Source organism: Diceros bicornis, chromosome 11 (assembly GCF_020826845.1).
Source record: "Diceros bicornis minor isolate mBicDic1 chromosome 11, mDicBic1.mat.cur, whole genome shotgun sequence".
Taxonomy (NCBI): domain Eukaryota; kingdom Metazoa; phylum Chordata; class Mammalia; order Perissodactyla; family Rhinocerotidae; genus Diceros; species Diceros bicornis.
In genome coordinates, this window is record NC_080750.1 from 65,522,159 (window position 1) to 65,666,337 (window position 144,179).

Consider the following 144,179-nt stretch of genomic DNA (forward strand, 5'->3'; position numbering starts at 1 on the left):
TAATTCTTAAATTGTTCTCTGCAAAGACTGTACTAATTTGTATTTCCAGTTGCACTGAATGAATGGCGAGTCTTACTACACCTATGAATATTGATCAGAGAAAGACACTGGGCCTTGAATAGGTAACCCTAAATCTCCTTCTAGCCACCAAACTTCTGCTCTACCCTCCTCCTTTCATTAAAAATCTAAAAGAAAAATTCAGGGCCTTTTGGACTCAGGCATTCAGACTATTGGGGACTTTGGCCAGTTCTTGTTTTTCAGTTTCCCCATCATTTTCTATTTCCCTAAAACAATATCACCCAATCAGTATCTTAAAGATGGAAGAGAAATCAGCCAGAAGCCTCTGTTCTAGAACGCTGCCCTCCCCGCCTCCAGGTGAGGCTCCTTCGTGTTTTCCTCAGGAGCCTCAGCCTGCTAATAGGTGAAGTGGCTCCCATGGGATCAGGCTGGTAGAATGTCAAAGCTTAGGTGTTAAGTAATTATGCCTATTAAGAATCCCCTAGAGAAACAACCCAAGTGCCCATCAATGGAGGAATGGATAAAGAGGATGTGGCATCTATCTATCTATCTATCTATCTATCTATCTATCTATCTATCAGGGAGTATTATTCAGCCACGAGAAAGAAGGAAATCCTGCCATTTGCAACAATATGAACATTATGCAAGTGAGATAAGCCAGACAGAGAAAGACAAATACTGTATGATATCACATATATCATATGATATCAGATATGGATATATCATATACATCAGATATTATATGTGGAATCTAAAAAAAGCCAAACTTGTGAAACAGAGACTAGAATGGTGGATACCAGGGGCTAGTGGGTGGGAGAATAGGAGAGATGTTGTTTAAGGATGCAAACTTAGTAGATAAGTCCTGGAGATTTAATGCACAGTATAGTGATTATAGACAACAATACTATATTACAGACATCAGACTTGCTAAGAGACTAGATCTTAATTATTCCCACCACAAAAAAGAAATGATAATTTTGTCGTGATAGAGGTGGTAGCTAACACTACAATGGCAATCGTATTGCAATACATAAATGTATCAAATCAACATGATGTACACTTTAAATTTACACAATGTTATATGTCAAATATATTTCAATAAAAAAGAAAGGCCCAATATAGCTGGGACCTTAGAGAATAAAATAAATTAGAAAAGAAGTAACATTCTGCATACAAATGACCTCACTCTCAGCCTCATCCCACAAAAAATTAAAATTTAAATGGACAAGTGCTATGATAAACATAAATGCAAAATGCCGAGAGAGAGAGAGAGAGAGAGAGAGAGAGAGAGAGAGAGAGAGAGAGAGAGAGAGAGAGGGAGGGAGGGAGGGAGGGAGGGAGGGAGGGACGCAAGCACAAAGAATTCCCTGGAAAACTGAGTGCCTCTCTACTCAGGAGTCTTTGGCAAGTCACAGTCCTGAAAGGTTTATTCCCCAAATCTAAGTGGCTGAAGGGACTCTGAGTGCCTTTCTGGAGCTTCAGCATTGCATTATAAGAATAAATAATACAAGCACATCTCGGAGATATTGTGGATTCAGATCCAGACCACTGCAATAAGGCAAATGTCGCAATAAAGCGAGTCTCACGAATTTTTTTGTTTCCCAGTGCATATAAAAGTTATGTTTACACTATACTGTAGTCTAAGTGTGAAATAACATTATATCTAAAAAACCAATGTACATACTGTAATTAAAAAATACTTTATTGCTTAAAAATGCTAACCATCATCTGAGCCTTCAGTAAGTCATAATCTTTTTGCTGGTGGAAGGTCTTGCCTTCGATTTGTTAAAAAAAACAATATCTGTGAAGCACAGTAAAATGAAGCACAATAAAACCAGGTACGTGGGTAATAGCCACTCTATTGAGTGCTAGCTTGCACTCTGAGCGTTAGGTCATGACCACCCTTTGAGGAAGGTACTAGTACGGCCCTCATTTTACAAATGAAGAGACTGAAGCTCAGAGTGGTTTGTCTGATTCCTTGAGACTCTGTGACTAATAGCATGGGTGGCTTTCTTTCTCTTTTCCCTCTTTGCCCTGTGGAGAGAGTGAATCTGAATAAGATCTGCACTTTTTCTTATATTCTAAACGCTGGTGCACTGTGTGGACCCAATCATAGCACAGCACTGATGGGATCAAAACATATAGCAGCAGCAACCACTTTTCATGTTTACTTCTATTTGGCTGCAAATGTGTCATCAGGTGGTTTGACCATGTTCTATCCATTAAGCCGCCTGCTTCCCCAGCCCCGTAAATGCAGCTCACTTCTGCTGCTGCACCTAGAGCCCCCTGTTTCGCCCTTAGCTTTGAAGTCAGTTCTAGTCATGTGTTTGCCTTGTGTCTCCCATCTGGGCCACTGGCCTCGTGATGTTTTTGAAGACCGCTTTAACTATTCTTTCCAGAGACAGCTTGTTGTTGACTTCTTCTTTCGGGTTTCCTTAAGACTATTAACCATTCTCTTAGTATCACTAAATCATGAAGTGATTGAATTTTCAAGCTAGAAGGTACCTTATCTATTGTCTAGTCATCATTTTACTGAGGAGGTGCTCTGGTCACTCTGCTAGTTGAGTCACCAAGGCCAGGTTACAAGTGTCCAGGGCCCTTTCCTGCAGCCTCTGGTCACTGGCTGTTTCCTTGGCTCCAGGCTATCCTAAGCTAGCACCACTGGTGAGAGCAGGTAACCCACGAATGCCCTTAGATTGAGCAGAGGCCTCTGTCTCTTGGTTACTCAGGATGGTTGCTTAGCCAATTCTGAATTCTTGAGCAATGTGGATTTTGCCTATATTAACTGTGCAACATATCCTGATAAACTGTCTTTTTTGTGGATCTGCATTGGCTAAGCATCTGACCCTCGGTAGTGTGACGAATGCCCTTAGATTGAGCAGAGGCCTCTGTCTCTTGGTTACTCAGGATGGTTGCTTAGCCAATTCTGAATTCTTGAGCAATGTGGATTTTGCCTATATTAACTGTGCAACATATCCTGATAAACTGTCTTTTTTGTGGATCTGCATTGACTAAGCATCTGATCCTCGGTAGTGTGACATGGAGAAGAGCGGGTACAAAGGAGGACCTTTCAAAAATCCTACTATATCCTGCAAAAGGAATGAGCCTCCCTCCTCCTGGGCCCAGTCTTAAAGCTTCCTTTGAGCTGACAAGAGCTTTGTTTTATTTTGTTTTAGAAATGACTTAAAATTTATTTTAAAACATTACCACAAACATATGACCTTTACAATTCATTGTCAGGTTGTTTTTTTTAATAGTATCGTTTGTGTTGTATTTCTATGTAATTTATATATTGTTTTAATTCTGCAATTTGCTTTCCTCACTTTTTGTAAGGTATAATACATATATAGAGAGAGGCAGATATCAAAAGTGTGCAGCTCAATGAATTTTCCTAAACTGAACACACCCAGTTATTTGTATTCAGATGAAGAAACAACATTTCCATCACCCCAGAAGCCCCCCTGTATAGAGCTTTTTGTTGTTCTTTCTTCCCTCGTTTCAGAAATTTGCCTGATGTGAAAATGAATTTTTATTTAATTTAAAGACCGCACATGCCCCAGCTTCCTAGCAGGTAGAATGTGTACAATAGAAGAAACATTTCTTTACTTCCCACTCTTATGAGGCCAACTTAAAATCAAGTGCATTAAAACCTTTGGCTTCTTAGGAGAAAGCTTGAGGGTAGATTCATAGATTCATACGTATTTAAAGCTGGAAGAGACTTTGGAAAGACGAGGTTATGGTCAAGGTGCTGTATCTCTCAAACGGCAGATCTGGAACTGGAGCCCAGGCCCCCAACAACCCATCATTACTCCTTGCTTTGTTAATGTTATGTAAATGAGAGTGGAGAGGGACCAGTGAGAGAGACTTTGGGAAGATCTCCTGTGGACAGCTGAGTAATAACACTGTGGCAGACTGTGAATGAGGGTACAGGTGGTTCCCCGTCTTTCCTTCTACTGGAGAGAACATTGCTGCCCTCTGGTTGCTTCCTGAAATAATCTCTAACAGGTTCCTTAATCCCATGGTTCCCAAATCGTATGCTGAGGCACCCCAGGGTACTGCAGAAAATTCACAGGGGCACCTTGGGATATTTTAAATTTCTGAAGAAAACACAGCGATACCTGATATCTGCCACACACTTCGTGAACTATTAGTTACAGGAAATCCACAGTTTCAACATTAGATTGCATTACATTCCTTTTGATGACATCCTATCTTTATGGAGTTGGTTTTTTGGTGGATGTTGTGTTAAAAAGAAAATTGATGGGGAAAAGAAAATGAGGGTGGTTGTGTGCAATCTGATTCCAAGGCCTGAGAAGTTGTGTGGTGCTCCACAGGCGCACAAATTTCATTAGAAAGTAATTGTAGTTATTTAAGAAGAAAATAAAAATAGTTTCTTTCAATTTTGTGTATTAGTTTTGCAAACAACCACTAAATTGTTAGGACATAAATACTTATTGAATTGTTCGGAACTAACTACTTGATTAATGGACCCATTAGGTGTTTCTTTTGGCCCAGGGTCTCTGTGAACCTCTGCCTTAGGCGTAAGGCTAAGTGAGATCAGGTTCTTCAAGTTACTTCAACATCTCTAATACTATGTGTCAACCGGATGTTCAGTGGGTAGACCAGAGTCTAGGATGCTTTTATTCAGAACAGGAAACTAAGTCTCAGAAAGTAACTTGAGGGAGGTCATCCAGTCTGGGCAGATCCAGGTTTTATGGCCTGAAGCTTATACAATTATTGAAGCCCTCTTTAAGGACAAAAATGCACAATTAGGGATTCAGAATGGGTAGAGGGCTTGCCAGGGCCCCATGCAAGTGAGGGGTCCTAAAGCTTAAGGTTCATTAGCTTCACGGCAATTCTACTTCAGCCACCAGCGAATAAGTGTTGAAAATGGAATTCAAACCCAGCTGTGTCTGCCTCTAAAGACACAAAATGGAAATTTCTTTTTCCTAAAGACAGGAATAGAAAACTAGGAATATGAAAGCACTCCTAGAAGCGTGAGCCTCGCTGGGTCATCTCCACACATGACCCTCCGTAAGAAGGAACTGAGAGTGGGAACAATTCCTGTATCTTCTCATTGGAAAGTTGTGACAGGGAACTGGAAAGGGCTTTGGCGTCAAAGCTGAGTTTGAATTCTAGCTCCACCACTTCCCAGCTCCGTGATCTGGGGAAGTTACTTACCACCTCTGGGTGTTCCTGAAGCAATAATACCCACACCCCACAAGACTGTGAGGATTAAATGAGATATCACAGATGCAAGTGCCTGGTCTACAGCAAGCACACACCCTCTGTTAATCTCCCTCTACTTCCTGTGCTCCCACACAGATATCACGTGTATTTGGAGACGAAATAAATATAGACAAGCTGATTGATAGAGTTTCCTTCGTGTGTGGGTAAATTAAGTAAATGCACATATATGGCAAGCAACTGTCTACAAAAGATGCAAATCAGACCAAGTCGGCAGATATTTGCCTGGTGTCTTGTCTTGGTTCAGCGCCTAGCTCGGTGTCTATTTTCAGGGGTTCTCCATTATCCAGAGACTAAGGTTGAAACGCCTTATCCTGGTATTTGAAATTTCCCCGAATCTGGCCTCAACTTCACCTTCTAACATTTTCTCCCTCTATGATCCAACCCAAACCTCTCTTCTAACCTGACTGGTTTCCTCACTGACCCTTAAACATCCACCACGGCCTCAGCGGAAAGCCACTTCCCCTGCCAGGAATTCTCTCTCCTTTCCACAGTCCTGAATCCTACCCATCCTTCTGGACCGGCTCAAACCCCCTCTTGCAGGGAGCATTTTCTGAGGGATCCCAGCCCTTGGGGATTCCAGTCCTCCGGACCCTCCCACTCCTCCCATATGTACCACGCGTTCAGGCCTTATTTTGTTCTACAGCTTTCAGGGAGTTTGTTTTTCCTTCCAGTTGCATTGTAAGTTCAGTGCAGTGTCAGGGAAATAACATCAGACCGAAAGCAGCGACTTGGCTTCTGTTTCTAACTAGCTGTATAACCCGGGCAAATAGCTTCCTTTAACTCAGAAGTGAGGGGGTTGGACAAGGAAACTCTAAGATTCCTTTTCTTAAAATTAGGACCCTCTCCACAAGGCCCAGCTCAGGGATATGTACATATCATTTCATTTAAAAAACATTCGTTGATCACTTATTCCCACAGCACTGAGCTAGGCGCTAAAGGATGAAGGAAGACCAACAAAACACAGGCTTGCTCTCAAGGAACTTACAAGGTGGGGAGTAGATTTAGGCAGTCCCTGTGGAATTTACTGAATGAGGGGTCAGGAACTAAAAGGTCAGGAACTGGTGGACAATCTGTCTGCTAGTCTGTCTGGTACTTGCCTTTGTCTCCCCACTCCACTGTTTGGCCCTGCAGCTGACTCCATTCTCTGAATCCCCTTTTCTCCTGTTCCAGCATCTCACCATTCACACCTCACAAGGGCAGAGTTCAGAAGCTCCTGCCTCTGTCCTCACTATGCCACACATCCTGTTCCCTTGGGCACAGAAGTCAGCTGCGCTGCTCTCAACCAGGGATGCCCCAATCAGCATGGGCACTCTGCCCTCTGGCCTTCCATTCACTATCTGCTGGAACCTGAAGTCAGTCCTCCCAAGCTGAGCCTGTCCTGATAGATTAATCTGGCCGAAACGTGTATAGTGGGAGGCATCAGGGAAGAGGGACAGAACAGTAACAAGCCCAGGGCAGTGGCTAGTGCAGAGTGATTTCTTTGGTGGCTTTATTATACGCCAGTGCTGTCCGGAACACTTACTTATATTAACTCATTTAATTCTCACAACATGTCTACGAGGTAGTTACTATCATTATCCTCGATTTACAAATGAGGAACCCGAGGCAGGAGAAGTCAAATGACTTGCCCAGGATAGCTAGTAGGCAGAGGAGCCAGGACTGGAATTCAAGCATCTGGCTCCAGACTCCACGCTCCCAACCTCTAGATGAAACTGCCTCTCGTTTTTTGTTTTTTTTTTGCCAGCTATAATCTGTTTCCTGGAGCTACCTTGAGACAAGACAGAAGGTTACGAGCAGATACCTGTCCCTGGGGGGAAGATCTGGAAGGTGTTACCTGGATAACCAGGACCGGAGCTACCGGTTTCAGGGTAGTCGGTCTGGTCCTGAACTGCAGAAAGGGATCCGGGTCGAGGGAAGGCCTTGGCAGCAGGTCTGAGTTCTGGTCTTGGTTCCCATCTAGGAAGTCTTTTCACCTTTCTGAACCTCAAGTTTCCCCACCTTAAAACTAAGAGAAAGGGAAAGGAGTTGGCCTAGATGAGCTCCCCGGGTCCCTCTACCATTTCGGTCTCGGAGAGGTCATGGCGAGGTGTGGGAAGGCCGTACAATACAGCTGTGTGTGTGCAGGAGGACCTCTCTGCGGGTGGAGGCAGGAAGGCGGTGTGTTTATGCAGCAGGGGACTGGTGAACGTGTAGAGTGGACCCGGGCAGGAAACTTAAGGAGAGAGGCTCTGCCGAGTGGGCACTTGGGCAAGAAGGGCTGAGGGCGAGCCCCGCGCGGAAGGGCAGCAACAGTGGCAAAGCCAGCCGCAGAGCTCGCGGGCGAAGGGCCAGCGCGGGGCCCCAGCCCGGCCGGAGGAGAAGGCGGGGCAGGCCGGCCGCGGCCCAAGAGGGCTCCCAGGAGGCAGAAAGGCGAGGCCAGAGGCCGCCCTCCCCGCGGCCGCCGCCGGCGCCTCGGCCCGCGCAGGCTCCGCCCACAACACGAGTCACGTGTGCGCCACGCACCCTCCCCCGGCGCGGACAGGGGCGCGGGCGGGCGGGGAGCGGGGTCCTGAGGGGAGAGGCCCGGCGGCGGGCTGGGGCCTGGGCACGGGGCTGGAACGCGGCCAGGGCGAGCGACGCCGCAGGGGGAGGGCGGGCGGCGCGGGGCGGGGCCTGCCGCGAAGGGCGGGGCGTGTTGCTGGGGCCGGCGCAGGAAACGGGGAGCAGGGGCCGGTTCTACTGGCTGCCTGCTTGGGCTGCTTGTTTACTCCTGGCGGGGGAGCTTTAACCCGAGGGGCGGGAGGGAGAGAGGGAAAACGCGGAGCTGCATCGCGGAGCGGCTGGAGCAGGAGTGGGCGGAGGAGGGGACTGCGGCGGCGGGGCCGAGGCCGCTGCGTTCCTGGAAGGGTCCAGCTGGAGACGCGCTGGACGGTTTTTGCTTAGTCTTGTTTTGTTGGTGTGTGTGTTTTTTAAATTTCCTAGCCTGTTCGATGCTCCCGCCTCCTCCCGCCTCCACCCTGCCGAGATACACACACACCCACACGCCGCGCGCGCGCGCGCGCACACACACACACACAAGTTGGTCAAGGGTGCTCGCCCGCAATCCTTTCGGCCCTGAAATTCCTTAATCCTAGAGTGGGCTCTTCAGAGGAGAGGGCTGTGCATACGTGCTCACAGGGATCCCTGCCTTATGAGGTGGATGTCTGCGTACGTGTTGTCCCTCAGTGGGTCTCTGCCACTTTTCTTAATCCAGGAAATGATTCAACTGCAGTATCGTCATATATTTTGCATGCCTGCGTGTGGCTACGGTTACACAAATAAGTTAATTTTCGTCTATATTTTAGGCACTCCAGTCTCTTGAACTTCATTTTCCAATTTGTATGGTAGATGAAAGAGATTTTCCTGAAATGTAAAGTGCTCCATAAATGTATTCTCATGAAAACAGAGGACAGTAGGCACTGTTGCAATGCCTTCCTCGCTGTCAGTTTTTCATTATCTGAAAAATCACATGGTACTGTACAGAGATACTGTAACATATAATTTAATATGGTGCTAGTAACTACCATGTAAGCATTTTATACACAAGGAATTGAGGCTCAAAAAGACAAAGTGGCTTGTCAGAAATCAACCAGCTGGTAAAAGAGCACAGGAACCCAAGTCCTTTGACTCCTGAAGGGTGTCCTTCCCTCCCATTTGTGTAGTGGACAAATGTCATTTTCTCTGTCCAGCATTCAGTCCTTTGGGACATCAGTCTTCTGTTCCCTGTGGTTTTATTTAGGCGCAAAACCATAGTATCCCATGCCTCTGGCAACGGTGGTCCAAATGGTGGGCATTTTAACTAAGCAGAAACAATTAGTCTTTCTCTGGAACTAATATATGAAAACCAAGAGAGAAAATTTTGTTTTCTGCTGTTGTTGCTAAATTGGGATGTCATAGTCGGTAGCTGCCAGCAACAGTCTTCCCAAGTGTATGAAGGAAGCCTTTTTTTTTTTTTTTTTTTTTGAGAAGGGGAAGCTCTTTTGAAGTAGGAAAGAATGGGACTCGTAAGAAGGGACAAACAAATGAGAGATTTAGAGTGTAAACCCTGACAACTTAGTTTAAACCTGGGGTGCTGCTGTGTCTGTGACCAGTACAAACTCCTGGAGTTCTCAGTTAAGTGAGCCAGTAAATTCATTTTTTTGCTTAAGCTAGCATGAATTGAGTTCCTGTCACTTGTCTCCAAAGAGAGGCCTGACTAATAAGTTTGGCACAGTATTATTTATTTATCCCTCAGAAAATAATGGAAGTTGGGTGCTGGCCACAGCTATCACTTCTTAAGTATTCTAGTTCCCATGAGTCATACCAAGTGTGAGACCCATGGATATGGGTAGACAAAAGAAAATATAATTCTTCCTCAATATTATTGTATGACAAACAGGATGCAATTCAACAACTTCAAACTAGAAGTTGGATAGATAATATTTAACCTTGGGATACTGTGACAGTCTGTATCATGAACAGGATAAGATTGAGATTCTTGAGATGAGATTATTAGAAGGTGTTTAGTGACATGGTAAAGAAAGAGGGACCAATAACAACTACTCTATCAGTCGGTTAAATCTGAAGGATGGGAAGGTGAGCAGTCAGTTTTAAAGGAGCAAGTGGAAGGACAGGATGTTGAACTTAAAGGAGCAGGGGCATTTGAAATCACAGAATCTCAGAGACAGGGTGAGTCCCTGACAGATCATTCTTCTTCTGCCTGAACAATTCTGGTGATGGACAGCTAGATGGGTCACCAAGAAACCAAGGTGGTCAGTGGTCCAAGGAGAGCAGGGAGGGGTGGTCCTTTACATTCTTAGTCAGCTATTCTGAGAGTTTGGGGATAAAATTGTAGAGGCCATTGGGCACTCACCAGAGAGACTGGAACTGGTCTGACACTGTTGTCGTGAGAAGAAAAAAGAAAAAAATTAAAATTTAAATGTATACAATAACAATCCCTTGCCACTCCCTGACTTCCAGGGGAGGATTCCTGGCTGGCTCAGTCAGCTGCTAGGTCTTTGGCAAAGTTAAGTGACAGAAGACAGGAGCAGGGTTGTTTCTCTAGGTGAGGAAGGAGGAGAGAGAGGGGAAGGGGTAGTAGGAAGCAAGGAGAACAAGGTTAAGGGCAGTGGGAGACAGAAGGAGGAGAAGGGGAGAGAAACAGCTGTTGGTGGGGGGTAAGATTTGGAGGACAGAAATTTGAAAAGAGGATTTTGGGAAGTTTTGTTGTGTGTGGTGAGATCAAATTCCTCTTTGGCTTCCTCCTAAAGAGAATGTCAACAAAGACTTACATTATTTTAAGGCATTTTTGAATTAAATTTGTTTTTCTCCTGGCTGTGTCACCCAGATTTCACAGGTCTGCCATCAGCATGTCAGAACCCCTCCAGCTAACTGAAGGTACTATAGTATCTCACCCCTGAACCTTTTCCCAAGACAGAAAAAATCAGAGTGGCGTGATAACTTCCATTTATTGAGTGGTGGGTTAGCATGTTGGCAGTGGGGCCAGAGGATGCTAAAGTCTGTGATAGTAATGATTTCCCAGCCATTTTGGCTCTTAGTATTCATGTCAAAGAAGCCTGGCAGGTTATTGGCTAGTGAATTTCAAAGATTCTCTTTTGAGTGATTAGTTTGGATCAGGAGGTAAGCTATGAGAGAAGAAGAGAAATATCAGAGGAATAACAACCTAGAATGGTCTGACAGTGAAGAGAAATCTAGTTCCTATATATGGCGGATCTTCACTCCCACATTTGGGTGCCAGATGACTGAAAACCCAGTTGCTCACCATTTCTCTTGCCCTCAGAAATCATTTCAAGCTTGTCAGGGGTGATCTGAGAGGCAGTGAATTATACTGTCAGATGGAGAAGGTTGGGATTTGGTGATTCAACAGTTTATAAGAGAAGATTGTGAGACTGGCTGTGTCTAAAACAAGTATTGGAAAGTCAGAGTGCTCCCAGGTGGATAATGCAAAAGGGTAGCTGAGCAAGATTTTATTAATTCATGTGATTTCTATTCTAATGTATTATAAGGATTATTAAGGCAGGATGTGGCCTAAAGCTAGATGGATTGTAGGTTAAGAGAATCAGTATGGTGACTGGATATATTATCAAGGTAAGATTATGGGTTTTATGGGCAAGTGTTTGACTTTCTCGAGAAAACCAAAGATCAGGGGGGCCCATTCTTCTCACTTAAATTAATTTAGGCAGGTCTATGAAAAGAGAGAAATTTTTGTCAGTAAATGATTTAAACTTGGAAAAATTAAATTTGAAGGAGAATATAAGTTTTAGACCTTGCTATCTATACTGAAACGCAAGAAGGAATTCGATAGTGTATATCAATCCCCGTTTGTTTCTAGCGTCTTATAAACTGGTCTTGTGAAGTTGACTATCCCAGTGGGTAGTGATGGAAGCCAACCTATGATGGTTGTAAGAAACTGTGCTGACTGCAAATATAATAAGATGTCTGGTACAAATGGGAAACAGTGCCTGCTATTGAATTCAGAAGAGCCAGAAATTATCATAAAATTGTTGGCAGCATTTAAAATGCTTTTATAAACAGGGTTTTATATTTGGGGTTTTGTTTGATTGGCTTATGGGTTTATGGACTTTTTAAAAAATCTTTTCATTTTGTTTGTCAAGAAGTCATTCAGTTGATCAACCCCAAATCCTGGGCAATGGTTAGTTAGCACATCACTGGTGTGGCCCTGTGGCAATTGTTAGTATTTCCCAGTGATTTATGGTGCTGCCATCCCACAGTATGTATAGTGGGTACAGGTCATCCTGAGCCCTTTATGTTTCACTTGTCAAGAACTCAGGTCCTGCTCTGTGATTGTTCCCCCACATAGGAGTTAAACAGGTCTGGGTCATTCTTGATGATCTGGGTGGTCTGGACTGTGGCTGGCACACCTGCCTTGGGCAGGAGTTTGGTCCTACAGAAGAATAAGGAAGAATGGCAGGATGCTTATGTGGGGCTGCTGAACAAAATGCAATGTGTTTGAGGGGATAACATAGAACAGCTTGGCAAAAATGAAACTCTGGTAAGTTCACTAGAGAACAGACCACCAGCCCCTTCTCTGGAGAACAGGGGTGTACTGCTGCCGTGGGAAGGAAAGTAAGAATAGAAGCCTTAAGAGCAAAGTCACATGACAAAAACCGTGGGGCAGAAAAGTAATTATTACTGTTGATTGGAACCCAAGAAACTAGAGTAGGGGGTGGCATGAGTGGGCACTCAAATGTACACTTTTCTGGCAAGTCTTTGCTTCTTAATAGTTGTTTTGTCTTTGCTTGACCTGTCCTCTCTCTCTTTTGATAGCCCTCAATCTGTTTTTCTAGTAACATTTGTTATCTAGGGGGTGTGATGACTTCAGGCTTCCCTCCCACCCCACCAGAGTATAACCCATTCCTCTTTTCACTTTCACGGTCTAAGGTTTCCTGTCCTGTTCCACCTTATTTGATGTTGCTTATCTCTTGAACAGCTCTGTGCTGTCTCCCTTATGAGTGGGAAAAGCTGGCTGCTTCAGCCCATTCTAATGCCTTTCTATGAGAAGACTCTTTTGACAAAGGTTATAATGTGGGAGCCTAATAGAGAAGGGCTGCCAGGAAGACTGGGGGGTTGCTCCAATAATATTTGTTGAGTTGAGCTGACTTGGTATTTTCACTACGTGGTATTTTCCTGTACCTGGTATGCTTCAGAGTGAGAGCATGTCTAGATAGTCTTAAGCCTGTGCAGAAATTTTTTCCTTGGCCTTCCACTCCTCTGTTCTCAGTTACTAGCACCTCCCCTGGGGCACAATGTAGGGTGAAGCTGGAGTTGGTCCACCCTCAAAATGGTACTGTTCTGGACTTTATCTTCCTTTCCTGAGCAATGAGATAAACATACTTTTAATTCCCATTTTTTATGCACTCACTAGAAAGCAGACAGGGTTGTTCCAGAATGGATTTCCTGTGTCATAGAAATCACAGAAGCATAAAAGGAAAAACCAGATGTGCACAGAGAGCCTGCCTGGGCTTACACATTCTTTCATACCCAGAGTCATAGGGCTTTATGGTCCATGTTCCCAAAGCCAGCTCATTTTTTCCCCTTTTGATATGTACTCTTGCTTGTATTCACAGAGTTTCAGAGCTAAGAGGAAGTAGGCACAGATCTGGGTGTTTATGCACTGGGGTGTATCTGTGGGTGTCTTCACATACATGGGGGCTTGTTTGCTTGCAAGTGTAGCTGTGCGGATCTAAGTAAGCTACTCCGGGGACACCCTTAAGCTTTGAACAATTTGAACAACCTACTTGCAACCTATCAATCCTTTTTCTTCAATGTAATGCAAAGCCCACCTTCTCCAGGAAAGCCTTACAGATTGAGTAGATCAGAGAGAAGATACCATTTGCCCCAGGCATACCTGCAACCTACTTTCTCTTTAGAGTTCCTAAGTCTTGTGCCTTTTAGAGTGAAAATGCTGAAAATAGGTGCTGGGCCTGTTTTTGTCCACTAGGATACATTGTGATTTTTCTCAATCAAAAGAAAAGCATAAGGTATGCTACAAATGCAAAATTAGCAGTGTTACCCTTTTCATTTGAAACTCGTAGCCTGGTTTGAGGTTGTGATATGGAAGCTGTGTTTAGAACTGTGTATCGCAGAGGTAATAGAAGTCCCTAGTCTGAGTGGATGAGAAACCGGGTGGCAAACAATTGGGGAAACAATTGGCAGCTTGATGCCCTACTGTAGGAGAGAGAAATTCTGGAGGGACTAGTTGGGACTAAAGCAGTGGATAGGGACCTGATTCAGGGGTAACTTTTTGGTAGTCTAACCAGGCTCTTGATTCATGATTATTTCTTGGATGCATACTATATACTAGACACTGTTCTAGAAGCCGGGGATATAGCAATAAACAAACATATAGTCTCTACTATCCTTGAACTTATAGTTGAGTGGATGGAAACAGGCTGTCAGGTGGTGATAAGTGCTAAGAAGAAAAGTAAAGCAGGGCCAAGGGATGGTTGGGTGGGGCTATTTTAGATAGGTTAGTGAGGGAATGTCTTTCTCATAAGGGTGCATTTGAGCAGGGACCTGAATCAAGTGGTGGAGCTAGTTGTGTGGATAGCTGGAGGACAATCATGCCAGCTCAAAGGAACAGCCTTGGAATGGCTAAGTTGGAAGTGGGTCTAAGGAACAGGAAGGGGGCCACAGTGGCTGGTGCTGGGTGAGCCAGGGAAGAGTGGTGGGCGATGGGGCTGGAGAGTTGACTGGAGGCAATACTGTGTAGCGCCTTGTAGAGAGGGAGGTGGGAAGTGATGGAAGGTTTTGAGCAGAACAATGATATGATATGACTTAGGATCACTCTGGCTGCCGTGGTGTTGAATAGAGTGTAGGCAGGCAACAGAAAAAGCAAGGAGACCAGTTAGGAGCCTATCGTGGAAGTCCAGGTCAGAGAGATGCTGGTCCGTCTAGGGAAGCACTGGAATGGAGGGACATATGGAGGGATACAACTGGATTCTGGATATATTTTATAGCTATAACTAACAGGATTTTCTGGTGGATTGAATGTGGAGTATGAGAAAAAGAAAGGAGTTAAGGATGACTTCAATTTTTGTTTGTTTGTTCCCGAGCAACTAGAACAATGTAATTGCCATTTACTGAGATGGGGAGACAAATTTTGGAGGGAAATCAGAAGTCTGGTTTTGGACATGGTACATTTAAGATCTGATTTAAAATCCAAGTAAAGATGTCAAGTAGGTTATTGGTGACAGGAATCTGGAGTTTAGAAAGCCAGGTTAGGTATAAAATGAGGCTCTGGTGGAAACTGAGGACTCAGTTCATTCCACAAGCCTCATCTTGTTCTAAATACATGGTTAGAACATCTTCACCAGCCCTGGAATCAACTGAGCATCAGAGGCATGCTTTGAACCACAGATTGCTTGGCCCATGGATGAAAAAGCTACACTCTGTCCTCCAAGTCCAACTAGCAATTTATTTTTTTTTAATAATTTTATTTATTTATTTTTTTCCCCCAAAGCCCCAGTAGATAGTTGTATGTCATAGCTGCACATCCTTCTAGTTGCTGTATGTGGGACGCGGCCTCAGCATGGCGGGAGAAGCGGTGTGTCGGTGCGCACCCGGGATCCAAACCCAGGCCGCCAGCAGCGGAGCGCGTGCACTTAACTGCTAAGCCACGGGGCCGGCCCTAGCAATTCATTATTAACCCAAGTTTATCAACTGCCTATTGTATGCCAGGCACTGTGCCAAATGTCAGGTATTCAGTGGAGAACAACACCTGCTCCTTGTCCTCATAGAATGTCTAGTGTTGTAGGGGATTCAGACAAGAGAATGGAGATTTCAGTACAGTGCACAGGGGTACATATAAGGGTGCAACTGGACATAAAGGGGAGGCACCTAATCCAGACTTGGAGGGCAGAGAAAGTGCTATCTAAGCTGACTCCTGAAGGATGAGTAGGGATAGCCAGGTAAAGAGGTGAGAGAGAGGGGTGGAGAGTGTTCTAGGCAGAGAAAAGAGCATGTATCAAGCAAAGAAAAAGTCTATTTTAGGCAAAGGACAAAAGTTGAGTTTAGCATGTCTAGAGTGCAGAGTGGGGGTAAAAGCAGAGAGAGGCAAGTAGTGGCTGGAGAGGTAATTAGGAGCCACACCATGAAGGATCTTAATGAGCAATGCTGGGACTTGATTATGAAAGCTACAGGAAGCCTTTGAGGAGCTTTGAGCAGAGGAAGGTGGCCAGTGTGAAGAGGGGAGTGGAGGGAGGCAAGCCTGGAAGCAGTGACATCAGAGGACTGGGGATAGTGGCAATCTCAGACCCACACTGCCCTAAAACATCACCTATAAATGTGTCCATAATATGAAGCAGGGCCTGGGTCTGCTTTGCTTAACCTCAGCTAATGGGAGATGCTCTCCAAAAACTCATTACTTTGATGGAAAAGAGGTACAAGATGCCTACCTTTCAATAGGGGGCCAGGGTGTGAGAGGAAGCAAGGTGAAGGGCAATTCGAGGATGGGCCAGCCTCCAGAAGGGCCAGCTCTAGTCATGAGGGGTCGGGGAAGCCAAGATTGGAAAGCAACAAGTTATAGTCTTTCTAGGTACATCTTGCTTTGTGTAATGGGTGTGCTGTGCAGTGTGTTTGGACAGGGCCTGGATCCTGTGTGCAGGTTCTGAGTGCTGGGTGTGTGTTTGGGAATGGATGTTTGTGATGGGAAGTTCTCTCTGAGTCTGTGTGAATGTGCAAAACTCTGGAATGCATACTGTGCAAGTACATACCTGTAGTCAAAAGGCATATGCGTGCCATACATGCTGTGAGAGAGCACATGCCTTTTGACGGTCCGTGTTCTCAAGACACAGTCTCAGACAGAACAAGCTGTGGGTTCTGTTCAAATGGAGAGACTCTTTTGGTTCACTTTGCACACAGCAGACCCTCATATATTTGTCAATGAATGATTGTTTCAGTTTTATTCAATCAATCATTTTAGGAAATACATAGGTCTGGTAACAAGTTTGAACTAGATGTTTTAAGAAAAATAAACTCACAGCCAGGCACCAACATCCATTTACGAAATCTAGCAGTTTAAATATTGTAATAGAGTTGTTATTTACTAGCTCAAGTCCCACCTCCTGTAAAAAACTTTCACTATTTCATTGTATCCAACAAATATTTACTGCACACCTCAGCGACATAGCAGCACTGCGTTGTTGCTACCTGAACTCATTTCCCTCTCCTCTGAGCCACCTTAGACTGGGTGCTGCAATTAAAGCTTAATTATATGCTATCTTGTATTGTTCCTTAATTGTGGCATGTGCATTAACCAACTTCCAACTAGGTTGTATGTTCCCTGGGGGCAGACACTATATTATAAATTTCAGGAGAGGTGAGGAACGTAGCAGAGAGATGAATATACAGAAATGAGTAAACGCCCATTGTTGGAGGAAAAAGAGAAACAACATAAAGCTATTTATGAACTGTAGTAATACATAATATAGAATAAGATACCTTATGAAGGAACACATGTTATTGTGAATTAACTAAAATATTCCTTTAATAATGAAATGGAAAATTTGAATCTGTGTTTTCATGTTAAAGGATGGCTTTGCGTATTGATGCAAAACAAGAATGTTTCCTTGAAAATGACAGTTAAAAAGTAGAACCAATCTTTGGCGAATTATCCTATAGCAGGATTTCTCAACAGTGGCACTATTGACATTTTAGACCAGGTAATTCTCTGTTGGGCGGGCTGTCCTGTGCTTTGCGGGATGTTTAGCAGCATCCTTGGCCTATTCTCACTAAATGCTGGTAGCCACCTCCCCCCCACCCCTCCAGTTGTGACAACATGTCTCCAGAGATTGCCAAATGTCTCCTGGGAGCAAAAATTGCTCCCAATTGAGAACCAATGATATATAGGAATTTTGGTTCTCTTTAGATATTTTTCTTATTTAACAAATAGTGGGAGATGGGGGAAGGGAAATTTTATTGCTTATTTGGTCTAGGCACTATAACTATGTTTTTTTATTTCATCTTACAGATAAAAAAGCTAAGGTTCAGAAAGATAAAAGAACCTGCTGAAGATCATAAAGTTCAGCTTTGTTCAGCAGTTAAATCAGGACTGCAAGCCAGGCTGGTCTGGCGGCAAAGCCTTTAGTCCTTTCCAGCACACTCCCCACTGCCTCTCGGCAAGAAAAACAGCGTACCTCAAAATGAAGGTGAACTGCAGATTCAACAAGCATGCTAAAAATATTTTAAAACTTTTTAGAGTAATGACTTCTAGTCATTATAGTTATTTGAATATGAATATATATGAACATACATATAGACACTGGGGCCCTTCACTACCTGTGGCTTTTCTCTTATCTCTGAAAAACATAGAGCAACACAATGGACAGCTTCAATTCTTGTTACAAATTATACAGAAGCCAAAGCCTAACGGTGCCAAAAGCAACCGGTATTGTTTACATAAGGGCTGAAAGCTAATAGTTAACTTTTTCCCATTCCAGAAACAGTAAATAACGCCTCACTTTGCAACTACAAACCAGTAAAATGTCATAAAATGGAGAAGAAAACATTAACTCAAAGCAAAATGGAAAGGTTGGTTCTAAGGCTCCTTCGCGCGCGCGCTTTCGCTCCCGCTGCGGGCGGGTCTCGCTGCGCGGCCTGGGTCTCTATCGCCCCCGCTAAGCTCGGGTCCGTGGCGCCTGGAGGGAGCTTTCTGGCTTCTTTTCCCGCCCTGGGGCGAGCTCGGCCTCTCTCGGAGAAGCCTGTCTCAGAGCCAGGACTGGGAAAACAACAGCAAGAAACTTTGGCTCGGTTTGCGGTTCAGTGAAAAAAGGCAAACACTGAAGTTTGCTTCGGGGCTGCGGCCATCGGTTCCGATTTGGGGGTGGGGGTGGGGGTGGGGGTGTGTCACAATTCGGTCAGGTTCAAGTGCGCATGTGCGCGAGAAGTGGCTGGGGCACTTATTGAACGCCCACTGTCTACGCGCGCCGGGGGTGTGTATGCGGGGCGCGCTGGGGGGTGGTGTGTGGAGGGCGCGGGCGCGCGTGGCCGGCGTGAGGCGCGCACGCCGCGTGCCCGCGCGGCGCCTGTGGCTGGAGACCGGGGCTGGGGGGAGGGCGGCGGGGGGGTGTGTGTCCCCGATCTCGCTCATTCGCTGGCTGGCTGGCGCGCTCCTCCGCTCCCTTCCCGGGCGGGGAATCCGGGCCGGGTTGTGGCCGCAGCCGCGTACGTGAGCGCAGTGTCCCGGAGAGGGAGGGCAGGCCGGCCAGGTGGGCGCGAACGCAGCCTCGGCGGGCGGGTGGCCGGAGCGGAGCGGGGCGGTGGGCCGCGCCGGGTGGGCGGGCTGGGGCCGCAGCAGCTGCAGCCCCGAGCCGAGCGGAGCTGTCCGAGCGGGAGCTGCCCGGCCCGCGCTGCTGCTCGTGGCGGGGCGAGGTGAGCTGCGCGGGTTCTCGCGGCGCTGCAGCCCGGGACGGGGGCGGCCCGGGAACTTCCCACGCTCCGCACGCCCGCGGGGGCCGGGCCGGCGGCCTGAGGGCCCGGGAGGCCGGCGCGGCCGGGGCAGCGGCCGGTCGGGACGCGGGGCGCTGCGGCAGTGCCCGCGCCGGCTGGGTGGGGGGTGGCCGCCTGCTCTCCGTGCGCCGCCTTGTTTATTTCGCTCGCCGCCGGCGCTGGAGAAGGAACCCCCTCCCCAACTTTGAGCGCTTGTCCGGAGTCGCCTCTCCGACGGAGATTGACCTGCCCCCTCCCTGACCCTTTCCGGCTGGGCTGCCAGCCCAGCCCTCCCGGCGCCCCGCGCGTTCCTGCCCGCTCCACCGAGCGAGCGAATGCCGGGCTCCGGGACGCGCGCCGCGACACACCCTCCACCTCGGAGGCCGGCCCCTGCCCTTCTGTCCTCTTCTGTCCGCCCCCACTTCCTTCCGCGCGGTTTCACCCTGCCTCTCCTCACTGGTGGCCCCTGGCCCTCTTTGGAGCTGGCACCGTGGGCATGTGGGGTGCCCGAGGGAGGCGGGGGGTGGGGGGGATGGACAGGGAGTTTGTCATGTGCAAACAATTTCAAAGGCAGCATTTTCTTCCCTGCTTTGGAGTTCAGGGCTCAGTACCTTCACTTTAGGATTGACTCAGAAATCGAAAGAAGCCCACCTGCCAGGCTGAGGCGGTGCTGGCCAATATTCTGGTGGATGTGGAGCACTTTCACCAGGCTGGCGGTCCCAGCATGCCAGGCCTTCAGGCGCAGGGGTTACCTACAGGCCACCGCTATGTTCTTTACACGCTTCTTTTTAGAAAAGTGTATCTGGTGCAGTTTGCTTGAAAGTGAGTGATCAACAGGTATCGAAGCCCTTTTTGACACCTTCCTAGGTATTGTGTGAACAGAGGTTCGGAGTCTCGAGGAACGTGAGACACAAGGAAGCATAGCAATTAAGTTCAACTCCACAGGTACTTTTGAGGTTCTTCTATGTTCTCAGCACCATGCCTGGCTCTCTGGAGATGATAAGAGGCACAAACGAAATCTAAGGCCTCAGACAGCCTACTGACCAGGTGGAAGTGATTTGAGAGCTCAAGTTCAAATTAATGTATTGTGGCTGCCTAAATTACTGTAAATGCTGGGGGCTGGGGGAATATCAAAGGAAAGGTTAGCCTTTGGGAATGGATTTAGAGTACCGAGTTCTGAAATAAGTTATGCATATGGAGAATAGCTCACTGGCAAAGGCCCCAAAGCAAGAGAGGAAGAAGTAACAGGTGCGAGAGGTCACAAAGGGACTACCAGAGGAGAGGAGGTTCAAACAGTTGTCTCAGTGAGGGAGGATACAAAAGATGTATGAGATGATTTCCTCCAGGGTTTGAAATCTCATGGAGGAGAAGAAAGACTTGAGAATGTGAAATAAAACGTCAAGATAGTGCACAATTAACTGTCAAAATGCGAGGTGTGGAGAAGGTGCTCTCATTGTTCAGAGAAGGGAGCTATGGGCAGGAATTCCTAGGACTGTATTCCTGGAGGATGACACCCTTGAGATGGGCCTTGAGGTGCGAATGAACATGGCCTTCCAGAGAGACAAGGAGATGGCCTTGGCCAGACCAGGAAACATTTCCTGAACAGTAGGAGATAAAGATGGAGATGAACAATGGTTGAGATTGTGGAAGTCCTAGAAATTCAGAATGGGGAATTGCACTTTACCTTGTGTGTACTGGGGAGACGTGAAAGGTCTGTGATGTAATGAAATGTTAATTGGAAACATTTTAAAAAGTAATGTTAGGAGACAAATCTGTTAGTAGGCTATTACAGTTGTGGAGTGTCCAGGGTTTGGGCTGGGATAACTGGACGTGGAAAAGAGGGTGGGTTTTAGAAGCATTACGGTTGAAATAATCTGTTGACAGGGGCAGGGTGAAAGGAGGAGATGAATGGAAATTAATTCTTTGTGGAAATTGATTACATGCCAGGGCCTTGGAGCTGCTGTAGTTGGTAACTGGAGAAATCGGAAATGTGTGTTTTGGAGAGAAGTAGTTGACGCTCAGGCTGCAGAGAAGTTTCTTGTGTTTGCCGAGACATCCAGACATAGGTGTCCTGTAACCAGCCGCGCTCTGAGATTGGTGGGAAACCAGAGTGTGCAGTGTGGGAAGGGCTGCCAAAGCCGGGAGAGGGAAGGCACTCCTGAGGATAGATGTGACATCTTCTTCGTCACAGAGAGGCAGTAGAGGATGCTACTGAGTGGGACTGAGGGTCTGAATTGCAAGGCTCTGTTTTGTATTGCCATTAAAATGACATCACCTGGTACTGAACCTGAAGTTGGCAGAGTGACTCTAGGGAATTGAGACTCCAAGGAGGGCGGGACACTTATTCTCCTAACCATGAGGCTGGGATTGGAGGGAATTAGAATGGAATTTGCTAAACATGTAAACTGCTGGGCTTTGAAACAAGTTGAATTTTGCTTTCCAGTGAGATCTTCAAGCTAGTCTTGGTGTCCCTTCATAGGTGTGTGTGGGGAAGCAACAAGATGGGGGCGCAGCAAGATGATCTAAAGGAGCAAGGAGGAAATTTTGGGCCTGGGGATACTGCCTTTCCCAGGGCCGGGTGGGTCCTCACCCACACCACTGCCAGTTCCCAGGAATCCAGCGGCCCGCCGGCAGAGGGGAGCTGGTGCAGTTTTTCCTGAGCTCTGAATTCTGCTTTTATTGTTGCAAGGGTGACTTAGGGTGATTTGCTGAACAAATTCCTCAAGCCTCAACTTGCAACATCTGAGGGCTGGTGAATTTGAAGGATGATTGCAAAAAGTTGCAGAATGAGCGAAGAATGTAATTGCAGTTCCTTAGCCTCCCTGTTTCTTTGAGATGCAGAATTAGTGAACTAGCAGGGGAAGCTGACTTTCTGGGAGAGGCGTCCATCGGATGTTTTTCCTTTATAGGGAGTATATGACTGTCAAAAAAAAAATTTGCAGGGAGCAGTGGTTGAGCTAATTTACTCTTTACAGAGCAGTGTTTTCTGCACTGTTTCGACCATAACTGACATTAAGAAATAAAATGCACATCACGACTTAGTACACTCAATCATGTATGTAAAAATCTAAGTTCATGAAGTACTACCTCCCTTTGCTTGGTGCAATCTTGTCTGATACTTTTATTTTCTATTATTTTTCCCTTAAAAATGCTTATTATCTCCCACTAAGTTGGTTTAACCACTCTGTAGTGGATCATAATCCACAATTTGAAAAACAGTTATAGAGAATTTTCACATCTAGTAAGTATTTATTAAACTGCTCATGTGCAGAGCCACCTTTCCTAGTGCTGAAGGTGGAAGGAAGCATGAGGAAGAGGTTAAAAGTTTATAAACTAGTTGGAGAAATAAGATATACCAGTGATTAAGGAACAAGGCACGATGATTAAATGCCAAAATGAAAAATAAGTACTCGTAGGGTCAGAGGAGGGGCAAGCAACCTGTGCTGTAGTGGCTTGGAAAAACTGTTTGGAATAGGGAAGAAGATGTGGGGATGAGCCTTTTGGGGTGTCTCATGGTGCTGCATAGGTGGGAGGGGATGTAACGTGAGCAAAGGCTTGTAGTTAGGGATGTACACAGTATGTGTAGGAGTGAAGAACAGAGGGTTCTTGTTAGGGAGTAGGGAGAAATCAGGTTGAAAATGTAGGTTTGGGTCGAAATATAGTGTGGGGCTTATCCACGGGTGGCCCAAAGAGTGTTTTCAGCTTACAGACATGTTATAATTTGGACTACTCAAAGGTTTTAAAAAACTGGGAACAATCCAGAAAACCTCTGGATTTAGGACTCTTAAGAATCAGACCAGTTGGGCCTCTAGAGCTGACTGGTGGCTCCCCCTGTGGACGGGAGACAGGCCTTGTAGTCTCCAGTTGTCGTAGTCCCTGTGCTCTCTCTTGCCGCAGTCCAGTTGCTTTACGTTCCCTGCTTAGTCCTGGAGGGCTTTGGGTTTGTGACCTCAGTTTTCAAGAGACTTGCATGCCATGCTAGGGAATTTGGGATTACTGTCTGGGTAGGAGTATGACATTATGGAATCTGAGATATTTGTGTGCAAATGATTTGTTTTAGGCAAGTCAACAGCACTTTCTGAGTTGCCGCTGGCTGGGACTTTGAAATATTTTTCTGATGATTGGAATGGCACTGGTTAGAGGAGTCTGGGCTCTGTTCTCTATAATGACGCCAATTTCTAGTGACCCCAAGATCTCTCAAGCCTCCTCATTTTCCGCTTTTGGATGGCATGGTTAGATGGTGGCTCCTGGCATGTATCCTCTGAGAACGATGTCGGAGTAATCACTTGGTGAGATGTGAGTCACGACTGGCAAATGCCATATGACATTAGATTCTCAGGAGGTTAGGTTCTGTGAGTCGATAATAAAGGAACAACAAGGAGGAGGCCGTCATTTCTTCTCTTATTTCTTTACTTCTAGGATGGCCCCAGCAGGTAGGCCTCCAGGATCCAGAGATTCTTAATCCAGGATTCATAATGACCATGGTATAACTTGTTTAAGCTCAGGTGTTAACGAAAATGATTCTTGGAAAACTAGGCTGATTTTGGGAGCAGCTGAAGTGAAAAAGTTCAGGTCTTTGTGGTCTAGAGACAGTTTGGTTTACCCTGGGGGGGTCCATGACCACCCACGATTCAGAGTGCTTCCCAGGTGAGCTACAGGTGGGAGGGACTGAAAATAGTCACCCTGCTTTTTACAGGTTGCACAGTCCAATTATTTAAAAATATTGCTTTTGTAATATTAAAAAAAAGTTGAAACGGAAGTGCCTTTTGCTTAAGAATGGGTGGCTGTAGGATGCAAGGATAACCAGAAGTCAGTCAAATCGTATCACATTAAACCCATTTCCTGTTTTATGTGATGGTTCGGTTACTAGATCAGAGAAATGATGCAGCAGCTATGGTACACTCTGGCTTTAGTAAAGTAACAGTTTCTTAAGATACGATGGTCCATATTAAATAAGTGGTAGAATGTAGGCTGGATGGTGTTATTAATTTAATTTGACAGTCATAGGCAAAAACTGTTAATTAGTGGCACTGAGTCAGCCTAGAAGGGGGTCTGGAAATGAGTGTCATAGGGTTCTGTTCTTGGCGTTGAGCTGGTGAGCGTTGTTTCCAGTGTTGTGGATGGAGATACAGAAGGTATGTTTGTCAGCTTTGCTGATGGCACAGAGGTGGGAGGGATTGCTTATTTAGTAGATGAATCAAGCAGATGATCAAGATAAAATCATGTAGAATGAAGGCCCAAATAAAAAAAGAAATTCAATAGGGATAAATGTAAAGTCTGATTTAGTTTTTAGTTTTTAAAATTTGAATTGTAATGTATCGAGATGTTCATATAGTCTGATAATTCCACTTCTGGGGATATAGCTGAGACCATATCCAAAATGTAGATGTTTGGGCCTGCCAGGTGTCGTAGCAGTGGTTAAGTGCTCGCGCTCTGCTTCGGCGGCCCGAGGGTTCGCAGGTTCACATCCCGGGCGCGCACTGACGCACTGCTTGGCAAGCCATGCTGTGGTGGCATCCAATATAAAGTGAGGAAGATGGGCACGGATGTTAGCCCAGGGCCAATCTTCCTCTGCAAGAAGAGGAGGATTGGCATTGAATGTTAGCTCAGAGTTGATCTTCCTCACACACACACACAAAAAAAACGTAGATGTTTTATGCACAGCGATTATTCATTTTTTTTTTTAATCTATAGTGAAAAATTGGAAACAACCTAAATATCCAATGGTGTGAGTGGGCTGGAAGTAGTCCATAAGTGATTCTAATGAACGTGTCTTTATAATGGAATATTATGAAGCCGTTAAAAATAATGTTTAGGAGTAATTTTAAAGTAACATGGAAAAATGTTTCTGCTAAAACTTAAGGTGCATTTACAGTGTAATCTCAAGTCTTAAAAAAACAAAGTACATAGAAAATGACTGGAAGGAAATATACTAATAATTCTACTACCAAAATACTGGTTGCTTCTAGATGGATCTAAATGAGTGATTTCTTTTTTTACATTTTTAATTTATTATTTGTATTTTCTATAATATGTACATATTTTACAGTGGGAAAAATACTACTATATATATTTTAAAATATACTTTATTTTTTAGAGCAGTTGTAGGTTCACAGCAAAATTGAGAGGAAGGTACAAAGATTTCCCATATACCTTCTGCCCCTACACATGCATAGCCTCCCGCTCTGTCAACATTCCCCACCAGAGTGGTATTTTTGTTACATCTGATAAACCAACATTGACACATTATTATCACCCAAAGTTCATAGTTTACGTTAGGGTTCTCTCTTGGTGGTGTACGTTCTATGAATTTGGACTAATATGTAATGACATGTATCCATTGTTATAGTATCACATAGAGGACTTTCACTGCCCTAAAATCCTCTATGCTCTGCCTATTCGTCCCTCTCCCCTGCCAACCCTTGGCAACCACTGATCTTTTTACTGCCCCCACTGTTTTGCCTTTCTACAATGTTATATAGTTGGAATCATGTAGTATGTAGTCTTTTCAGATTGGCTTCTTTCATTTAGTAATCCTCCACGTTTTCATGTCTGGATAGCTCATTTCTTTTTAGCACTGAATAATAATATTCCATTGTCTGGATGTACAGTTTTTTTATCCTCACCTACTATCCATTCACCTACTGAAGGACATCTTAGTTGCTTCCAAATTTTGGCAATTATTATGAATAAAGCTGTTAAAACATCTGTGTACGTGTTTTTGTGTGGACATAAGTTTTCAGCCTCTTTGGGTGAATACCAAGGAGCACGATTGTTGGATCATATGATAGGAGTATGAGAAGCTGCCAAACTGTCTTCCAAAGTGGCTGGATAATTTTGCGTTCCCATCAGCAATGAATGAGAGTTCCTGTTGCTCCACATCTTCGCCAGCATTTGGTGGTGTCACAGTTCTGGATTTTGGCCGTTCTAATGGGTGTGCAGTGGTATCTCGTTTTAATTTGCATTTCCCTAATGACATCTTCTTATGTGCTTTTTTGCCTTCTGTATGTCTTCTTTGGTGAGGTGTCTGTTAAGGTGTTTGGCCCATTTTTTAATCAAGTTGTTTGTTTTCTTATTGTTGAATTTTAAGAGTTCTTTGTATATTTTGGATAATAGGCTTTATCAGATGTATCATTAGTAAATATTTTCTCCCAGTCGGTGGTTTGTCTTCTCATTCTCTTGAACACTGGTATTTTAAAAACGTTTTATTATTCAAGGACAGGATGAGGTAAAGGTCGATGGTTCGTTCAGTGACTCATTTTGAGTACCTACCTGCAATGTGTCAAGCACTGAATTAGGCAGTAGTCACAAAAGAAGAATCAGTCTGTGACCTGAAGTTGATCTGATTGAAAGGGGGGTGCCGACAGGTGAACAAACAAGCACAGTGTAAGCCGGTGGTACTTCAGACACGCTGAGGGGGCAGGTCATGTGGGAAAAAAGTCTTGGGATTTTTCTATTGTTTATGAGTTTAATGTGAGCCCTAACTGGAATGATGCTTTCAAAAAATCAAATCCAGTTCATAACTGGATCAGAAATTCAGTGATCCAATCACAGGATCTAGTTTTAATGACCTCTGCCGGTCATGTGACATTTGGACTATTTGAGGGGCCATGATTTAAAAGAAATTCGAACAAGCAAGACTTGATCCACAGGAAGGAGACTCAGATGATTGAGGATCCAGAGTGACTGGAGTACACTCATGGGGTGGGTACACAATAGTGCTTTCAAATATTTTCATAGTTATCAGGTATAGGAAAGAGTAGACTTCTTCATTTTTGCTCCTGGTGTCAGAATATGACCAATGAGTGGAACAATTGCTTTATCCTCTCTAGCTTCAGATTCCTTATCTGTAGAATGGTTACATTATGTGATTCTTCATCTGTAGAATGATTACACTGAAGTGTAATGGGCTTTAAGGTCCCTTTTAACCCTAAGGACTGGGAGAACAGATTTCAGTTCAATATGAAAAAGGATTTTTTTAGACGTGGGAAATGTCTGCCCATGGAGTGGTGAGCTTCCATTGTTGGAGGTAGTCAGGTTGGGCTGAATGCTGTTGATTAGGGATGCTGTAGAAGAGAAGGACAGGAATTAGGCTCATCTCCAAAGTCCTTTCCGATTCTTAGGGTCAGGTTATTATGTGACTTGTCAAAGCTGAAAGATAACATGGAATAGGGGACATATCTCTAGTTGCATAATATTTGAGTCAACATCATCATGTAGCTTTTAAAAAAATCTTTATAAATGGGTCCCAACATTTTTGAGAAACCCTTCTGGTGTCATTTTAGAAAGGGTGAAGAGAAGAGAACTATTCCAAGGCAGGTCAGGACTCTGTGGCCCCGGGGTTGCTGAAAATTGAATTTGGTCCTTAGGGAATGCAAGAAGGTGGGGGTGGGATGGAAATGGCAAATAATAATAAATAAAATAGATTGACTTATAGAAGACTAATATGTTGATTGGCCAGTTCTATTCAGTATAATGAATAAATCAAGTGGGGCCTTTAATTGAATGCTGGGTCCTCTGCTTGGCTGTGGAGGACCCAGGAGTGCCCTTGGCCATTTCCTTCCTGTTTCGTTTGCCACACTGCAGATTTATGTCACCAGGTATAGCACGTTAAATGCCATTCTGACACCAGGGATGAGACTGAGCCTTGTGATTGCTCTGTAGGTTTAGCGACAAAGAGAACAAGGGATGGATAAAATTAAAGAAGCTTCTGGGATTTTCCAGAATGCATATATTTAGTTTATATCAGACAATAAGTTTGTGGTTTGGGTTAAAAATTTTTCATTTTTGCATTTTTATTATTTATAGCTTACATGTAGAAAATTTGATTTAGTTTAATTTTGCCTAAATTTTACTTAACTATATGGTTAATTTAGAACACTCTGATTATTTAAAATTTTTAGATTTTCTTCCTGGTATTTTTGGATTAATTTTTTGTGTTGGGGCATGGCTAGGGCCAACTCGCATAGCAAAAGTTTCTTAGTGAGAGAATAGAGGTTCAGCTCCTCTGGGGAATATCACAAGATGACTTCTGTCTCCATAATTCATACTCATATTTTGGCATTTGAAAAATCAGTATTTGGCAAGAAAGTGCCATATCTTCACATGGAGTAAAGCAATTTTGGGGTGCACGACCTAGGAAATGACAGTTTTAGATATACGTAAAAAACATAGGCAGAACTTGGTTATTTAGAACTGAAGTTGGAAATCTTCGTGCACTTAATGATAAAGGGCCCAGGTCTCCTTGATCTCAGTATCATCTGAGCCTCACACAGTATATGGCACATCATTTGTGCTGGTTGAATTGCTATGAATCGGTTCCCTGGGCCATGTGTAGTGGGTATGGGGAAAACTTGGATTATCATATGCTTTTTTTTGGAGCAAAATATAAGAAATGACAGTTCTCAGCCTTTTTTGTCCATTGAGTATTGGGAAGCCTTAAAACTTTCAGTAAAAACAACCCCAGTCAGTGGCTGTTTTTCAAAGTGCAGGGGGAATGAAAAACTCCCTCTCCTCTTTCTATTTTTCTTCTGCTGCTGAAAATGAATTGCTCGTGGTGTGCCGTTCTTAAATTCGTGTGTCCTCTATCCATTTTAATCTTGTTATCTATTTTTATGGTGACTGTCGCCATGGTACTTGTGCTCTTTACATAGCACAACAGAGATTTCAGATGTCTGATAGGACAGCTCAAAGTGCTGCGGCAGCCAGCAGAGAAACTGAGTTTTTTTTTGATTGAGGTATCATTTGCATACGGTGGAATGCTCAGATCTTAAGTGTGCTGTTTAATCAGTTTTGACAAATGCATTTTGAGACCGAACATTTCCATCACCTCAGAAGTGTTCCTTGTGACCATTTCCAGATAACCCTCCCCCACCCAGAAGGACCACAGCTCTGATTTCTATCACCCTAGGCTAGTTTTACCTGCTAGGTTCTTAATGTTAGAAATTTGTGTTTCTAAGCACTTTATACGTAATGCTTTGAAGAGGTGGAGGTGTGTGTGTGTGTGTGTGTGTGTGTGTGTGTTTAAAAATCAGCGTTCTGTATGGTTCGGTGGCCCCAGTGAGTAAATAATTTTTTGGAGCTTATCTAATGTGGTGTTCAGATTCTTCCTTCTCATTAGCCCACAGGATATGGGTTTATGTTAGGAATCCTGATTCCCAGATGGAAAAGTCTGAGGCACAGACAGCTAGGCCTGGTGTGGAATAAGTGTGATTGGGCAAGGGCTACCATTGGTGAGCGTGTGTGTGTGTGTGTGTGTGTGTGTGTGTGTGTGAGTGTTAGTTTGTTGTGTTGGAGAGCTGCGATGCTCAGCTAGAAGAACTGGAATTGCTCCTAGGACATCCCTTTGGATTACCCAGAAGCCCCCTGACATACTTTCTATTTTTCTCTGCCTCGTCCTTGAAATAGCATATAAATTTAACAATCCACAGTTACAGAGTGGGGCTTGTAATGTTGAAACAAGATCTGTGTTGCAAAGCCCACTGCTTTCCACTGCTGAGCTCTCAGCCTCCTGGGAAGCACGTGTCAGTTTTGGGTAGAAATTGCCCTCAAACACATTACTGAAATGTATTGAACGGAGTCCATTTCTTTCTTGCTTTTTTAAAAAATTAAACTGTTAAATGAAATTTTCATTTCACAAGTAGTACATGAACACATTCTCTGTAGGGATAAAAAATGTAGACTTTCCAGAGCAAACAAAATCTTCTTTGACAACCACTCTTAATCCCGGTCCTTGCGCAGAGGTTAACCTCTGTTACGAGTTTGTTGGTATTTTTCAAATGGTTTACATACTTACATTTATACCTGTAGAACTTGAAAGAAGTTAAGTGCACTGCACTGCAGGTATTGTGCTGTTGCTCCCCTCCCCCCAACAGTATATCTTGGTGATTATTTCCTGTCAATATATGATAGGTCTTCTTGATTCTGTTTAATCCCTGCATGGTTCTTCCTTAGAATTAGAAGCCCTCCCCTAATTGAGGGACATTTAAGTTATTTCCAAATCCTCCACTGTTACAAATGCTGTTACGATAAACATGGCTGCACATGCCTCCTTGTAGCAACATATGAGTGTTTCTCTAGGGTACGTACTGAGAAAGGGGAATTGCTGGGTAATAAGGTACTTTAATTTTATATCTTAATAGAGACCCAGTACAAGTCAGTTCCCAGCTTAGACTTAGTGTAGGCCAGGGCATACTTGAAATGTACTCAGACATGAAGCAGTTGTCTTCTAAGAGTAGGGCAGGATTTAGAGTGTGCTAGGTGTGTACACCTCATGAGCCAGTGCTTGTTGGCTGGAAGGGCTCCTTTGGGCCCCCTGGTTTATTCTGTCTGGTCCCCCCGAGGACTTGGGCCTGCACGTTGGTCTTGGTTGTGTGGAGAAGAATCACAGGATGGATGAGCAGCACATTGTGGACTCTGGGTGGTCAATTCTAAACCCACTTCATTCCCTAAGTGGAGGCATTGAATGCATCTGAGATTCTTCTCCATACTTGTTCAGAATACAAAGTGTGGCTTCAGTGCTCAAGCCAAGGGTGAGGCGCTTGGAAGCATTTTAGCGTTCTCAAGAAGAAAAAAAAATCTGAAACACTGTCATGTTACTTTTATTAACATGTTTCATTTTATTTGGAGAAGGATGGTGTGTGTACACTTCTTGCCATCATCTCTAGATCTCTGAGAACTAGAAAACATGAAAATTCATCGCGTCAGGCCAAACCCATGCCTTCAGGAGCCGGTGTGGCAAGGGAGGGCTTAGCTGTGTCTCTTGAAGGGCAAAAGACACTGGTCACCTAGCTGGTGAGAGACAGAGCCCTTTTGCAGCCTGAATTATTTCACATGCATTCACCTTCAGATCCCTCATGCAGATGTTAATGAAAACAGTTCTGGTTCTGACCCCCCGGCGAGCCCCACTGTTGCCTTCAACCAGTTCTCCAAACCCAATAATGCATTTATATTGTTTTCTTTTGGGGTCTTCAGGGTCTCCTCCTCGGGTCTCCCGCAAGTGTTAGCAAGTGCTCCCTTTTCTGCATTTCAGAATTTAGTGACAAAGGTGGCACCCCAGCTTCCCTCCCGTTTGGTGGATTCTCTCAGGGCCCTCCTGGCCTTGATCTTTCCGGCCTTCACAGCGCGCCCTCCCACCACACAGCCCAGTTAGGTGACTGTCCTCTGGTTTTACAAGTCATCTTTCTTGATGGGCAGCAACCAGTGTTCCCAGTGTGGACGATTCTCCAATTTTATGGGCGGTGGGTGGGCAGTGTGGTTTTTTTTGTTTTTAGTACTTTTGCTGGACAAAATAATTTGTTTTGTTTGTTGGCCTTTCTCACCAGAGTAGGCTGACAGTCCGAACTACGGTGAAGAGGAGGAGCCTTTACTGGCTTCTAACTGTTGATACAGAGCACTTACATGGTTTCAATTTTTTTTTGTTTCTGAAGCGTATAACCGCCCCTGTCGATTTAATTTACTGGCTGCTTTTTCTTCTACTTGCACAGTCTTCCCTGTAATCTTCCCGTGAGTCTGGCTCCTCCCTACCCAGAGTTCAGTGCGTTTTTTAGGCTCGCATTTATTGAGAGCTCTGTGCCAGGCACAGTGCTCAGTACTCGAGGTGTGTGTTTTCCTTCTCTCCTGGGCTCTTCTCTCAGACCTGGGGAATCAGCAGTCTCTAGGAAGAGGAGCTTTATGACTCTTAAAAACCAAGGCACTGTTGAAAAGAATTGCATTGCCTCGTCAAAGCCCCAAATTATCCTTTGGAGTAGGAGCCAGCGTTTTTCTCATTTTACAGGTGAGGAAATGGAGGCATAGAGAGGCCACTTAATTTGCCCAAGGTCACAGAATTGGGAAGTTAGAGCTCGTCTGCAACCCTGTTTCACTGTGCATTCTCTTTGGGATATTTGAAGAAGTGTTAAATGAGGATAATTGTCACCCTGCTCCCGGGGGAGCTCCGTGCTTGATACTTTGCTATCGTAATGCCCATTGCATTTCCCCCTTCCATGCCAAACCACCACCACCACGTTCACTTCTCGGGGACTCAAGCTGTTACTAGCCAGGAGCCTGTAAGAAGTCATCCAGTCCAGTCCCTTACTCCTTTACTTGATGCATAATTTTCCTGTATAATATAATAGAAAGAGCATAGCTTTTGGAATCAGACATATTTGAGCTCACATCTTAGTTCTGTCACTTTCTAGCCCTGTGGCCTTGGGAACGTTACTCAGCCTCCCCAAGTCTTAGTCTCCTCATCTGTAAAATGGAGGAGAGGATGGTGCTTTTCTCACGGGATCACTGTGAAATGAGGATGAAATGAGGTACAGTCTATGAAATGCTTAGCCAGTGACTGGCACGTTAAGTCTTTGATAAATGGTGGCTATTAGAACATTCTCGAAGGAACATCAGTCTATTTTCTTGTTTTATTTCCTATTTTTCTCTTGCCTGTTTACTCTGTAACAGTTCTAATAAAGTAGTTAGATGTGATTTTATTGCTTGTGAATATCCCACTGCCTTTTCCCTCAAAAGATCCTAGTCTTCTGCTGACCCTGAACTAACTACAGTCTACCTGCCTGCCTGATTCAGGGGCGAGATTTGATGCGGTGTCAGCCTCCCCCATCATCCTCCAGGCAGGCAGGGGCCCACCAGCACCATGTGGCCATGGCCTGGGTGTCTTGGCCTGCTAAGTGCTGATTTCATCCTTCACTTCTCTCAGAACTCGAGAGCTTGGGCCATCTGGTCTCTGTGATTGATCCACATTTATTTTGTCACTTTGGCTTGGAGAATCCTCACCAGTGAACACTCTCTGATCAATGCTGCAACTCTGTCCATTTCAGGAAAAACATCGGAGAGTGGACACCCTGATATCCTGAGCTAGGACTGAGGTGACCCCTCATTTAGCTTGTTTCTCCGTCTCTATTTCGCCTTTGAACTCATCCTCAGCCCCACAGTTATTGGGGCATGAAGATTCCTTAAATGGCCTCCTCCAGAGAAAGGGACTTCCTTAGTGGGTTGTGCCTTGGGCAACCCCCCCTTCCTACCCACCCCCCGTGCTCATTTTTCACTGTGGATTTAAATGATCTTTCTTTATGGTGTCCCTTCACCACCAAGTCTCTTCACTTATGCTGGCTTTCTGTTTTCGTGGGGAAACATATCTCCCTCACCCTTCACTCATTCAGATTTTTTTTTTAGATTCATAACTTTTTTTTGACTTATTTAACATGTCAAACACTTAAAATTTTGGCATGCACATTTGTCTAACTTTATGAGCTTAATCCTAAAAACCATCTTTTTATCAGCCCTCGGTGTCAGATTGCTGCATGTTTTTTGCATTTTCCTGAAAGAAGCCAATTCTGTTTCATTCATCTAACTATACAGCACAATATATGAATGTGGCTCTGGAGCATATTAATTGCTTTTATAAACAAGTGCTGGCTGTGTGCTCCAGGTGGGAGCTCAATTGGGCCGAAAGTTCTTTTTTTTTTTTGTGAGGAAGATCAGCCCTGTGCTAACATCTGCCAATCCTCCTCTTTTTTTGCTTAGGAAGACTGGCCCTGGGCTAACATCCGTGCCCGTCTTCCTCCACTTTATATGGGACGCCGCCACAGCATGGCTTGCCAAGCAGTGCATCGGTGCGTGCCCGGGATCCGAACCGGCGAACCCCAGGCCGCCACAGCGGAGCGAGCGCACTTAACCGCTTGCGCCACAGGGCCGGCCCCTGGGCCGAAAGTTCTTTAAGGGTGGGGTCTGAAGCTTGGGCTTCTCAATCATTCTGTTCAGTTCATCTGCAAGAGCCTGGCACATGTGTTCAATATCAGCAGATTTTTTAAAATGCTGATGTTTTTGTTCTGTGGTGCCCCTTTCCCTGGGTTTCTGGTGAGTTGGTGCTGAATTGTTTCCCGTGTGGGTCTGCACTGGTGTGGGCTGGATCCGGATCTGGGACAGCTGGAACCGGACCCAAGCATCTGCGTGTGGGGCCAGGTTTGGGAGGCCAGGCACTACAGGCTGCTCACAGAGGCCGGTCAAGCTCTGCTTCGGGGAGGCTTGGCGGCGGGCCTTGAATGCTCTGGGCGGGGCACCAAGACTGGGCTTCCGCTGGGGGAGGAGAGCAGGATCGGGACCTGTCTGCTCAGAACAAGGTGAGCAGCCAGGTCACGTGGGGGATGGGCAGCAGCCAGGCCCTGGCTTTGGGCTGCAGGGGCAAAGCCGGCCGGCGTGGTGTTGAGCTCTAAGGACTGAGCCGTGGGGTTGGTTCACTGTGGCCAGCAGGCCTCTAAGTGGAATACGTTGGATTTCTCGGTTCCCCTATCTTGCTGAAATCAGTTTTGTTGTGATTGCAATTAATTAGTAGCTCACCCGTGGTCAACTTCTTGATTTCCTTTAGAGTCAGTGGTTGTATTACTGGTTCTGGTTGAATATCCTTTTATAACCTCAATTCCCAGATGCCAGCTTGACAGTGGCTACTAAGCATTCAGAGTGGCCTGTTGTGTTATTTAGCTATCTAGCACCTAAGATAGGGGCACAGGGGAAGGAAACACATCTGTTAAGTTCCTTCCAGATGCTGGGCACTGTTCTCATTTTTCACAGGTGAGGCAGGAAATTGAGGCTCTGAGATGGTGGTTAATTGTCACAAGTCACACAGATTGAGGTGACAGGCCTACGACTCTGGCTGCTGTCTGCTCTTTCCCTGGAGAAGCGCCCTCTGCAGTGTGCCTTGGCTTAGCTTCTCTGGCACATGCTGGGTGTCCATTTTGATGCGCCGGTTTTAGCTCCTCGGTGGTATCCAGCCCTTTTCCCCTCACCACAGCACTCCTGGGGCATCAGAAGCATTCCGGTTGGTTTTGGGAGAAATGCTCCCATCCTGGGAGAGCAGAGCAGAATCTGTCAGGAGAGGGTGATAGAGTGACAGGGTGAGGAGTTGCCCCCCATCCTGAAACAGAAAACATGTATAATTAATTAAGGAGTCAGAATAAAGGGAAAAGTTGGATTAAAAGTTGATCTTCGGAAGCCTGGTACCTCCCTTCTGGCCAGACAGACCTGTTCTCATTGGCCAGTCAGCCTTCTTAAAGGAGTGAGAACATAAGGGAGCCTTTTTGTAGGTCTCAGGATTGGCACCTCGGGCATCATTCCTGTGCAGGCTTCCCTTTCTGGTGTGTGCACCACTAAGGGTCTTTTGCTCATGGACCTTGGGTTGTTAGGTTTTTCAAGTTCTCACCTCCGTGTTTATATTTTTGGGGTGGTTCTTTTGTTGCTGTCTTGTGCATTTCATTCTTATAAGTGCCTCTAATAGATCCCTTCTTCCCAATGAAACTCCCACTTTCTTTGTCACAGCATAGTAAGGGTCAGACAAGGCAACGTAAAGGCATCAGGGCTGTGAACTCCAGAGCCCTCCATCCTGAGCCCCCATCCTGAGACCCTGTCCTCTGCTGGGTCTTCACTTGTGGAGAAGAGAGAACTGGACCAGGGAGGGGCCAGGACAGCTGCAAACGCCGCAGCTTGCTAGCTTGGGCAAATAAGGGACCTTCTTGAGGTACCTCAGTTTTTGGAGCTGTAAAATGAGGATTATATTGTCGCTCTATGTTTTCTTGAGTTGCCGGGCGGTCAGGACAAAAAAGAAGCCCCCAAATGTGTGTATTCAAGTGAGTGTGGACTCAGTGCTGTTCAGGCATTCGTCGGTGGTTTGAGCAGTCTCTTAGAAGCTTGCTCTGAAAACTACTAGAGAGAGCTGCTGGTTCTCCTGGAGATACTCAGCTCCTTCCGGCAGCTCTGAGTGAAATGCCAAGTCAGCAGTTGTCCATCTCCCTGCCGCCTTCGGGAACTCTCACGTAGTTTTAGCACAGTTCAAATCCGGTTTAACCACAGTGCACGCACCCACAGGTATACACGTGCATACGTGCTCACCGCCCCCCCCCCCCTCCGCCCCGCATGTTCAGAAACAGTGCTAGATAACCTTTCCACCTCGTGGCACATTTATACACACAATTTTACTTATACCTACTTCATTATATAGGTATTCTCTCCCTGTTTTCAAGAAAACACTACTGTCTTAAAACCAAGTTTGAACACTATTTAAAACTCTAGTCTTGCTTTTGGTACCTCTGCCTTTATTTTAGGGCAAGCAAGCAGCAAGTATTTCTTATAACCCATTATTTTTGAATCTGGGGCTGTCCTCACACGTGGGAATATCATCTATTTAAAATGATAAATCTGATGGGATAAGAGATATGGTCTCTCCCCTCAAAGGGCTTACAGTCCAAGGGAGATGCAGTCCTGTTAATACTAGTAGAAATAGTTACAGAGTCCTGAGCCCTAACTAGGTGCCACGTACTGTGCTGAGTCGTGTGTGCACGATGGAGCAACCAACAAGCGCTGGTGGTTTTGAAAGCAATGGGGAGCTAGGTGTGAAGGCAGGGGAAGTGTAATTTGTTCCTGAGTAGAGCTGTGAAAACGCTGTCCTCCCTGCCAGCAGAGCAAACAGAACCGTCTCTTTTACTTGATTGAATGACTGTTGTGCAGTCAGACAGCAAAAGTGTTTGTTGATCAGGGTCATTTATTATTTGCTGGAGAAAATTCAGTGTAACCAGATCAGATGACGTGTTTCTATGGCCCATCTGCTGGAGTATGAAAATAGCACTGCTATTTGGGGCACTTATTTTCCCTGCCATTATTCTATTACTCACAATAATGGGAAGGCTGGATGCTCACTTATGGGGGATGCTGTGGAGAGGATTCCAGCCCCGCATGGGGGATGGGCAACATTTAAGGTCCCCGTCAATCCTGAGAGTCTATCATTTTAATTTTATCGGTAGTCTAAACTATTATACATTGATGTGGTGTAATCTGGTTTTTAAAAATCTTCAGAAAAAGATAATAATTAGAATGCCCTGAGAATCCAAATGGTCCTTCTCTGAACAGCTGATTTAGAAATGATAGTATTGAATCAATCACTGATATGCTCACTGCTGTGTATCTTCAGCTTGTATTGTAAAAATCTAAAATGTATACCACATATTTTAAAAATAGTTTATCAGGGCCTGATAAATAACTTGAGAGAGAGACTTAGAGGTTTTAGCTCAGGCCCTTGGCTACTTTCAGAGAGGTTTCTATTCAAAGCCAGGCTGGGCAGAGAGTCCTCTGGGAAGAAGAAGTCAATATATGCTCAGTGAAGTGAGTATTTTTTTACTTCTCCTGAAGAAGGCACCCTAGGAAAAAATAAGGCTTGAGAACCACCAGGCAGCATTTGGCTGGTGATGGTGGGGTATGACAGCTTGCTTTTGACGGGGTTCAAATGGTGACCTGCAAGCTAAGAGGACCACAAACATTTGCATATAATTGTAGATATGCTGCAAATGCACGTGGCATCTCTCGACAGTGATCGTTTCTGGCTAAGAATTGCTGAAAAATGAATTGTTTGGGAATCCTAGTCTCCGTTGAGTGCTGTTGTAAAATAAGAGATGTGGTTTGCTGCAACATTTTGACCTTTGGATGAGCTTAGAACATCACACTGAAAAAAATTGAGTTAAAATTTTACAGATTTAAGAGAAAAAAAATAGCAACTTTCTGGGGGCTGGCCTGGAGGAGTAGTGTTTAAGTTCACACGCTCCAGCTCCGCTTTGCCGGCCCAGGGTTTGCGGGATAGGATCCGGGTGTGGACCTACGCATCACTTACCAAGCCATGCTGTGGAGGCTTCCCATATAAAGTAGAGGAAGATGGGCACAGATGTTAGCCCAGGGCCGATCTTCCTCAGCAAAAAGAGGAGGATTTGCAACGGATGTTAGCTCAGGGCTAATCTTCCTCACCAAAAAAAAAAAAAAAGGCAACTTTCTGATAAAAGATTAAAATCATGTGCAAAATGTTAGCCAAAGAACTAAAAACTCAAGCCATCATTCTCAAACCAGCGGAGATCATAAAATAGAAAGCTGAGGTTTAGTAGAGAACCTGGAACTCTTGGCGGAGAGTTGCTGTCCTTCCCCTTGATCCATAAATTGTTCATACAGAGGTAGCAAGCACCCGAGGTTTAGCAAATGGGAGTCTTACTCCAAGCCTCACTCTCTACAACTTACAAACAGAACAAAACAAAAACCATTAGTTGTGTAATAAATCACTGTGACTTATGACCTGTGTCCTAGAAGTGCCACTAGGTGATGTCATGGCTTGCTGCAGTGTCCCTGGGTGGTAGAGAGAGCAACCATTGTGCATGAGCCTGTGCACACACGTTCGTGTGCTGAGACGTGGTTGTCCGGCACCAGTCACATGTCAAATAGCAATTGCAACTCAGAACCACAGCGAGGGTTTGTTTTCTTAGTCTGTCTGTTCCAGTTATTTAACTGATGGCAGATGTCCTCATTAAGGGCTATTAGCACATCAGAATATGTTTGCTGAGCCTGGAAAAGGGCTAACTCCTTTTGGACATTGACCCAAATACATATTCTAGGGTAGCCAACCCCTCCTATTGGTGACAGTGGTAGAGGTGAGAAGAACCAGAGGGCTCAGGATTGTCTTAAAACTGTGCATCAGCAGGAAAGATTTTTGCATAAATTTATGTTTCAGTCAAGGAATTCCATAAGTAGAGAATGTAACATCATAAAGCAGTATTTGGCTACATGTGGAAACACTGTTATTGTTACCCTGAAATAGATGTTTCCTGATTTTTCTTTGCTGCACCAGAACCATATGGCAAATTAGGGGATGGCTGATTTATATAGATCATTGATAGCTCTCAAGAAAGAAACCAATAGGGGAGTGAATAGAAGGAGAGATCAGAGAAAAGAGGTTTGAAGGAAGTTACAGTTAAATTGATAGAAGCATGCTAGGAGGAAGGGTGGGACCCTTGCCCTTTACTGAGCTGTAAAGTAATAGGCAATCATGGAAAGTCACTCTAGGGTCCCCAGTTAGCTTGGCTCCCCCAGCCACCTGCATGGCAGACTTCTGTAGGTCTCTAATTCACTTCTGAATCCCTGAAAGACTCTGTTGATTGTGTTGTCTAGAGAGCCATGTCCATCATATCATAATGAGTGTGCTGATGGACGCCTGGTGATGCTGCCCAGCTGACATTTAGTCTAGATTTGTGTTTTTCTCTTCCATGCTATCAATCCTCAGTATAAACTTGGCTAAAATTTTCCTTAACTTTTGAGATTGATTACATTCTCTTTGTGCCCTGTCAGAGGGCAATATGTGTATACAGGTCTTCCCAAGCCACGAAATGATTAACAGTGACTTGGACTGTTGCTTTAACAAGGTCCGACTAAAACATTGACCTTTATAAACATTGACTTCCTTAGGTAGGAGACTAAGATACAGGTGGAGAAGGGATTTTCCCCTCCTTTTTTTTTTTTTTTAATTTTATTTATTTATTTTTTCCCCAAAAGCCCCAGCAGATAGTTGTATGTCATAGCTGCACATCCTTCCAGTTGCTGTATGTGGGACTCGGCCTCAGCATGGCCGGAGAAGCGGTGCGTCAGTGCGCGCCCGGGATCCGAACCCGGTCCGCCAGCAGCGGAGTGCACGCACTTAACCGCCAAGCCACGGGGCCGGCCCGAGAAGAGATTTTCAAGGAAAGAAAGTGCACGAGGAAATGAAAGTCGAGACAGGATCGGGAACTGTTTTTTCCTATTATAGTTCAGACGTAGGAAAAAGAATACTATATAGATAACAAGCAGCTTAACTGAGTGTTTTATTTTGAGAGATTCCATATCCACTGGAATAATGGCAGGATTGTGACCTTTGACACCAGACAGACAGGGGTTCAACGCCCAGGGCTTAGCTTCCTATTTGTGTAGCCTCAGCATTTGAACCTCCTTGGGGCTCAGTTTCCTTATCAGAAAGCGAAGATGGTGTGTTTCTCTCAAGTTGTTCTGAGAATTAAATTAGATATAATTTTTGAAAGCTAGTGCCGATTAGGCACTTAATAAAGGCAGTTTCCCTTCCTTCTTTCTCTTCTGCTTTTAAAAATTAAGATTTGGGTGTCCTAAAAATAAAGCAAATAATAAAATGTATTTCAGTGTGGAATGCAGGCCAGTTAAAGGAGAAAGGCCAGAGAAGGAAAGGAAATGCACGTGGGAACAAGCCGGAAGAGGGCTGGTTCCCCAACTTTGTGCAAATCCAGCAGGCTTCACAAATGAAATAAAAAATATTCTTTAAATTAAAAAAGAAAGAAAGAAAAAGGTTTCAAAAACATCGTCCGAGTCTGTTAGCCAAATATTTCAGGCTCCGTCTGGAGATTGGAAGCCAGGAATTTTGGAAATGCTACCCTATGTTCATTTTTAGTGGTAGAAACCTCAAACATCCTGCTGAGGAGAGTGGGGGTGGCCGCCATGTTTTTTGGTCGAGGAGAGGGCTGTTTCTTTCTCTGGATGGGTGCTGCCATCTGATGTCTCTCAGTGGCACTGCGGCTCCACCTCTGGCTCTTAGGAGCTCGAGGAAATTAAACTGCGAGTCAGGGGTTCTTGTTTCTGGCTTGAGACTTCAAGGATGAAGGTAGGTGACTGAATTTTTAAAACCGAATTAGCTTATATATACATTTTTTTTTGTAGTGGTAAAGAATTTCCTCCCTACATTTTTCTTCCTTTTTATTCTTATAAAGCTTTCCAATAGTGTTGCTGGATATCAAGTCACCAGATAGCAGGAACTCTGTAGGATGCTATGACTCCAACCTTTTTCCTGCCTTTTCTTTGCTTTCTAGGGGATTTGTGGTGGAGATACCATGCCATCTGATTCTAGCCCTTGAAGTTCTGAGTAAAACACTTGTAAATATTTTCCTCAGTATTTGCAACTTTATTATTTTCTTTTAAACGTATCTTTCCCATTTCTCTCTTGTTATTGTGGAGATGTTTGCTTAGCATAATTTGCTGAAACGGTTGGGAAATAGGCTAGGGTTTGGGAGAGGTGGAGATGGCATGAGACCCAAACAGAGCCCTGAGGTACTTTTGGACAAGGGTAAAAAGTAAAGAAGGTTTACGGATCTGTTCAAAGAAAGTGTGAACCCATAGCTGTGGTGATAGTTTTTTTCTGGTGTGAGTGCGGCCAGGGGAAGCGGGGTGGGAGGGAGGAGAAATGTGGCTTGAACAGTCTCTTGACATGCCAAGCTTAATAGACTGGGGTGGAGTTAGCCTGGTGGGCATTCCAGGTGGGCAAATAGCACTGGTATTGCAGTCCATGAAAATCCTAGTATTTTTATACCTGCCACAGCACCAATGGATGTGATTTATCAATTGCTCAAGTAAATACTAACTGAATAAATGAGTAGGTGGGAACAGAGGACCTGGAACAGCAGAGATTAGAAGTGTGCTAGGGGTCCCCGAGGAGATGCATCACAGGATGGCTGAGGAACACGAGCACTCTGGAGAAGGAAGGCAGGGTGAGTCTCCAAAGTGCTGGGTCTGATTCCTCCCCTTCCACCAGCAGACCCAGGCCTGGGAGCAGCCGGGCCCCTGCTAGGGAAGCAGCCCGTGACCCTGTACGTGAGCAGAGGATTCAGGTTTGTGGTGGTGGAGGGACTGCCGAGTTCTGGCCTGTTGTTAGACGACCAGTGGAAGTCACTTCTCAGAGAGGAGTTGGCAAGAAAGAAGCTGGGGAGAAGGGTAGCTAGCAGGCTGGGGACAAGGAGGGTGCGTTTGGGGGTTGTGAGCACAAAGCTTGACTCTTGGGAGGTTGGGCAGTACCTTGTGAAGGCGGTTCATGACATACATGGCAGAGGTGGAAGTCAGTGGAGTCAGAGGAGATGAGGAACGGGGAGGTGGAGGCCATAGGTCGTGAGTCCCAGGCAGAGCGTATCTGGAAGGAGGAGGGGGAGCATGCTGTAGTCCTAAGAAACACCGACTTTGAAGGTAGCAGGTCCTGGGGTCCCTGCTGAGGCCTTTTACTAGCTTTGACCCTGGTCAAGTCTCTTAATCTCTCTGAGCTTTTGATCTTTTGAGAGCAGAACAAGGATGAATGCTGATGATACCCGTGGAAGGACAGAATGCCAGTGCAGCACTTAGAACAGAGTCTAGCACACAGGAAACTCCTAAGTGTTAGGCATGAGTATACTGTCTCTCCACGTAGAGGAGGTATTCAGAGGTGAGCCCTCCCAATGACCTGGGGGTTAGATCTTATTACCTAATGGGGAAAACAAGGGACCGTTCATCATCTTTTTAAGAATACGAACGGTGAAGTCTAATACAGAGTTATTTAGAAGGCTGTGCCCAAAATGTTCATTTCCACTGAGGCTGGAACTAGATTGGACTTCCTCATGATGATGCTACCTTGCATTTCTGTCACACTTTACGGGTTGTGAAGAGCTTCTACAGGCACTGCTGTTCTCATTTGCTGCTCCAAGGTGCTGGTGAGGGGAGTATTAACGTTGTGATTTATAGATGAGGAAATAGGCTCTGAGTGGGGACTGACCTTGCGGCCTGAGGACAGATCTGTGTTTTCCCTGCATCTCACTTGGCAGGGAGGCTGTAGGTTAGCAGAGGGATTTCCCAAGAGCAAGCTTGTTGACTGATTTAGATCACTGAGGGACCTGTAAGATAGAGTTCCTCTTTTCTGGAGTGGTGTAGGTTTCTGAAGGTGAAAGGGTGGTCCAAAGGACCTCTGATGGCCCCACCTAGCCCTGGGGCTCACTGAATGCCAGGGTGGTTAGGACCCTCCTCACAGGCAGGAGGATTTTGACTAATGAAGCATCACACCAAGGTTTCTAGTTTTTTTTTTTCCCTCTTTTTTTTTTTTTTTTGGTGAGGAAGATTCGCCCTGAGCTCACATCTGTTGCCAATCTTCCTCTTTTTGCTTGAGGAAGATTGGCCCTGAGCTAACATCTTTGTCTGTCTTCCTCCATTTTGTATATGGGATGCTGCCACAGGATGGCTTGATGAGCAGTGCCTAGATCTGTGCCTGGGATCCAAACCTGTGAACCCCAGGCCGCTGAAGCGGAGCATGCGAACCCAACCACTATGCCACCAGGCCGGCCCCCCAAGGTTTCTAGTTTTGATCTCCCTAGCTCTTCCCCTCTGTAACAATGCAAGGATAGCCCTATCCAGTTCCCTGCTTTCTGGAGTGTGACAGATGGGGGTGCACTGACACCTCAGAGCATGCTGGAATGGTGTATGCCATTTTCAGAACAGCTCCTGTTCATCATGGGATGAATGCACTGAGGCCTGGAATGGTCTTTCTTGTTCAAGTCAGGGCTGTGGCCCTACGTTTCCATCACCCCTGAGTGCGTTAGTGGCCTGACCCCGGGTGCTGTTGGAGGTGGTGTGCAGGCAGCTCAGAGACCTAGATTTGGAGTCAGGAGACCAGATCTCATTCAGGCTGTGGCACCGACTCCCCTCATTGCTGTGGACAAGTTGCTTAAGCTCTCGGCGTTAGTTTCCTCAAGTGTGAGGCGAGGAGAGGAGAGGCAGCATGGCTCATGGTGGCTCTTTGCAGCGTTGAAGCCAGTTGAGCTTGAGAATCTGTGGGTATCCCACAGATGTCCTCATGTTTGACTTAGCAATATCACATCGAGGAACTTGACCTAGGAAGTGGTCGTTGGTGTTTGTGTGCTGAGGTTAAGCTCAGAGATGCTCCCTGTGGGCAGAGCAGTTTAAACAGCACAACACTGGATATAGCCTTTAGGTACAATAATAAAGGGTCTGTTAACTTAGTGATGATGTGTCCGCCTAAGAAAATACTGTGTGGCTTCTAAAAGTGTTTTTATACAGTAACATTTAATGATATAGTAAAACCTACACAAGATACCAAGTGACAATTCAGTTTACCAAACTATGATGCTGTTTCAATAGGAGTGAAGGTATGTAAATACACGTATAGAAGAAAGCATGGAGTACTATGTAGGGAAAGTGGGTATCTTTGGGAGGCAGCTTCTTGAGTGATTTGTTTCTCTTTGTGTTTATCGGTATTTTCTAAATGTCCTACTAGAATTGGGTATTACTTTTTTTTTTTTAATTGACGTTTTAATAGTTTTTAACATTGTGAAATTTTGGGTTGTACGTTTTTGTCCATCACCATATATATGACTCCCTTCACCCCTTGTGCCCACCCCCCACCCCCATTGCCCCTGGTAACCACAATACAGTTTTCTATGCCCATGTGTTGGTTTATATTCCACATATGAGTGAGATCATACAGTGTTTGTCTTTTGCCTTCTGGCTTACTTCACTTAACATAATACCCTCCACGCCCATCCATGTTGTTGCAAATGGGATGATTTTGTCTTTTTTTATGGCTGAGTAGTATTCCATTGTATATATATACCACATTTTTCTTGATCCAGTCGTCAAGTCAAGGGGCACTTAGGTTGCTTCCACTTCTTGGCAATGGTGAATAATGTTGCAATGAACATAGGGGTGTGGGTATTGCTTTTGTAAAAAGAAAAAATTGTAAAAGTTACTTTGAAATATTTCATCCATTTTAATGGATGCTCACGGGCTCCTGCTGCATGTAGGGCTTCCTGGTTCCTCCTGATAATGGATAAAGGACTCCGTATCCCCTTTGCCTCCCCAGGAAAGGCAGCAGCATGGCCAGTGTGCTGTCCCGGCGCCTTGGTAAGCGGTCCCTCCTGGGAGCCCGGGTGTTGGGGCCACCCGGGGCTGCCCCACCCTCGGAGGCTCAGGCGGAGCTGCTGGAGGGGGCCGCTCCCCATCCCTTCCTCGCCTCTAAGGACACTTCCTGCCAGGAGCAGCCCAAGGAAGTCTTTAAGGCTCCCAGCACCTCAGGCATCCAGCAGGTGGCCTTTCAGCCTGGCCAGAAGGTAGGTTGGTCCCTGAGTGGATGATGTTTGATCTCCTCGGGCTTGGGGCTGGCAGGCCAGCTGTGCCCCAAGTGACAGGCCAGAAACCCTCTGGGCACCAGTTTGTGCACAGACCTTTTCCTTGCAGCCATGTGGGCCCTTGGACAGCAGCCTTCCTGAGAAAATGAGCCATCATTAGCAGATCCCAGGCTCCTGCATGCCAGTGCTGTCTGGAGGAAAAGCTGGAAAGACCTGACATCTGACATTCTGGGCATAGGCCTACTCAGAACCTCAGTTCAAAGCATGGCCAGAGCTCAGTTTCTCTTAATCTGCCTCAGTTTGCAACTTTACAAAAACAAGGGAAAGAATCTCAGGTATAAGAGACAGATAAGATTGTGTCTTTGAACTACCTTGAGACATTTTCAAGAGACAAAGATGTTTGTTTAGTCAGAATGCCATTTGGATTTCATTTTCCAGTGTTCTCTCCCCTTGTAGCAGGGCCCCATCATCACCTGTGCCTGATATTATCGCTAGATCCAGGTGGATGGGCTTGTCTCTCCCCTTGCCTTCTCAAGGGCCAATAAATAGAGACTCTACCTTCTATCTCCCTGCCAAGGCTTGTGTTATTTAGGCCTCTCTTCCCATGAGTTAAGATGACCTACCAACTACTAGGTACCCCTCATAGAAGTCACCCTACTTCTCCACCTCTGCTATGTTGTCCCAAGGTAGACTGAGAATTCTCTGAAGGGAAAAATGCAATTTTTTGGTGTCAGATGTAAGGCAATTCAAGGCAGTAGTTAGGAACCAGCAGATAAACAAGACTTCAAAGGCAAGGCAGGGCAAGAAATCAGAGGGTTGGATACAGATTCCAAATTCATTTGATGGGAGAAATTAATCCATTTACATTTAATGTAATTATACAATTACATTAATGTAATATAATTAATGTAATGTAATTATTGATAAGTAAGGCCTTACTGTTGTTATTTTGTTAATTGTTTTCTGACTGTTTTGTAGTTTCTTTGTTCCTTTTTTCCTCTCTCGCTGTCTTCCTTTGTGATTTGTTGATTATTTTTTTGTAGTCATATGCTTTGATTCCTTTCTCTTTATCTTTTGTATATCTACTAGAGGTTTTTTTCCTTTGTGGTTACCATGACGCTTGTAGAAAACATCTTATAGTTATAACAGTCTGTTTTAAGATGATAACAACTTCAATCACATACAGATTCCAAGCTCAGAGAAAAATCCCAGAAATGGACATGTTCGCTTTCTCTGTCTAGAGAGTTTATAAGGATCTGTTTTGGGAAGAACCAATCCAGTGTGGCTAGTCTGGGTGCTCAGGTGGGAAGCAGGTGCCTGGAAGCATCTGCTTGAATTGACGATGAGTCAGAGAATGCCTTTTGTGGCAGGTGGGTCCTGGCTCCAGAACTTGGGGCATATGGGGTGAGAACTATCAAGTGCTGACCACTGGTTGCTATTGTTCTCTCCCCAGGTTTATGTGTGGTATGAGGGCCAAGAATGCACAGGACTGGTGGAGCAGCACAGTTGGGCAGAGGGTAAGGTGACTGTCTGGCTGTTGGATCAGAAGTTACAGATCTGCTGCAAAGCGGAGGAGGTGTGGCTGGCCGAGCTGCAGGGCCCCGTTCCTCAGGCACCACCTCTGGAGCAGGGATCCCAGACGCCAGCCTACAGGCCTGTCTCCAGGAACATTGACGTCCCAAAGAGGTTTGTGTGGGAGAAGCTGGGCTCTGAAGGACATAAGGGTGGTGAGGTATGGGGTAGTGGGATGCCTTGTGATGGGGAAGGATGTGGAAGTCCTAGTTCTCAAGATGTTGGACAGATGGGATACAGAGAGGGCGTCTTGTAAAAAAACCCAGAATGGTATCCTTTCTCCCCAAATTCTGTTATGGGTGGTATATCTTTGGTTTGGTTAAAGGCTACTTTTCCCCCCTTTATGCTTAAACTAAAATTTGTTCTCAGTTTTTCATGACATGAGACAGGGAAAAAATGGCTTAGATTAGAAGTCAGCAAACTCGTTCTCAATGGCCAGATAGGAAATAATGTGAGGCTTTGTGGGCCAAACAGGCCCTGTTCCAGCTGCTCAGCTCTGCTGTGGTGAAAGCAGCCACAGAGTGTGTTAACAAACGAGCATGGTTGTGCTCCAGTAAAACTTATGGATGCTCAACTTCTAATTTTATATAATTGTCCTGTATCACATGTCGAGAAAAATATTTTTCTTTTGATTTTTAAAACCATTTAAAAATTGTAAAACCATTCTTAGCTCGCAAGCCATACAAAAGTAGGCGACAGGCCATGCCTGCCCACAGCCCATAGATTGCTGACCCCTGGCTTAGATATTCAAAACCATTGATGTTGAATGAAGGCTAGATATTTTGCTTTAGAATTTTATGACACGATTTTACTAGAATATATATTTATTAGAATATATACTAATTTTTATCTTATATACTCTATGTATGTTGATCTTTCAAGATTAAAAAGAAAAGCTGCCAGTGGAGGTTGTCTTATATGCAAGGTGTGCAAGAAGTGAAGCTCCGTTCCACCTCTTTCTGTTTCTCTGTGGTTACTACTGTTATTGACAGTACACCCAGTGTCTCGAGACCAGACCAGAATAACGATATTTGTGATTGTGAATTCAGTGGAATGCTGGCAAAGAATTTGTTTTGCTATTCTATGAATATAAAAATACAAAGATCATACAAAGAAGGGGATGCTGATATGTTTAATATATTGCTAGACTTGGTTTAGCTGCTTCAAACCCAGTCACATATTTTAGTTGGTCTGAATTGTAAAGAATGAATGAATACAATCCTTTGAAGTAGATGAGCCATCTAGAAATTTATTTCAGACTAACTTTTCATACTTTAGAGCTGTCTATAAGTTCATGCTAATTTTACTTCCAAATAATGTAACTTTATATGGATTTTTTAAAAAATTGCATGTGAAATTTTATAGAACTCTGCTGTATAAAGCATCGATATTTGCATTGGGAGGTTTATTTTAGTGTTTCTGGCTTACTTGCTCATTGGCTTATGTAATAGGCTCTGTTGACATTCGGAAGCTATCAGAATACCTCATCATTTTTCTTGGGAGGAGGGGAAAGGAGTTGGTTAGTGTAACTTTTCCCTCTTAAATTTAAATGTGAGATGGGGAAAGGAAGGTAATTTTAGTATCCTTTCGAATTCCAGTAGGCGTCTTCCATGCCCATGCTTTATTTCATTGCTTTGACTCTTCTCTCTTTCCCCCAAATAAAATTTTCCATTTTGAACTGCAAAGTTAGAGTTAGGAAGGGAATTCAGGGGAGAATGGAGCTGCTTCAGGATGTCAGCAGTGAGATGAAGACCATCCTGCTTACTTTGGAGTTGACTGATATTATAAACATAATTCAGAATGAGTGTTTTTCATGAAGAACGAGGAGAAACCGTCATGCTTTATTTAACTCATATTGCTTGAGCACACATTGGCTGATTGTAGTGGGGGCGTGGAGGAGACAGTCCACAAGTGTAAGATGATGATGTGACAAGCCGTGTCGGGAAGCAGCCTTTGGCACTCACCCATTTGAATCTAGGAAGTCGGATGCAGTGGAAATGGATGAGATGATGGCGGCCATGGTGCTGACGTCCCTGTCCTGCAGCCCAGTCGTGCAGAGTCCTCCTGGGGCCGAGGCCAACTTCTCTGGTGAGGAAGGGGGCCCCTGTGGGTTCTGGGTGCGGCAGAGGCTCGTGGCTGACTTCCTCTGCTTGGAGCAGCTAATTGCCACAGTCACCAGCTTAGCAACAGGGTTTCTAGAGTCTCTTCTCACTTGCATCTCAGACTGGCTGAGTGACGTTGAGTTAGATGCTTCCATTCTTTTTCCTCAGTTTCCTCATCTGGGGAGAAGTTTCCTGGTGCATTGTGAAGATGATTAAGCATGAGACTGAGCCACACTGGCCACTTGAGTAAGTTCTTCTGTGGGAGTAAGTGAATGAGGTACTTCGATGGGGGCTTGAGCAAGGCCAGTAGAGGAATATTTAGTTCACAAAGGCAGAAACTTACTAAATGGTCCTCTAGTGGCCTCAGAAAATCCATGCCCCCATTCCATGTGCCTCATTCAGCCTTGTAAATTAGTGTGGGCCTACAGGCCCAGGACCTGAAATAAATGAGCTGAAGTCTAAAGTAAATCTAAATGCTTAATACAAACTGACAGTATGACTTCAAAGCAAATTTATGAACTAAAAGAAAAATTCTTTAGTGCGACCTCAAAATACATTATCAGTAATATGGGAGGAAGAAGCGTTGCTGGATGTTACTAGTTTGATGAGACTGGTAGTGAACCTGAAGTTCTTTTTGAAATTCATTATAGGACTGGCCTGACTTACTCCCAGGGAATAACTTTCATTGGTGAGATCTAACTGAATTGGAAGCTACTTAAAAGTTTGTAGGAAAATATGGAGTTAGCTCGGAGCACATACAGGAGGAAGGTGGCCTTTACAAGTATCCCTCATAAGTCATCTCCCTAGATAGAAAGTAAACTTAAAGGAGCGATAAAGCAAACTTACTTATTTCACCCAAAGCCGTAGTCAATGACCAGGCTGCTGGAGTAGTCACTGCGGTCTGATGGCACCTGGTTGTGAAGCACAGCATTGCACACCTGCTCTGTTAGTGCTTGGGAGCTACACAAGCAAAATGGGGAGGAAAGGAGTCGATTTTAAGTTCTCAGGAAATTCTGCAAGTTTAGGAGATTCAGGAGGTTGGTCAACAGAAGGAAGATCCAGGAAAGTGACATAAAGGGAAAGAAAATCATTGACTCCAATTCCCATCAGGTTGTGTGTGTATGTGTGTATGGATAACACAAACATACATGTTCACCAACATAATATGCATCTAACTGATAATATGCTATGATCTTAAGTCCCCCCACAGCATGGCTTGATGAGCGGTGTGGAGGTCCACACCAGGGATCTGAACCCACGAACCCTGGGCCGCTGAAGCAGAGTGCGTGAACTTAACCACTACACCACCGGGCTGGCCTCTGCATATTTCTTAAAAGTTCACTGTGATCTCTCATTGCTGTGCGTTTGCAGAGGAGCACTTTGTTTTCGTGGTGTAGAATATCTATTGCCCCTGCCCTAGAAAATCTTATGATCTAAGGTAGAGTAATTTATGTTCATCTTATAACTTGTAGATTAACTTATGATACTAACTTTTTGCTTTGTTTTATATTTTTCTTTCTTTGTGTGCCAATTTGCCACTTGCAGCCTTTGGGCCGTTTACATGGTTCCTCTCAGGAAGGCTGCTGTGTTGTAGGGTTTGCCTGCAGTTTGACCTGCCCTCTATCTCCCGAGTCCTGCTCTTGCTAGATGTAGCATTCTGCTCCCTTGCCCTTCTCTCCCGGACAAGTTTCCTGAGAGGACATGTGTGGGCCCTTGGCCTATTGGCCTTTTGGTGGCTCCTGAATTCTTACCTGAAGGGCTGCTTTATTTTAAGCCCCATGTGTAGTTGTAAACTCTTGGTTTCCGGGAAGGGGAAGCTGTAGTTCTGAAGCTTGACAGCGATCCTTGGGGAGAGAAGAGCTCATTCATCCCATTCCCTCTGGGGGGGCTTCTCCCAGCATGTGAGATTGGATTGAGGGCAGCCTGCATTGGAAACATGGAACACTGGGAGTCTATTCCAGGTGTCTAGATGAGCCTAGAAGCAGTTTGGAATATGGAGCAGGATGAGAGAAAAGCAGTAGGACTTTTGTCCTGGCCCCAACGGATGTGGTGGTTGATCTCAGAATCCAGTGTAAGGAGACTCCGTGGAACGCCCACCCACGTTGGGAGATGAGGCTTTTGGGGACGTGGCCACCATACCTGCACACGTCACGTTTTTTTTCCCCTTTTCTTGCCATTTCTGTGTATCAGAATTTCAGATTCTCCTATACTGTAAATTAATCCGGATTTATGATCTAGGCACGGAAGAGTCTGGGTTGGGCCTAAAGCAGCCTGAAGACAGGCAGTTTAAACACTGAAGATCTCACACGTCTCACTGTGATCTTCTTCCCGTTAAGACGCTGGGAGCGGGGCAGCGGATTCAGGGCCACGTCGGGCGCTGGCTTCCTGTCTTGTGATTAGTCTGAATTGCTCTCAGGGCTTGTCTTTCCCTCTTCAAATATGTTACTTCTGGATAAAAGCGGGAGCCACTTGGGCTGCAGCTCACCCTGGTAAATGCTGCCTCTCCTGTAAGAGCCGAATGGTTTCTTTTTGCACGGAGGTTTTGATAAACTTGCCTGGGTTTAAATTATCGAAAGGCATTTTTCAAGAAAGCCGGTCCACAAGCTCTTAACTTGGCCTTTCCCTCTTGCTCTGCTGTGGGGAAAGCTTCCCAAGGGGTCCCCAGCGAGGGGTCTCCAGAGTGCTGTGTGCAGCTCTCACCCACCTGTTAGGCCTAGAGGCCCCTCTCCCCCCTCCCTACTCTGCTCTGTTTTTTTTTTTTTAACATATAAAGTGAGAAATACATTTTAATTAGGTTCTCTTTCTGTTAATAATACACAAAATGAAGTTGCATTATGCATTGCTTGGTCGGTGAGTATCAAGCTGTGGTAGGAAGTGTTCTCCAGAGCAGAGCAAGGCAATGAATGGACCCACTCCTCATTGTACCGCAGCTTGGAAAGGGAGGGTGCCTCCCTTGTCCCTGCAGTGGCCAAACCAGGCAGAGCCAGGGCCAGAGCCACGAATTGGATTCAGGAACCCAGACTCCAAACTAGAATTTCGTGGTCTCCCACCTGGGCTGGCTGTGCCAGACCCCCTGCCCTGGGACAGGCCCATGAGCGTCCCCTGTCTTCTCTCCGGCCAGCTTCCCGCGCGGCCTGTGACCCGTGGAAGGAGAGTGGGGATGTGTCTGACAGCGGCAGCAGCACCACCAGCGGGCACTGGAGCGGGAGCAGCGGCATTTCCACCCCCTCGCCCCCCCCACCCCCAGGCCAGCCCCAAGTATTTGGGGGACGCCTTTGGTTCTCCCCAAACTGATAATGGATTTGAGACCGATCAGGATGCTTTCCTCTTGGATGAACCAGCTCCACGCAAAAGAAAGGTACATGGTGTGGTGTGAGCGTGAACTTGGGCAGGAGGCACTGACGTCAGTGAGGACCAGCCAGCTGGCCAGCCGTGGAGGGGAGGGCCCCCACAGGTCCTAGGTGTTCCCGGGCTCCATCCCGTTGCAGTTTCCCTTTGCTGCTTCTGATCTCATGATAGTCCTAGGAGCCTATTCTCCCCTTTAATGCCACTTCCTTTTCCTTGTCACCTCTGCCCCAGTCTCTGCCTTCTTTCCTGCACTCCTACAGAGGCCTGTGCACGAGAGGCCTCCAGTGGGGTCTTCCCACAGCGCCAGGCACTGCCGCTGCCCGCCAGGACCGTCTCCCGGGTCCAGGCTCTCTGCCCCTGCTTGTCAGTTTCTCTGGCCCCAGAGGACACCTTCTCTAGGGCCTTTTGTTGGGTTCTGTTTGAAGACAGTGGAAGTCCCCACTGGGTGAGGATGAGAGGGGGGATGAGTGAGAGGAACATGCCACAATTACCCATCTTCCTTCCCCCTAGAACTCTGTGAAGGTGATGTACAAATGCCTGTGGCCCAACTGTGGCAAAGTTCTGCGCTCAATCGTGGGCATCAAACGACACGTGAAAGCCCTCCACCTGGGGTAGGTGTGGAGCCCGGGGCCGCTGCCGAGGGTACCAGGCAGGTGTTCCTCCAGCCTGCTGACTCCCCGTGACCTGCGTCCTGGGATGCTTCCGAGAGAATGGCTTGCTGAGAACACCACGTGCTGCCTATCCCTGGTCCCTGGGGCCCAGCATAATAGCCCACTGGAAAGAGATCTTTGCTGGGAAGGAATGACCCTCCCATCGTGGTGAAGGTTGATGCTGTTCATGGGAAGGGAGCTCTGTCCATCTTGTAGATGCGTCTTCTTGCTCCACTGCAGGAAGCAAAATGTTCTGGTTCTCAGTAGAAATAGGGTAATTTGGTGAGACCCTGTTGTGAGCTCCACTTCTGCTTCCCCCCAGGGAGCCGGGGCTCCATTAGCACTGACCCCCTGGAGCCAGGGCTGCTCGTGGCAGAGGGATCTGACTCACACCCCTTTCCCTTGAGAGGAGAGCGTGACCGCAAGGAGCTGGGGCCCAGAGAGGACCCGTGGCAGAGCTCGGAGTCACACAACTCCTGCAGGAGGAGAGATGCACACATGTTCTGTGAGAGGAGAAGCCTTCGGTGCCAGGAAAAGCAGTTCCCATTGCTGTGCCAGCACGTAATCTGCTGCGACACCGCATCAGAAGCTGGACTCCTGGGTGTTCTGATGGGCTCCTTCCCTGACTTGCGGGGTGGCCCTGAGCAAGTACTCCCTCTTGTGCCTCGGTTTCCCCTGTGTTTGAACTCAGGTAACTTGGCCCTGATTGTCACCGCATCTCCCTCCCACACAGGGACACTGTGGACTCTGACCAGTTCAAGCGGGAGGAGGATTTCTACTACACAGAGGTGCAGATGAAGGAGGAAGCTACTGCTGCTGTTGGCACCACCACAGCTGACCCAGCTTCCCCCCCCAGCGTGAGCAGCTCACCCCTTGCCATTCTTCCACCACCTCCTCCCAGAGCCCAGGCCTCAGGCCCGGAACACCCTGGCCTGGAGTCTTACCTGCCCTCTGGTGCTCTCAGCAAGTCAGCTCCTGGCTCCTTCTGGCACATTCAGGCTGACCATGCGTACCAGGTACGGGGCTGGGGCACGCTGGGAACTCAGCCTTGTGGCCGTGAGGACGTTCAGTGTCTCATCACAGGCCACTGACCACCGTGATTGAAGCCTGAGCCCTTTAGCTAAATTGCTCATCTCTAACTTCTACAAGGAAGAAAAGGAAAATGACTTCACATTCAGTAAATGTGAGAATTCCAGAGTTCTGCATCGGTGGCTCTCATGAGTGGTTCCTAGAAATCTGGGGCTGAATCTGAGTAACCAGGTTGATAGATTTGATAGATTTGGACTGGGGAATTGTTACATCGCCAGTGATAAAAGGGGACGGAGTAGTGTATTTGGGCTTCCCAGAGCAAATCCCTAGTTCCTAGAATTATGTTACATTAATAAACAATCACATTTTTGGAATGGATGTCAAGCGTCGGGCTAAGCTTTTCAGACAGAATAAGACATAGGCCCTGACCTTGTGAAGTGCATGGTTTAGCTGGAGAGAGAAATGAATATGTAACTATGATTAATTATAGTAAACAAAGTACCTTACTAGAGGCATGAGAAATTGTTGTGGGTACAAGAAGGACCAAGGTGTTGTGTCCACGTGGTTGGTAACGTTGTCACAGAGGGGGTGACATTTAGGATGGTCTTCACTGCATGCGGAAGGTGAATGCACAACTCGCTGTGTGCCAGTTTTTCTTAAAATCCTTTTATGCCTGCAACGTGGTTTTATTAGACTCTAGGCTGATTTGCAAGTTAGTAATTAAAAAGCAGTGCTTTCAATCAGAGAGGCTTTACAAAATGAGCCAGCTCTCCTTCTCACTAGAATGAGTGGTTGCTTAGCTGTTTCATGTTTGGCCAACTTCAGGTGGCCCTTCAGGTGGGTGGCTGACCCTGTGAGATGGGGCCTGGAGAGTACGGCTGTGTTTTTACAAATAGACCTAAACCCAAACATCCAGGAGAGTGTTGCTACTTCCAAGTAGTTGCCTGGGGATACCATACCCTTAGTGCAGCAATACCACCTGTGCTCAGATGGCTTCTGGACTCATTTGGGGAACTGCCTGTAGTGTGTTCTTGGTAGATGATCTAGCCATGAAGTTAATCTGCCGTGATGATTAAGTCACGAGGCTGGTATGTAAACTAGCTCTGAGAGAAGGGTTTCAAAAAAAGATTGGAGCCTGGGACCAAGGAGACTCTTTCAAAGAATTGAGTATCTGATATTTCTTTTGGGAAGAGCACTCTGGTATGTCCCAGCATCTTCCAGTCAGAGACACACCTTCTGCTGGGGACTGTGAAGTTACAGGGACAATGGGTGGACTCTGAGAGCTTCCTGAGCTGGAACCTAGGCTGACACTCTTTTCTCCTGCAGGCCCTGCCATCCTTTCAGATCCCTGTCTCGCCACACATCTATACCAGTATTAGCTGGGCTGCCGCCCCCTCCACGGCCTCCTCCCTCTCTCCGGTGAGTGTGCCTGAGTCCGAGCCTGTCAGCACTTCTGGGGGCCCTGGAACAAGCCGAGGGCTCTTCTGTCTCCCTGCACTTGCCTCCAGCACCCAAACTTCTTGAAGATCTCCATGCACTCTCGCCTTTGCCCAGCACTCCCCAGCTGGTCACAGCTCCTCTTAGGAGGAAGAAGTACCTAGATCAAGCAAGTTTATTGCCAAGAAAATCATGAGGCGAGGCCAGGGTCAGTGCCCTATTTAGCTCTGGGTGTCTGTGGGTGCGTGTTAAGGTTTAAACGCTGAGCAGAGAAGAAGGGAGAGAATGTGGGAAATCTGGAGAGGAAGAGGGTGAGCAGGGAAGAAGATAGGAGCTTGTGGGGGCTGTGTGGGGTGGACCAGAAATCTCGAGGCCACTGTGGACCAGTGCCTTAGGTTATTTGCCTTGAACTAGAGTAATTTGGAAGTCATTTTGAACCACACACAGTGGCTTCTAGTCTTAAATATCTCCTACAGGAAGATTTCACACTTTGTAAAACCTAAATACCCAGAGGTACCATTGAGGGAGTGCAGTCCCTCCTTTTGTTCCACGTATGGTGACTCCATCTAAATCTGCAGAGAGCAGCCCACGAGGTGGCCAGGTCAAGTGGCTCCGTTTTCTGTGGCCCCTGCTCTATCACGAGCGTGGCTTAGAGGCCTGCTCCTCACTCTCCACCCTCCCTGCCCTCCCTGGCCCCTGCTCACCTCTCCCTGCGATATCCTTCCAGAGAGAGCGTCCTGGCTTCCTGGCACAAGGAGGGGCTTGGCAGTTGTGGCCGACTGTCCTGTAGGATGCTTCTCTCACCTCTCACTACTGCCCTCATGCTCATGGCAGTGCTTACGGCCCCTCTCCCGTGCCCAGGTTCGGAGCCGGTCGCTAAGCTTCAGCGAGCCCCAGCAGCCACCACCTGCGATGAAATCTCACCTGATTGTCACGTCTCCACCCCGGGCCCAGAGCAGCGCCAGGTGAGACTGTCCGCTCCCATGGCCTCCCTTCTGGCTTCTGTACCCGCCATCTATACTGCAAGTGTGGCCTCCGAGTCCACCGGACCCTAGTTTCCAGTGTTAGGGGTTAGTCTCCCGGGGGAGCCTAGCGGGAGGACACACTGGATGCTGGGGGAGGCTTTCAGTCTTCTGGCCCTTTGGCTCCCACCCCTTCCAACGTCTGCTTGTTTGCACAGCTTCGTGCCGGGCCGCTCTCCAGCTCTAGCCACCAGCACGTGACTGAACCCTCATTGCTCTCTTCTGGCAGGAAAGCCCGTGGGGAGGCTAAGAAGTGCCGCAAAGTGTATGGCATTGAGCACCGGGACCAGTGGTGCACAGCCTGCCGCTGGAAGAAGGCCTGCCAACGCTTCCTGGACTGAACCTGTCCAGCCTGCTCATCCTCTTTGCTCCTGGCCCTGACCGGCAGCCAGATGACAAAAGGCAGACGTGCCACAAGCCCTCAGCAGAAACCTGAAAGATAAAGAGCGGGCCTCGGGAGTTTGGGCTCTATTGGCTAAGGTTTAACACTTAAAACATTTTTCCCTCCCTTGTGGGAACATTTCATTTTTTAAAAAAAGAAAGGAAAATATTTTTTTCCCCTAAAATAGGAGAGAGCCAAAACTGACCAAGGGTATTCTGCAGCGAACCAGAGACCAAAGAATTAATTACTCCCCTTTCCCACATCCCGGCTCTCTAGGGGATTAGTTTGTACGCATCAAAAGAAGGAACAGCTCATTCTGTTTCCTGCTGAGTTGGTGAATTCTTTGCTTTCTCAACTCTTCCAGAAAGGACTGTGAGCAAGCTGAATTTACTTTATTTTTTAAAAAGAGTTTCTGGCTGGTGACTCAGAGAGCAGGACCTGCCATGGATGGGGTGGGCAGAGTGAGGGGTATCTGGGCACTTTTTAAGGTGCAGCCGGCCCCTCTTCTCCACCTGAATCTGGGAGAAGGGAGAGCTTGTCCTCACCGAGCAGCTTCCATGAAAGTAAAAGGAGAAGCCTTTCTTGGTGACGACTATTTGAATCTGGGTGTCCCAAGACGTTGGGTTGCATCCCAACAAATATTGTATGGCTTCTTCTCAAAGCCCAGACTAATAGGTTTTTAAAGACTGTCCCCCAAATAGCTGAGCCAAAAGGCTAGTCAGAATTCACTTTTTGAAATGTGGCAGTTAAACACTACCTTGACCATCCTTTCCTCTTTCCTTGAGGAAAAACTAGAGGGTTTAGTATCTGTGAAAGCTCTCTGCTGTTCCCCGAGGGCATTGACGTTCCCTCCCTCCAGTTATGGAAATGACACCTCTAGAACACTTTATTTTCTTTTATGGTGTATTCAGAAGCCTTTATCTGATTAAAGTTCCCTTTTATTTGGATGAGAGACCTTGTAGGAAGTTCCTTTGTCCCTGGTTTCACCAGGGATTTTCCCATTTCCCTCCCAAGGCTGCAGGTGGGGCTGGCACGGGGGAGGGAGAGGGAAGAGAAACGATGGAAAGGTAAATGGCAGCGTGGCCCCACGAGGGAGAGGGAGTTGACAGGTCCCCGATTGTTCCATTGGCTCACCTGCCTTTTTGGGGGCAATCTGATCTTCTTCCTAAGGTGACAAATAGGACAGGACTCTTCAGGTAATGCAAGAGGGTTCTCGACTTTTTTTTTTTTTTTTTTTACCGGTGTTGGTCCAGTCCGGGTAATGAGGAGGGTCAGTCTGATGGGTGTAACCTTCCCAGAGACCTGCTGGGCACTGTTCCTTGCCTGAAGGTGGGATGGGGAAGGTTGACTAGTCCTAAGGAGGTCCCGTGAGGAGGAGCTGGGCTTGGGTTAGCAGCTCCTGGTGTTGCAGCCATTGGTGTTTCTGGAGACCTCAGGAATTGAGAGCAGCCTGAACTGCATTGCTTGGAAGGTAAATAAGCAAAGCTGTTCTTGATGAGAAGGAGGGAGATGCAGGGGGTTTATGCCATGTTAACCAATGATTAAGAAAGCCTGGACGTGCTGAGTCCTGAAGGGAGGGCACAGTTTTGTGTGGGAACCTCGCCTTATTTCTAAGTGTGACTTGTTTGGGGACCCTCAGGGCCTGCTTGAACGTGACCACCCAGTGCCCGGCTGTCTTGGGTATCAGTTCTGGACCTACGTCCCAGATGTCAGGGGCTCAGGGAATCCCACCACGCCACCTGTTTCGGGGGGACTGGGCAGCAGCGTCCACCCCTTGGCTCTAATTGAGGCCGTCCTCTTGGTCCTGGGTGGAAATGCCTGGCTATTGAAGCTCTTTTGGCCACTTCACGTGGGAAAGGTGCAGATGCTTTTCAATCCGAGGCTCGTTGAGTATTAGAAAACCTGCAAACCTACTAGGGGCCTGATGCTGTGAAGGGTGTTAGTGACCTGGGTTTGGTGACAGAGGGTAAGACACTCTTATGCATGGTGTCTTTGGTGGTGGTGGGGTATATTTTTATAACTTAGTAAAAAAATATGTGGAATCTGTCCCTTGGTAAAGCTGGAAGCCAGACCAGCAAGAGGTGGCCCAGGGTTCTTCTTCCTGTCCCTTCAACCTTCCTGAGAATTAAAAGCTAACAGCAGGTTGTTGCTTGTCTTGACTCTGCTCACTTGCCACGTCGTCCATCTTCAGGTCTTATGGGGAGGGGAGGGAGCGTGTGAGACTCGGGGACTCTGCCCAGCCGTGTCTTCCCTTCCCTTCTCGATCAGCGCTCTTGCTGAGTCTGGCCCTTAGAAAAGCTGTGTTAATTTTTCCCCTCAGTTTGGATCGTGTAGATATAACTGGATATATAAAAAGATTTTCTCAAAGTGAAGTGGGCTTTTCGTGTTATTGGTACACAGGGCAAAAAAGCAAGAGAGAAAGAAGAAATTGATGAAACAGTTTGGAAACTGAGGTGGTTTTGTTGTTGTTTTGGTGCAGCTGTCCCTGTCTGCATCTGTGCCTCTCCTTCCTGGTGGTGGTGGCCTCCCCTGGCCGTGCTCCTGCCGCTCCTCCATCTCGTGGCTGTTGTGTTGGTTCTTGACAGGTGGTCTGTCCTTGGGGTTCCCCATCTGTTTCTTCTTGGACGGTGGGGTGGTTTGTGAGCTGATCCAGCCATCACGCCTGTTTTCTTCATCTCTGTCTCTCTCCCTACTTCCCAGCCCACCTGGGCAGCAGAATCTGCTAGAAGGTAAGATGCCACAGGTGTACATTTGAAACTAACAGGACTGATTTATAAAGCAGTTATCTTGGGAAACTATTCCAGTGATGTTACCCTCATTCAAAAGATTTCTTGGAATTACCTTCGGAGTTGGTGGTGCCTGCTTTGAACAGCCTTAATGATGCTAAGCCTGCACCCACGCTCATTCAGCGAGAGCAAGTCCAGCGAGTAATGTCTGTGACCCGGTGAGGTCACAGGTGCAAAGCACAAGGACTGACCAGCGAGTAAAATAACTTGGATTTAGTTATGTGACTTTTAAGCTGGCTGTGAAAGCAATTTTGTAATTTCAGAGAGCATTTTGAGCAATGTCCACATTGTGATAGTAAGCCTATAGCTTGACTCCTTGGAGGACATTATTAATTTAGATTTGGAAGCTCTGATTTGTTTGAAGAAATCTGTCCTGTTACTTTCTGGTCCTCCCAGGTTCTGACTTTACTAGGGGCAAAAAAAAAAAAGAACAGAGAAGAGGGAGTAAATCCCATCTGTGAATTTTGTCTTATTGGCGCCTTTTCTCCCAGCTGTCTTCCAAGTATTATTTTTACTGTTAAAAAATTTTTTTAAAAAATGTGAAATGTAATGTTTTTACAGCAACAATATGAAATATATTTTATAAGGAATAAAATGGTACATTGTCTGATTTAATGTGTGCCTGTCGCTCTGCCCCTTCCCCCTGCAAAGAATAAGATTATTATTGTCCTTGGTGTTAAACAAATGATAGCATGTCACACTGTGGGCACATTCATTTGCTTATAATAACAGTAGGTGACATCACCATGGAGCAGGTAAGCTCCATGTGCTTACACGGATCACCTGAATCACCCTATGAAGGAATACTGTTATTATTTCCATTTTACAGAAGGGATAGTGAGGCACAGAGGTTAAATAACTTGCCCAAGGTCATAAACTGGGAAATAATGGCATAAGGATTGTAATCCAGGCAGTAACTATTTTCTATACTGCTTATATTGACAATTGGGAGCATGTTCTTGCCCATATTCCTGGGTTTGTTGGGGAGTGGGCAAGTGACCTAGGAGAAAATAAGTCACACTCGACTTAACGGAATGTGTTCTGACCCTAGGGATCAACACAGGCCACTCCCTGAATTCATCGATTCTCTGTATTGTGCTGGCCCAAATGGCTAATTAAAAGCTGGCCTAGGTGGGAAGGGTGTTGGAAGCAGAAAGCAACATCCACCCTTTAGTGTTGGGACCATCAGGCGTCTTTGGGCACAGGTTTAGGGACCCCTAAGAGCGCCTGACGGTGAGGGTGATGCCGCTCTGAGCAGACCCCGGGACTTGACCTCGGCAGGAGTTGGTCGAGCTCGGCAGCCTGGAAAGCGGGTGTGGGAGGTTGTCTTTGACCTTGTTCCTCACCTTGGGGCAGAACAGAGGGCTTCCTCCTCCACTTTCCCTTTGTCCTTGCCCCACCTGCATCTCTCTAAGAAAGTCCCGGAGAGACTTCACTGCTCTACTGCAGTTTGCCCAAGCCCCCTCAAATCAGGTAACTCCCTTTGAGCTGGACATTCTCCGTTTGCAGCCCTGGGCCTTCCGGCTTAATCCGAGGACCCTCAAACTTTCTGGCTTTCAGTAGGATTTGACCAACAGGAGACACCAAGCTGGTATTTGAAGGGCTGAGAGGAGAGAGAAGTTGGGGTATTGTGTCAACTGGCCTTTCCTACCCTGCACAGTGTGTGAATGGCTGTGTTTCCCTACTGAGAGCTCCAGGGAGTTCCAGTTCTCCCTGGATTCCAGTAACACCCCCTTACCAGGGCTCCCTCGCCCCCGACAGAGTGCTTCACCATCCCTTACTGATTTCTTGTAGCCCCGTCTACTTTGTAGATGATTGACTGTCCTCAATTACTCCGTTTGGGTGTGCCAGATGTTTCTTGGCTGAACTCTGATAGTTAGACACTTTAACATGGTTCGTGTTAATTGGGACCCAATTCAGTGTTCCCAAGCCAGCAGGATCAGCATCACCTGGAATTTGTTAAAAATGTAAATTTCTACTGAGTGAGAAACCAGGAGTGGGGCCCAGCAACCTGCTGGCCGTGCTGTTGACGTGCACAGGAAGGTTCTGAGAACCCTGTACCCTCTATGCCGCCCGTCCATTCGCACAGCTGTGGGCATCAACTCCCCCCACTTGGATCTGTGGACACAGTGTAGATGGGGTGTTGCCTTGTCATACTTTATATAAAGCAGAGCCACGCGCGTTTTGCCTCTGCCTTGAGGGAGGCAGCTCTGATGGTGTGTTTGGAGTCTGTGCTTCTCAGTTACTTCACAATTTATTAACCATTTGCTCAGTAGAAGTTTAATGGAGAAATATCTGTTTAAAACAATCAGTCAAAAAGAACAGCTCTTTTACAAACAAGTTATGGCAGTGACAAGTCAAAGCCCCAGGCTTGATGTCCTGTTCCTTTAACCCACCCCTAGAAGAGGGAAGAGGCAGGTGAGAAGGAAAGGTGGGGCCGTTTAAATGTTAGCTGGAGGAATTACAAAAATACACTCTGATGTAGCAACAGGGGTGTCGTGAAACATGCCATGGGGGGGAAGACAACCAGACGAGAAGGTTCTGCGCCCTGGGAGAGGAGACCTGGAGGCAAAGCCTGCCTCAGTGCCTTGGGGAAGAGGGAATCCTGGTCCCCAGCCGGCAGGTCTGGGGCTGGAGACATGCTGTTTTGGGGATGACCCGGACACCTGAGGAGAGAGAAATGATTAAAATGGCAAACCTGATAGTTTTCCTGACCCTTCAGTCCTGTTGGCCCTAGTGACTGAGTGATGGAAAGGAGGCAAAGAAAAGCTACCAACCAAATAAATAGCCCTGAAGCAGCAAGAAGGGTTCCCTGACTCCTCTACACACCTGCTCTTCCTGGCGGTGAGTCCATTGGCAAGAGTAGGAGGGTAAAGGGGGTGGTCTGTGGGCTGGGCCTTGAAAGGCATAGGATAGGTCCCCTGCCCAGAAATAGTTCTCTTGTCCCAGGTGTTTGGAACCCACACGCGGTAATTAATTTCTTGAGGCTAACCAGCGTCCTCATATTGCAAGTGCTCTTTAAGCCTGATGTCACTAATTCCTCACCATGGATCTGCTCACTTCCCACCGTCCAGAAGGGTCAGGCCCTGGGGCAGCATAATAGAGGACAGCAGTGTAGGGACAAAAGGTACAGAGACCAGTGTGCCCTTTTCACAGTTCAGTCTAGGAATAGTCCTGCCCCACAACGTCCCTCCTTCCCAAGACACGTTACACTTCCTGAATAGGGTTTTTTATCCCATTCCAGTGGTAGTAGCCCTGTTTCCTCCACCCTGCTAAGTATACATTGATATTGGCTGTCTCAGAAATCCACATCAGCTCTGGCAACAGGAGTCCCCCAGGATGGAGAAATCTCAAACAAGTGTAGGGCTGGTAGGGGCTTGTATAGGTCAGTAAAAACAAGATTTAAGCCGCCTGTTAGGGACTCATAAATTCATATCCGTATGTGGAGAGAAGAAATAGAGATAGTTGCAGAAGAAAGGAGGGCAATCAATAATATCCAAATGAGCTGGTTAATGTTTGCAGCGTTTCCATCAAGAACTTCCCGTCTTGAGGAAAGGAGCAGACAGAAACTAGTTACCAGTTTTGTTTCAGTGTGTTTCAGTTGGAAGCTTAATAGAAAATTAGAAAAACCAATTGCCTGAATAGGGGCTGAAAACGTTTTTTTAAAAAATAAATTGATTGCTGCTAATGTGACTGATTTTAAACTATCTTGAGGTAAAGAAAATGGTTGCGGTTCAGAATTAGACATGAGCTTCAATGTTCCTGAAGAGCCACTTCAAGCAGAATGTCTTTAAGATTCGAAAGAATTCAATCCCGTGTTAGTTCTGAAAGATTTACTTTTGGGTGCTGTGCAGATATGGCTTAGGAGGAAATAGAATGCTTGTTAAGGATCCAAGAGCATGACTTCAAAAACAGTGCAGGTTAATTCAGGGCCTTCGTAGATTAGTCATTCTGCTAAAATAAGAACGGCTGCCTTCTCCTCACAGCTTAATACATATGTCCGTATTTGGCAGTGGGGCTTTTGCAAACAAGCTGACCTACCTGCAAAGAGCTACATGGGCCTCCTCCATGCTGCAGTGTGGGTGCCAAAGATTAACACATGTGTTAATATACTTTGAAGGAAGATTATTAATCATCTGACTACCTTTGACATATGGGAAACAAAATAAAACAGCACATGCAGACTTTTTTCTCTTATGCCTCTGAGTCAGGGAAAAGCCCCACTTGGGTAATGTTTTGGGAATGTTTTTGACCAACTGATTAGTTCTTTCTGTTAGAGCAAGTTTCTGGACTGTTTAAGGAGAGGTATGAGACTCTGCAGATAATCATATTCCCATATATGAATTAAGGCACATATGCTCGATGGTTGGGATTTTCTTAGATTTTTAGAACATTCCACTGTACTAGTTCCCTGTGCCCCTCAAAGTTACGTATAGGTTGGTGGGCTGAGGAAAGTTGAGTTTGTAATGACTGGGGATTAAGTTAGGGTCTTGGAGGTTTACTATCTGAAATGTATTATAGGTATATGAATAAGCATGCCCGTGAGAGTAAGAACAGACCAGAAAGGACAGAGGAATAGGGCAAGCAAGCAAACAAACAAAAACAAAACAAAAATGCCACCTGGAAAGAAGCAAAAAGTGAGGAAGGATGATAATCCCTTAGTCCCTATTCTAAAAGCTACTAGGTCAGTTGGGCTAAATTCTCAAAGCCTTGCTCAGTGATGATGCCATCGACCAAAAGGAATCAGTCCATCTCTGGCAAGGTGGTAGGATGGACAAATGACGAGGGAAAGAAAGATAAGCAGAAAGTGTGACTCCTGGTCCTAATAAGAACTTCTTGACTGGAGGAGAGTGGGAAAGTTTGGTGGTTTCCATGGACTCCAGTCACCTTGAGATATAGGAGGGAGGGGGGAGGATAGCTAAGCTGTCTTTGAAGGTGAACTAGTAATATCACAGCCACGGAAATCAGACTCTTGGCCAATGGATAAGAGTGGGTCCAGCTGTTGGTTCTTAGAGATAGTCTCTGGGGAAAGGTGAGCTGAATGGTTGCTATGGCAACCAGATAGGATGATTGGTCCACTTAACTGTCCCCATAGTAACTAAGCTCCTGGAGAGCTATAAAGGAATTAGTTATCTTAACATACTACTATTATCCCCATAGTAACCAATCTCTAAATGGCGGTGGTCAGCCTCAAGGAGCAATCCTAGGAAAATCTTTGCTCCCTAGAGAAAGGGTGGGCATGAAGCAGGGAGGTGAATTTACACCCCAGGCCTCCCAGGGGCTGAACACCTTGAGGTGGTGTGGGATATATGTATATGTTTGGGGGCTAATGTGCTTCCAGGCCCGGGAGGAAGGCTAAGACAGTGGGTATAAGAGGTTTCTTCTTGCCCCCAGCTCATTTGTGCCCAACTCACTCATGGGTTGAAGTTGACGGTGCAGCTGGGAGGGGCTCCCCTTCCGGCTACGCATTACCATTCTGGTGCAGGGTGCGCCGGCGCTGGCTGGACTGCATACTCAGGACCAGGTACTGCCTCATAAATTCACTGAACCGCTTCTGGTTGGCCAACTTCCGGGCCGACTTCCGGGCCCCAGTGAAGCCCCCGAACCTCTTCTGTAGCTGCTTCTGCTCCATCTCTCCAGCCTCATGCATGCCAGGCTCTGTCCCTTTCTGCACTTGGAACAGGCTCCTGATACGGGGCATTCGCTTCAGATGTATCTCGGAGGCTCTTGGCTGGTAAAGAGCAGCCGCCACATGCTCTGAGTCAGCAGAGCTGAGTTGCCTGGATCCCCTGCCCATGACGTTGGTGCATGGAGTCCAGAAAGGGCTGGCCAAAACCTTCGCTTCACACTTGAGGATGCACACCTGCAAAGACAGAGGTGGGAGGAAGGAGAAGGACCAGCGACGTCTATGAGTCCAAGGCAATGAGAAGATCAAGTTCCTCTATCATCTATATCTGTACCAATGCAAGTGCTTCTGAAGCATCTCTTCATCAAGTACCATGCAGCAGTTTTACAGGTAGTTCCTTAGGTTCATAGAATTTCAGAGTTGGAAAGAAACAGAAAAATCTGGCCCAGCTCCGTCATTTCACAAATGAAGAAACCCAGGGTTTCTTCAGAGAGGTGAGGTTAAACCTACCCCAGGTGACATAGCAAGTTAATGCAGAATGAGTGCACCAAAACTGCATCCAGTTATAGCCTTTTTGGAGCCAAGCACAGCTCATGATGGTCACCCATAAGGATGGATTTTATTTTGTTCTTTTATCAGGCTTGGGGGAGGTCAGATTCATTTAAGAAATTGGGGATGTCAAAGCATGTAGTTAAATTTGCATGGTTGTTTTAAGGTCACCAGGTAAAGATCAACCTTGGTGTTGTTAGTTTTTCACCCCCATACACTATTCATCATTATGAATTTATAGAAAATGAGGGTCAAGACCCTTTGGGATGTAGGCAGGTTGGGCAATCTGGTTCCAGGTGGGGAAGAGGGACCATCAGATGCAATCCAGTAGACCACCAGGCCCCTGGGAACTTCTGATACTGCTCTGCGTCTCTGGGTGTCTCCTACTTCTCGTCTAGACCACCAGCCTGAACATGATATTTCCCCACCCACTCCTGACTGGTCCTGACCTTGGCCCCAGCCTCCCACATTCTTGTCTCTGGGTCTCCTGGAAGCCTCTGACTCCACTTTTTCTTCCTGTTTGCTATTTTGGCTTCACCCCAAATGCTTCTCTCTGTGTTTCTGACCTCAGCCGGATGAAAATCCCATTTCAACCTGACCTTGTCATCATGGTCGGCAGAAAGCTGCAGAGTGTTTTATCAAACCTTGGAACTCTTGCCTGGCTTGCAGGGCACCAAGAGTTGCTGCTATGTGTCTGGAAAGGTGTGGGACATCAGAAGACTGGTGTGTGTGCCCCATAGCCCCTATCTGGGGTTCAAAAGCACTCACCCAGGTGTTCAGGGTGGCACAGATGCCTCTATGGGCAAGGTTTCCAACCTGATCTCTAACCAAAGAGTGAGATGTGCAGGTAGCTTAAATCAGACCTCACAGGCTGTTCCAACAAACCCTAAAAAATGTCTCCCTCAATCCTACTTCTCCTGTAAGCGTTTGCCACCCCCAACCCTGACCCCCTTTTGTCACTGCCAAGCTTCTCCAAGATGTGGTGTAAACTTAGGCCTCTGTCTCAACATGTTCCACTTTCTCCTCAACTCCTTGAAATCTACTTCCCACCCTCATCCACTCCACTAACTTTGCCTTCTTGAGGACAACCAGTGACTTCCCAGTAACCAGATCTAATGGTCTTGCCCGCATTCTCCTTGACCCTGCAGCGTTTGGCAACGTGGACAACACTCTCCCGAAAGTTGTCTTTCTGATATTGCACTCACCTCTCAGACTGTTTGTGCTCCTTCCTCCTGTGTTCCTGAGATTCTGTCTTTAAACTTCTTCTCATCTCTCCTTACAGTCAGCCCCTTGGTGCCTTTGTTCATTTCTGTGATTTTGGTCATCACTTTTTTCAAGGCATCCCAGGTCTATATGCCCAGCACCTGATATCTCCTGAACTTCAGACTCTGGTCTCTGTCTGGAATCTCCATCAAAATGTCTGACCAGCACTTTAAGTGAAATTTGTTAAGAATGAAGTCCACCTTCCTTTTGGGGGCAGAGGCTGCCAATTGCCCATTCCATACTCCTCTCCCCTCTTCCTTACTAACAGAACACTTGTTTTCTTCCTGAAGGCCACATGTATGTTTCAGAACCTCCTTTGTACCCAGAGGTGGCCAAACACATATAAATGGGAGTGACCAGGTGGGACTCCCAGGAAACTAGGGGGCTGACTTAGCTGGGAAGAACATCCTTTTTCCTTCTTCTTCCCCTTCCTCCAGCCTCCTGCTTAGAATGTGGCTGGTGCTCAATTGGCCATCCTGAAACCATGAGGTGACTCAGAGGGTGGAAGCCATACGAGGATGGCAGCCGTTTACAGGTGAAGCAGAAAGAGAAGGAGTCTGGGACATTGGTGATGGGGTGGAGCTGCTATTCCAGCCCTGCACTGCCCACCTTCCAACTTTTTTTATGAGGAATCAAATCTGTCGTATTTAAGCCGCTGTTACTTTAGGTTTCTGTTACTAGTGAATTTAATTCTTATCTGATATACTTTCCCCACCCCAAGTCTGCCCTTCTGCTCAGTCTCTCTGTGTCTGTCTCTGAATGGCACCTTATTCCCCAGTTGACTCTGGTTTAGAATATCTGGGCGAATCTTCAATGTCTCCCTTCTCCCGACCCCCATTCCGCCATCCAATCAGTATGTAAGTCTGCCCCCTCCTTTCCATCCCTCTGCCTAAGTACCTCTTAGGGTGCAGTGGCTTCCCAACTGATCTCCCAGTCTCTGATCTTTGCTGCACTAATCCACTTTATACCCCTGGCAGAATAGTTTTCCTGAAGAATAGATCTAATCACATCATTACTTGCCTACAACTGTCCAATATTTTGTCTTTGTCCATAAAACAACTCCAGACTCCTCAGTGGAGCATTCAAGTCCCTCCAACATCCAGTCTTAGCCCATCTTTCAGTCTTATTTCTGATTCCTCCTCACCACTGCCCCTACTCCCGGCCCCACCATGCCTTTTCTCACTCTATTCCTTCTGATGGAATGACCTCCTTCTGTCCATCCTTTGGGGCCAGCCAAGCTCCAGAGCCATTCCTCTATGACACCTGCTTCTAGCTTCCTGGCCAGAATTGCTCTCTCCTGCCTCTGTGATGCCACAGAGCTTTGTATTGCTCTTATGGAAATTTATATGGTTAATATAATTGTAATACCTCACAAGGCAGAATATGACAAGTTAGGGACCACATCTTACTCATGCTAAGATCCTTTATAGGAATATTCTCCATCCAGTAAATAGTAGGGTTTCAATAGAGGTTCGTTGACCAGAGCTGAATTAATCAAGAAGTTATGTTATGCTTAGATAGGAGTGAAAAAGGCAATTTTTTTAAAAACACAAAGGATGAGAAAGAGAATCACCGGAAGAACAGGAGTTTCAGCTCGTTGCAACCGAAACTTGAATTCCTCCCGCACTTGGTATAGGCTTCTGATGTAGTACTTGTCACCCTGTGCAACTCTCTGTTTACCTGATTACTTGTCCGTCCCATCAGACCAGAGTTTCTAACCTTTTGTGGGTCATCAACTGTTTTGAGAATCTAAAGAAAGCTATGGACTCACCCTTTCACCAAGTAAATGCACACTCATGTCAAATTTGCATACAATTTTAGAGGGTTCATAGATCTTCTAAACCCTTTCCATGGACAGGCATCCGTGGACTCCAGGCTAAGGACCTCCTTACTTGGCTGTAAGCTGTGCTGTAGGGAGAGTCTGTATGTATTCCAGGCATCTGATACCTGGAATACCAAGTGGAGCCCCTAGTGAGGATGAGAAATGGAGAGAATCAGCAGGAAAAAGAACAGGATCTGTAGCTGAAGTCACCCAATGGCCACACTGGGAATCGGCCCCAACTCTTGCGCATCAGCAAAGCATTGCATAGAATGCTAGTGCTAGGAGGGACCTTAGGAAACACCTGGTCCAATGGGTCCTATACCTGGGTGTGAAACCAGATCACCTGCAGGACTTTAAAAAACACAGAATTTCAAAACCTGGTTAAATCTGTGAGGAATAGAACCAGGGTTTAAAACTTATTTTTACAAAGCTCAGGTAATTCTGAAATTTGCCTAGGTTTGGAAACCACTGATGTAGTCCATGTCTGTATGTTACAATGAGGTTCAGTAGCATGTCCAAAACTACACTATTAGATAACAGTATCACCTGAATAAGAACTCAAAGGTCTCAAGTCCAACCCAGGGCATCTCCTACTCAATGACCTCTATGTGCTTGCAATATGAATTGATAGAAATTTATGGGAGAATAAGGATCCTACGAGACAAAAGGTCCTGATGGGAAAATTGCTTATTTTCCGCTGGACCAGAGAAGAGAAAGAGACAGTATCCACTGGGAGTGCCACTCGCCTTCACTGGTAAGGTTTCCAAGCAGCACCCTTGGCCAAACCCACCTGCTAGCCAGAGGTGGTGATTTTGGCACCTACTGATACTCAAGCTGTGGTTTTCTGAGCAAGTCTTTTCCATTTAGATTTCCTCAGAGATGCTGGCAGAAGTAACCTAACACATCGTCAGTGCCAACTCAGCAGAGAAACATAGAGAAACCACTTTTTCACACCCACAACATCACTGGGCTGAAAGAATGATGGGCAACTTCCGTAGATGAAGAGGGTGGACTTTTGAACAATGGTAGCTGCAAACTTGAGCGTTCTTTAAGAATCACTGCTGAAGTTTGTTAGAATGCAAATTCTTAACCTATACCCCTGGAGAGTCTGAGTCAGCAAGCCAAGGGTGGGGTCCAGGAATTTGCGTTGTTAGCAAGCTCCCCAGGTGATTCTGAGGCTGGACAACACTTTGAGGGATCCTGCTTTGGAACTTGCTCTGAGGAGGAAGAAGCCATCATAGAACATGGTAGTCAGAGACTCCTTAAGAGAAACGGTCACTTGGGTCTGTATTTAGCCTTCTCCTAAATCACTTTGAAGAAAACTGGGTAGAACCCATTTGTAGTATGTTCTTTTAGATAATAATCCTATTGGGTTATTACTCTACAGCAGCAGGTCTCAACTGGGGGCAATTTTGCCCCCTAGGGGACATTCGGCAATGTCTGGAGACATTTTTGGTTGTCACATGGTTGGGCATGGGGGATGCTACTGCAATCTAGTGAGTAGAGGCCAGGGATGTTGGTAAACACCGTGCAATGAACAGGCTAGCCCACATAACAATTATGCAGCCAAAAGTGTCCATAGTCATGAGTCTGAGAAACCCTACTCTATAGAGTCAAGGGGAAAGCAAGAAAGCAGGGAAAGCCAGTAAGAAGTGTAGAATTTTGGAAGTGAAATGGACCTATGAGCACAGTTGGTCCAATCCTTGCAGAATAGGATCCCCTAAATGCTTGTTGAGTTGTTCTGCTCCGTCAATTTATAGGAACAGGTGGAAGTTGTTAAACCTAGAGGCTATTAGATCTTCTGTGAGCCCCTGGGTTTCTAAGCCCAGATGGTAATTAGATTGTGTGTCAATCTGAGAAAATGTAATTCTGTGATCAAACCAGATGCATAGCCCGTGCTGAGACTCGACATACTGTCAGATGAATTAGGTACTAACAAAATCATCTCAACTCGATTTAGGAGAAAGTTTTGGGCAAATATGAGGAATCCAAATTCACAAGAGCGTTTGTAGCACCAGATGGGCATATGAGCTTAATGCCTAACCCTCTGGTCTGAGGGACCCACCAGCCTCTTTCCAGAGATGGGTTAATGGTCTGTTAAGTGAGCTGAACACATTTTCACAGCCCACACTGACGACGTTGCTATATTAAGCCAGAGTGCGGATGAGCATCTGGAAGTCTCAGATTGGTGCCAAATTGATCTGTAAAGCTGGGCTTGTGGGGAAACTGAGCAAAGGGCCATTTGGATGTCTGGGATCAAAGATTAGGGAAACAGGCACATGAGTCCTTTGGAAGGAAAAGAAGAAGCTTGTTGAGATTTTCAAGTTTCTGCTACTAAAGAATGAAACCACTTCTGACCAAGAGACATTTGGGAGCTGTGTGCTTTAGGAGGTTCTGCCAGAATATCTGAGGGCTAGCACTAATAGGCCAGCAGATGAATAGTGCAAAAGGAAAATATGTAAGGGACTCCCACTGCAAATCAACTGAGTTTTTGTGTAATGACGATAGAAAGCATGACCAGAAGGTAGTTCTTTTGCTATTAATAGAGTTTTTAGAAGTTTTAAATAAATTTCCCCAGATCTTTCTTGGGGGGTTACCTTCTTTGTCCCTAAAACAACTTGGTGAATCCAGTTTTTTCTACTTAAGCTGGTGGGGCAAATACCATTCACATTTAGTTGAAAGCCCAGGACATTGCAATGGGTTGGGGTGTGTGAGTCATTTACTGACCAAAATTATAGTCTAACAAAAAGCTAGTTATACTTGTACCATCGACCTGGAGTGAGAAATAAAGAAATTCTTGATGAAGCCAAGGGTCCAGAGGGTCCTGGGAATAGCTCAGGATTACATAATTTGGTGGAGGGATTGGGAAGGTGACCTTTGCTGAAATATCTGATTCCCCTGCCGTCATTCATAGAGTGCACATACTCAAGGGTTGCAAGACTCAGAAATGAGATGCGGTTGCCTACATTTTAGGCCTTTCATAAAACTTCTAAAAATAGGTTAAAAGTGAATACAAACTAGAAACCAAACAACCAGGTAGCCAGGTCCTCTGGGGGTCAGCAGGCACTGTGGAGGGTTTATTCCTCACCGTGAGGCTATAACTGGCCATTTTCTAACTTGTTTCAAAGAAGTAACTCATAGTGTTGCCTGGACCCCAGAGATTTAAGATGCTCCGGAGAAATGGAAACATGCTGCAAATTCTTTACTGACTTCGAAAGACACGAATGTAAAAACCCTACAGCGTCTGCCGTGGATGTACATACCTATTATAAGGAAACTACAGGTCTTGCAATTTTACAATTTCCACGGGACATGTTTACTGAGTACTGCCCTGTGCCACACACGGTGCTACATGAACCAGCAGAAAAAGAATCTCGCCCCTTGTGGTGAGAGATGGACTCACAAATGCAAGTACTGTCAGAGCACCAAGAATGGAGGGGCTGGCTCTACTGGGGCAGGTAGAGAATCAGCAAAGTGTTCTCGTAAGAGGTGACACTTAATCTGGGTTTTGAGGCATGAGTAGGATTTATTGGCCGAGGGAAGAGGGAGAGGCATGCACAAGATGGCAGGGCTGGTTCCTGGAGCAGAGGGAAGGCCAGGAAGGGAAGGCGGGATTTCCTGGGAAGTGTGGAAAGTGGCTTGAGCCTAGCAGAGAGGAAGGGAGGAGTGGACTTTTGGGAGTTCCGTGCTGCCTGGGGAGGGCCTGGGATACTGGTATGGCATCTCAGAGGGAGAGAGTACATGGAGGTTAGAAGCAGGGAATCTTGGTGATCACTTATGTTTAGAGGGTGGGAGGAGGAACAGGAGCCCAGCAGGAGGCAGAAAAAGAAGAGTCAGAATGGGAGAGAGAGCCAGGCAAGTTCACCAAGAGAGGGGCGAGAGGAGGAAGCCTGCAAATTGGCCCCTGGATTCGGTGGTTAAGAGTTGCTGGTGACTTCCAAGAGAGCAACGAGGGGGTCAAAGTCACAATCTTTCAAACATGACAATGAAAGGAAGGAAAGAGCAAGTGGGAGAGGGCAAAAAAGGAGAAGGCTCAGCAGGAAAATCAATGGTACAAGGGAAGGAGGAGGAAGAAGGGGCAGGAGCGCAGACGGGAGGCAGGTGGGGAGAATGAAGACAGACCCTGAGATGGCGGTAAGGAGACTGGACAGAATTTGTACTTGTTGGCCTCCATCTTCACAGTACAAGGCAACCCAAGGTCATGATGTCCAAGAAGTTGGGAAGGCCACTAGTGCTTCACAATCAGGGGTAATTGTTTCAAAGAGATCACATAAATCCATGAATGATTTACTTTGTAAAAATACATTAGAGCAGACTCAGGGTTATCCTTACAGTTAAGTTCTTAATGCTTTTTTATTGTAAAATACAAGTAACATCAAATTTACCATTTTAACCATTTTTAAGTGTACAGTTCAGTGGTTTAAGTACATTCACATTGTCGCACAACCATCACCACCATCCATCTCTGGGCTTTTCTATCTTCCCGAACTGAAACTCTCATTAAACAATAACTCCCCATTTCCCCCAACCCCCAGCCCTTGGCAACCACCATTCTACTTTCTGTCTATGAATTTGACTACTCTAGGAATCTCGTATAAGTGGAATCATACAATATTTGTCCTTCTGTGACTGGCTTATTTCACTTAGCATAATGTCTTCAAGGTTCATCCATCTTGTTACACATGTCAGAATTTCCTTCCTTTTTAAGGCTGAATAATATTCCACTGTATATACATACCACAGTTTATTTATTCATTCATTATTGATGGACACTTGGGTTGTTTCCACCTTTTGGAAATTGTGAATAATGCTGCTATGGACATGAGTGTACAAATATCTGGTTCAGTCCTAATGCTTTTTTGAATGGGAGATAAAGAGTTACAGTTAAAGCTAGTGATTCAGGAATTGTACGTAACCTTCAGTCTTCTCTAGGCTGCAACCTGAGAACCTTAACAGTGTGGTGATGGTGATATTTTTGCTTAATCAGCTCCTTCACTGGTTTACATGTAAACTAGTTGTCTGCTCTGTTTACTAAGGCCAAGGAAAGTGTTTTTTTTGGATGAACTTTTAAACTTCTTTGGGCTGCACAGAAAAGGCGTGAGGGCCTTCTGTACTTTAGCCAAACTCAGCTTTTCTCAGTTCCTTAAACGCTGCTCCTCTCCCTCCTGTAGGCATTTGCACATGTGCTCCCCCTCCATGCCTCTCTCCACTGCCTGGGGCACCGGGGGCATGCCTCTTCACTCCCACTCATCTTTAGGTCTCCTTAGGGACTTCAGTTCCTCCAAAAGCCCCCTCTGCCCCTCTAGACTAGGTTGGGATCCACTACCTGTGCTTCCCCAGCACCCAGTAATTACTCTCTTGCAGAGGGATTGTGGGTTCCTCTCTCCCACTAGTTGCAAACTCCATCCATCTGCTCATCTTTGGATCCCTGGCCTAGCCCAGTGCTCAGCACATAGAAGATGCTTGGAAGAACCACTATGGATGAATGAGAGGGACAGATACACTTTGGATGGGTTATCTGGGGATGCTCTTCATGATGTGGCAGTCATTACTGTGCAGAAAACAGGCTGGAAGACCACAGAGCCAGCGCAGAAAGAGCTTGGTGTTTGGGTCTGTCAGGGCTGTGTCTGCTCATCGTTAGCACATTAGCCCAACGTGAATACTTGGTTTCTATATTTGTACACTTGCCTTAAGGAACAGTAGTTGCTTTTGGTTGTTTTTAAAGGTTGAGGAGTTTGAAACATGGCATCTTTTGAAAGAAGGTTATTGGACTATAAAGAAAAAATAATTGTTGGATTTGATAGGCGAAGAATAACTACTTAGACTGAAATGAAAGCAGTTGAGAAAGCAGCTTATTTACTGAAAAGAAATTTGATGTTGGATTTGCACCTCAAATTCAAAATTTGAAATATAAGAAGGCATTTAGGTATTTATTGCAGAATTATCTATAATATCAAAAATGGAGGGCAATGTACATACTCAATGGGAGGGGTGTGGTTAAACAAATTATACTGTATTCATAGAAAGAAATTACTTAAAATAATGTTTAATAACACAGGAGAATTATCCTAATATAATATAGCAAGTGAAAAAACTAGGATTCTTTCTCTGGTGAGATTAAAAGTGATTTTAATTTTCTTTTTTTATACTTCTGTGAATTTGCCAAATTCTCTGAAAGGAGTATGCATTATTTTAATAGTGGGAACAAAATGGCAGCATGGGCAGGTCTTTATTTGCATGTGGCAAAGTGGAAAGATGACAGGGTTTGCATTCAGAGGATGCTCAAGTCCACATCTGTTTCCTACCGATCAGGTGACACCAGGTGAATCACGTGACCTCTAGGCGAGGCCTTAGTTTCTCATCCTGGATCTGCTCTGGGGGAGAGAGGGAGGAGAAGACAGGGACGTTCCTGGACCTACCTCAAAATTGAAGCTGTCAAGAGCTGGGTGGAGCTTCTCTCTGCAGGTCAGGCAGTCCTTCTGACAGCTGCTGGACACGCTGGAAAAGAGGCTGAGCAGCAGAAGGTCACAAAGCAGGATTTTCATGGTGCAGGAGCTGGGATCCAGTTGCTAAAACACAAGTGAGGGTGGGTGGCAATTAGAACAGCCATTCTGTGGGGGCCAGTAGGGGCTGGAGACTCTCACACAGGTGATGCAAGAAAGATACTCTTTGGAGGGGACAGCGCCAGGGCCTGAGGTTTACCTCCCAGGAGGAAGTGGATTGTCAAGAGCACAGGTGGCCCGCTCCTGTCAGCCAGGACTAACGTTCATGCAGGAGCTGGTGTCTGGGCTCCTGGGGAGAGCATCTCCGTGATTGCTGCCACCCAGCTGCCCTCAATGTGCCTGAGCACTTCCAGGGAGCTAAAAGCCTCACTTTGCAGCTTACCAGTGTGTGACAACCTCTCCAAGCCTGAATTCTCCTAGCTATAAAAGGGGAATAGTGGTCCCTGCCTTGTCACAGGGCTGTTGCAAAGATGAGATGAGATCTGCAAGGGAAGTTTTGCAAGAGTGAGATGTGTCAAATGAGTGATTTATGAGTGACTCGTGTACCTCATGTCATCCTGCCCAGCCCTGGCCAGGAATGCCCCATGTCTCAGAATCTGCTCTTCCAGGAAGCTTCTGCCAGGTTCCTTGTCCATTTCCCCGCTAGACATGATCCCGCTTCCTGAGCACAGGGCCAATGCTATGTTCACCTTGCTATTCTGTGAAAAACAGGACCAGGCATGTGGAGTTATTTATTGAAAAATGAACACAGATACTATTCTAAGATGATAGCTCCAATGATTATTAGTTATATCAGTAGTTTCTATTCTTTATGTAGGATTGCCTGAAAGATGTGCAGTTTTTCCTGTTCCTCTTTAAACTGATCCTGTGATCAAGCCTCCTGAATCAGAAAGCTATTTCCTTGGACTGCATCATTTAGGGTCCCTGTAGAACCATCTTTACTGAGAGGATTAAGTGGAAAGGGGAACAAGTGAACTTTCTAGAAATGTTGTGAATGTTCTTGTTTGACCTTTAGGTCACGGGGGTGTATACATTTGCCAAAAACCATTGAATTGTACATATAAATTCTGTGCATTTCACTGTATGTAAATTTTACCGTAATAAAGAGTTCAGTGTAGGAAAACAAAAATAATTGCCTTTTCACCAGACTATACTGAAAAAATGTAGAAGCCTTGCTATTTAAATGCAGTCTGCGACCAGCAGCATCAGCATCACCTGGGATCTTGCTAGAAATGCAGACTTTCAGGCCCTACCCCAGAACCACTGATTCTAGATCTGCGCTTTTTGCAGGTTCCTCAGGTGATTCGTACACACGCTCAAGTTTGAGAAGCACTGGTAGAAGATGGATGTGAAAGGGAGCAAGGCAGTAGGAGAAGGAAGGGGATGCTGCAGTTGAAGTCACCCGATGGCCATGTTGAGAAACTACCCCAGCTCTTTTTGTGCATCATCCAAGCATTTCATACCAAGAGGGTGTTGACTAAGAGATGCTCAATCAATATTTGTTAAGTCAATGAGGCAACATTTGAGATGGGTTTTGAATGATGATTGAGAGTTTGCCAAGAGAATAAAGAAAGGGGCGTCTGAGAGACCCAGGAAGCAGTCTTTTCAAAGGCACAGAAGAGTCAGGACCAGAGCCTGTGAGGGGATAGGGAGCAGGCTGTTGTGCTGGGGCCACCTGCCCACACTCCCTGAGGGAAGCACCCTGCCGAAAGAGAGGCTCAGTCCAGAGGAACAGGGTCTGGTTTCCATCCTAAAGGGTTTGAGCTTTACCCTACAGGTGATAGGATGTCCTGGGCTAATGAACACAAGTATCTATGCAAATGAGTATATCTCCAATGCAGTTTTTCTTCTCTATCTTGAGGGCCAGTACCTTAGTTGAGATTTACTGCCTTGGTTACTGTGATAGCCTCCTAATTAGTCTGCCTAATGGTCTGGCCTCCCACCAAGCCATCTCCAAATTGGATGATGTCACTTCACACTTAAAGTAATTCTATAACCCCCATTGGGACTGCTCCTGCCCACTTCTCTAGTTTCATCTCCAGTCACTCACCCTTGTACCTCCCCTAGTCCTAGTGAATCACATATTGTTCCCAACTCTATTGGGTCCTTTGTGAAATGCCTTCTTGGCACTTGCTGTTCCTTCTGCCCAGAACACGTGTCTCCAACTCATACTTCATATACACCTCAAGACTTAGCCCCTCTGGGAAGCCATCGCCAACCCTGGTCTGAGTTAGAAGAATCTCCTCTGCTTCTGTGGCACCGCAACACAGCACATCATAGTGGGAAGCAAGTGAGCCTCAGAGGCCTGTCTGTCAACCAGGCACAACAGACCTATGTCGCAGAGTTGTTGTGTTTCGCGTTTTCTCATCTGCTCATCACTACAGACTGCCTGGGTTCACATCCCAGGTCTGCAATTCAACATCTCAGTTTCTAATCTATAAAAATGGGGCAATAATGGTGTACCTATCTCATATGACAATTAATGGGTTAGTGTTGGTAAGCAGTTAAAATAGCACCTGGCACAAAACAAGTACTATAGAAAAGCAAGAACCCAGCACGTAGCCTTCATGCTATAGTACTATCATTGTCTCTTGCATGGCACTTACCACACTACACTGTAAGCTTGGACTTATGTGTCCATTTCTCCTGCTGGACTGTGACTTCCTGAAGGGCAGAGATTATATTCTATGGTCCTCTATCTTTCTAGCATCCAGCACAGGGCCAGGCACTTAGGAGATGCTAAAAAATGTTTGATAAATGACAGTGGAGTATCTCAGGAGCCCTCTTCCTTCTCCTTAGCCAGTGTCGACTTGAGGAGTTTCTAGGATCATCTGCCTCATTGGGGGCCCAGGATGCTCACAGCACAGGAGCCACTTCAGGACCTGTGTTACTGACAAAGCATCTCTTAGCTAATTGTTCAGTTTGAGGGGAGAGGCATATGAACTAGTTTTGTTCCAGAGCAAGGCAAGATGCCATCCTAAGCTGGAACCTCATGTTACAAATGGCCGTGAGGCATGGTTGGAATAGTGTTATATGCTGAGTTTGTACAGGTTAAATGGGTATTGGTAGACAAGCTATGGAAGCTCATCACCACTTACGGGTTCTTTTGAAGAGAAAATGTATCTTGAATTCCAAACAGCCATCATATAAGCAAAAGTCTTAAATTGAGGACTACATGAATATGTCTTTTCTTTGAATTGAGAATTCCCTTTACATTTCTTATTCTACTAAATTTCAGTCTTCCTAGTCGGGAGACATTTTTGTAGAATTTGTCCAGAATGGCATGGCTGTACTCTTTATGGCCACATGATGGCAGTGCCTGCATGTCATAGAAGAAAGGGAAGGAGAGGAGAAAAGGGACTGTTTCCTTTCCTTCCTAATACAAAATTGCAATCCATAATGTTTGCATAGGCTGAGGTGATATGTTGTGACAGATGTTAATGAAATGCTCTCTGGCTGAGGTTTTTCATGAACTTCATTAACCGGGGCAACTTGCACATTCGGGAAGTGTTTGGTGGAATGACTGATATTTGTTATCTCAAATTCTGGGTAAATGGGTTTTTAGGGTGAGGTGAAGAAAGAAAATGAGCTCCTGGGGCGTTTGGCACATGTTCCATTTGGTAGCCTTCCTGCATGTCAAGTGTGGGCCTTCTTCGGTTTGGCGCTATGGGAAACTTCGTCAGATCTACCTGACCTTCGCCCGGCCCTCCCTGCTGGTCCGTGGTACACCTCTCTTCTAGTCTCCAACCTCCCTACCCCTCTAGATCCCACCCCTCACTTTTAACAAGTGACCCCACCTATTATTTAAAAACCATCCATACTCAACGCCATTCATTCTCCTTTGCAGTTCAAAGAATCCTTAAAATGGGAATGACAGCACAGTCCTATATCACAGGTGGTTTGTGATATTTAGAGATTAATATAAATGAAAGCTCAAAATAGATGTAATTATCCTTAAGAAGGGACAACATTTTATACTTTTGGGTACTCCTCACAACACCTAGTACAACTGTGTTCTGGGTTAAGTTAGATTTTGAACTTTATTGAAAACTCAATAAAAGTTTTTCATTTTTAAGATGTGTTGACAGCACCTATGTGGTTTTTTTGTAGCTCTGTCTGTAAGTTAATGCCAAGTAAGATGAAAGTGAGTAATTAGTCAATTCATGAGTTATATTTATGATTAATCTTTACACTTTGTACCTGTGTGACTTTGGGTAAGTATTTCACCTCTGAGAGCTTCAGTCTTCTCAACTGCAAAATGGGGGTAACAACAGGTTTTTGTTGTTGTTGTTTATTGTACCATACTGACCATCAGTAAATAAAACTTCCCTGAATATGTTTGAATTTTATGGCTTGTATTTCACTAGGTGAACCAAGTTCAGCTAACACTTCTATAATCTGGACATCTCGTATTGAATAAAGAAACGTTTAATTAACCTTTTATTTTGGTAATGACACCTCATAAATTTAATTGTACCTCACTGTTTATAAAGATAAAATACTACTGTGTTTCAGCCTCAATCTATTTGCATGCAATCTTGCTTCTAAGGGCAGTATAATTAGTCGCTTATCTGTTTGGAGAATTACGTATGAAGCTTTAGCTGAAGCTAAAAGTTAATTGAGTTTTGTCTTATGACCTACGAGAAAGCCTGTAATTTTGGTGCTTTTAGTGGCAAAGGGAAGAGGGGCAGCCTTCCTGCTGGAAGCATATGCATCCCCATCCTTCTCATCAACCACATGTGTAGATTTTGTTCTTTATAGGTTACAAAAGATTTTTATATTCATATACAACCCTATATCTAGGGTTAATATTATCCCCCTTTTTGAGATGAACATAAGCTCATAGAGGTTGAGCAACTTGCCGAGATCATCCAGCTTATAAATACCAGAGACAGGACTCAAACTCAGGTATTTTGACACCAAATCGTGTGTTCTGGGAAACCATAAACTCCATACACTGGTTCTGCTTTAGAAAGGTTGGCAAATTCTGGTGGAATCTCATTGGGAGGGTCTTTATTTGTACTTAATAGTAACTCCATTACTATTATATTTAGAGTACCATGTGCCAGGCACTGTGCTAGCCGCTTTATAAGCATCCATCCTGTGGGGTAAGTGCCATTATCCCCATTTCACAGTTGAGAAGACTGAGGCTTGAAGAGGAGAAATAACCTGGAGTGGCAGAGCTGAGACTCAAAGCCGTCTGATTTCCAGGTTCATGCTCTCAATGACCTCTGTAGTGATCTATCTGTCTTGCGTAGGTGAATTCATTCTAAGGACCTCCTTTTGTCCTGAGCTCTGGGCTCCCCCTCTCCTCTGATGGCAACCTCTTTATTGTTGCCTCTCCCCAGTTCACAGAGGAATTTTTCATTGCCCACCAGCACAGGGGATTGTCTTCCACACACCCCATTTCTTTGACCCATTGCAGACAAGACTCCTACACAGAGCTGTTACTTGTTCACAAGCTATTACTGAGGAAGGCCTCTTTAGTTTCTTTTCTTCCTCTGACTAATACACCTACATTCAAAAAGGTCCCTTTTCTGCTCTAAATTTCCACCTGGAAGAGGGGTCGGGCATAGAGGAGGTGGAGGGCAAATCAAGTTCCACACCCTACACAGACTAGGGAGGCCTGGTGCTGGGCAGCAATGAATGAGCAAGAGCCCTGTGCAGGGAAACAGGAGTCCTGGCTTTCAGCTCTGGCTCTGTCGTTCGTTACCTGTGGGATCTTGAGCAAGGCCCTTTCTTTCTCTGGGCCTCAGTTTCTCCTTCTCCAAAAAGAGGCAATTGGATTAGATAGTTAATATTTTTGATTTTATAAGTGGCCTGGTATTTGTGCTCTCCTGGTAAGGGGAAGCAAGAAGGAAGGAGGGAGGAGGGAGAGAAGACGAAGGCTTTGTGCGGAAGCAGCGTCAGGACAGCACAGGGCAGAGGCCGTGAGAACAGCCCAGCTGGGGGCTCAGGAGAGGGCCTGGAAGGGCCACAGATACATGTTCTATAGGGGCTGCCACAGAGTTTGAAGGGCATCACTCTTAACCTTGATCTTCTGATCAAAGCCCACGAGTCCACATATCCTGTCAGAATAATTAAAATGGATTTTTAAAAACTTTTATAGTAAAAGTTTATAATAAAAAAATAAGTCACTCAATGTTCTTTTCAAAATATTAGAAAATACAGAGAAGCAAAAGAGCAATGGATCTAGACCAATAATCTTCACACTTTAACTGTATACCTCCAGCAACCAGTTTTCAGCACAAATTCCCAATTTATTTATTTATGTTATATACATTATAAAACCCATTAAAATGCAAATTAAGAAAGATAACAACATAAAAAATAAAGGCTGAATTTCCTGAAGCCAGTGGATTGTCGGGCACCCACACCCCTTCTGGAGAGCACTGGCCTAGACTCCCTAACATCCAGCGATGCTGACGGTGAGTTCTGAGGATGCCGAGGACAGTCTGACCGTCTGTCTTCCCAGCACTCAGCACTGCGCGGCTCCCATTAGGAACACGACACACATTTCTTGGCTGAATGAATGAAAAGCTGAATGGGGAGTGGGGAAGTGCACAGACTAGTGTGAGAAGAGTGAAAGTTGGCTCTGAGCCGTGGTGGAAGGCAGAACCCTGTATGGTGTATGTGTGATCCATTGACATTTTCACGAGACCCAGGACTCCTCGGAGGCAAGCTCTACACTTCCCCCGCCAAGCCAGGCCCTTCAGAGCTGGCAATACTGCATTTCTGCAATGCTGAGGCAGCAGCCAGGATTTGAAAAACCACAGGATATACTGAAAGTCAAGACTGAACGTGATCATAGCCTATCTAGGGAGATGCCCAGAAAATTGACTTGGGTCCAAAATTCGCGTGCACCAAATCTCACAGCTAATTTGTGGTTAGAAGGAAACCTTCATGTTAGATAGTGGGAGCACCTATAGACATTTAAATAAAAGTGTTTAGAAAATCCAGTTTGCCTAATGAGTTCCCAACCATTCAAGCCACTGCAAGCTGCTGTCAGATGACTCCTGTTTTCTGAGAAGGGCCCATCCCCTCCCTAGGATATCTGATGGTAGCTCCATCCAGACCAGAACAGGTAGATTTCAAAGGTTCCTTCATGGGCTCTGGGAGCTGTGGGGCTGGGGGGTGAGGCTCACTGAACCATGTTGATAAAAGCGTAGAACACTCACCCTAAACCTCACATCCCTACCGTGTGTGTGTGTGTGTGTGTGGGTGTGTGTGTGTTAGCACCATGTAAACAAGTTTAGCTCACTGCCTGGCACACAGTAGGTTTCAATAAAGGTTAATTCCTTTGCCCACCTTTTGTGCCTTTGTCCTCACTGCCCCCTCCCTCTTCAAAGCCCTTGACCCATCCAAATTCTACCTCCTTTTCTGCCTGGCTCGAATCCCTGGAATCTCCGGAGCAAGCGCTGCTTCCCCGGAGTTCCTGCAGCATGGCTGTCTGGACCACACACTGTAGGACTTAATTACACCCAGGCTTGCATTGTCCTCTAATTGTTTCACTGTTTGTGTTGCCCCACCCCCACCCCATTAGTTTGTAAGCACCAGTGGGCGGAAGGGGGAGAGGGACTGGGGCCGGAAGCCGGGACTCAGTCCTCCCTCTGCCAAGTCCTGAACAAATTATTTAACCTCTCAGCTTCAGTCTCTTTGACTGCAACATGGAGATACTGACACCACCTCCCAGGGCTGCTGTCGGGGGCAGGGGGGCGGTGATAATGGCTGTGAAAGCGCTAAGATGTAAATCGTGGTACGATTGTAAAGGGCTGTTGTTATCACCTCTGTTGAATCCGCGGGAGCCCCCCCATGCCTCCCCTGCCTGGTGGAGTGTAGATGATAAATACCTGATTGATTGAATACGGACTAGCTTTGTGACAGCTCCTGTCATAGGCTCCAGGGAGCACGGGTTTGAGCCTAATCCTGCAATTACTCCCTTCATTGACAATGCAAAATCCCCTGCATTTTCTAAATCCCTGAGTACCCTCAGCCTTCAGCTGATAAAGCAGGGGCTGCTGCCCTGCGGAGAACAGAAATGTACCCCAAAACCGACCCTAGGCTGCACCGCAGCGCCCTCGACGGGACCTGTGGAAGTTGCTCCTTTTACTAAGGTTGTGGCTGGGGACAGTCTTTCCAGGGACCCTCCCCTACAGAAGACTCAGCAAGCCCAAAGGAACACTAATCCTTTTTGTTAAAGGTATCACAGCACTGGTGGAAGTGTATCGAATATTTCCCTGCCACGCTTTATAAATGCGAAAAAAGTGTGCGTGCAGCAGCCACCCACAGGCAGTGAGAAAGAGCAGCAATTTCTTTGGGAGGTTTTGATAAGAAGCCAGGCAGTTACTTTTCCCCTCTATGTTGAAAACTCTGGTTTAGGCTTGCTGGTGAATGCCGTGCAAAGCTCATCTTTTGTTAGTCTGCCGAACAATGTTATTGGTTATAATTGGGGCAATTATGGGCTGCTTGAGGAAGCGAAACACAGATGTTTAAGCCCAGGATCAGGGTATTCAAGTCCAAAGCAGCTTGCTTTAAATAGTCCATTTCCCGAATCATCCTGCCTTACTTGAAATTCCCCCAGAACTTGCCCATGTTCAGAGTGAGATGGGGGGAGGAGGGGATGGGTAATGGAGGGAGGGCAAGTGAGACACGAAGGGAGAGAGATGCACAAAGAGAGAAAGAGGAAGAAACGGAGGCTGAGAAAAAGCGAGAGTGAGTTTGGATGACTTCCAAACGTATTCCACAGGACCCGGACAGAGACCTGCAGGTGGGAGAGATGGGCGGGAGGAGAAAGATGCAAAGAAAGAGAAGAGACCTCCAAATAACTCTGGGAGACCAAGGTCATCCCTGCAGAAATCTACGTGGAATTCACACACAGCGACCGCGTTCAGCAGTGCACTACTCGAGCACAATGCCCCGGGTCCACCTTGTCCCCACATCATTATTAGCAATTTCTATTCGGTGCCTATGGGAGAAGGGTTCCCTCAGGATTAAAATCCTAAATCCAAATCAAGTTCAGTCATACACTGAAAACCAGCCTGAACACACTATGCAGGAAGGAAAGAAAGGAAGTCAGCCACAGATCTGGAGAAATCACTCACCACGGTGCCGGGGGGCTTTCCGAGGGTTCTCTGAAAGGCAAGCGCCCCCGCCCAAGTGCCTGCCCCTCCCCTACCTCACTCCTACAGCCGCCTTTTCTCAACAGATAGCAGTGACAAAGTAGGGGCCACATCTGTGCAATCAAAACTTTTCCTCATCTCCACTTTCTTCTGCATGTCTCTTTAGGATAAAAACCTCAACCCTCCCCCCACTCCTGATCTGAGCACTGAAAATAAGAAGAATGAAGAAATAGCCTCACAGGAGGCCAGCAGCATCCGCTGGACAAAGGAGAGAGGCTGAGGGGAGAGCCCTGGGCTGCCCTGCTCCTTCTCGAGGCTCCCAGCAGTTCATCTTGGGGCTGGGGTTCGCATGCAGTTGCCTACCTGAGAGCTGTCAGTATCTGGCTCCTTCGGATGTGAGGCTCGGTTCCGTTGTATCAGCCACACCACCGTATATATCCTCCCCAGCACACGCACAGCCCTCCCCTTCCCTGCCCACCTCGATGACACATACACACTGACCCCCTTAATCAGGAGAACAGCAGAACCTACAATCCTTCCTGGCCGCTCCTGCCCCCCTGACTCTGTGCTCAGACCTGTGACATCCCACCCTCCCCATCAGGCCGTTCTCAAGCCTGCTTTACCTGGACTCTGTTCAGCCAGGATCCCACAGCTGCCTTCCCTTCGTTTCCAGAGGCACTGCGAGGACTGACGGGGAGCTCTGGCAAGTCAGTCAGAAAAAAAGACTCCTGGTGACAGTGATGAGGCAGACCCCAATCCTGGAGTCTCCTTGAGCAACCTTTTTGCCTGAAGAGGAAAGAATAGGAAGCAGGCAGAAGGAGGGGAAGCTCATTCCCAGCTCCCACAGGCGGAGAGAAGCCCAGAGCTGAGCTAAACCAAGCCCCCTCCTGCTGTCACTGCCCCACAGGCAGCAACAACTAGGCCACTCAAGGGAGTGGCTCCACCTGCCCTAGGCCAGGTCAGGAGGCCTTTCTAGGTGCCCACAGCATGGCACAATGGAAAACGCTGAGACTTTAGGCTCAGAATGAAGAGTGTGAAATTCTGACTCTACCGTCAGAGCGAGTTACTTCTCTTTCGGAAGCTCAGGTCCTCCTTCTCCGAAATGGGTATAATACCCCCCAGGACGGTTGTGAGTGAAAAACGAGATGCTGTTTGTACTTGGCACGTGAGAGACCTTTAATAAATGTGAGTTCCGCATCCCTTGCATCCCTTTCACATTAAACAATACCAGCTGAATCTAAACTTCCCGTCAGCATCTCGAGTCACAACAGCGTGCTTTTAGAGCTGCTGCGGTGCTTTAGGGTGTCACCACCGACGGCCTGGGAGTCTCGGAAGCTGCTCAAGATGCCCCCACCACTCAGGGTGGAGCCCCGTTCACTCCCTGTGGGGAGGGGCTCACGGTCGGCCCAGGCAGGAATGTTAGATTCTGCAGTCCTTGTTGATTCTCCTTTCCTTGCCAATCATGCCATGACCTTCTCCTGGGCTCTCCCAAGAAGATGCAAAAACATCCCAGAATCCCAGGGGTTGAGCCTATGTCATCCCAGGAGCTCAGGCACCCTCTCACGTGGCAAGACTGGCTCTCGCATCGATCTGACACTGGCGGAGAAGGATTGAAGAACGCGTCTGCTCTGACTGCTAATGGGTATGGGGTTTCTTTTTGAGGTGATGGAAGTGTTCTGGAATTAGATAGTGCTGATGGTTGCACAACACAGTGAATATACTAAAAACCACTGAATTGTATGGTTTAAAATAGTAAATATTCGTTATACGGATTATATCTCAATGAAAAAATAGGTGTAAAGAAGGAAAAGAAGAAGGCAAGCAAACACCTGCCCCAGGTTAAGAGCCACAAGTTCTAAGAACAAAACTTCCCTTCATCTGTATTCACAGCGAAAGGGCCCAGGAGAGCGGCACCCTCATGATTTTCACTTAGGTCTCTGCTGCTCGATCATTAACACTTTGTCACTCCAGGTCAAAGCTCCCACTACCAACTGTGAGAAATCAGCATGACTGGTGGCAGTTTTGCACCCTGATGTATGCTGGGGTCCCAGGCCTGAATTTCACGTGTGCTATGGCAGATACTGCAGGTTGCCTACCCCATAGCCATTCCCCTGCTCTTCCTTACTAAACAGTACCCTTGATTTTATTCTGGGTGGCAGTGTGCTCTACTAAAAGGCTACATTTCCCAGTCTTCCTTGTAGCTAAGGGTAGCCAGTGAGAATCAAGCTGCTAGTCATTCAGTGGAGCTTTCAGGAAAGCTCTTTCAAAAGGAGCCAATTCAGCTAGAAGAGGCCTCTTCTTTGTCCTTCTTCCTTCCTGCCTGGAACACAAATATGATGGCTGGAGTTATAGCAGCTATCTTGGATCATGAAACAACTTTGAGAATGAAAGCTATGGACTAAAGACGACGCAACATAATGCTAAAAGGATTCTGGGTCCCGGATGACTATGGGGCTGCCATACCAATCCTGGATTTCCAACCTCCAATTTTTTTTTAAGAGAAAAAGCTCAAATATTTATTTCAAATATAAGTCAGGGTTCAGTTAGCTGTTGCTGTGTAACAAGCCACACCAAATCCAGAGGCCTAAACAACAAACCATTTGTTTGGCTCGTGATCCCGCAAATTGGCAATGTAGTCTGGGGTCAGCAGGGCAGTTCTGGTCTCGGTTTGGCACCCTCGTGAATCTGCAGTCAGCTGCAGGTTGGATTCTGAGGTTGGCTGGCTACTAGCTGAGGTACCCGGGTTCTCCTCCATGTGTTTACCCTTCCCGTGTCTCTCAGGTGTCTTCAGCAGGCTGGTCTGGCGTGGCCTCAGAGCAAGGCTGAGGTGCAAGCACAAGCAAGTACAATCGAGCAGGGAAACAAGCAGAAGCAGGTAGCACCCCGTGAGGCCTAAGCTCGGAGCTGGCACTCTGCTGCTTCTGCTGCGTTTGTTGGCTAAGGCAGTCACACGGCCAGTCCAGAGCCGGGTTGGGTGTGACTTTTCTCAGGACAAAGGGGGTGGCTATACAGAAGAGCCATGGAGAACTTTACCATGTTTTGTTTAAGCCACTTATTTGGGTTTTCCGTTTATGCAGTAGAAAATCATCTTAAGTGATATACCTACTTTGGGCACCTAGTAATTCCTAGGGTGTTTGGTGGCCAAGTGCTTTTCTTTCCTTGCAGTGGAGGGAAAGAAAAAGCAAGAGTGAAAAGTCATTTAACTTCTCTGAACCTTTCTTTCCTCATTTACCAAAGGAGAGAGTTGAACCAAATGACCTGGAAGTTCTCTTTGCGTTGAATGAGGCCTCAGGTTGTGGTCGGCTGTCTCATGGAACGCGTGGAGGGGGAGGCAGGAATGAACCCGGGGAGGGGGTTTACAGCCACTGTTGTGTGGGGTATAAGAACCTTGTCTCTCGGGAACACAAGAGAGAACTAGAAATGGTACAAATGGTGTGGTGCTCACAATCATGTAAAGGCCTTTTCCTCCACACTTTGCCACTGAATCATGGCACCTTGAGGACATGGGCTTCCCTCAGGTGTGGTCACTGGTCATAGAGCGGCAAGCTGCCCTCTGCCCTTCTGACTGACCGTATACATTTATTAACATCGTTAGAGAGGAAAGGTCTTCTTCCTGACAATTATGAGGCAGTGGAAGTTCACTTCTGCCCATGCCAGCCTGCCATCCTCTGGCAATAGAGAGGCCCAGGCCAGGGTGGCTGCAAGAATTAGACTCCATTCAGTTCTGACAGGTAAGTTTTGAGGCAGATTTCCAAGCTCTTAAAACAGCCGCGAGAACATTTCAGTAGAGGGAGTACAAGGGGAAGAAGGCAGCCGTAGGTGGGCTCCCACGTTGAAGTCCTCGATCCTCCACCCACCCAGCAATTTTCCCTCTCGAAGTAAAGAGCATCTCACCATCAAGTATCTGGCTGCTCGGAATTTACTGATTAATTGTGGCAGCTACAGCCAGTTGGTCTCCTTAGTAACCACGCTAGCAGGGGCCCAGCGGGAAAAGCTGCTGCTTATTTTCAGAGGGCAAACCCTCTTCACGTTTTAGAACACCTTAAATCAGAACACAAATGGATTTTTGAAATAGAGAGACACACGTGTTTCTCCGCAACTTTGCTTCCAAAAATGGATGGGCTTTATGGACTATTGAGGGAAAGTTGAATTTTAGTGTTCAGTAAAAGCTAAGTTTGTGTGTGTGTGTGTGAGTGAGGAAGATCAGCCCTGAGCTAACATCCGTGCTAATCCTCCTCTTTTTGCTGAGGGAGACCGGCTCTGAGCTAACATCTATTGCCAATCCTCCTCCTTTTTTTTTTCCCCAAAGCCCCGGTAGATAGTTGTATGTCATAGCTGCACATCCTTCTAGTTGCTGTATGTGGGACGCGGCCTCAGCATGGCCGGAGAAGCGGTGCGTCAGTGCGCGCCCGGGGTCCGAACCCGGGCCGCCAGTAGCGGAGCACACAGACTTAACCTCTAGGCCACGGGGCCGACTGGGAGCTAAGTTTTAAATGAAGAGCTGGGCAAATATAATTTCAAGGCAAATAGCCAATTATTGCTTTTGCAAGTGTAGATTTTACTACCCAGAGTATCCAGCCGAGTGCTGTGTGAGGTGATGTGAGGCAAAAGGGACCTGGACACAGGTGTCCTTGCCCTCAAGAAGCTAGCCTGGGGGACAAGATGGATGCTAGTGAATGGTGGCCAGGACAGCATATACTGTAGCGGCTCAGACAATTAGAGAGTTAGGAACCACATAATCAGGTGCTAAGTGTAAATCAGACTGGGAGTGACAGAGAAGTTTGAGTGAGAAGGGAGAGATGACACGATGTTTCTCCTATTTTTTGGAAAAACTTCAAGCTGCTGAGGCCCCACTGCAGGTCCTGAGTGGGCAGAAAAGTGGCAGCTGGGCTTCAACGTGGGCAAATGTAAGGATTAGGGGCTTCATTAGTTTCTTGGGCTGCCATAACCAAGCCCCACAGGCTGGGGGCTTCAACCACAGACACTTATTCTCTCACAGTTCTGGAGGCTGGAAGTCTGAGATCAAGGGTTGGGTTCTCCTGAGGCCTCTCTCCTTGGCTTTCAGATGGCCGTCTTCTCCCTGTGTCCTCACGTGGTCTTCCCTCTCTCTGCGTGTGTGTGTCTTAATCTCCTCTTATAAGGACACCAGTCCTATTGGATTAGGGCCCACCCTAATAACCTTGTTCAACCTTAATCACCTCTGTAAAGACCCTATCTCCAAATACAGTCACATTCTGAGGTACTGGGGGTTAGGACTTCAACATTCAAATGTTTTTGGTGGAGGGAGGGCACAATTCAGCCTATAAGGGGAAATGATACTGTGCCCATCAAAAAATGGGGATAAAACCCCAGGAAAGGAACTAAAGGTCACTATGGAACACTGGGTGACTAACGTGCATGGTGGATTCATTCTACCCTCTGGCCCCCAAGACCCAGGCATTGGTACCCCAGACGCTAAGCCAACAATGTACATCCTGCTTTGCTGTATGCATCACAGTGTTCCTGGAACACTCATGCAGATCTCGTGGCTATGTCTGCAGAATCCCATCACCACGGGGAGGTGTATCCTGAATCACAGAAACTTAAGAAATCCTGTGCTCGGAATAAGAAGGCATCCAGCCACTTCAGGTGCTTCAGATCACGGTCCCTGAGAAGTTTTGTACGATGGTGCAGTTTTTCTCTGTGGGATCAATATCTTAAGGCTCCAAGTGATGGCTCCAAAATCCTTATGTTCCATAACGTCCTGTAAATAAATGTATGTTCCTCATTCTGGAGGCAAACCTCCCTTCAGCTTGTCTGTCTGCTGGATTAGACACAAGTTCGTATGTGAGCTCATTTCCTTTCACATCTCCACCTCTTGGGGGGACTCCTAGGTCTCTCTCCAGCCCAATTCTCCCCGTGACTCCAGTACCATATTTCCAGTGCCTTCAGGAGATTCTCACTCAGATGTCACCTGAATGCCCACAAGGATGTTGTCATATCCCCCTTAGCTACCCCCTGTCCAAATGTCCAGTGTCGGCAATAACATTCTCACAGCTGCTCAGTATTCTAACCCGAGTCATCTTCCTTCTCGCTCTTTCCCTCCTTTGTACTCAGCGTGTTATCAAGTGTAATCGGTTCATCTACATTGCCATTTGTCAAAGCTCCCAGCTCTCCCTCTCTCTCTTTCTCTTCCATCTAATCCATATACAGCTGCTTGCCTGATATTTTTTTAAATGACATTTTCATTTTGCTTCATTCAATACCTTGCTCCAAAATTCTAATTTAAAGGAGAAGAATGATCGAGTTGGAAAGTAGTGGGGTATACTGCGTTACCCTTTGGACTTGAACCCTAAAGAGGGTTTGAGTTTGAGTCCCGGGTTTGAGTCCCCGCTTAGCCCCTTACTTGCCATGTGACTTTGGCCAAATCACTCCTGCTTCCAGGACCTTATACTCTTATTCTTTAAAATGGGTGTAGTAACACCTAACAATGGTATTTATTCAGTTAATGTAAATGTAAATTCAGTTAACGTAAATAAAAAGGCTTTGAAAACTCTAAGGTACCACACAAATACAAAATATAGTGATTATCTCTCAAGACCATCTCAAGTACAACCATCTCTTATAACTAATTAAAAATTGGCCTTTTCCTTTTCTGGACAGTCGCTTATATTCAGATTTGCAGTTTGCATTGCATAGTGCGCCCCCTGCTGTCTGCTGCCAGCTTCACATCTTGCCTGCAGAGGACTGGAAACCACCTGAGGGAAGCACAGTGCCAAGCACGCTGAAGTCAATCAATCCCACGTGCATTGATTGAGCACCAAATATTGGTTGACACGTGCAAGGTACATATTAATAGGCAGGGAATTCAATGAAATAGAATAAGAATCCTTGCTTTCAAAGAGCTCACAGTCTGGTTTGGAAGATGAGCTGCAAGAACTGAAAAGGATGTACAAGGCTGTTAGGGTGTTAGCAAAAGACATGTGGGCGTTTAAAGTGATGGAGCCCCCCTGGCTGGGACAGTGGGAAAGGCTTGGCCATCAGGGAAGATTTGAGGCGGGTCTTGAAGGATGGGTGAGATCCGGATAGGTGGAGATGGGGGAAGGTGGGAGACAGTGAACAGGCCAGGTGCGCTGGAGCAGAGGAGCCTTAACAGAGGGAGTGGCAGCAGAGGGGCTGGACACGCAGGCTGGGCCGGGCAGTAGGAGGCCTTGAATGGTGGCCTCAATAATTTGTACTCTACTCCGGCAATCAGAAGACATTGAAAATTTTTGCACAGAGGGTGATATGCTCGAGGCAGTCTCTTGGGGGTGTTCAGCTAGGGCTGACCCTAAATACGTATTGATTGGAGAAAGCAGGAGCGTGTCTGTGTAGGTGCTCATTTGTCTCTCTCTGGCTGGTTCTGTATGGATGACTGCAGCCTCAAAATCCCACTAGAAATAGATATACAAATAGTCAAGTAACCTCACTGAAAGCTTTCTATTTTTTCAGCAAATAATGTCACATGAAAATCTCCTAATCTCTTGACATTTCCTGTTTCTAGATCAACTCACATTTCTCCTTCACCGTCAGCGGCCTGACAACCAGCCACAGTCTGAGCCTGTGCCTAACAGAGAAGGGTCCCTTCTTCCTCCCTCTCCCTGAAGGGTTGCTGACTTAAAGCTCATAGAATGCCATTTCACGAAATTGTGTTGTTGTTCACGCAAGATGACTATCTTCCCAAAGCTTTTTTGTGGTTCTGGAAGAGAAAAATACAAAACAGATTTTTTTTTTTGAGGAAGAAAATTGTTTTAGTCCTTTGCAAAATAAAATAATGGATCTCCAAGTCCAATTTTTCTGCATCAATTAAAGATGTTTCCTAAGAACGGTGTCGTGACCTCCCCCCTCCTTCACACCCTCTCCCCACCCTGGGCCCCTGCCCGCCACACGCACACACAGCCGGTCCTCCCAGCTCTGTCTACCGTCATTGCAATCAAAGAGCTTTTACCCAGCACCCATGTGAGCTGGCACCTTTAGAATTACTTGCAAAATGTATCTCACTGAATCACACTAGCACAGCGCCTAAAAAAATCTGAAGCCACATGGTCTGTTAAGATAGTGGAATTGTGTTTTCCCGGGAAAGGTAGGTGGTTAACCTCTTGTGTCATATATAACAAAACTGAGTGCAGTCTTCCAGGGGAGGAACTTTTTCAGAGACTAACTGGTACTTGCCAAAACTTTCCTCTGCCTTTTTCTGTGGCTTTGCCCACCAATGTGAAAGAGGTACCCAAGCCTGGCCCCAGGAGTTCAGGCTCCTATCCTAATGACAGATAAGATTAAATGAGAATGGGACTCACTCCTGAGGCAGCACATCTGTATTCCAGGCTGCCACCCGGCTGCCATGGGGCTGCATCCAGGACCTGAATGTTTTATTGAACCATTAGTAGTGAATTTTCTGCTTGGATTCCCTGCTGCTTGGAGACAAAAGACACCAGAGGGCTCTGAGTCAGGGCTCAGGGTTGGGGTGGAAACACTCTTATTTTCATTCCGTAGCTTTGTGTGTGTGCACAGTCTAAACACACACAGAGCACCCCCCCACGCCCACCAACATAACTACATATTCTTGTTCATTCATTCATTCAACAAACACAGACTGAGGGCCTCCTCAGTGCCAGGCACTGTGTTGGGGGGCTGGGTACACAGACAAGAATGAGACAGGATCCTGTCTGCAGCACACCGTAGCCCTGAAGCTTGAAAAATGCATTTAGGATTAACACAAAGCAGTACATGCCCCAAATATGAATAGATTCCAGAGCATTTTAAATTAATGAACAATAGATTCAGAAGAGAGAAGTAAAAGGAAGGCCAGATGATCACAACTGGGTAAAATGATATGGACACATTGGTGGGAAACAAGAAAGAAAGAAATCATTGATGTGGTAATTTTTCCTTCTTTTCAAAATGTTATTTCATGTTGTTACAGTAATATTTATATAGTAAAATGGGGAGAGGTTAGTGAGAGGACCTTCAAGTTATATCCAGAGTCTTTGCAAGCAATACAATATTCTCTCATAGTGAATTTTTTGCTAAATGAATAAATGTTTCATCATGCAAACAATTATCCCAATAATTTCCAGAGATGGAAAGACCACTTATGGAACAGAAAATGGTATTTTCCCCCAAAATGAAAATAGTCTTTTTCTTCTGATTATACAAGTAGTGCATGCTCATTGTAATAAAAAAATTTAGATTATACCAAAAAAGCATAAAAATGAAAGTAAAAATTCATCTGGAGATAGATGTAGGTGCATACATATATGCACATAGATATAGTCAACTGCAACACAGTGGAGCAAAGGTAGTCTTTTAAAAAAGTGGTGCTGGGACAACTTGACATCCAAATGCAAAAAAGAATCTAGACATAGACCTTACACTCTTCACAGAAATTAACTCAAAACCGTTATAGAACCCCCATGTTCGTTGCAGTATTATTTACAATAGCTAAGACATGGAAACAACCTAAATGTCCACTGGTTGATGAATGGATAAAGAAAATGTGGTGTATATATACAACGAAATATTATTCAGCCATAAAAAAGAATGAAATCTTGCTATTTGTGACAACATAGATGGACCTTGAAGGCATTATGCTAAGTGAAATAGACAGAAAAAATATAAATACCATATGATCTCATTTATATGTGGAATCTAAAAAACAAAAAATAAACAAAAAACTGAGCTCATGGATATAGAGAACGGATTGTTGGTTTTCTGAGGAGTGAAGGGTGTCCAAGGTACAAATTTCCAGTTATAAATAAGTCAGTCATGGGATGTAATGTACATCGTGGTGACATATTTGAAAGTAGTAGGCGAATGGATCTTGAAAGTTCTCATCACAAGAAAAAAAGTTTGTAACTGTGTGTGGTGACAGATGTTAACTGGACTTATTGTGGTGATCATTTTGCAATATATACAAATATCGAATCATTATGTTGAACACCTGAAACTAATATAATGTTATGTCAATTATACCTCAATTAAAAAAATGCATCATAGACCTAAATGTAAAATGCAAAACTATAAAACTCCTAGAAGATAACATAGGAGAAAACTTAGATGACCTTGAGTGTGGCAATGACTTTTTAGATATGGCACCAAAGGAACAATCCATGAAAGAAATAATTGATAAGCTAGACTTCATTAAAATTTTCTTTTCTACGAAAGACAGTGTCAGGAGAATGAGAAGACAAGCCACAGACTGGGAGAAAATATTTACAAAAGACACATCTGATAAAGGACTATTATCCAAGATATACAAAGAACTATTAAAACTCAACAATAAGAAAACAAACATCCCAGGGGCCGGCCCCGTGGCTTAGTGGTTAAGTGCGTGCACTACGCTACTGGCGGCCCGGGTTGGGATCCTGGGCGCGCACCGAGGCACTGTTTGTCCGGCCATGCTGAGGCAGTGTCCCACATACAGCAACTAGCAGGATGTGCAACTACGACGTACAACTATCTACTGGGGCTTTGGGGAGAAAAAGGGAAAAAAAAGGAGGAGGATTGGCGATGGATGTTAACTCAGGGCCAGTCTTCCTCAGCAAAAAAAAAAGAGGAGGCTTGGCATGGATGTTAGCTCAGGGCTGATCTTCCTCACAAAAAAAAAAAAAGGAAAACAAACATCCTGATTAAAAAATGGGCCAGGGGCCGGCCCAGTGGCATAGCAGTTAAGTTCATGTGTTCTGCTTTGGCGGCCTGGGGTTCGCTGGTGGGGATCCTGGGCGTGGACCTACTCACCGCTCATTGAGCCGTGCTGAGATGGCTTCCCACATAAAAGAGCTACAACTCTACAACTATGATATACAACTATGTACTGGGGCTTTGGGGAGAAAAAAAGAAAAAAAGAGGAAGATTGGCAATAGATGTTAGTGCAGGGCCAGTCTTCCTCAAAATAAATAAATAAATAAATAAATAAAAGGGCCAAAGACTGTAACAGACACCTCACCAAAGAAGATATACAGATTATTTAGCACTAAAGAAAGTGAGCTATCAAACCATGACAGGACATGAAGGAAGCTTAAATGCCTATTACTAAGTGAAAGAAGCCAATCTGGAAGGCTACTTACTGTATGATTCCAACTATATGACATTCTGGAAAAGGCAAAACTATGCAGACAGTAAAAAGACCAGTGGTTGCCAGGCGTTGGGGAGGAGGAGGGATGAATAGGCAGAGCACAGAGGATTTATAGGGCAGTGAAGATACTCTGTATGATACTATAATGATGAATACATGTCATTATACATTTGTCCAAACTCATAGAATGTACAACACGAAGAGTGAACTTTAATGTGAACTATGGACTTTGGGTGATTATGATGTGTCAATGTGGGTTCATCAGTTGCAACAAATGTACAACTCTGGTGGGAGATGTTGATAATGGGGGAGGCTAGGCATGTGTAGGGACAAGGGTTTTATAGGAAATCTCGGTACCTTCCTCTCAATTTTGCTGTGAACCTAAAACTGCTCTAAAAATTAATCTCTAAAAAATTTTCATTTCTAATTCTATTTCTCAGAGATAACTCCTACTAATATTTGGTTATATAGACTACCGAACTTTTCTTTATGCATATATCTTTAAAACTTTACCACCACGTTCATACTAGCATTATTCCCAATCACCAAAAGGTGGAAACAACTTAAATCCATCAACAATAAATGGATAAATAGAATGTGATATATCCATACAATGGAATATTCTTCAGCCTCAAAAGGAAGGAAATTCTGAAACATGCTACAACATGGATGAACCTTGAGGACATTATGCTAAGTGAAATAATCCAGTCACAAAAGGACAAATACTGTAGGATTCCACTTATATGAAGTACCTAGAGGGTTCAAACTCATAGCAGTAGAAAGTAGAATGGTGATTGCCAGGAGCTGGAGGAGGGGAGAATGGAGAGTTGTTTAATTGGTACGGAGTTTCAGTTTGGCAAGATGAAAAAGTTCTGGAGATGGATGGTGGTGAAGTTGCACAACAAGGTGAATCTGAGGGAAGGCTTATTGTTTAATTCTTTCAACTTTTGAAAGTGATACTTAATGCCACGGAATTATACACTTAAAAATGGTTGAAATGGTCAAATTTATGTTATGTATGTTTTACCACAATAAAAAAATGTTCAGTTAAAATAGAATTCTACCACCTCCTTCCCACCACACACACACGTATGTCTTGGTTGCAAGTAGCAAAAAAGACTCACTCAGGTTAGTTTAAGCAATAAAGACGACTTTAGATACAGAAACATCTAACAGCAGGCATGCAGCTAGCTTTTGGGGAACTGGGACCACGAACCAAAAGCTTCAGAAACAAGAGCCGCTTTCTCAGTCTCTGTGTCTTGTCTGCTGTTGGGGTTGCATGGTCTTTCTTTTCTCCATCCTTCTGGGCGTCTGTTTCTTCCATCTCTCAGTCTGGGTTGGCTTTCTCTGCTCTTCCAAGCATGTGGTAGAAGATGGCTGCCCTCAACTTCTGGGTTTACTTGTCCTTTTAAAAGTTTTTTCTTAAAAAAACCCCTCAATTGTTAGATTTGACTGACCAACCCAGAATGGCTTAACATTTCTAAACCCCAACTGCAAATTCTCAGGAGAGAGATTATTTGCTCCTAAGTTTATCCTGAAAAATTTCAAGCTCATAAAAAAGTTGGAATAATAAAACAATAAACCTTTCAACAGACTCATTGGTTGTTAACATTTTGCCACGTTTATGTGTTTTCTCTGCCCCCCCCACACACAGTTTTTTGACTGAATCATTTGAAAGTAAGTTAGTAGATATCATGACACTTCTCTGAATTCTTCAGCATGATCTCCTAAGGTAAAGACCTTCTTCTTCCAAACCGCTATACCCTTATCACACCTAAGAAAACTAACCACAATTCAATAATATTATCTAATATCCAGTATATATTCAAAATTCCCAAGTGTCCCAAATTTTCCTTTATAATTTTTTTAATCACGCCTTCTATCAAGGTTTTTTTTTTTTTTTTTTGTGAGGAAGATCAGCCCTGAGCTAACATCTGCCAATCCTCCTCTTTTTGCTGAGGAAGACTGGCCCTGGGCTAACATCCGTGCCCATCTTCCTCCACTTTATATGGGATGCCTCCACAGCATGGCTTGCCAAGTGGTGTGCCTGTGCGTGCCCGGGATCTGAACCTGCGACCCCGGGGCCGCCGCAGCGAGCGCGAGCACTTAACCACTTGCACCACTGGGCCGGCCCACCGTCAAGGTTTTTATATTGCATCTTTTTGGTCCTTTTAAAATCTAGAACAGTCACCCTGCCTTCTTTCATGTTTCTTTTTTTTTTTTTCCTGAGGAAGATCAGCCCTGAGCTAACATCCATGCTAATCCTCCTCTTTTTGCTGAAGAAGACCAGCTCTGAGCTAACATCTATTGCCAATCCTCCTTTTTTTCCCCCCAAAACCCCAGTAGATAGTTGTATGTCATAGCTGCACATCCTTCCAGTTGCTGTATGGGGGACGCGGCCTCAGCATGGCCGGAGAAGCGGTGCGTTGGTGCGCGTCGGGATCTGAACCCACGCTGCCAGTAGCAGAGCGCGCGCACTTAACCGCTAAGCCTCGGGCTGGCCCCATGTTTCTTGATGTGAACGGTTTTGAAGCATTCTGGCCAGTTGTCTTATAGAACGTGCTTCATTTTGAATTTGTCTGGTGTTTTTCATGGTTAGATTCAGATTAAACATATTTTTTGGTAAAACAGTCACCTAGGTGATGTTGTGTACTTCTTATTTCATCACAACAGGAGGCAACTTCTGGTTGATTACTTAATGGTGGTTAATATAGTAACCACCATATCTTTCTGTTGTAATGATATATTTTGCCTTTCAAATCAATATGAAATCTGTGGGGTGATAGTTTTGAGACTCTGTGAATATTCTGTTTCCCTATAACTTTGTATCCAATATTTTTTGATGATCTTTGTCCGAATCAATTATTATGTTGGGACGTGCAAAGTGATGATTTTCTATCAGTCCTTCCTCTTTTATTAATGGCATTCTTGCGAAGAAGAGCTTTTCCCCCATTTTCCTTCTCATTTCCCCCTGTTCTCTTTAGGAGCACAATAGAACTTATATCTTAAAAAAAAAAAACAAAAAAAAACAACCAACCTCAATGTATCCTAAACACTTACTATGATTATTGTTTTTTGATACTCAAATTGTCCCAAATTTGGCCAGTAGAAGTCCTTCAAGCTGGCTTCTGTGTCTTGAACTGACCCCATTCGTCGCTGAACACTTTGTGTTTTCTGGCACAGTGTGTGCAAGAGTTAACTTCCTTGCCTCAGATCTGGAATCAACCAAAAGAGAGAATGTGAACGGCTTAACATGAATCTGTTACCCCTTGCCCTTGACCCCAGTGGCTATGGAGGGAGGTGGAATGTGGGGTAAGGGCCCCATAGAACAAACCTTCCTGCCTGTGTCTGTGTGTTTGTGGTGGTGGGGAGGAGGATGCATTTGGGTGCTGGAAAAATCTGGAAGGTTTAATACTCCAGGACACCAAGACTTGGAGCAAGAGCCTAGTACTTCCTCATGTTACCATTTTGGGACATCTCCATCCCATCTTTCCACTTCAAATTTACCTCTGATGTTCATTTGAACTCAGTGTTACCTGTATGAAAATGCTGGTGGGAACAAGTTTTATTTTTTGGTGTCCTCACATCCCTAAAGATCCATATTCAGACAAACTCTGATAAATTCAGCTTATATTTCCTGAGCTCCCACTATGTGCCAGGATAGTTGATTTCATAGACATCATCTCATTTAGACTTTAAAACAACCATGCAAAATGGATACTATTATTCTCATTTTACAAATGCTCAAAGGAGTGTCAGGTTAAGTAATATGCTCAAGGTCACATGCTCATAAGTGGCAGGGTCCAGATTTGAACTAGTTCTTCCGACACTACATGTGGCACTTTCTCTCCTGTTTCATATAATCCTGTACATGAAAACAACCTGATGACCCTGATACAGTCAATCGCCAAGTGTGTCCTGAGTACCGTTGTATCAGGCATGTTCAAGGACACATCGTTTATTAAGCGCTGACTGTGCAGAGTATTAAATTCCCTAATGTAGCAAATGAATGGAAGACATAATTCCCACTGTTGAGGACTTTATATTCTCACTTAGGAATGAGGGGAAAGACTCATACAAAGAAACAAGTGCAGATTAGCATGAAGAATGTGAAAAAAGTGTCATAAACGTACCTAAGGAGTAGATTCTGTAACAGTAGTGATGTGTTATTTTAACTCATTTGAAAAACTTCCTGAAAAAAGTATTGACCTGGGAATCAAAAGAATTTAATAATAATTAGATGCTTTTAAATTGAGGGTCCCCTGTGTATCATGTATGTTACATATGGTATATGCTCTAACCCTCATAATACCCTGTTATGGACTGAGTTTTGTCTTCCCAAAATTCATATGTTGAAACCCTGACCCCCAATGTGACTGTATTTGGAGATAGGGCCTTTAAGGAGGTAATTAAGGTTAAAAGAGGTCATAAGGGTGGGGCTCTAATCCAACAGGACTGGTGTCCCTATGAGAAGAGGAAGAGACACCAGGGATGCGCACACAGAGGAAAGGCCATGTGAAGACACAGTGAGAAGGCGGCCATCTACAAGCCAAGGAGAGAGGCCTCAGGAGAAACCAGCCTTGAAGCACCTTGATCTTGGACTTTTAGGCTCCAGAACTGTGAGAAAATGAGTTTCTGTTGTTTAGGCCACCCAGTCTGTGGTATTTTGTTATGGCAGCCTGAGCAAACTAATACACATCTGTTCAAGGAAGGAAATAGGATCTCCACTTTTCAGATAAAGAGAACAAGGTTCAGAGAGGCAAAGAAACTTTCCCAAGTTCCTGGAGACAGGAAGTGGTGACACCAGAAGTCAAATCTAGTCTGTCTCACGCTGAGGCTATTGCTTTTTTCACTGCACTCTCCTTTGGTTGCGTTCTGGCACTGCCACAGCTGAAGTGCCACAAAGGCAAGAATCATGTCTAATTTGCCTACTATTGTGTCCCTGTGGCCTACTACAGCACCAGTCACAGCACTCAAGTGTTTGTTGACTGAATACCTTTGCCCTAAAGAGCTTTATGATTTGATTTAGATAAGAACCCAAGCAAATATATAACCCATATCAAACCATTGTTATGGTGGAGGTTTTTGGAACAGTAATTCTGGGAAGGGAATGTTCAGGGTGGGCTGGAACAGAAGGGAAGTTTCCAGGAGGTAGATAGAACTCCAGCTGGACCTGAACTCTCAAGACACCAGGAAAAATAGTCACCATCAGGGTCCAGTGGCTTACTTATTTGTATTTTATTTTTTTTGGTGAGGAAGATTGGCCCTGAGCTAACATCTGTGCCCATCCTCCTCTATTTTGTATGTGAGACGCCGCCACAGCATGGGTTGATGAGCAGTATGTAGGTCTGCACCTGGGATCCAAACCCACTAACTCTGGGCTGCCAAAGCAGAGCACATGAACTTAACCACTACACCACTGGGGTGGCCCCCCATCTTTTGTATTTTAAGTCATTCTTTGAATACTTTACAGAAGTGAAAATAAAGGGATAGTGAAAAACAACTATATTAGAAATTTTAATAAGAATTCAAACATAGCAAACCTCTTTGTATCAAGTAAATTTTGAGGGACAAACATCATCAAACATGAAACAATGCTACCACGTGTCCTTTTAGCAAAATGGGGTGGGCTCGGTTTTTGTCACAAATTATTGCATGAAGAAGTCCTTCCTATGACTGACTAACTGGATGAAAATACCATGCTCCCTTTTTGTCCTTAAAAATACGTTGTTCACACATTGATTCTTAAATTTGAGAAAAATCATTAGGAGACTGTCATTTGAGGACTTGCAGTCTGAGATTTCACTTATAGAATAAATTTTACCATCATTATTAGAGTCTAGAGTGCTGTTGTCTGTCTCTTTTCTTTTCATCTTCTAGTTTGTCTAATAATTTGAAATGTCTTCCTTTGTCTATTTTCTTTTCTTTGCCTTTAAGGGTAGAAAATGAAAAATTCTGAATTGTCATTTGTGTTCAATGAAGGCTAAAAGCAGACTGCAAAGATAGTGTCTACTGCCTTCTTGAAAAATGATGTATTTCTTTTGGCAATAAGAAAAATGAAGGATGATGGTTGCTTCACTATTGCATCCTCTTTCTAGACAACGTCATCATTATTCCATTTTAAAATTATTTTTGTCTTTTTTTAGCATAGTTGGGAACAATCGATGAGTAATGATGAGGAGCGAAGAGTAACAACAATTTTCAGGTAATGGAACAGTATCATATTTCAAGACATAGGAAAAATAAGATCATTAAGATCCTGCATTGTATTTTAGACACATTGCCTTTAGATATTTATTGAATTAAAAAATATGTAAATTCTCTTTTTGGTTTTTGGAAGACCTCTAAGGAAGAAGAAAGTCACAAAATATTGACCCTTATAAATAGTTAGAACTCAAAAAAAAAAAGGATTTGGACAAGTGGATAAGGACAGACAGACACCCTAGCTGTGTGGGGCAGGGTTGGCAGACAGATCCAGCGGGGAGAGGCAACACCACATTGTGCATATGGGAGTCAGTGTGTAGATTAGATTTGTCACAGCTGACATCTCGTCGGGAGGTAGGGGCATCAGGTTGGAGGTCTGATGATGGCCGCCATCTGTGCGAGCAATGTGGACTCTCTTTTGTAAGGCAAGGCACAGTAACTCCGAAAGGTTTTGAGCAGGGGTGCCATGATGCATGCAATCATTTTTCGGGTTCTTTTCTACTATGATTGTGAAGCTTTATTCCCAAGGAAAAAATTTAGCTTTTAACGTGTAATAAAAATCATACATAAGAATCTTAACATTCAATTCAGAGCATTATGCATTTATTTTCAAGTACTTCAATAATTATGACATTCTTTTACACAAATTAAAAACCCACATGCTGTCTTCAAAGCCAGTTAAAACTGTACACATATTAACAAATGAACTACTTAGTTAAACCCCATTTCATTGAGAATTTGCACGCCTCCACAAGCCTCGAATATTTTAGGTACCACGCTGGTTTGCACTAGGGGATGTGATGAAAAATACTAGACTTCTCAGTCCGGAAAGGTGAAGTTTAAGAGTGAATGTGATTGTCAGTTCTGAAATGGTGAGTGCAGTAGGTAAATTGAACACACATTTTTTTTTCAAATTCTGGAAGAGTTTCATAGGGAAGCAGCTTATGGAACCATTATCCCAAGAAGTGCTGGTGTCTGAACAAGTAATATCAAAGATTAAGATAAATGTGGAGATGACAGTCATAATTGGTTATTAAAGAAGACTGAGTGCATTGAGCGGCCCTCCCCTACAGGCTGCTGTCAGGGCCATGCATTTCCAGCTGCTTAGGCAGAGTCACACCTAGTGTGGCCCTCCTTACATCCTCAGGGTGCACGGAGAGGAGCATCTTGTTTTCAGAACACATCCTCACAGACTATTTTTTTTTAACGAAACAATCATTTATTGTTGACTGGGCTGAGGAGGAGGCTCTCGTTGGGGCCTCTCATGAGGTTGTGATCAGATAGTGACTGGAGCTGGAGTCACCTCAAAGGCTGTCTGTTGATGCTGTTTGTTTGTTAGGATCTGAATTCGGGCTGAGGACTGAAAACCCTACACTTGGCCTCTCCATTGTTGCCTGGGCTTCGTCACATCATGGCGGCTGGGATTGAAGACTAAGCAACCCGAGAGAGAGAGCCAGGCTAAAGCACCTTGTATAACCTAAACTTGGGAGCTACACAGTGTCCCTTCTGCTGTGTTCTCTTTATTAGTATTGAGTCCCTATGTCCAGCCCAATTCAAGGGTAGGGGAATTAGATTCTACCTCTTAATGAGAGGCCCAGTGATGTTTAAAAAATAATGCTGGTTATCACTGCCATACATCGATAATAATTATACCTAAGATCTCTCCCTTGCCAATCAATCAATCATTCATTCAGCAAATATTTATTGTGTTGGGCATTATGTCCATACTTGACACCTGAATAGGGCTTTATAGCTTTAAAACACCTTCATATCCATTATTTTACTTGATATTCTCAACAACCATGTACAATAGGCTGAGTGTGTTTCATTACTTCCATTTTTCAGATAAAGTAATAAGAGACTAAGGAACTCATCCAAAGTCCCTGAGCTGGGGCCTGGCCCAGAGGTCATTCAAACCTGAGTCTGAACTGGGACCGTGTTCTTTCCATTCACCACCCAGAGAGTTTCTCTCTTTCAACAGGTCCAAGACTGGGGAGACGGATAGACAGCCAGACAGACTTGCTCTAAAGTCACGTGGGCTGTAAGGGTGGTGCTACTAATTATACTGTTATCATAGGTATAAATCAGAACTGTACCAGTAAACTGGACATATGGTCACCCTACTCACCAACGGTCAAGCTTCATTGGCACCCAAGTGTCTTATGTTTTTCCACCAAATCATGCCTTAATTTTTAAACTTCCCATCTCTTTAAGCAAAACAAGTAAATGCAAAGAGAGCCATCAGTATAGGAAGGATCCAAAATGTCCCGGAATAAGGCAGGAGGGCATCTATGCACTTACATGCAATTGCTCAACCAGCTCCCGGAACTTGGCTCATACCATGTGAACTGAGGCCCCAGGACGGGTTTGGGTTGAAGGGCAGAGGCCTGTGAGGAGATATCAGCTGTCCTAACATCTCTTCTGCTGTGCTGTATCACCAGTTGTGGAGGCAGGAAGACCACATTCTAGAGAATAGAGTTGAGGGTACAAGGGGTAGGCTGGGTAGAGGATGAGGAAAGAAAGACTGCTGTGAATTGGTGATCTCAGCTCAAGCCTAGAATTAGGATAGATAAGTCAGAGATGAACAAAATCAAGGGCAGGGTGGTTGCCAATTGAGTGTGGGTGTAGCATAGGCTGGGGTGGGGCTGCTTGCAGATTGAGTTCTCCAGAAGGAGATGCTGAGAAGGAGCCTGGGGTGCAAGATGTTTGTTAGGGATCAGCATCTGTGAAAGGAAGGGGAAGGAATCAAGATTGGATAGAGGAAGAAGTCACAGTGTGATGCAGGCCCAATAAAACCCTGGCCAGCCCAGGGGGGAGTTCTGGGGTGAATATTGCCCATCAGCGTTGCCCCTGTTGGACAGAAATGGCTGGGCCTTTATACTCGCCTCACTCGGTCAGTGGATGCAGGCTGCCCAGGGAAGGGTGTGACCTTAAGTGGCACAGACTCTAACGGTTGAGGCAGACCCTGAAGGAGCCGAGAGCTGGTGGCTGTGTGCTGACTATGCTTCCCACAGCTGGGCCACAGTCCTTCCTTAAAGGGGATCTGCATGGTGCATCTCCACCCCAGGCTGTTACAGGCGGAACAGAAAATTGGAAGAAAATTTCTATTTTAAATTAGGTGTGGTCTCAGATTTAAGGCACCCAGACCTGGTGCAGATTCTGCTACTAATCACTTGTGCGACCCTGGGCATGTCTTTTCCTCTCCCTGGGACTCACCACTCTCTCCTGTAAAAGAGAGAGTGGAGTTAGAGTTGGAGCCAGCCTCCAAGGTACTTCCTGGCTCACAAAGTTAGCTGGGCTGGGCAGAATTTTCTCCTCTGAGAGTGGGTTGAATGAAGCATTCTTGTTCTTGGTTGGGGGTGTTTGTCACAGGCTGTTCAAAGTAAACTAGAATACCCCCCGGAGAATAGCGTTTTAAATGGAACTACAGAAGAATTTATTGTGACTGTTAAGTGGCTAAAGAACAGAGAATCCCTAGGGAGTGATCGGATGCCACTTGTCACACTTGGGAAAGATTTAGCCTTTCCACTAATGAGAAAGAGTGTGTAGAGTTGTGGTTAATAACTGCCGTGTGCCATACTGAGCATCTATGGAGAATGTTTTTGTGTCTTTCTTGTTCTTTGGATTTTACTTTCTTCCTGAAAACCCTTCACTGACCTCTTTTGTGTCTTGTAAGCATCAACCTAAAATTGCACATTTGATGTGGAAGGTTTTTTGCAACTAATGGATTATCTGTAGCTTTCCATTATTCTTATCTCCTGTTCCCAAGGTAATTAAAAGATGGCTGCACCACTGAGTGATTTCAAGCGCTTCATCCAGTTATCTACAGTATTTATCTCTCTCTGTGTTGCTGAATATCCATCCTCTTTTCTCTAGTTGAAGAAATCTTGACACCTTCCCTGGTTCTGGCAGATTGCTGGTAGGAAGGAGGGCAGGTCATCCCGGGACCTGTGAGTCCTCCAGGCTGTCAGGTTTAAGTAAGGTTGAGGTGAGAGCCCTGGTTGGCCTCTGAGAACATTCAGCGCCCTGATGCCCCTGAGAACCAGTGGAAGATAAAGGGGAAATTCGAGACTTGGGGAGGTGGAAGCCTCTGCAGCATGCAGAATTCTGTGGAGGAGAGGTGCAGGGAGCTGTGATTCCTGCCAGGTGGGGAGAGGAGAAGGGGTCCCTCTGGGCAGAGGGGCCACTTCTAGTGCTGTCAGTCTTCCAAGGCGAGAGGAGGATAGTGGACCCAAACTGGGGACGTGTCCAGTTGATGACGGTCATCTGTGTGCTAATCCCAGGTTCCTTAGAGGTGAGTTCCAGGCTGGATTTTGAAGAATGTGAGGAATGTAGATGGATGGAGGGGAGTAGGGCAAATGACCTAAGAAAACACCAGCGGCAGGACTCAGCCAGAAAATGGAACTTGGTTGGCAGCAGGGCCCAAGTAGGGAAAGGATGCAGATGAAATAGGATGTCTGTTAGTCATGAGAAGTCCTTCCTCTCCATTTTCTGCCTGGAATCTGAGAGTTTGAACTGGGAACCAGTTCAGGTTCTTGAGCCAATGGGAAAATGCATTTGGAGCATGGTTCTGGTAGCCTCTTGGGAAGGGATCGCAGTGTGGAAGAGACTGGATGGTAGGGGGCGGCACCCCGAGGGAGACTGGTGTAGCCCAGATATGAGAGAAGGGAAGGGAAAGTGGTGTGGAAACTCTAAAGTGCTACCCAAACATGCCCCCTTGCTTAATGTCATAAATACCTTCCAGAAAGCTGGACCTCACACCCCGGTAGTCTCTCAGAGAGCTCCACAGTGCACCACGCCCAGTTTCACTGCCCTGCTCCTCACTGAGCCCTTTAATAATGTGAACTTGAACTATATTATAAGAGCTTCCTACCGGGGCTTCCTGCCTCAACTCTTCTCCTTCTGACTACGACCGCTTCACTGCTTCCGGAGCAGTCTTACTAGCACACAGCTATGATCATCTCCTCTGGGTGAAAAACTCTCCAAATCCCCCGAACCCCTCCAAGAGTGGCCAATTTCCTTAGCACACTCTAAGCCCTTCAGCTTGCTTTTTTATTCTTATGTCCTGTATCCTCTCTCCCCCGATGTTATAGAAAGTCATAATTTTAATTTTGCTGCTTCTGTCTCTTTATTTATAACTTGTCTTCTGATTAGAACTCCCTCCTTTTTCCTCCTTCCCCCCATAACCTTATCTGTAGATCTATTACCATTCCTAAGGCCTAGTTCTGATGCCACTTTGTTCAAAAAGCTTACCAAGACTTCTCTGAGCAGAATCCATCTTTTTCTCTTCTCTGCTGCCATAGCACTATTATTGCATGTAAACTAGTTTCCCTTGTTTATTGGTTCTTTTTCTGTCTTCCCTGTGAACCGCTGGTAATTGAGGGCAGGGATGGTGTCTGATTGATCGGTACACGCCACACGGTACCTCAGCACTCAGAGACAAATTGTTATAACCGTAACTACTCTCTGCCTTGAACCTTGGGCATCATTTATTCTCTTCCTACATGCTACTACTCTTGGGCAACAGGATCCCTTCCCCAAAGGGGATTTTGATTCTCTGTAGGGCCAATGCTATTCTCCTTCCATGTGTTCCTCTGTTTGGTGTAATAACAGTTAATATCATCAGTGCCTTTCCTGTAGCAGGAGCCCATGCTCTCACAGGAGCTTCATTTTCACTGTCCTGAGACTCAGCATGGTAACTCACCAGGTCAGAAGGGCTGAATCATTGGGTATCCCCATTTTGCAGATGTTAAAAATGGAGCTCAATAACTGCTTCTCAAGGGGCATTAAGGATAAAAATAAAATCACTGGCAAACAAGAACTTTATAAAGACAAGTTTAAACCTCAAGATAAAACATTTAGATGATCCTTTGCTTGTGATTTGCTTTTTGGATGTTGTTGAAAATATCAGTTCACCTCCATTTATCATCTATAATATTAGAACTAAGGGTCCTCAGGAATATTTGTCTGACCCCCCCTGGAGAGTGTGAGGGGTGGACAGAAGTTAAGTGACTGGTCCAAGGTCACACAGCTAGTGGGTGCCACATAGTATATATGATATAGCATTCGCCAAAATATAGAGAGAAGAGGAAGTTCTGCTTGAAGCTAGGGATGCTGAGGGCAAGGGGATTTCCTTCCTGAACAGATAGACTTGACATCTTCTCAACACATTGTGAAGTTGACTGCCAGGGCCATGGCCATTTACTGACTGGATCACCTGGGCTATTGACTAGATCAGTTACCCATACTTCTTTCCAAAATGACACAAGTAACTATCTTAGACTCTGCTCGCACTGCAGCCAGCTCATGAACACTGCCACCATGGACAAGAACACTGTGGAAAGGCACGGCCGGGAGGGCACAAACTCGCCTGTTGGGCCTGCTTAAAGAGTTGTTGAGGAGGTTAAAAGAGATAATAGCTGCAAAATGCACTCCACAGCTCCTGACACAGAGTAATATCACCCACTGATATGTTTATTCATGCCACGTCCCAGAACTGCAATATGAACTACTTGTATATAATCTCAGAATATGCAGCTGGAAGAAACTTTCAAGATCTTCTAGTTTATCCTTTTCATTGAGCAATTCCTGACAGGTGGTCGAGACTAGAGTTTTGCTACCCACTGAATCAGACCTATTGCATTTTAATAGGATTTTTAAAAATAGGAGATCCTGTTAAACTAATCTATATACCCCTTAAGTATCCCTGGGGCAGGGGTGCTAATTACTCCCCCGTTGCTTGGCTTTGTTGGCTCTTCCTTATGCTGAGTCGAAGTCTTCCGCTAGCAACATGCACCCCTTGGTTGGGATTTGGCCTTTTGGTGCAACACAAAGAATGCCTTTCCTGCTTTCTCAAGGGCAATATTTCAGTTATTTCAAGACAACCATCGTTTCTCCCCTGAGTCATCTTTCTGCTTAAAGGAGCCCAATTCCTTCAGCTGTTCATTGTGACCTGTGACTTCCTGAGCTTTCACAATCTTGCTTCCCTGCCATTGGACAATTTTCAGGTCTAAAATTAATGCAGAGCCTCCTTCCTAAAAGGATTAGATGTGGTTTATGACAACAGCAGCAAAAATGCAGCAAGGTTTGGCTTTATTCCTAACAGAAAAGGGAAATTAGGATCAGGAAAAATGAAGAAAGAAATATGATAAGTCTAAGAGTTAATGAAGTTGATGTAATCCAGCGTAGAATTTGGCTCTGAGCATCTGAACAGCAAAAGTGAAAAGAAAAGGATAATAAGTTATGGGTATTTATTGTTAAAAGAGAGGAACGCATACAAGACTCTCTTGTTTTTTCTTGTCTCTAAGCTTCTCATGCAAGCCTTTTTTTCTAAATAAATTTTTTATTTTGGAAGAATTTTAGATTTACAAAAAATTGGAAAGTAGCACAGTGTTCCTGCAGACTCCTCACTCAATTTCCCCTAATGTTAACATCCTACACAACCATGGTACATTTACCAAAACTAAGGAATTAACATTGGTACATAACTATTAATTAAACTCCAGACTTTATTTGGATTTCACCAGTTTTCCCACTAATATCCTTTTTCTGCTCCAAGATTCAGTCCTGGGTACCACATTGAATTTGGTAGTCTGGTCTCCCTTGTTTCTTCTGGTTTGTGAGTTTCTCAGGCTTTCCTCTACACAGGGTTGTTATTGTTGTTGTCCTTGTTATCAGGAAAGCTGCATAATTTCCTTAATAACAAGATTTTTAACAAAAGCAGAATCACATTTCATGTACCATCTCTTGTAGTGATGCTCAATAAAAGTTGATGTTAAAACATCTAAGTGCACTTCAGTGAAGATGATTCTGTAGCTCAGGCTAATGGGGGTCAAGTATGAAGCCTTTGGTGGTTTAACCTGAACAATAGGTAGGATTGCAGTTAGAAGTGGATGACCCTAGGCCCTTCTTAAACATCACTTTTCTTAGCAAGGCTTTCTAAAGAGCCAGAGTAGGTGGTTCAAGGTTATATTCTCTAACAATGACCTGCAGTGGTGGTATCTATATTGCTGATTAAGGACAAACTCTCATCTTTTAGGAAACTAGGTGATCATATGTGGCTCTTTGTTGTGCTGGTATAAAATCTATCTTCTTGGTTAAGTTTTAAAATTTGTTCTATGTGGCTTTTCTCCCTCCCTCCCTCCCTCCCTCCCTTCCTTCCTTCCTTCCCTCCTCTGTCTCTCTTCCTCCTTCCCTCTCTCCCTTCTTTCCTCTCCTTTCCTTCAAACTTAAGAATGGATCTTCTCTTCAAAAGTTTTTTTCCAGCTGTTTTCACCTGAGTGTGAGTGAATGAGAACTGATGCCAGTGTAGTACCCTATAGGAAATCATATGGTGGTGATGTGGCAGTTGTGGTGGTTGTTAATCAGGCCAGATAAAAAGGGATTGCCAGAAGAATGCACGGTAATGGACCGGAAAAAGTGGAATATGCAGAGAGAAACTGACACTGATCTAGTTGAAAGAATCCTTCTGGCAAAGCAGCCGGGTCTTCTGCCAGCATGAGGATCATTCACTGCTGATGGTACACATTAGCCTACTTCACATGGTTGTTATAGAGTTTTGTGACCTTGGCAATAAGAAGGAATTCTTCTGGTCTAGATGAACAAGAGTTTCAAGTATCAGATAATCAGTGTGGTATTGTTTTACCAAAGATATCCATATACAGAAACCTGAGTAACATTCTAATCTCAAATGGCTCTTGAAATTCAATATTACATGTAAAATAATGGAAAATTCTTTATCATGTGAATTGCACATTAAATACTTTGATTTAATTCATTAAGTAATTTTCTTAGTCCTTTGGGTCTGCTATAACAGAGTACCATAGACTGGGTGGCTTATACACAACAGAAATTTATTTCTCACTGTTCTGGAGGCTGGAAGTCCAAGATCAAGGAGCCAGCAGATTTGGTGTCTGGTGAGAGCTGGTTACCCGATTTGTAGATGACAATCTTCTCACTGCATCTTCAGATGGCAGAAAGGGCAAGGGAGTTCTGTGGGGTCTCTTTTATAAGGGCACTAATTCGACTCACGAGGGCTCCACCCTCATGACCTAGTCGTCTCCCAAAGGACCTACCTCCTAATATCATCACACTGGGGATCAGGTTTCAAATATATGAATTTTTGGGGGGATACAAACATTCAATCTATAGTAGTAATCATGGAACATTTGTGGGTGGATTGTAAAAAGAGTAGAAATTTTAGCTTAGTTGGAAACTATGGCATATTTTCAATTTTTGTGGACTTGCCATGTGGCTGGTACGATGCCAGGCACTGGGGATACATAAACAAATAAGACATTTATTTTCACCTTGAGGAGCTAACAGCTTAGAGGGAGACAACACAACAGAAGTTCAATATAATATGTGGTAAACATTATGAGAGAGGCATTCACAAAGTGCTATGGGAGTATTGATAAGGAATATTCAACCCAACCTGTGGGTTTAGGGACAGCTTCTTGGAGGAAATGACACCTGAGCCAATCTTGAGATAAAAAAAAATTTGGAAGTGGAAGGTGGCAGCATCACAAGAGTGCACAGGGATGCAACCACAGTTTTGGAACTACAAGCAGTTCTATCCTATTCAGGTGTAAAATGTGCATCTGTGAGTGGTCGAATAAAACTAGTAAACAGCACCATGGATCTTGCACTTTGTCTTCCTTCGGCCACTGGAGAACCATGAAGTGTTCTCATCAGGGTATGATGTTTGTATGTTTTATATAAATCTCTCTGGAGACCATTTGAAGGATGAATTCAATGGAAGATAGACTGGATACTGGGGACTCTGGAAAGGCGTTGGCTGTAGTGCACTTTTATGACCCCCTGCCCCTTTCTCTCTGCTGGGATCATCAACCAGTAAGTAAGTGCTGGAACCTGGAGGGGAATCCCAAACACGTCTGGAGCTTTGAGTGTGAGACAAATGTGGGTATGGGCCGGTAGCAGGTTGCATTGGTGCACCATTATTTGCAACACCAAGGGAAAACCCTAGGACCTGGGAGGAAGACAGACTTTCTGGCTAAGTCTAAGGCAGAGCCCACTGATCCAAAGGGTGTGGACTGCTGGCTCCATCGGTCCTGGTCTTCCTCAAGGGGAACGTCCTCGCTGTGTTGAACTGTTCTCTTTCTGTGTGGTTGAGAGAGGACCATTCCTCTTGTAGTTCCCGAGAACTTGGGTGCCTCCCCAGGTGCTTCAGTCAAGAGGTGCCAGGCCATTCGGCTCTGACCTACAGAAGAAGCAGTTCCTTCCCAAGCAGCCAGTTCCCCTCTACCTGCAAAAGCCCAACATCCTGACTCGCTTTCAGTGATGCAAGTAGGCGAAGAAAGCCCCTAAGTCATTAAGGGGCTCAGTAGCTTGAAGGCAAACAAAACCAGACTAGGGAGTTCTGATTTAGATGTAGGAAGAAACGAGAGATTTAAAAAAAATTATACAAATCTTACAGAGATATTAGACTATATTGCAAAGAAGTTGTCAAAGAGCAAAACAGAAGTTTCTGGAAATACAAAATTATTTCTAAATTTAAAAAGGTGAACAGAATACGTGAAAAAAATGGAACAAACGTGATTGATTTCGTCATCTGGAAGATCAAAGGGGCCCCAGATCTATAGATGATTGTGATCCCTGCTAAGCTATCAAGTGATTCACAGGTATTTTCAAAAGAAAAAACAATGGAGTCATATTATTCATATGCACTCTACAGATTTATAAGCCCAATTACAATTTCAACTGAAATCTTGCTACATTATTGTTTATTTTCCCAAAGGTCGTGCATGTATTGCATTTTTGCAATGCCGTCTCCTGTAACATTTCAGTGAACAGAATTCAGTTCTTCTAGGCTGATGTATTTACATGTTATTTACATTTGTTGGATTTCGCATTCATCATAGTTACTTTTGTATTGTAATGTCTAGAAAACCAGTGAAGTGAACAGGAGAACATTTTATATCAAAGCCTATTGGAAACAGTGAAAGCAACATTTAAGGGAATATTTATAGCTTAAAATGTGTTGTAATATTTCCCTAATTTACAAAGAAGGATAGATGGCTTGGAAATGGTTCATTGAAGCATAAAAATAGAGGTGAAAACAATAAAGTAAATGCTACAACTCAAATGTAGATTGTGACTCTATGTGCTGTAACCAGTAAAACTGTACAATTTGTCGAAAGAGGAGTGCAAATAAGAAGTATGGTAATAAATTAGAAATTGGATTTTGTTGGACAGGTAATCCATTTTCCCCCAGTCCCTAATACATTGTCTGCTATGAAACTTTGTCGAATAGTGATACAGAGCCATCAAAGTTCTTGTAAATGGAGCACAGAGACCTCATTAGCAAACCTTCAACTGACTAATTTTGTTGTTAAAGGCAGAAGAGACCAAAACTAGAGGCATCATTCAGAATTGCAGTCCTCAAAGCAAAAGGAGGTTATTAGTTACATTACTGAAGAGAAGCTTGTGAAACCAGCCAAAAGCTGATTGTAAATATGTTTGGAGAGAAAGCATAACAAGTTATTGAAATGTTCATTTAAAAAATGATGCTATTGGGGCCGGCCCGGTGGCGCAAGCGGTTAAGTGCGCGCGCTCCGCTGCGGCGGCCCGGGGTTCGCTGGTTCGGATCCCGGGCGCGCACCGACGCACTGCTTGGTAAGCCATGCTGTGGCGGCGTCCCATATAAAGTGGAGGAAGATAGGCACAGATGTTAGCCCAGGGCCGTCTTCCTCAGCAAAAAAAAAAAAGAGGAGGATTGGCGGATGTTAGCTCAGGGCTGATCTCCTCACAAAAAAAAAAAAAAAAAAAAAAATGATGCTATTAAAAAAACGATGCTGTCGGATATCACAGGCAATATGCAAGAGCAGTAACCACTGTGTATGGTTGAGGGAGACTGCTGACATAGAGTATGAAATAGCTCTTGGTATACGTGTGATACATACATGAGGGAGAAGAGCTTAGAGACTTTTTGTCTTGTTTATCACTAAATAAGCATATGCTGCAGAAGACATTTTTCATTTCATTGCTAATTAGTTCATGAGTGATGGTGTAGACTGGAAAACAGGTGTTAGGATCTTCTCTGAATCTACCTAGCTGTGTATAAAGCAAGGAGGGGCATTCATTGCTCTGCAATGAAAAGAGGTTGCTCTGTGATGTTAATCCACACACTGCTCTACTCACTGAGAACAACTGGAGGCCAACACCATGCATCCTGTGTTAATCATGTCTTTTATTGTCTATATTCTGATGCTTTGACATCCGGGGCCTTGCTGACCCTGGAGGGACTGCCCCTCCCAGGGTTAGCTAAATCCGAGAGAGTAGAGGGAAATCACCTGAATTGCCTTTCTTATGCAAACCAACCAATCCAGAGCCCACACTCCCAACCACCTTCTTTATCAGGCTATCAGACTCCAGGCCACTTTCCATCTGTGCTAACAACTCCAGGACCAGGCACCAGACAACTAGGGGCAGCCCCTACGCCCCAGAGCCTGCTGAAATTATTCAAACTAGCCAATGCTAAGCCACTTTACCTTGCCTCACCTGTTCCTTCCCATGGAAACAACAATAAAGGCTCTTGCCCATGTTTCTCACGTTCTCCCTCTGCCTCATGACCAACCCCGGTGCTTCCTCATGTGGCCTCCCCCATGGCGTGGTGTGCCCCCACCTCTTGGGATCTGTCTAACAGTCTATCTTTTCAATGGAAATCTTCTCCTGATCTGTTGGCCTCACCGTACCTGAATACTAATACAGCCTACATTTTCAAATACATCCTGATCTTGATTCAAGGTTAATAGAAATAGTGAAAACTGTGAATCCAATTGAATTATACCCACGGGGGGCATTTCTTTTTAGTGTGCGATGTCAAGAAATGGGCACCTAGTACAGGACTTTTTTCACACAGAAGGACCTTAGCTGTCAGAGAGAAAGCAGCTCTCAAGGGTTTTGAAATCAGGAATGAAATGAAAACATTTCTTCATGACACTGATAATGTCATAAACTCCATTTTCAAGACTTCAAGTGTTTTGCTCAACTGTGTATCTCAGCAATGTGTTTATTGTCTTTAGAGCCTGAGCCTACTGCCTCAGGGCTGAATGATCGTGAATTTTAATACTGAGGATAAGAGACCAGAATTTCTCTATGGTGCAAATAGCTCAGTTGCAGAAAGTTTGTCTTTTCTCCAGCACTTGCTGATTTTCTTCTCAGGGAGAAAGAAATCAATGATGTATTATTGGGCATATTTTAAAATTACCTTCAAGGGCTGTAATGGAGCATGAAAAGCTACTTTCCAAAGAGTAGATTAGGAATCCATTCAGCACCAATTCCCAAGCTGGGAGTCATTCCTCCAGCTTTTGAGTCTGATACGCTTATTGACTTAGCATCTGATGGAGAGCTGAAAGAAGTCTTCGGTGAGTCATCTCTCCATGATTTCCGTGTCCCTGTTCAACCCAAATATCTAGCACTATCTGACAGAGCCCAACTCTCAATAACTTATAATTGAGCCTTAGAATTCTATAATTAGTTAGAAATAGACGAAGCCAGTTAGATGTGGAATCTGGTGACACAACTATGTCATCAAACCAGAGAATGAAAAGATTTCAAACTGTCATTCCTTTCAATAGAACTGAAATGAGCTGTATAGATTTTAAATGTTTTTATTTTTAGTATTAAAATTATGATGACTCTCGTTAGAAATGACCTAAAAGTTGACCCATTAAGTAGTCTGTGGATGCCCAAAGTCAGAGAAATTCTGGTTTAATGTAACAGCTCTTCTTAAAGAATTGCCTTTCCTTTCCCTACTGGGTCAAATACGTTTCCTTATTCCTTTAGGATCATTTGTCTCTCAAAAAGGTCTGTATTAGGGTTCTCCAGAGAAACAGAACAAATAGGATATATATATAATATAAACTGTATAAAAATATAAATATATATATATAATTTATTATAAGGAATTGGCTCACATGATTAGGAGGCTATGTCCCAAGATCTGTAGTCCGAAGGCTTGAGAACCAGGAGAGTCAATGGTGTAAGTTCCAGGCCAAGTCTCAAGTCAGGAGAAGATTGATGACCCAGCTCAAAGACCATCAGGTGGAAAAAGAGCAAAGTTTGTCTTGTTCAGCCTTTTGTTCTATTCAGGCCCTCAGTGATTGTGTGAGACCTACCTACACTGGGGAGTGCAATCTGCTTTATTCAGTCTACTGAGTCAGGTGCTAATCTTGTCCACAAACACCCTCACAGACACACCCAGAATAGTGTTTAGACAAATATCTGGGCACCCTGTGACCCAGTCAAGTTGACTCATGAAATTAACCATCACAGGATCCTCAGTCCTTATGAACGTAAGATTAAGTGAGACCATTCCATTAGTATGCCATACAAGGTACGGATGAAATCTAGCAGAGAATAGAGCTTAAGTTCTCTTTCCAAGAGGCACCACAGCCTATGTGATTCTAGTACTGATAGGCTTCTGGCATGACTGTGCCATCAACCTCCCAGTTGTGCCTAGACCCTAGATATTTCTGGACCTCTCATCCTCAGAAAAGGACTCATATCAAGGTCCTTAATTGCAAGCAACAGTAATTGACTCCGATTGATGTTAGTAGCAAAGTCATTTATTAAAAGGATATTCGGAAGGGAACCCTTGTACACTACTGGTGGGAATGTAAATTGGTGCAGCCACTATGGAAAACAGTATGGAAGTTACTCAAAAAATTAAAAATAGAACTACCATATGGTCCAGCAATTCCATTTCTGGGTATTTATCGGAAGAAAACAAAGTCACTATCTCAAAAAGATATCTGCACTCCCATGTTCAGTGCAGCATTATTTATGATAGTCAAGGCATTGAAACAACCTAAATATTCATTGACAGATGAATGGATAAAGAAGATGTGGAATATATATATAATATATATATTATATATATAATGAAATATTATTCAGCCATAAAAAAGAATGAAGTCTTGCCATTTGTGACAACGTGGATGGACCTCGAGGACATTACACCAAGTGAAATAAGTCAGGTAGAGCAAGACAAATACTGTATGATCTCACTTGTATGTGAAATCTGAAAAAAAAACCCTCAAAACTCTAAACTCATAGATACAGAGAACAGATTGGTGGTTGCCAGATGCAGGGGGTCAGGGGCGGATGATATGGGTGAAGGGGGTCAAAAGGTACAAACTTCCAGTTATAAGATAAATAAGTCCTGGAGACGTAATGTACTGCATGGTGACTATAGCTAATAATACTGTTTTGTGTATCTGAAAATTGCTAAGGGAGTAAATCTTAAAAGTTCTCATCACAAGAAAAAAAATTGCAGCTATGTGAGGTGATGGATGTTTACTAAACTTATGGTGATCATTTTGCAATATATACATATATCAAATCATTATGTTGTACACCTAAAACTAATACAATGTTATATGTCAATTATATCTCCATAAAAAAAGAAAAGAAAATAATAAACTCAATAATAAGATAATCATTCTTAAGAAAAAAAAGACGATATTGGTTAGCTCACAGAAGCACGGGGGAGGAAGGGCTTGGAAAACTAGCCTCGGAGGGTACACAGCCAGGAGTGATGATCAAAATTACTGCTGTAGACCTGGTTCTATCTCTCTGTGACTATCATTGCTGACTCTACTATCAAACACTGCGTCTGTAGGTAGCACCACTGACTTTTTTGACACTAGACAGAGCAATAGCACTACTGCCATGTGGCTCAGGAACTCAATCTCAGTGCAACGCCACTGCCTCCAGACAATTCTCTGTGGTTTTTACTTCTTTGTATAACTACCCACTGGCTCAAAGTCTGGGGCAGGTGCTTCAGATTGGAGGAGTCTAGATTCCGTGCCCATGACTGACCTGCAGGGGAGCCTGAGGAGGTGAATTTTGGGAATTTTCTAAATGCTTCTAAAATGGCGGTTGGGTTTTGCCTTCCACCAGAAATCACAAGATGGGGAATTTTCTGAATATAGTCAATCTAGTGAGGACAATATAGGGTAGTAGTTAAGAGTGTGGACTCCAGGGCCAAACTCTCTGGATACAAATTCAAAGTCTGTCGCTTACCAACTGTATGACTGGTTAAATTATATAACATCCCTGTGACTCAGTTTCCTCATATGTAAAAGGAGGAGAGTTATAGTACCTATCTCGTAGAGTTGCTGTGAGTTACTCTATCTATCAGTTAATTTAGGTAAAGTGTTTGAAACAGTGCCTGATGCAGGATAAGTACTCAATGAATGTTAGCTGTAAAGGTGGGGAGTTCAAATGATGCTTGGCCAAAGAGATGGATAAATGTCCATCAGAGTCCACCAGTTTGGTTGTCCAGTGTCACATACATACACCCTTCTTCCCGTATCTACATTTCTAAATGTAAATTTAAGAGCTCCACGCTCACATTGTGCGGCATAGCACGAAAGAAAATGTATCCATCCCTCCCCTAAAGGCCCGTCAATTACTACAGCTAGTTCCATTATAGGATCTTGGAATAAGAGCCCATTCTTGCAGACCACCTATTGATACATCCTATATAGAGTGATGAGGGAAAGGGAGAGGGACACCAGGGGTAAAATTAGTTAAAATACATAAACGGTTGTTCGACACATCACGAAAGAAGATATGGTGAGATGTTCTTGTCTCTAAACTACTCACAAAGCCATGGTTGATAATTAGGACTTCCTTTCTACAGCACCACCCATTCCTTGTTCTCTTTGTCGTCAGCCAGCAGCTCTGTTGATTGGGTTTGTTGCTCAATAGGATGACTCGAATCTCTGTTCTTGAGATCCTGAGGTCTTGGCCCTGCCTGTGTAGAGTGGCTCTGGCCCTCCATTAACTTGAACCACTGTGCATGTATATTTGTTAGGATGCTTTCGTCTGCAAGTAATAGAAAACCCAATTAAATAGCTTAAAAGAAGATGATATTCCTTCATTCACTCGTTTGAAAAATGTTTATTGAGTGCCAGCTGTATACTAGATACTGATCTAGGTGCTGAGGATTCAGCAGTGAGCAAAATTTCCTGCCCTCATGAAAAATTCTGGTTGGAGGAGGTGGGAAGGAAGACAAAAGCCAACAAACTATATATAGGGTATTAGGTGGTGATAAGTGCCAGGGAGAAAAACAAAGCAGGTTAGAGTAACCATGTGAGGTAGCATTTGCTATTTTTAGTAGGGTAGCCATGGAAGTATTCCTTGGTAAAGTGAAATTTGAGCGGAGACTTGAAGGAGATGAAGGGATGAGTTATGTGGGTTTCTGGGGGAAGGACATCTATTTTCAAATTAAGGTGAGTTAGATTATTCTAACTCTGTTTCTGGAAATAACTAAAAGTGTTTGATTAATTTATTTTTATTTTTTTGTGGAGATATAATTGACATATAACAATACATTAGTTTCAAGTGTATGACATAATGATTCAGGATTTGTTTATATTATAAAATAATCACCACAATAGGCTTAGTTAGCATCCGTCACCATATATAGTTACAAATTTTTTTCTTGAGATGAGAACTTTTAAGTTCTAGGTCTAAGTTTACTCTTCGCAACTTTCAAATATACAATACAGTATTATTAACTATAGTCACCATGCTGTACATTACATCCCCAAGACTTATTTATGTTATAACTGGAAGTTTGTACCTTTGACCCCCCTTCACCCATTTCATCCCGCCCCGCCCCATCTCTGGCAACCACCAATCTGTTTTCTGTATCTATAAATTTGTTTTTTTAGATTCCATATGCATCATATGCAGACAACAATCTGCAGAACAGAAAAGACCCTCTCTCTCTCTCTCAACTTTCTGTTGAAATATAACATGCACAGAGAAGTACACTGTATTAGTTTCCTATTGCTAGAGTATCAAATTACCATACACAAATTTACTGTCTTACAGTTCTGGAGATCCGAAGGCTGAAATGGGGTTTTTGGCGCTAAAATAAAGGTGTTGGCAGGGCTGGTTCCTTCTAGAGGCTCTAGGGGAGAATCCATTCCTTGCGTTTTCCAGCTTCTAGAGCCTCCTGCATTCCTTGGCTCGTGGCCCCTTCCTCTATCTTCAAAGCCAGCAGCATAGCATTTTCAAATCTCTTTACTCTTCTTCCATTGTCACATCTCCTTCTCTGACTCTACCTCTACTGCCTCTCCTACAAGCATCCTACAATTACATCTGTTCCGCCCAGATAATCAAGGACAGTCTGCCACCTCAGGATCCTTAACTTAATCATAACCGCAAAGTGTCTTTGCATGTAAGGTAATATATTCACGGGTTCCAGGGATTAGGATGTGGACATCTTTGAGTAAACCATAACTCTACCTACCACATATGCAAACAAATGAATAGTTCTATGAATTTTCAGAAAGTAAACATTTCCACGTAACCAATTCACAGATCAACAAATGGAACATTATCAGCATCTCAGAAGTCCCCTCATACTCCCTTCCAGGCATAACACCCCTCAAAGGTAACCACTAAACTGACTTTTAATACTTTGAATTAGTTGTGCATGTTTTAAACTTTATAAAACAGAATTATACAGTATGTATTATTTTGTATTTGGCCTCTTTTGCTCAATATTTTGTTTGGGGGATTCATTCATCCACATTGATTCATATAGCAATTGTCTGTTGATGTTCACTGCTGTATAGTATTCCATATAAAGTATTCCACCATTTATTTATCTCTTCCACTGCAGTGTACATCAGTATTGTTTCCAGTTATAGGCTACTACAGAGCACTGCTATGAACCTTCCTATGCATAACATTTGAAATATATGCATATGATACTGGTCAGAATGTAGCTTATTTAATTTTTCTGGAGGGATTTGGCAATATGTAGTAAACACATTAAAATATTAGTTTTTTGTGTGTGTGTGAGAAAGATTAGCCCTGAGCTAACACCTGTGGCCAATCCTCATTATTGCTGGGGAAGTTTGGCCCTCGGCTAACATCCATGCCCGTCTTCCTCTTGCTTTATGTGGGACACCTGCCACAGCATGGCTTGATAAGCGGTACACAGGTCTGTGCCCAGGCTCTGAACCCACGAACCTCGAGCTGCCAGAAGCAGAGTGCGTGAACTCAACCACTATGCCACCAGGCCAGCCCCTAAAATGTTAATTTTTGACTTAGAAGATCTATTTCTAGAAATTAATCCTAAGGAAAAATTTAGGGTTATACACTAATATTTATGTATCAAAATATATTCCTCTCTTCATTTTTTTCAGCAAATATGTATCGAGTGTGTCTACCAGGTACTAAGCTGTTTTCTAAACTCTGAGGATAAAGTGATGAGGTAGACAAACAAGTCTCTACCACTTGATGTTTACATCTCAGTGGATGTTTATCTTGGGATGTATAATATGTATGCATTGCTGTTGTGTATATCCTACAAGTGGAATTGCTGGGTCATAGGGTCCATATATGTTCAGCTTTAGTGGATACAGCCATGCAGTTTTTAAAAGTGGTTGTATCAATTTAAACTCTCCCAGCAGTGTATGACAGTTCCAATTGCTCCACATTCCTGTTAACATTTGAAATTGTCTTTCTTTTCAATTTTTGCTGTTCTTGTGGATATGTAATAGCTGCGTATCTCTTTTTTTTTAAGAGCAAAAAAAAAAAAAAGAACCCTTTCCCGGAAGTCCCCCTCACAGACTTCCTCTCATATGTTATTGGCCGGCTTTTCGTCTCATGCTTATTCCTTTCCTAACCACTGGAAAAGAAAATGGCATTACCGACTGGCTTAAATTAATCAAGATTTACCCTACCGGGGCTGTTGTGTTCTTAGCCCCTCTGAAGCACACAACCACCTGATAATGGAGAGTATTGTGATTCTGTTAGCTGGAAAGAGGAAGGAGTGGCTGTTAGGTAGGCATCCAATAGGACCTGCCATAAATAGCAGTACTTAAGAGACACTCCAGCAAATTTCCTGTGTCCTTCCCTATTCCTCCTACCTCCGTTGTGTAGTAGGAACCCTATTTCCTTTTGATGATTGGGATCAGTCACCCCAACCAACATTGACATCTGCTCCCTTTCTGCCTGTTTTTTTAAGTGGCTTCTGGTGCTTTAAATGGCCAAGTGGAAGTCTCAGCTTTTAATTAAGTGGAACCTCTATTGTGTCTCCTAATGAAAGTATTCCTTCCTTAGGTACTAAGTTGCAAAAGCCCAGAGATGAGGAAACAGAAAGCAAAAACGTTGCTAGCAGGTCTTTAGGTGAGATGCGACATATACACGTGAGATGTGACATTCTTACTGCACCCTGTGTTAGTTGGACCTATATTCTGGCTAAGGGAGAAATGACATTGCATATTTGCCGTTGATACAGAGCATCCTGAAGAACAGAACCCTGACTTCTATCATTCTATATGGTCAGCTTTTTCTGAGTGATAGTTCATGGTGACACCAGTGAATCCCATGAGAATCAGCACAATTGCCTTACCACTTTTGCTATAAACTGAATTCCTCGGTCAGAAGTAATATAGGTAATACTATAATGGTTTATGAAGCATTCAGCAAATCCACAGACATTCTGGTAGAAACACATTGGAAGGGCAGGCAACATCATTGTGCATTTCACTGAGGACAAACTGCTGACACTCCCATGATGGTGTGAGTCCAATGTAATCAACCTGCTGACAAGTGGCTGGTATCCCATTGGAGCCCAGGGTTGGTTGCTCCTCCTGGTCAGTTGGATGCTTAGGAACAGCGGTAGCCTGACCAGCCATAGTGAGGTGGAGATCGTGTTGTTGACCTCATGCATCATCTTCCCCCTGCTGCCGTGGCTGTTTTGTCCATGAGGTCAGAAAGCAAGAACAAAGGTGGCTCGAAAAAGACGCTAATTGTCATCTATAGGGGGTGATATCTAGTTCATCTACTTAGTTCACCTACTTATGTAGAGTTTCCTTGGCAGTTGAGACATTCTGGTAAGTGTTTACAAGGCACACAAATATTTCTGTGTTCTGGCTCCACATAGAAAGGTCCATCCACATGCCTTTTCCCCAAATACAATCAGATGTCACTTAATGACGAGGATACGTTCTAAGAAATGCGTCATTAGGCAATTTCGTCGTTGTGTGAACATCATACAGTATACTTACACAAATCTAGATGATATAGCCTACTACACACCTAGGCCATATAGTACTAATCTTATGGGATCACCATTGTATATATGGTCCATTGTTGCCCGAAACATTGTTATGTGGTGCATGACTGTATCCTTGTCACCAATCCTCCAAACTTGTTCCTTTCAAATCCCTCACTATTCATCTAACCCATTAGTTATTAACAACTGACCACGAATTGATTTATGTTCTTAACTCAGACTACCTCCCCTACAAAGAAAAGTGGATGATGTATTTCCTTCCTCACTGCCTTTTAGGACCACCTCAAACAAGGTGGTAACATTTGGGGGTCTACATCTGGCTGGTGTCAGCTTATTGTACAAAGTCAGGCTTGAATTTACTTTTCCTCAGTCAAGTGGTTATAGGACACTCAGCATGAAACCATGGGTGTGGGTTGGAGAGGAGTGGTCAGGAAATAGGGCCCTGCATGCTGGGAGTATTAGCCACCTGCATGTGGGATTTTAAAAAGTTTCATGGTCTAGTCCTGCGTATGCCTTTCCTCTGATGATACTGGGCTCACTCGACTTTATGGCCAGGTGGTTCAGAGAATGTCTAGTTCATAGGCACTTCAGCTGTCTTTGCCTCCTGGGGCCTCCCTATCAGGTGTTCTATTTCTTAAAAGGAAAATTGTTTTGGACTGAAGAGGTAATATGGCTTCACTCTACAACTTTGGAGCTTCTGCTGAGATTCTCCTTCTTGGGCTTGTGTGGCCCCCACAGAGCATCTCAATCTGGCACAGGCACATGGAACGTCACTTTACACACTGAGTCATGAGGCAGGCCATGTGGCATTGCTGCTTCCACTGAAGTGTGGGCAGCTCTTCCTCTGAGCACTGGGGCTCTAGTATTGCGGCAAATAGCAGGAGAAGTTCAGGATACTATACTGTGTGAGTTTGCATGTAGATTTCAACAAAGTCCCAGAAGAGAGAGAAGAAGTTAGAGGAGAGGTAGAGAAAAGAAAATATGACTCTTTAAAGAGAGAGATTCTTTTCCTGCAACCTGCAATCTACATTAACTGAAATTTCTACAGTTTTGAACCTTGAGAGATTGGGAAAGCCAGCTTCTCTAGCCAAGCTGAAGTTAGTATCAGCAGCAAGTTAGTGGCAAGACTAAAAGTTATTTATCCCCAAATTCGTTTTCCCCCTCCTCTTTAGTAACATGCTACAGAGCACGTTGCTTTCCAGAATAAAGGACTACGTTTTCCAGCCCCCCGTGCAGGTCTGAACCCAGGATTGAGATATGAGAATTTCTAGAAAGGCTGTTTGAAAGGGAGATAATTCAGTTTTATAGGTTCCTTTGTGTCCTTTCTTCTTCTTCTTTCTTCTGTCTGCATTGATGTGTGATGACTGGCACTCCAGTATCCATCTTGGACCTTGAGGCGACCTTGGGCTAAAAGTTAAGTGTGGCAAAGTAGAATGGTAGGAGCTCAGATCCCCAGTGAACACAGCAGAGCTACCATACTATACCTCTGGACTTGTTTTATGTGGGAGAAATATAAACTACCAGTTTAAGCTATTGTTAATTCTTGGTTTTGGTTATTAGAAGCTGAACCCATTTCCTCATTAATATAAGGCCCCATATTCCAATAATCATGAGGCAGAGGCCCTGCTAGGGCAGTGCTTCTCCAACTTGAGCATCACCTGGAGGGCCTGTTAAAACCCAGCTTGCTGGGCCCCACACCCGGAGTTTCAGATTCAGCAGGTCTGGGACGGGGCCTGAAAGCGTGCATTTCTAACAAGTTCCCCGGGGAAGGCTGATGCTCCTGGTCTGAGAACCACAATTTGAGAACCCCTGAGCTAGGGGAATGGGTAGAACATGGAAGGTGTTATGTACAAGGCATGAATTTTTCAGGCTTAAATGTTCTGTTTCAGCAAGATCTTTGATTGAAGTTACTTACATGTGGAATTGATCAGAAACAAATAAATTGGAAGCCTCCAAGTTTTTTTTTGTGTGTGTGAGGAAGATGATTAGCCTTGAGCTAACATCTGTGCCAGTCTTCATCTATTTTGTATGTGGGATGCCTCCACAGCATGGCTGATGAGTAGAGTGGGTCCACGCCTGGGACTTGAACCCAGGACGCTGAAGCAGAGCACGTGGAGCTTTAACCACTGAGCCACAGGGCCTGCTCCCCTCCAAGTTTTTAAAAAGATGATTTTATTGACATATAATTCACAAATCATACAATTCACCCATTTAAAATGTACAATTCAATGGCTTTTAGTATGGCCTACCAAGTTAAAAAATTTTTTTTTATTGTGGTAAAATATACATAACATAAAATTGGTCATTTTAACCATTTTTAAGTGTGCAGTTCAGTGGCATTAAGTACATTCACATTGTTGTGTAACCATCACCACCACCTATCTCCAGAATTTCTTCATCTTCCCAAACTTAAACTCTGTCCCCAGTCAACACTAAGTCCCCACTCCCCCTCCCCGCAGACCCTGGCAGCCCCCATTGTACTTTCTGTCTCTATGAGTTTAACTAATCTAAGTACCTCAAATAAGTGGAATCATATAGTATTTGTCCTTTTGTGACTGGCTATTTCACTTAGCATAATGTCCTCAAAGTTCATGCATGTAGCATGTGTCAGAATTTCCTTTCTTTCTAAGGTTGAATAATATCCTATTGTTTATGTATATACCACATTTTATTTATTCATTCATTTGGACATTTGAGTAATTTCCATCCTTTGGCAATTGTGAATAATGCTGCTATAAACATTGGCCTACCAAGTTTTTAATTTAAACTTTTAAATAGCTAAGATATTCATACAGCTCAAATTTAAGAGAATGGATACACAGTGAAAAGTCTTGCTCCTACCCATGCTCACAGCCACCCGATTCCTTTCCCCATCGGCAACCTTTGTTATCAGTTTCCTGTGTGGCCTTGCAGAGATGTATGACTTGCTTTCTCACACAGATGCACTCACTATCTTATAAGCACTGCTTTGCACCTGTTTTTAAAATTTCACAATGTTTCTTAGAGACCTAGGTCTTAGAGACCTAAATTAAGAGCTTTCTCATTCTTTTTTTCTAGCTGTATAGGATATCATTGTATGGATGTACCAAATGTATTTAACCATTCTTTATTGATTGTCACTTAGGTGGTTTCCAATCCTGTGCTTTAGAAACATAGCTGCAATGAATAATCTTGTAGAAATGTCATTTTATGTGTGTGAATACATTTGTATAATAAATTCCTAGAAGTGGAATTAGTCAAAAGATAGTGTGTGAGTAATGTATATGTATATAGCCAAATGTATATAGATAGATATCTATATATATCTCAGAATTACTCATATGTATATATGAGTAATATATTTAGTCAAATTGCCCTCCATGGAAGTGGTTCCAATTTATGCTCCCATCAGCATATATATGAGAGTGCCTGCCTGCACAGCCTTGCCAACACAGTGTGTGATTAAAGTTTTTGATCTTTCTCAATCTGTTTGGTGAAAAATGGTTTCTGATATCCACAGAAAGACTTGTACAAGAATGAACATAGTAGCCTTACTCATAATAGTAAAAACCACTTGTGTCAATCCTAAAATGGCTGTGAAAGCTGTGCAACTCCCAGAAGGCCATCTTCCTCAGTGCCCACCTCAGAGAGGGCTGTGGATGACAATGGGCAAGGAAGTTTCTCTTGGAGACCAAGACAAGGGGTCACAGAGGCCAATGGACAACGAGGACCATTCCAAGGGCAGAACCAAGGCTTTCTGGGTTAGCCAACCAAGGAACTCACTCTTCTGCCAGCTAGAGTATCTGGACTGTGTTATGGACCAGTGACTGCCTTGTATTTTCCGGTTTCTCCTTTTCTGGAAACTGTTGATTCACTTATCCTATTCTTTCTTTATCACTGTTTATTGGGTGAATTCAACTGGGTGAATTAAATAATGTGTTGTCACCAGACCTTGAGAAGGCACATTTGGGTCTCAGATCCTGGACTTTGAGCTGGATGTGGTAACTGGATCAGATATTGGGATGTTGGCTGGTCTCACGGGTAGACTGTGGCAGACATTGTTGGATCCTTGATAAACATTCACCTCACTTTCTTTTGGCCTTTTCTTACTTGCTTACAGAACCCTCATTTTGTTGGGGGTGGGGATTACCTAACTGCAAGTAATGAGTCATGATGGATTTACTCCAATCCAGAGGCCTTCAGGGCAATGTTTTCTGATAAAAAGAACAGATGCACTGGTACAGTCCGTTCCCTCTTCTTCCTACCTCGATGCAGACAAGATGTCTAGAGCTGCAACAACTACCTTGTCAGAGCCTCCGCTCTAAGATGCAGAAATGTGGGAGACCCATGAATAATTGTTTCCCAGCATCAGTCTGCATTCTTAGTAACTAAGTTGACTCTGGCTAGTTTAAGCAGGAGAAGAAACTTTTTAAAATGATATAAGATACAGCCACTTTAGAGAACTAGATACATGACAATATCTAGTAGACTTGGAAATGCTCAGATGGTACAACTCAGCAATCTATTCCTAGAAATATACCCTCTGGGAACACTTGCACACACACTAGGAGACATGTACAAAAGAGTCTGTAGCAGTATTATTTATATCAGCATAAAATTAGAATAACTTAAATGTCTTTCCATAGAGGAATGTATAAATTTTGGTACATTCATTCAGTGGAATTCCACTGAGTCACAGCAGTAAAAATGAATGAACTAATAGCCACGTGTATCACCCCGGAAGAATTCCATAATCATAATATTGAGTGAAAAAAAGCCAGTTGCAGAAGGATACATATAGTATGACACCATTTATACGAAGTCAAAGAATATACAAGATGATTACCATCTAGTGCTTAGGGTTACATACCTATGTAGTAAAATATTAAAGATGCATGAGGATGATAATATCAATTCAGAGCGGCGTGGTTGCCTCACTGGGGAGAGGTGAGTGGGATGTAACTAATTTTTCAAAGTTTTACTTTTAAGGTTTAGTATCTTTATACCTTTTATGCCTTACATTTTGCTCGCTAAATTAAAATTTTATAAGAAGTGATATTGTCTAGCCCGCTGGAGTGGTAGAGGCATGCAGGTGTGGGCTCAGAGGTCACTGGGCCAGGATCAAGTCATAAAATCCCAGTACATCCCAACACAGAGCTGGTTTGGGGAGGACACCACTGCTGAGCACTGGGCCATCTGTCGCAGCACCAGGACCACTGGCTCTGGACAGAGGCTGCTGCCATTAGCACTGCACCATTCTTACTCTAGGACCTCAATCTTGTTAAACTTCCAGACAGAATCATCTTTGGTCCTTGCTTCTTTGCCTCACCTGCTCCTGTTTCAGAGTCTAGGGAGAGCATGCCTGACTGGCAGAGCTTGGTCTGTGTGGCCATGTTCTAGCTGCAAGAGAGGCTGAGAAGGTGACCCATTGGCATTTTCAGCTTTTATAGTGGGAGGTGGGCCCTGCCTCTCACTAAAATTCATAAGGCTGGGAATTCCTTAAATGTTGGATGGAAGTTCAGATTCTGGATGATCCAAAAGTGACAATATCCACTACAAACCTTCAATAAGCATGGTCAGGTAGAGTTAGTAATGAAAGCATCCTAGGTAGATGAAATAGAAGAAACAAAAACATTGAAGTGGTGTTTTTCTAGAATGTAGAAAAAAAAATAGTAGGAGGCAAAATGTAATAGGCTAAACTTTACCTGGTTATAAAGAGTACTGAAATCTCAATCTCTTTGTGTTTATTTCCTAATTAGTTGTTATTTTTGTTTATGAAACCAAAATGATCACCCCTATTAGACCATAAGCTCCTCAAAGTTAAGGACCATTCCTTACCTTGGAGAGATGCCACGTTTGCTATGGAAAGCCCATGGGCATTCAGGTCAGATTGAACTGGGCTTGAATCCTGGGTCTACTACTGTTTAGCTAAACAATGGTGGCTATGTTGGGCAGCCTCTCTGAGACTTGGTGTCTTCATGAGTAAAATGGAGATTGCACCCACTTTTCTGTGTGGTAAATATTATATTCAAGATAAATAAGGTTAGAGAGTAGATAGTGAGTAAATATTTCCTTCCTTCCTTTCCCTTTAGGTCCTTTCTGTTCTTCCTCAGGTCCTGCACTGCACGTAGAAAGCACTTGTCTGCTGTTTGCTGAATGAATGAACTTGGCTTCATCACATCCGTAGATGTGCCTCTGCCCCTTCCTGCTTGCAGCTGCCATATTTGAGCTTATTCTGTGGCAATTTTGGTAGCTTGGTGTAATTCCTTTTTTCATGAAAACCCTCTAGGAGATTTTTACATGCCAACAGGACTTCACCTGTGCTACTTTTCTTCATTCACTAAACAGTTCATTTGACAAATGGAACACCAGATATGTGCCAAGGTCTGGGGACAAATGACATGGATCTCACCGTCATGGAACATGCAGCTGCAACGGGAGGGATAGGCTTGTAAATAACTATCATATAATGGTGAGTGCTGCAGTAGAGGTAAGCATAATGAGTAGCTCTCCTGGCCATCTATCCCAGGAGTCCAGCATATGCCATTTTATTCCACTGTTATGCCATATAATTCCTAGGGTTTTCCCCCAAGATGAGTGTCCAGATAATGATCATTTAGTTTAATTATTTTATCAGAATATTTTTAGAAAATGACATTCCTATACATGCTTTCCCAAGACGCCCAAACCACAACTTTTACTTTACTTTTATTCACCTTGTCTCAGTGGCCTTCTGGAGTAGGCATTGTCAGGTCCCATTTCAAATTTCCTGCTTCCCACAGTTTCTAAAAGCTTTATTCCCAGAGTTTTATCTTGACTTCTTCCTACTGAGAGGGATCATGACTAAAACAATTTCCACTGAGAACTAATTATGAAGATGGCAGTGAAATTACTATATCAACAGTCTCATTAATCCAATCACTCGTGATAAACCCCGATGGAAATTAGTAAAGGCTGTTACATAGCAGGGGATTGGCCCACCAGAAGCACAGGAGGGGTCGCTGAGCCCATCTGGCTCCAAATTCTGATGCTTAATCCAGAGGAGGAAGGGTGAAAGAAGGGAAATATTGGACTTGCAGCAAGTCTTTTGGCTGTTGAAAGGGAGTGAGGCCATGGGATACTAATAATAAACTACTAATACTTTAAATAAATGAATTACACCTAAGTATGGACAAGGTTCAAAACCATTGTGGAAAGAAAAAAAGCAAGTTGTGGAATAATAGAAAGATTTTGAAATTTGGAAGACAATGCTTTATGATATTTATGTGTATGTATCCAAGTAATGAAACTATCAAATATATGTGGAAATGACAAATTCTGAGTTCAGGAGGGTGGTTATCTCTGGGGAGGGAGGAAGGATGATGAAATCTAGGTAGGGACTCAAGAGTTGTAAAGCTTTAATTAAAAACAACGTAGATCTGAGACAAAAGGAGGGAAAATGTGTGAGGACAGAAGCTCTGCCATCCCGTGGATACAGACAAGGTGATAGAGTGAGAAGCGAATGGAACAGGACGGGGGAACCTAAATCTGAGTCTTGTCTCTGCTGTGGCTGGGTTGTGAGACCTCAGATAGGTTTTTTCAATGAGTTTCTTCTGGGCTTCCTTATGCAGAATGGAGAAAATCATATCTGACCTACCCTCCTTAAAGTGTTTCTGTGAAAATCCTTTACTCAAGGTATATGAATACATTATGAAGACCGTTGAGTGTTCTCCAAATGAGGGATTATTAGCAACCAGTCAGAGCATTAGAGTATGTATGGTTAAGCCAGGAAAAGACTGAGGTTAACAACCAGCCTATAGCAAGGGACCTCTGTATTTACCAGCAATACAGAGCTTAGATACAGACAATAAAATGTTTCAAAAAATATGGGGAAATACCTGGCGAACATTGAGGAAAAATATCCCTACATCTTTGACCGCGTCTCATTCCCACCCACAGACTCTCTTTAGGGTGGTCACCTCTCCATTCCTGATTGTGCTCGCTGGAACTTTCCAGAGGATGCTGTGTACAGACTCACTAGGTACAAAGGGAAGAGGGCGTGTGGGAAAGCACATCTGACGTTACCTGGAAGTGAATGGGGCTGACGTTACCTGTAGTAACTGCTCTTCCTCGAGGGTGCAAATGTGCAAGATTCACTTGGATGCGTGAGCCCAGGAGCTCTCTATCCAGGCTTTTCCAACTGGGGATGGCTTACTGGGACATAGGGTGGATGAAGTTATACCTTGAGGGCTTTCACCTGCAGTCTTCCCTTAAGAGATGGTCCCTTCAATGACATACTTGTCACCAATGTTCTGGATTAATTGTTTCGGGTTAAGACAAAGACAAAGGACTTCTGCCAGTGGTTGCTTTGTCTATTGGTTTTTGTGTGTTTTTTGCATGTTTCTGCCTGCCTGTCTCTATTTGCTGTCTCTGGCTGACTCTTACTGTGTCTGTTTATTTTTCTCCAAGTCTTATCTATCATTTCCTCTCCCCTGATTTGTCCTCCAAGCCCTTTGCTGCTGCTGTCCACACTACCTCTTACCTTCTTGGATGTCTGCTCTATTTTTCCTGTCTCTTTTTCTTGTGTTTGTGGCTCTTTCTCCCTTTCTCTCCTTATTTTGTGTTTCTCTGAGTGTTATCTGATGCCTGATGGTTGGGGACCCCAGTTTACTCTTTAGATTCAATAGCTTGGAAGTCTCTTTCTGTTGAAATGGTTACTCATACTCAAACCAATGAATACCTCTTCCCTATTGTTCTGCAGGAACAAATTGTGTCTTGAGTAGAGTGTGCCAGGAGAAAGCAAATGTGAGTCACTGTTCATTTTCTTCCATATGCAGCATGGTTCTTCCAACTTTTATAAGATAGCTAGAGTGAGAGAAGGCTACTGCTGAGTATCTTTGCCCTTGAGATTATGCTGGGTCATGGCTGAGTTACTTTCAGGGAAGCAGATCCCAAAAAGGAGTTAGTGGGTGAGCAATATGACCTTGCTGTTCAGATATGATTGTATTTTAGGGATTCAGAGAGCAGTTCAGTAGAGAGAAGAATCCTCATTTCAGGCAGTCATAACTTTTCACTGTAGCATGTCCCTGCAGATAGTATCAGAAAGAAAAAGAAGCAACAACAGAAAAAAATAGTTTAATTTTTCCTAAGGTCTGTGTGGTTACTTGTCCAGCCCATGCGCGCTACATTGGGATTGTGAAATAAGAATTGAATTGACTTGGGCTGGTGGAACTCATCAGCCCCCTAAACTGACAAAGGCATGGGCTGAGGCCTTGAAGAATGACTTAGAGGTGTCTTAAGGCAGCTTCCAGTGAGCAAAGTGTGGAATCCAAGGTAGCAAGGAATAGCTCCTGCCTCTCATCTAGGTTTCAAATTCTTTTTGTCAGTGATAATAATGACTGTTGGCTCAAGGCTCAGAAGCTTTAGCTGGCAATTCACCACTAGATGTATCTCTAGTTAGATTTTAACATTAGAATTGCGTCTAAGGCAGCTCTAACCTTTGTTCTGATCAGATTGTGTAAGAATCCACACACACATGCACACGCATACAGTATGCATCATGTAGACATAAGCATAGATGCATCCTTATGCACATACCCTGTCTAGAGTGTAGACAGATTTCCACTCCTTTTTGAAACAGGCTTGCCCTCACGTCATGTTCTCCTGGCCTCCATTTGGTGCTTGCTGCTTCTTGCCAACAAGCTGAGTGCTGCCAAGTGTCCAGTTCTCACCTGTTTTGGAACACCTTGTCCTACCATTCTGCCGAGGTGTGGTAGAGTCTTGGTGTCCCTCATTCCAGCGTTGGGTCAGTGTGTAGGCTGTATAGTACTTGTTCCGTCCATCAGTGTGCAAAGGGAGGCCACATGGCATGGGGGTCAGAGTACAGACGTCAAATGTCCAATCCTGGCTCTGACTTTTTGGCTGTAGAGCCTTGGGCAAATCCCTTCAAAAGGGACAATACAACCTAAGGCAGGTAGGAGTACCTTGTAGTGATGATTAAATATGAGCACTTAGAACAGGACCTGGAAACTCGAAGAATTATAATCATCAGAGAACCATGTTAGCTCAACCCTACTCTGTTCCTTCTTTATTTACCTTCTCTCCTTTAGCCTCAGGAATCTGACAGAACAAGACCTGGAGCTTTGGTAGGTGGTAGAAAGCTACGTCAAAGGGGAGAGAAGGTCTGTGGAGAGTTTCTCAACTCTCTAGGGGGAAGGCCCACTTCCCTTTCCTCTCCAGATGTCTGCTTGCATCTCTAGGTCCAGCGCGCCTCATTCTTAGCCCCCTTGGTCCTTGAGCACCCTCTACATGCTAGCAAAGGGATTGACAGTGATGCGCCAAGCTCCATTTTAGATCTGAATGAAGGATCTAAAGAAGTTCATCTTTCATTTAATGGCCCCAGGGAGTAGACTCTGGAGATAGGGTGCCAGGTTTCACCATATCAAAATGGAAATTTTCCAACAGAGCTATCTAAATATAGAATGGCTACACCTAGGAGAGGCTGACGTCCTCAATGGCTGGAAGTTTATCAGGATGCTGTTGAAAGGACACTGGATTAGGTAAACAATATGGCAAGGTGTCTTTAAGATTATATCCTATGCTAAGGCTCTGTGATTCAAGTGAAAAGCCACTTGGCCCAGTGGCTTTTTGTTTTGTTTTGTCTGTTTTGCACCTTTAAATACATCACAGTATTTTTCCCATCTTAGAGCATGTTTGAGTTCCATGGCAGCAAAGCCTAGTGAAGACATTGACCAGGCCCCCTTATTGTTTCAAACATAAAGGTATGAATAAAGAATAATATAATGAAAACCCACATACCCATTATCCAGCTTCATCAAATCTTAATATTAAGCCATATTTGCTGGAGAATTCTTTAAAAGAAATTACACATTACGAATACAATGGAGACCCTTCTCAGATCTTTTCCTCTCTCTCCTCTCTCCCCAGAGGAGATCATACTCCTGATTTCAGCCTTTATCATTTCCATCCACATTTTTATATTTTTGCCACATATGCTAGGTATCCATAAAAATTATAAAGCATTGTTTTGCCTGTTTAAAAAGTTTATATAAATGATGTCTGTCTATAAATGTCCCACTGCATCTTGGTTCTTTTGCTCAAAATTGTTTCTGGGATTTATTCAAAGTTGATAGATGTAGCTCTAATGCTTTCATTTTTAAATGCCATATGGCGTTGCAATGTCTGAATATAACACAATTTACTCATCCATTCTCCACTGGATGGGCATTAGATTATTTCCATTTTTTGGACTTGTTTTGTTTCTATTACATACAAGCAACATTCTTATACATGTCCTTTTGTGCACATATGTGAGAGTTTCTTTAGGGCATTTATAGATTTTAAACTTGCAGATCAAAGAATATACATATTTTCAGTTGTCCCGGATGTTGCCAAATAGCTCTCCAAGGTCATAACAGTTTATACTCCTCTGTGTGTTATACAGAGTTTCCTGTCTCTCTTCATCTTTGCCAACATTTTCATCATCAGATTTTACATGTTTTGCAGATCTGCTGGGTGTGAATGCATCTCGTCGTTTTATTTTGTATTTTCCTCATTGCTAGAGATGTGTGTCTTTTCATGTCTCTGTTGGCTACTTGGGTTTTTTCTACTGGGCACTGCCCTTCGTATCTCTGCCTGCTTTTCCTATTGGGTATCATTATCATTTTCCCTTTGAGAAGGAGAACGGCAGCCCCTGATATCCGGGAGCTGGTCTAGTACTATCGGCGAAGCCTGGATGTTGTCCTGTTGAAAATACAAATTTCATACAATATCAACTTCAGAAAAGCCCACTCCGGGACCACAACAGATCAAGACAAAAACAAGAGCACTCCTTAATTGTATCTGAACACAGACAATACACGAACATTGTCCAAGCCACAAAATATGAACCACCCCCTTGGTGGGCAGAATTCTAAGCTGCCCTGCCCCCTAAGATGCCCTGCCCCTGGTGTACACACACCTTCCCCCAGTTATTCAACCAACACTAATCTAGGGACTGTTGTGAAGGGATTTTACAGATGTGATTAAAGTCCCAAATCAGTTGACCTTAAGATCGAGAGGTTATCCAGCAGTCCTGACCTAATCACATGAGCCTTTTAAAAGCAGAGAATTTTCTCTGGCAGGTTGTAGAAGAGGAAGTCAGAGGGTCACACTCTGGCTGGCCTGGAAGAAAGCAAACATCCCTGTTGGGAACTGCCTGTGGCGGACACTGCAGGGAGCCTCTGGGAGCTGAGAGTCATCCCCGGCCAACTGCTAGAAGGAACATGGGGGCCTCAGTCCTACAGCTGTAAGGAAATGAATTCCACCAACAGCCAGTGAGCTCGGAGGAGGACCTCGAGCCCCAGAAGAGAACCGCAACCCTCACCTGGTGAGACCTTGAGCCATGTCGCACCTGGATTCTGACCTACAGAAATGGTGAGATCATAAATTTGTGTTGTTCTACACCACTAGGTTTGTGGTAATTTGCTACAAAGCAATAGAAGACTAAGGCCCCCATCTCCCAGCTTCTATGAGTGACTGCTGCTTCCTCACCACTTGCAGCTTTAGCCTCAGTCTGGTCTTCTCTCCTCCTAGAAAAGATTGATTAAGATACCCAGTCAGAGGATTACCCCTGCTTCCTGACAGCATTCAGTCCTTGCTTACTTAAACCTTCCACTAAGTTGCCTAGCACAAACCCCAATCCTACAATTAGCCCTTTCTTACACTCTCTTCCTGGGACACCCCATGGTTCCCCACGGTGTGTGTTCCCTCTCACTGCAAGGTGTGATAAACCCCACTTGTTCAACTACAGGTGAGTTCCTGGTGTCTCTGGCTGGAGGACACTGACACCCTGAATAGGATGGGCACCTGCACTTTAGAACAAGCGTGGGCACTCATTGGCCTTGTTACATGATAAGTCACCTGGTCTTTGGAATCTTAGTTTTTTCATCTGTAGAATGAGAAGGTGGGGTGGATGCTCTTGAGGGAAGCGGCGTGGTGGAGTAGAAAGACCTTTGGAGTTAGACAGTCTTAGGTTTCATCTCCATCCTGCCCTTACTAGCTATGTGGCTTTGGCTACATAGCTTCATCTTCCTGAGCCTCTGTTGCTTCATCTCTAAATTGGGACCAACAAACCAAACAGGTTTGATGTGAGAATTAAATGAATATTTCTTGGATTACACAGATGTCCCAATAATATCTATATACAATTTTAAATGCACACAAAATTGCATAGCATTAAAAAATATTTTGACAACAGAACGTGCTGATGTTAACTAATGCTTTTCTTGATTATGTTAACGTCTCAACTGTGCAAAATGCCTGCCGCCAGCGTGATGTTAGCAAGGATGTGATACAGGGAGTTGATATATGTGTTTATTACTACCTAAAAGATATATCCAGAGTTTTCTGCCAGGACACTCTGATGGAAAGATTTCCAGCAAATGTTTCCTCTCTCCTTCTTTCTCCTGAAAGATTCCAGCTCGTATGTTTTATGATTGTGTGCTATAACCTTTACTGGTATGTATTAAAGTGACTGTTAAATTTTATGTCACCAATGTTATTCACACATGTACAAAATCTCCCCAGCCTTTGACTCTCAAGGCCTTATTAGCATTAATACCTTTACCTCATTACCTCCTGCGCAGTCCTTCTTCAGGAGCCCCCTTCCCTTCAGATCTTCCTGGGAATCCCCAAGGAGCGTCTCACATGCACAGAGATGCTTCCCATTTGTTCTAAATTGCAGCTCCCAGAGCTGCAGCTTTGGGCTGGGCTCCCGCCCCCTGCTGCCAGGATCTCTGCCTGAGCTGCCTACTCCCCTCCACCATTCTCAGATCAAGGCCATGCTTCTCTCAGGCCTCATTTGTGCAAGTGCCTTGCATTTGTCTATGAGGTAGGACTAACAGGTGGGTCTCACAGCAATGTGGCTGGGGCCCCAAGGGGTGACAGCTAATGTGACCACTCTTTTAGTTCACTCAGAGTCCTTTCTTCCAGGAGATACACTCGCCACCAAAATGTCCAGGTTCAGAGGGATTTAAGGAAAAGCCACCACTGTTCTGCTCCACCCCTCAGGCCTGTACTTGTGCTAAATGCAGCTCATCCTGTCTAACCTGGTATTAGAGTTCTCCAGAGAAATAGAACCAATAGGATATATATATATGTATATATATAGAGATATATATATGTATATGTATGTGTGTATATATATATATATAGAGAGAGAGAGAGAGAGAGAGAGATTTATTATAAAGAACTGGCTCACCTGAGTATGGAAACTGAGAAGTCCCAAGATACGCAGTCAGCAAGCTGGAGACCCAGGAGAGCCAGTGGTCTAGTTTCAGTGTGAGTCCAAAGGCCTGAGAACCAGGAGGGCTGATGGTTTGAGTCCCAGTCCAAGGGCAGGAGAAGACATGTCTCAGCTCAAGCAGTCAGGCAGAGAGAGAATGAATTCTCTCTTCCTCCACCTTTTGTTCTATTCCGGCCTCCAACAGCTTGATGGGACCCACCCACACTGGGGTGCCTCATCTGCTTTACTCAGTCTACTGATTAAAATGTTAATCTCATCTAGAAACACCCTCACAGACACACCTAGAAATAATGTTTAAGCAATTATCTGGGCACCCCATGGCCCAGTCAAGTTGACACACAAAAATAACCATCACAAACCTCTTTCTGGATGAAGTCTGTGTCTGGCCCTGAAATCTCTACTTCCCTCAAGGTTGTAGTCTGTGGAGCCATCCTAGTTCTCTGGACATATTTGTAAATATCTGAATCTAAATAATCGATAATTCATTATTTTGACACCTGTTTATGGAGTACCCCTACATGTCAGGCATTAGGCCATGTTCTAGGGATACAATGGGAAAGAAGAAAGGGAACGCTGCTGCTGGGAAGAGGCCTACATGGTGACAGAGAGAGACATTGAGTGAGTGCAAGAGTAAGCCAACAAGATAATTACAGAGTGTGAGCAATGCCGAGAAGGTAATAAATAGAGGGGGTAGGGATGTCAGGGGTGAGATATTTACTTTAGTGCTGTTGGCCAGGTGTCTTAGTCTACTCAGGCTGCTATAACAAAATACTATAGACTGGATGGCTTAAACAACACACATTTATTTCTTATAGTTCTGGAGGCTGGAGGACTGAGATCAGGGTGCCACCGCGGTCAGGTCCTAGTGAGGGCCCTCTTCCTGGCTTGCAGAGGGCCGACTTCTTGCTGTGTCCTCATAGGGCAGAGAGACAGCTCTGGTCTCTTCATCCTCTTATAAAGGCACCAGTCCCATCATGAAGGCTCCACCTTTATGACCTCATCCAAACCCAATTACTTCTGTTAGGGAGGAGGGAGAATCCCCCTCTGCCTTTTCCCTTAAGGTTCTTATGGCTGGCCAAATAATTAAAAGATGGATTAGCAGGAGAAAAGAATACCAAGTTTAATAACATGTATAAATGGGAGAAATCAGAGAAACTGAGTTTCTCAACAAAATGGTGGAGGTTCTCATCTTAAATACTATCTTCAGCTAAAGACAAAGAAGGATGTTGGGGGTGGGGAGAGTCAGTTATGTGAGATTACCAGAAAAGCACAGTAAACAAGAGTAAGGTTATTACGCAGATTTAAGGCCTCACCTTCCACATTGATAAGTTTCTAGAGATGAGGTCATCCCCCCTCTTCCCAGTACAGAGAGGGAGATACCTTTACAAATGTAGATTTCCCTTATAAATGTAAATGTTGTCTGACAACCCTTTACAGGGCCACCTAGAGAATGTGGCCTGGGAGAGACAGAATTTTTGATAAGATGGGCTTTTTGGTGACTTTTCTATTGTAGCTTCTATTTTACATTATATTACAGCCATCATATGATAGTGGCTCCTTCCTGAAACAGGCCTTCTATATTAAATTCTTTAGGCAGTTTGGGGGAGGTCAAATGTCTATCAGAGAAAATAATCAAGGTAAAGAGATATATTTCAGGGTGGCCAATTTTGATCTCCCACACTCCCCAACAACCCTGCCTCCAAACACCACCACGTTGGGGATGAGGGCCTCAACATATGAATTTTGGGGAAACACAAACATTCAGTTCATGGCAGCAGGTGGGACCTTCCTGAAAAGGGGTCAGAAAGGAGGCAGATGCAGAACAAGCAGGGGCATCCCTTTTGCAGAGGTGAGGAGGAGCCGGATCATGCAAGGTCCTGTCAGCCTTGGTCAAGCTGTTTGGATTTATTCTAGTAATTGATCTGAGGAAATTGAGTTACATGGACTAATTTTGTCATAGTTAAAGGCTAGGCTGGTGTAATGAAGAGGCCCAAGAACATTCAGTGGCTTCCAGAACACAGTTTATTCCTCTCTCACATTTTGGTCTGGGGCAGGTAGGTGACCTCTGCATCATGACCTCATCCAGGACCTCAGACTAGCAGGCACTATTTTCAACAAGTGACATGAAAGCTGCACATGTCACTTTCAAATACAACCCATGGCCTAGAACAAGTCCCATGGGCACACCTGGCTGTAAGAGAAACTGGGAGATCCTCTCTCCAACTGTCTAACCATGTGTCCAGGAAAGAGGGGAGAAAAAATTAGGGGGACAACTGGCCTGGTGGAGTCTGCCACATCTTATTCCCCAATGATGCTACAGAAAAGTACACCTCTATTAAATTTTACATGATTTCTCTGTTAATTTATTAAATTTTTTGTTTGCTCCAGAAGTCATCTGTGAAAAGAAGATGTATTCCATTCTTCGAGTGAAGCCTTGGGTTGAGATCGGGGGCTGTTGATGGGGAGGGGGCTTGTCAGGAGACTGGATCTCAGAACTCTGGCTCTGCTACCTGAGGCTGTAAGTTAATTGAGTGGAAACAATGATTTAGTCAATTGTCATTCGAGTCAGACCATATGTCTGACACACTCTATCAACAAAGGCAAGGCATTCTGGGAGAGAACGATTATCCACATTCATTATGTGCAGAGACTTTAGACACTTCAAAACCAATAGATTACCAAGTTGCTGGGGCAGAGCCTGCGAAAGATAAAGTTATAATTGAAAGCTACTTACGTGATATATTTTAAATGACTTCAACTTTCTACTTCTAGGCATGCTAAGAAATCTCAGATAATTGTTTTTTGCCAGAGCTAAATTTAGAACCCCTAAGATGGATGGTTCTGTCAGGCTCTTGCTCAAGTAATGTTAATGATTTCCTGTTGTTTAATAAGTGCTACCACTGGGTGCCTACTGTGTGCGCACTGCTGACAGGCCCTTGTAATCATTTTGTTTAATCCTCCTGATACCCCTGGATAGGTTCCTGGATTTAGCAAGTAAAATACTGGATGCCTAGTTAAATTCAAATTTCAGATAAATAAAAAATAATTTTTCATAGTAAAAGTGTGTCACAAATATTGCTTAAAAAAATGTTATTTATCTGAAATTCAAATTTAACTGGGCATCCTACATTTTATCTGGGAACCCTACCTGGGAAGTAGGTGGTACCATCCTCATTTTCCAGATGAAGAAGTGGAGATTCAGGGAGGCTTAAGTGACTTCCTTAGGGTCATATAGCCAGTAAGGACTAGTGCAGTGTTTAAACATGGTCTTTTGGATTTGGAAGTACATGGTCTTGCCAGCACATTGTGTTTATTCCATGCTGTACTCATTAGACTGCCCCTTGACAGCCTCCTGACCTGGCCCTCACTTACCTCCAGTTTCATCTCTCCTTTACTGCTCTAGGCTCCAAAGGGACCCCGTGCTGGGTGCCCGGGACATCCCTGTCCTCAAGAAGCTCCTGTCCAGCAGAGACCAGACAAGGATCCAGCCAATTACAGTACCAAGTGATAAGTGTAGGGGACCAGTTGAGGAAATAATTGATTCTGCCTGACAAAATACCATAGAGAGGCTGAGAGGCTTAAACAACAGAAATTTGTTTTTTCCCAGTTCTGGAGGCTGGAAGTCCAAGATCAAGGTGCTGGCAGGGTAGGTTTCATCCTGAGGCCTCTCCTCTTGGCTTGTAGGCTGCTGCCATCTCATTATGTGCTCACCTGACCAATTCTTTGTGTGAAAGAGAGCAAGCTCCCTGAGGTCTCTTTCTATAAGGACATTAATCCTATGAGATTAGGGCCTCACTCGTATGACCTCATTTAACCTTAATTGCTTCCATAGAGGCCCCTTCTCTAAATACAGCTGCACTAGGGGTTAGGGCTTCAATGGATGAATTTTGGGGGATACAAACATTCAGTCCATAGCAGAGGGCTAGTGAAGTCTTCATGGGACAGGTGACCTTTGAGCTGGGTCTAGAAAAATAAGCAGGCAAAGGAGACAGAGAGGGTGTTCCAGGCAAAGGGCGCAAAACTGTGTGCTATGTTGGAGCAATGGCCAGCAGTCTGGTGCTCTGGAGCAGTGGCTTTCGAGCTTTTGTGGACCAGAACATCACCTGGGGAAATCATTTTCAATTCTGCATCAGCAGGTGGACTCAGGAGTCTGCAGTTAACCAGCACCCAGGTGATTCTGATGCAGGTGCTCTGCCAGCCACACTGAGAAACACAGTCCAGAGAGTACCTAGAGATGAAGCTGAAAGGGCAGCTGGACCAGGTGCTGCTGAGGGATTTTTATGCTAGATTGAGGAGCTATGATCTTATTTGACTTTACAGGCAACTTTAGACTCTCTTAAGGAAAGAGATTAAGATGAAGTTTCCCAAAATGAGAACAGAAGTATTTCTTGAACTTTCACTTTGAAAAGATTTTGAATAATGAAATTAGAGCTGCTTCGAGAGTTCATCTGGATGGGATGTGATGGGAGAATTTCACCCATAAATCTGGGCCTGAGATTAAATCCCAAGGATGAGCTGGAGACAGGGAAGCTGCCAGCTGGGCGTGTGGGTTGACCAGCTTGTAGATGCTTGGCTTCGCTTTGCTGGAAACCTGGATGAAACATCATCTTTTTCTCTTGGGTGCAATATTCAGCTGACAGAGTCAGAAAACTGGTGAATAATTCTTTCAGGTTGAAGAAACAAGTATATCTGCTTTAATGTCATTTTAAAAAAAAGCATCCAGTGGACTAAACATAAATGATAATACAATTTCTGTTTTGAGTTACTCATTTAAAAGTTAATTTTTATTATAAATAAGCATACATTTATTTGAGAAAATTAGGAAAACACTGAAAAGTAGAAGAAAAAAATCACTCTTATTCTCACTTCCCAAACAAAATCCATTACATTTTTGGTTTGAAAATATAAAGTAATTTTTATATTTTAAATAATTTATTATTTGATGTTGCTTCCAGTTTGGGCTGACTCATTATGCAAATGTCCCCAGCTTATCTCAGCGAATGTGATTTTTTTTTTAATGGACCTGAATTGATGACCTAGTTTAAATTATGTTCAATTTCACTGATATCTATTGACTGCCTGCCATGTGCACGGTATTGAGTTAGATCCTGTGGTGGTTACAAAGATTAATAAGGCACAGCACTTGATTTACGCAGGTGATCAACTAGAGGTAGCTAGACCTGTGTAGAACAAGACAGAAGGGTGATATGGGTCAACAAAGAAAGCAGCTAACTCCAGCTGTATGTCTGTGTGGGGGTGGGTGTGAAGTGCATGGAGAGAGCATTTTGAGAAGTGGCATTTGAGCTGGAGCTGAAAGGATGCCTGAGCGTTCAACTGTAGCATCTGAAGGAAAGAGAGCAAACGTGTGAAAATACACGGGACTGGTCTTGGCAAGGGCAGCCATCACGGCTTGAGGAAGTGATGACGTGGAGAATGGGTTCATCTGAATTCCAGTGGCTGCTCCTCAGAGAACAAGACGAGTCAGAGAAGGAGAAGAGGCTACGCTTCCCAGGGGGCTCTGCACAGCTGTGAGGGTCGCTGGCCACAGAGATGACAGCCAGTGACGGAGGAGGAAGTGCAAGGAGAGTGACTTGGCAGGGAGGTGGCAAACTGTGTGTGCGCGCGTGTCTGTATGTGTGTGTCTGCGTATATGGATGTGTTCATGCATGTGTGTACACATGTGCATGTGTGCATGTGTGTGAGGAGAGAGAGATTGGGAAAGACTGATTTTTGGCAGTTGCTGTTTGTGAAAGACATTTGATAAAGAGAGATTCTAAAGAGGATTCTAGGAAGCTTTCTGTATGACATAGCTTGTAAAATCCGTAAGGCTCTTTTTCTCACCTTGACGATTATCTTTCAAGAATTTGGTGTCAGATTTTGCTTTTTGTAGCTGAGTTGACATGCAGAGTCAGACGGCTCAGTTATAGTCTGACTTCCTGTATAATTTCTAAGACTGGGCCCTGAAAACTCTCAGTTGTTTGAGGTGTGTTTTCATTTCCTTGTTCTGTCACCCTTGTTATCCATTGCCTTGGAGCAAAGCACCCCAGCACTCTGCAGGTAGACAACTCTTTTGTTGCTTGTGAATCTGTGGGTTAGGAATTTGGACAGAGCTCAGTGAGTACAGCTCATCTCTGCTCCGTGCGGTGTCAGCTGGGATCCACTATGACCTCGCTCACGTGGATGGAGCCTTGGCTGTCAGCTGGGGGGTCTTGGGTCTCTTTCCTGTGACCTCTCTCTCCTCATGGTCTCTCATCTTTCAGAGCCTCTTGCTTCATGTGGCCTCTCTCCCCTGCAGAAGAGCCTGGGCTTCTCTACATGATGGTGGGGTAAAAAGAAAGAGAGAGTGGAAACCACAGGCCTCTTAAGTTCTGGAACTCCCTTTTACCACATCCAGTTGACCAAAGCAAGTATAGAGGCCAGTCCAGACTCGAGGGGTAGGGAGAAAGATGCCACCTCTTGGAGGGAGATGCTGAAAAACGCTGTGCCGTGATTTCCAATCTACCGAACGTCCCCACGGCATCCTCAGGGGCATCTTTGTCACCCCTGGCCCTGCCCTCCCCGCAAAAGTCTCCTGGCTCTAGAGCATGCAGCTTTCTTACACCGGACAGGACGCAAACCTGACTGTGCTCTGGAGGAAGCACCCAGATCTTCCAAGGCTGTTCACTGAACAAACATCCTTGAAAGGATGGTCTGGAACAAAGAACCTCCCTCAAAGACATACAGAAATGTGAGAGGCCCATGGACAAATGTCTCCCTACAGGAATTTACGAGCGAACAAGACGGGCAAGACCTCTGTGCTCAGTGAGCTGACATTTTAGTGGGGAGACAGGTCACAAGTAAACACACTAAGCGGATTGTCTTCAGTGCTCTGAAGGCGATAACCAGGGTGTGGAGGTGGGGACTAACACAGGGAGACGCTACTTAGATGGGATGGCCAGGGAAGGCCTCTCTCAGGAGGATATATCTAGGCTGAGAGGTGAAAGATACCAGCTGGGGGAAGCGTGTTGCAGGCAAGGGGAACAGCCTGCACAGGGGCTCAAAGGCAGGAAGGAGCTTAAGCGGGTGGAAGCGCTGAGAGGCCAGTGTGCCTGGAGGACAGTGAGCCAGGGAGAGAGAGGCATAAGGCCTTGAGGCCATGGCGAGAAGTTTGGGTTTTCTCCTAAGGGCACGTGGGAATGAGCGGATCTGATTTGCACGTTACCAGGCTCACTTGGCTGCTGTCGCAGAAGGGATTGGAGCGTCTTCTTCAATCACTGACAAGTCCTTACTATTTCTGATTGAATTTTTAACCTATTAGCTCAATCTGACACCCAATAGACTTTGACTTCCATATTCTCAGAATCAAAACTGACTTTTAAATTTAATCACTGACATTTTCTGCTGCTT

General features: G+C 44.6%; 2 protein-coding genes across 2 annotated transcripts; one reads left to right on the forward strand and one right to left on the reverse strand.

Annotated features, from left to right (window-relative positions):
• Nucleotides 1–19,083: 19,083 nt before the first annotated feature.
• On the forward strand, nucleotides 19,084–59,892 carry ZNF395 (zinc finger protein 395). The gene is given in 11 exon segments (XM_058550434.1): nucleotides 19,084–19,176; nucleotides 44,690–44,936; nucleotides 46,408–46,640; nucleotides 48,505–48,614; nucleotides 51,750–51,859; nucleotides 51,861–51,986; nucleotides 52,487–52,587; nucleotides 53,360–53,642; nucleotides 54,982–55,074; nucleotides 55,954–56,057; nucleotides 56,344–59,892. Coding segments are annotated over 10 exon segments (1,506 nt in total). The 5' UTR covers nucleotides 19,084–19,176; nucleotides 44,690–44,702; the 3' UTR covers nucleotides 56,456–59,892.
• Nucleotides 59,893–61,862: 1,970 nt separating this feature from the next.
• On the reverse strand, nucleotides 61,863–75,087 carry PNOC (prepronociceptin). Its single transcript, XM_058549801.1, has 3 exons — nucleotides 74,962–75,087; nucleotides 64,755–65,145; nucleotides 61,863–61,948 (listed from the first exon to the last, which is right to left on the reverse strand). The coding sequence occupies exons 1-3, from the start codon at nucleotides 75,085–75,087 to the stop codon at nucleotides 61,863–61,865; spliced, it is 603 nt and encodes a 200-aa protein (XP_058405784.1).
• Nucleotides 75,088–144,179: the final 69,092 nt, after the last annotated feature.

Bases quoted from the DNA above. Each gene is read 5' to 3' on its own strand.
- PNOC (XM_058549801.1), bottom strand. From the start codon at position 75,087: ATGAAAATCCTGCTTTGTGACCTTCTGCTGCTCAGCCTCTTTTCCAGC. The intron at 65,146-74,961 runs GTAGGTCCAGGA...CTGTCTTTGCAG, and splicing joins TTGACAGCTTCAATTTTGAG to GTGTGCATCCTCAAGTGTGA. The intron at 61,949-64,754 runs GTAATGCGTAGC...CTCTCTCCTCAG, and splicing joins GCGCACCCTGCACCAGAATG to GTGTCCGGGTCATCCCCAAA.